Consider the following 144,179-nt stretch of genomic DNA (forward strand, 5'->3'; position numbering starts at 1 on the left):
CTCCCTTCACTCATTAGTGACATTTGGTGTATTAGTGTTGGGCTATAGCAAACATGTGCAATACCATGGCGGAGTTGAGAAACACTTCTCTGGAAAGTCTTGTCTGGTATAATAGTATAGCATCCATGGCTGCAGGCAGTGGAGCAGGGTTTGGACTGTGTTGAGATGACCTCTACTGGTCTACTGGGTGAATGACATCACCAAGGCCAGGGCCCATATCCATGAAACCTTTCTGAGTAGATGTGCTGATCTAGAATCAGTTTCGCCTTTTATATCATATTGAATAAGATCAAATGGACAGGTTGGGATCCTACATCAGATCTCCTACTCAAATGCTTTGTGGAATACGGGTTAGCTGTTTAGCTAGCATCGCTCATGCACAGTTAAATAAAGGTTAAATACATTTTTTTTAAATGAACAGTGAAATACACCATAAGACAACTGTTTCTGTAGATTTCCGGAGAGATTTCCGGAGAACAGGAGAAACAAAGCATTTCTACAAAAAACTACAAAAAACATAATTTCATTCACATGTTTTGTAATGGCAGTTGAGTTGATAAATAAAGTACAATTTAAATCTGGACTTTCTGCCCAACTTCCTGGTTAATGGGGACACTTCTTGCTGTACTTCCTGGCCACTGGTCACTTCTAGTAATTGTATTTCTATATATAACATCAAGAAATACCATCACAAGAATCATATAAAGGACACTTAACTAGTCCTTGTTAAAATTAAATATGAGTTTGGCACATGCTTAATATCTGAAAATGGGAGCAATTTCTACCAAGCCAAGGACATAAATGGACATTAATCAACACTAATATCAGTTATGACATTATCCCATTATCCCTGTGTCAGTACCGAACCAGACACTATACCTTTATGATACATAAAGCCAACTCCTCAGCCTAACGTGTTATCGATTGGTCCAACCCTCCAACCAACCGTACGTTTACCCTGTTACAACAAACACAGTGATAGGCTATTCATCTAGCTCACGTCTCTGGGGATGACCATGTATATTAGAAAGGTTGCAATCAAAGGAGAGGCCAATTATTTTGGTGTGTGTGTGCGTGTGTCTGTGTGTGTGTTCGAGAGGGCTAACTGATTTCCACAGGGTTCCTTCAGAGGATAGTAGTAGTTTATCAGGAGCTTGTTGGCCCATTATAAGTCAATTGAACTGGTGACACATGAACTTTACAGTATGCAAGCTTTAAAGGCCATAGGTATACAGTTGAAGTCAGAAGTTTACATACACTTAGGTTGGAGTCATTAAAACTCGTTTTTCAACCACTCCACACATTTCTTGTTAACAATCTATAGTTTTGGCAAGTCGGTTAGGACATCTACTTTGTGCATGACACAAGTAATTTTTCCAACAATTGTTTACAGACAGATTATTTCACTTAAAATTCACTGTATCGCAATTCCAGTGGGTCAGAAGTTTACATACACTAAGTTGACTGTGCCTTTAAACAGCTTGGAAAATTCCAGAAAATGATGTCATGGTTTTAGAAGCTTCTGATAGGCTAATTGACATCATTTGAGTAAATTGGAGGTGTACTGTGGATGTGTTTCAAGGCATACCTTCAAACTCAGTGCCTCTTTGCTTGACATCATGGGAAAAAGAAATCAGCCAAGATCTCAGAATTTTTTTTTGTAGACCTCTACAAGTCTGGTTCATCCCTGGGAGCAATTTCCAAATGCCTGAAGGTACCACATTCATCTGTACAAACAATAGTACGCAAGTATAAACACCATGGGACCACACAGCTGTCATACCATTCAGGAGTTGAACGTACTTTGGTGCGAAAAGTGCAAATCAATCCCAGAACAACAGCAAAGGACCTTGTGAAGATGCTGGAGGAAACAGGTACAAAAGTATCTATATCCACAGTAAAACGAGTCCTATAGGCAAGGACTCAGCTTTCTGCAAAAGGTTCATTCAGCTTTATTCAGAGAACGTTCCGCCCAACATGCACAAAGATGTTCATTTTATCCTCTTTCTCCGCTTACGCACACACCTCCACACCAACAGTAGATAACCTATGCACACACATACGCACAGACAGTAGGTGAACAGTATCTCTTCCTTGACCTCCCACCACTGTTCCAGCACTGCCTGTTCCTTTCCCCATAGATTAGGAGAACCTTGAAGGCTACTCCCGGTATCTCACACACACATGTCTACTGCTCCTTTGGGGCCACTAAATACACACACACATTTCTCTCCCTCTCCAGCCTCTACTAGACTTTATGGGACTAACGTTCAGTACATTGATTATTCATTATCCATGCTACATAACTACTAATTCATAATGGATTATTGATTAATTTACCTTTATTAGATAATTCTCTTATCATAAACACAGTGTGTTAATCAGGTTAAACGTAGCGTGTTTTAAAGGTTAAACACAGCGTGTTGTAAAGGTTAAACACAGCGTGTTGTAAAGGTTAAACACAGCATGTTTTAAAGGTTAAATACAGCGTGTTGTAAAGGTTAAACACAGCATGTTGTAAAGGTTAAACACAGCGTGTTGTAAAGGTTAAACACAGCGTGTTGTAAAGGTTAAACACAGCGTGCTGTAAAGGTTAAACACAGCGTGCTGTAAAGGTTAAACACAGCGTGCTGTAAAGGTTAAACACAGCGTGCTGTAAAGGTTAAACACAGCGTGCTGTAAAGGTTAAACACAGTGTGTTGTAAAGGTTAAACACAGTGTGTTGTAAAGGTTGAAATCCTGGCCAATGGTGTGCCTATGACATGTACACACACACACGTGCTGTCTCATGCTTTATAGGGTCTTTATAGGGACCTCCTTGGATCCCACATGGAGACCTCCCTGTACAACAACTCTGTAGCGGACACTCAATTACCCACCTTCTTTAGTCATCTACCTCCTTTTCCTTGTTTTGTTAATCTGACGTCTTGCTCTTGACACTTCTCTCTCTGTCTCCCTCTCTCCTCAGAGTTGAAATGTATTTGGTTAAGGTGTACAGTTGAAGTCAGAAGTTTAAATATACACAATAGGTCTCTCCCTCTCTCTCCTCATTCTCTCTCTCAAACCCTTAGTTGTCTCCTCTGTCTCTCTTTCTCTCTCTCAATTCAATTCAATTCAAAGTGCTTTATTGGCATGGGAAACATGTTTACATTGCCAAAGCAAGTAAAATAAATAAACAAAAGTGAAATAAACAATAAAATATTTACAGTAAACATTACAGTTTCAAAGGAATATAACAGTGTTATAACGATTTGCAAATAGTTAAAGTACTTTTTCACATATGCACTGAGCAAGAGTGCTTCAGTGTGTATTAAGTTGCTTGTGTACAGCATATTGTATGGAAATAAAAAAAGGATACCTTGCATAGCGAGTGTTTGAGTCCCATGGGATGTGTTAAACTCCGGAGTGTATCAGTGTCAAGCTAACATACAACACCACACAGGACAGCGTGTTGATCAGGTTAAACACAGCGTGTTGATCAGGTTAAACACAGCGTGTTGATCAGGTTAAACACAGCGTGTTGATCAGGTTAAACACAGCGTGTTGATCAGGTTAAACACAGCGTGTTGATCAGGTTAAACACAGCGTGTTGATCAGGTTAAACACAGCGTGTTGTAAAGGTTAAACACAGCGTGTTGATCAGGTTAAACACAGCGTGTTGTAAAGGTTAAACACAGCGTGTTGTAAAGGTTAAACACAGCGTGTTGTAAAGGTTAAACACAGCGTGTTGATCAGTATCATATTCGTGAATATAGGTGGCAGGGAAGTCAGGCGCAGGAGAAACCAAGTTGGTTAAATATGGAGTATTTAATAAAAAACAAACTCCATAACCAAAGTAGAAAATAAGCTGGGTAAAGAATACCCGTCGCACACCGAAACACAAATCCATGTAACATAACATACAAACAATCACCGACAAGGACATGAGGGGAAACAGAGGGTTAAATACACAAGTAATTAATGGGATTGGAAACAAGTGTTTTTTATTTATTTTTTATATTTTTATTTCACCTTTATTTAACCAGGTAGGCTAGTTGAGAACAAGTTCTCATTTGCAACTGCGACCTGGTCAAGATAAAGCATAGCAGTTAGACACATACAACACAGTTACACTTGAAATGAACAAAAACACAGTCAATAATACAGTAGGAAAAAAAGAAAACTAAAAGTCTATATACAGTGAGTGCAATTTAGGTCAAATAAGGGAATTAAGGCAATAAATAGGCCATGGTGGCAAAGTAATACAGTATGGCAATTAGACACTGGAATGGTAGATGTGCAAAAGATGAAAGTGCAAGTAGAGATACTGGGGTGCAAAAGAAGCAGAATAAATAAATAAATACAGTATGGGGATGAGGTAGATAAATGGGCTGTATACAGATGGGCTATGTACAGGTGCAGTGATCTGTGAGCTGCTCTGACAGCTGGTGCTTAAAGCTAGTGAGGGAGATGGGAATCTCCAGCTTCAGAGATTTTTGGAGTTCGTTCCAGTCATTGGCAGCAGAGAACTGGAAGGAAAGGCGACCAAAGGAAGAATTGGCTTTGGGGGTGACCAGTGAGATATACCTGCTGGAGCGCGTGCTACGAGTGGGTGCTGCTATGGTGACCAGCGAGCTGAGATAAGGCGGGGCTTTACCTAGCAGAGACTTGTAGATAACCTGTAGCCAGTGGGTTTGGCGACGAGTATGAAGTGAGGGCCAGCCAACGAGAGCGTACAGGTCGCAGTGGTGGGTAGTGTATGGGGCTTTGGTGACAAAACGGATGGCACTGTGATAGACTGCATCCAGTTTGTTGAGTAGAGTGTTGGAGGCTATTTTATAGATGACATCGCCGAAGTCGAGGATCGGTAGGATGGTCAGTTTTACGAGGGTGTGTTTGGCGGCATGAGTGAAGGATGCTTTGTTGCGAAATAGGAAGCCGATTCTAGTTTTGATTTTGGATTGGAGATGTTTAATATGAGTCTGGAAGGAGAGTTTACAGTCTAGCCAGACACCCAGGTATTTGTAGTTGTCCACGTATTCTAAGTCCAGAGTAGTGATGCTGGATGGGCAGGCAGGTGCGGGCAATATCATGCATTTTGTTTTATTCGCGTTTAAGAGCAGTTGGAGGCCACGGAAGGAGAGTTGTATGGCATTGAAGCTCGTCTGGAGGTTAGTTAACACAGTGTCCAAAGAAGGGCCAGAAGTATACAGAATGGTGTCGTTTGCGTAGAGGTGGATCAGAGACTCACCAGCAGCAAGAGCGACATCATTGATGTATACAGAGAAAAGAGTCGGCCCAAGAATTGAACCCTGTGGCACCCCCATAGAGACCGCCAGAGATCCGGACAACAGGCCCTCCGATTTGACACATTGAACTCTATCAGAGAAGTAGTTGGTGAACCAGGCGAGGCAGTCATTAGAGAAACCAAGGCTATTGAGTCTGCCGATGAGGATGTGGTGATTGACAGAGTCGAAAGCCTTGGCCAGGTCAATAAATACAGCTGCACAGTGTGATGGAAGACAAGACAAAACCAATAGATAATGAAAAACTGATCAATGATGGCTAGAAGACCGGTGACGTCGACCGCCGAGCACCACCCGTGCAAGGAGGGGCATCGACTTCGGTAGAAGTCGTGACAATCAGGTTAAACATAGCGTGTTGATCAGGTTAAACACAGCGTGTTGATCAGGTTAAACACAGCGTGTTGTAAAGGTTAAACACAGCGTGTTGTAAAGGTTAAACACAGCGTGTTGTAAAGGTTAAACACAGCGTGTTGTAAAGGTTAAACACAGCATGTTGTAAAGGTTAAACACAGCATGTTGATCAGGTTAAATACAGCATGTTGTAAAGGTTAAACACAGCATGTTGTAAAGGTTAAACACAGCGTGTTGTAAAGGTTAAACACAGCATGTTGTAAAGGTTAAACACAGCATGTTGTAAAGGTTAAACACAGCGTGTTGTAAAGGTTATACACAGCGTGTTGTAAAGGTTAAACACAGCGTGTTGTAAAGGTTAAACACAGCGTGTTGTAAAGGTTAAACACAGCGTGTTGTAAAGGTTAAACACAGCGTGTTGTAAAGGTTAAACACAGCGTGTTGTAAAGGTTAAACACAGCATGTTGTAAAGGTTAAACACAGCGTGTTGATCAGGTTAAACACATCGTGTTGTATAGGTTAAACACAGCGTGCTGTAAAGGTTAAACACAGTGTATCGTAAAGGTTGAAATCCTGGCCAATGGTGTGCCTATGACATGTACACACACACACGTGCTGTCTCATGCTTTATAGGGTCTTTATAGGGACCTCCTTGGATCCCACATGGAGACCTCCCTGTACAACAACTGTGTAGCGGACACTCAATTACCCACCTTCTTTAGTCATCTACCTCCTTTTCCTTGTTTTGTTTATCTGACGTCTTGCTCTTGACACTTCTCCCTCTGTCTCCCTCCCTCTCTCCTCAGCCCTTTCTCCCTTTGTCTCCCTCCCTCTCTCCTCAGCCCTCTCTACTTCTGTCTCGCTCCCTCTCTCCTCAGCCTCCTCTCTCTCACATTATCTCTCTCTCTTTCTCACATCTCTCTCTCTCTTTCTCACATTATCTCTCTCTTTCTCTCTCATATTATCTCTCTCACATGATCTCTCTCTCTCTTTCTCACATTATATCTCTCTCACATTATCTCTCTCTCTCTTTCTCACATTATATCTCTCTCACATTATCTCTCTCTCACATTATATCTCTCTCACATTATCTTTCCCTCTTTCTCATATTCTCTCTCTCTCTCTCTCTCTCTCTCTCTCTCTCTCTCTCTGTCTCTCTCATTATCTCTCTCACTTTAAATTCAATTCAATTCAATTTGCATTATTGGCATGACGTAACAATGTACATATTGCCAAAGCTTATTTTGGATATTTACAATAAAAAATAAATAAAATGAGAATCAAAATTGTCAACGGGACAACAGTAATAACAACAATAACCAAGGGTCAAAATAAGCATACATTTAACAATAACAATAAGCATACAGTAGAGTACATGTGCAGGTTGATTGGTCTGTCAGACACTGTACCTCAACTTATGGCAGGCAGCAATGTAGTGCGCTGACAACCCACAGCTCTCTGCGTCCTCCCCCAACAGGACGGGTAGCCTATCCTCATCAGAGAGGTCTTTGAAACCTTGAATAAGGGTTTCAAATTTGGGAAAATGACACTCTCTAATTGTTTTATATTTTTGACATTTTGTAAGGAAATGCAGCTCCGTCTCAGGTTCTGCTGTGGTGCAGTGGTTGCACAGCCTTTCCTCTACAGGGAGCCAGGTTTTCCTGTGTCTACCCTTCTCAATGGCAAGGCTGTGCTCACTGAGCCTGTACTTTGTCAAGGTTTTTCTAAGGTTTTGATCAGTAACCATGGTCAAATATTTAGTCACGGTGTACTGTCGATTTAGGGCCAGATAGCACTGCATTTTGCTTTGTGTTTGTGCTTGTGTTTCCCAATAAGCAATGTAGTTTTGTTTTGATTGTGTTGTAATTTGGTATATTCTGATTGATTGGATGTTCTGGTTCTGAGGTTACAGTGTGTTAGTAGAACAGGTTTGTGAACTCAGCCCCAGGACCAGCTGGATGAGGGGACTCTTTTCTTTGCTCAGCTCTTGGCATTGCAGGGCTTGGTAATTATATGAGAGGGGGGTCACTGTATTTTAGATGTTTCCAAAACTTAATTGCTCTTTTTTGAGTTTTTATTATTAGTGGATATCGGCCTAATTCTGCCCTGCATGCATTGTTTGTAGTTTTCCTCTGGATATGTAGGACAATCTTACAGAACTCTGCATGCAGGGTTTCAATGGGGTGTTTGTCCCATTTGATGAAATCTTGTTTTGCAAGTGGACCCCACATCTCACTGCCATAAAGTGCAATTGGTTCAATGACATATTCAATTAGTTTTAGCCAAATTTTAATAGGTATTTCAATTTGAATTTGCTTTTTAATGGCGTAGAATGCCCTGCGTGCTTTCTCTCTCAGTTCATTCACTGCCTTATTAAGGTGTCCAGTTGAGCTTATTTTTAACCCTAAGTAATTGTAGTGTGTACAGTACTCTATATATTTTGTACCAATTGAGAACTTTGGTCTAATTCCCTGAGATCTGGATCTTCTCTGGAAAATCATTATTTTAGTATTTTTGGGGTTTACTGCCAGGGCCCAGGTCTGGCAGTACTGCTCTAGCAGGTCCAGGCTCTGCTGTAGGCCATGTGCTGTGGGTGACAGCTTGCATAGGTTATCTGCGAAGAGTAGGCATTTAACTTCTGAATTGTGGAGACTAACACCAGGGGCTGAGGATTTTTCTAGAATAGTGGCCAATTCGTTTATGTAAATATTGAAGAATGCAGGGCTCAGATTGCAACCCTGACGAAGGCCCCGCCCCTGGTTAAAGAATTCTGTTCTTTTCTTTCCAGTTTTAATGCTGCACGTATATCCAGTATATATTGATTTAATTATGTCATATGTTTTACCCCCTATACCACTTTCAATAACTTTGTAGAACAGTCCTGTATGCCAAATAGAATCAAATGCTTTTTGGAAGTGTAACGACTGTCGTAGAGAGGGGACCAAAGCGCAGCGTGTTGAGTGCTCATGATGAAATTTAATATAACTCAAAAACACTAAAGACAAAATAACAAACAGAAAACGAACACGCAAAGTTCTGTCAGGAACATAGACTAAACAGAATACAACTACCCACAAACACAGGTGGGGGAAACCCCTACTTAAGTATGATCTCCAATTAGAGACAACGAGGACCAGCTGCCTCTAACTGGAGATCATCCCAAAAAACCCAACATAGAAATAGAAAACTAGAACTAAACATAGATATAGAAAACATAGAAAAACACAAAACACCCCCTGTCACGCTCTGACCTACTCCACCATAGAAAATGACATCTTACTATGGTCAGGACGTGACAGGAAGTCGATAAAGCAAGCGTATATTTTGGTGGACATGTTTATCTATCAGGGTGTGTAGGATGTAAATATGATCAGTTGTGCGATGTTTTGGTATAAATCCAATATGGTTTTTACTCAAGACATTGTGCTTATTAAGGAAGTTTAGAATTCTTACATTTGAATGTTCCACATGCTAACTGATAGGGATTTCATGTTGCAAAAAGAAAGAATAGCAGTCAGAAATACAGTAACTATTAACTAATAAGTTGTTAAGAGTGAGATAAACAGGATAACAGCTAAAAAAATGTCTGTTATATATAAATATTCCTATTCATTGAACAAGTCAATTGTAGTACAATTGGTGTGTGTGTGTGTGTGTCTGTGTGTGTGTGTGTGTCTGTGTGTGTGTGTGTGTGTGTGTGTGTGTGTGTGTGTGTGTGTGTGTGTGCATGCGTCCGTGTGTGTTTAGTGCAGTTTAGTGCAGATGTATTGGAGGAGCTGTTTAATCTCACTCAATCCTACAGGGTTCTCCTGTCCTCTGATGACCTCTGCGTAGCTGCGCTGGTCCTGCTGTTGGGCCCTGTGGAGTGGAGGGGGGCCAGGTCTGGGCCGTGGGGCTGCCTCTCTGGTCTGGTAGAGGTGGTGGTCTGGTGTGGGGTAGTAGGCTGGGCCCTGTGGAGTGGAGGGGGGCCATGTCTGGGCTGTGGGGCTGCCTCTCTGGTCTGGTAGAGGTGGTGGTCTGGTGTGGGGTAGTAGGCTGGGCCCTGTGGAGTGGAGGGGGGCCAGGTCTGGGCTGTGGGGCTGCCTCTCTGGTCTGGTAGAGGTGGTGGTCTGGTGTGGGGTAGTAGGCTGGGCCCTGTGGAGTGGAGGGGGGCCAGGTCTGGGCCGTGGGGCTGCCTCTCTGGTCTGGTAGAGGTGGTGGTCTGGTGCGGTGTAGTAGGCTGGGCCCGGTCCAGTCTGGCTAAGCCGATGGAAGTGGTGATGCTCTGGTGGTGGGTGGGGCCTGTGGGGTGCGCTGGGTCTGGTGGGGTGTAGAGGGGGCCTGGGGCTCCTTGGTGGTGCAGTGGTCTGGTAGGGGTCTCTGGGTGGTCCTCTGGCCAGTACAGCATAGGGTGTTTGTCTACCAAGTGCCACGTCCTTTAGAGACTTGGCAAACATCCCTACTGTCTGCTTCCTCAGGTGGGAGTGGTCGTGCAGATGCTCTGGGGTAATTGTTGGATGGTGCGCAACATGCACGTTCGAGAGTAGGCCACACCCTCTGGTGATGTCAGCGTTGACTTTCTGAATGGTACGGGGATGAAAGTCTTTGCGGGGCAGCAGAGTGGAGATGGTGATGTGGGAGTTGGGGAACCACTCAGAGGCCCTCTCTGCTACTCTGTTGACCAGGCTGCCTACTCTCTCCTGCTCCTCTCACAGGTTGTTGGTGCCGGTGTGAATAATGAAGTGGCCTGGTGTGCCAAAGTCAGGCTGGGACAGGATGTGGAGTGCATCCTGTGTTTTTGGGCACCATATTTTACATACCTTGTGTTGGGGGAAGAGTTTATCTTCTTGGATGAATTTCCCATTTGAGTCAATGAGGGCCATCTCAGTGGGTTTTACCAGATTAGTGGGTTTACGGTCTGTGGCTGGGGTACACAGGGCCTGTGTACATGGAGGGGTGTGTGGATGTGTGTCAGGGGGGCCAGAGAGCTTCTCTCTATAGTAGGTGTCCCCATGTGAGCCTCCTTGTTGACTGGGTGTGTGGGTAAAGGGTTGTCGGTATGAGGGGGTAAAGGTGGGTCAGTGGGGTTGTTAGGGGTGGTGAGGGGATGCAGCTTCTCTCTAGGAGTCTCTACAGTCTGCTCTCTGTGCTGCAGCACCCTCTTGATGACAGACAACTCCTTTGCCATCTCCTCCTTTACCCGCACCAGCTCTCTCCTCATGGTGGCCTTTACCTCCTCAAGCACTGTGGTAAGGCTCTCTCCTCATGGCGGCCTTTACCTCCTCAAGCACTGTGGTAAGGCTCTCTCCTCATGGTGGCCTTTACCTCCTCAAGCACTGTGGTAAGGCTCTCTCCTCATGGTGGCCTTTACCTCCTCAAGCACTGTGGTAAGGCTCTCTCCTCATGGTGGCCTTTACCTCCTCAAGCACTGTGGTAAGGCTCTCTCCTCATGGTGGCCTTTACCTCCTCAAGCACTGTGGTAAGGCTCTCTCCTCATGGTGGCCTTTACCTCCTCAAGCACTGTGGTAAGGCTCTGTCTCAGCTCCTGGACAGAGTTCTTCAGCTGGGTCCTGCACTGTTTGATCTGGTTCTGTAGAAGGTCTGTGTCTGGGCTGGAGGTGGTGTAGCTGAGGGGCTGCTCCTTCAGTAACCCATACCTCTAACAGAGCCAGCCTGTCTCTCAGCAGGCTGATGGTAGTCTTGGCTCTGGTGGTTGTAGGCAGGCGGGAGAATAGACCTGTTGTGTGGGTGTAGGTCTGGGCCTGGGCTCCTGCTGTTGGGGTGCCAGAGGTGAGGGGAGAGATCGGGGTGCTGTCCTTGTCTTTTTTTGTTTCCTCTATCTTCCTTAGGGTGGGGAAGTCCTGCACAAAAGAGCTGAGTGCAGCCTCACTGCCCTGGACCATGACAGTACCGTTCTGGTACATGTTACCATCAGAAACCTGTTTTCCTGGTCCTTATTGCTGTCCTCAAAAATGTGGATTTGCCTTCCCTTGCAGATGCCTTTCTTTGTGGTATAGCTGAAATGCCTGGTTACAGCTGTATGCCAGGCAGTAGTGTGGTCTGTGTAAAATAACAGGTTTGTAACTGTCCTGTTGTGTGAGCAGTCGGTAAATAAAGTTTCCGGGTTCTCCCTCAGAATTCTGTGTTTAAAATTGCTTCTTCCCTTCTCTGATTTGATTTCTGCTGGAAATTTTAAAAAAGCAGGGGAAAGTCTCTCAGTCTCTGCTGCTGCTGCTGTTGCTAGCGCTGCCTCAGTGGCCATGTTGCTATGGTTACCACCAGTAAACAGTTGGAGCTAGACGGTAAACTAGCTGACAGATTTGAATTTGGCTAGCTAGCGCGATTAAGATTGGTCTTTTAACTCACTCTTTGTCAATCTTTTCTTCCTGTGTTGATCTTCAGTTGTACAATTTGATTACCTATACATTTTTTGCTAATTTAATCGTGTCAATCTCGCTCTCAACAACCAGAAAGTTATAACAAATCAGGAGCTGTTCTTCTGCATGACTTCTCTCTCTCACTTTATCTCTCTATCTCTCTCTCACTTTATCTCTCTCTGACTTTATCTCTCTATCACTCTCTCACTTTATCGCTCTCTCACTTTATTGCTCTCTCACTTTATCGCTCTCTCACTTTATTGCTCTCTCACTTTATCTCTCTCTCACTTTATCTCGCTCTCCTGGGCTGTCTACCCTCTCACCACAAAGCTTGGGAGCTGACTCCCCCTTCAGTCCTGTCACTCACTCAGGTGAAGGGGGTGCTCTGAAAGAGGACCTATAGTAGCTCCATCGAGCCCTCCATGCTCCAGGCTCCTTTAATGGGCCACACTGGGTGGAAAGGCTGTCCCATAGCATCTACCATTGTCCCTTCCAACAACCCCCTCCTGCCCTCCCCTGGCAGCCAAAGAATGAGCCCCTGGTGAATAGAGGAGGATGTTCGTCTCTATTAAGGGGCATCTCTTCAGTCTGCTGCCCAACAAGGCTTCACACAAAGCTTTTAATTCACAGGGGCAAGCTTTTCTCCTCCTCCTCTTCCTCCTCCATCCTCCTCCATCTCCTCCTCCTTGCTTTTCTCTGGCTGTCCTCTTCTATTGCTCTCTGTCACTTGTTCTCTTTTGAGAGGAATTAGAGCCATTTTTGACGGATAGGGAGTTTTTTGTGTTGAATGTATCTTTGGGTTTTTGTAGTCGGCTAAAGGGGTTCATGCTGCTGTCAAGGTTTCTTAAGGTTGTGAATGGGTTTGACTGAGGTTTGCTCTCTGCAGGGTGTTTCAGTGTTTCTGGGCTTTGAGAGAGAGGTCGCAGACGGGGTCGAACCGAGGTCTGTCCATCCTGATACATACAAACGCTCTTGTGTTTGTGTGTGTATGTGTGTTTGTGTGTGTGTGTGTTTGTGTGTGTGTTCGTGTTTGTGTCATCTCTTACTTTGTTGATTGAGAAAAAGGATGCATTATTTATTATCATAAGTTATACATTCCTATTGCAATGTTTGCCCAGGACAACGTGGAGAACAATCAAAGCCAAGCTCCAACATCAGCAGAGCTGAGGCACGGTGGGGAAGATTGCCAGAGACCGGGAGAAGTGGGGAACCTTTGTTGCTGCGCAATGCGCCAGCCGATGAGACAGAGGAGTGAGCCATTACAATACTCTCTCCCTTTAACGTTTTCTACGGACAGAGAGAAATAGAGAGAGAGAGAGAGAGAGAGAGAGAAAGTGAAAGAGGAAGGCAGAGAGAAAGCGAGAGAGAAGAGATCAAGCGAGAGCGAGAGAGAGCGAGCGAGTGAAGAGAGAGAGAGAGAAGAGGGAGAGAGAGGAAGGGAGAGAGATAGCTCTGTTTTAGCACTGGGAGGGGTTGTGTACTGCAGTTGCATATTTGAGGTGTCAGCATAAATCGTGAGAGAACCAGAACCAGAGGGAGAACCAGAACCAGAGGGAGAACCAGAACCAGAGAGAGAACCAGAACCAGAGGGAGAATTAGAACCAGAGGGAGAATTAGAACCAGAGGGAGAATTAGAACCAGAGGGAGAACCAGAGAGAGAATTAGAACCAGAGGGAGAACCAGAACCAGAGAGAGAACCAGAGGGAGAACCAGAACCAGAGGGAGAACCAGAACCAGAGGGAGAACCAGAGGGAGAACCAGAACCAGAGGGAGAACCAGAACCAGAGAGAGAACCAGAACCAGAGGGAGAACCAGAACCAGGGGGAGAATTAGAACCAGAGGGAGAATTAGAACCAGAGGGAGAACCAGAACCAGAGAGAGAACCAGAGGGAGAACCAGAACCAGAGGGAGAACCAGAACCAGAGAGAGAACCAGAACCAGAGGGAGAACCAGAACCAGGGGGAGAATTAGAACCAGAGGGAGAACCAGAACCAGAGGGAGAACCAGAACCAGAGGGAGAACCAGAACCAGAGAGAGAACCAGAACCAGAGGGAGAATTAGAACCAGAGGGAGAATTAGAACCAGAGGGAGAATTAGAACCAGAGGGAGAACCAGAGAGAGAATTAGAACCAGAGGGAGAACCAGAACCAGAGAGAGAACCAGAGGGAGAACCAGAACCAGAGGGAGAACCAGAACCAGAGGGAGAACCAGAGGGAGAACCAGAACCAGAGGGAGAACCAGAACCAGAGAGAGAACCAGAACCAGAGGGAGAACCAGAACCAGGGGGAGAATTAGAACCAGAGGGAGAATTAGAACCAGAGGGAGAACCAGAACCAGAGAGAGAACCAGAGGGAGAACCAGAACCAGAGGGAGAACCAGAACCAGAGAGAGAACCAGAACCAGAGGGAGAATTAGAACCAGAGGGAGAATTAGAACCAGAGGGAGAACCAGAGAGAGAACCAGAACCAGAGGGAGAACCAGAACCAGAGGGAGAACCAGAACCAGAGAGAGAACCAGAACCAGAGAGAGAACCAGAACCAGGGTTAGAACCAGAAACAGAGGGAGAATTAGAACCAGAGAGAGAACCAGAGAGAGAATTAGAACCAGAGGGAGAACCAGAACCAGAGAGAGAACCAGAGGGAGAACCAGAACCAGAGGGAGAACCAGAACCAGAGAGAGAACCAGAACCAGAGAGAGAACCAGAACCAGAGGGAGAACCAGAACCAGGGTTAGAAGCAGAAACAGAGGGAGAATTAGAACCAGAACCAGAGGGAGAATTAGAACCAGCGAAGGCCCTTAATTAAAGATATGATATGCCAGTGTCAAACTGTACATCAACACACACAACAACAACAGTAAATAATGACCTTGTCATTTATGCATCACTTTTTCATTCCAGGAACATGAAGTCCTGCAAATGTCTTGACCAAATTAGCTAGCCAAATGTCACCTAAGTTTGTATGTGTGTGTCTGTGTGTGTGTGCACATGCACACAGATGTGTGTGTGTGTATGTGTGTGTCTGTCTCTGTTTCTCTGTGTGAGAGAATGTGTGTACATCTCTAGGACAAAGAATAATGAAATACACAATATATGCACATATACACACATTCACAAACATATTCTCCCATCCTGGGCTTCAAAGGTTCTTTGATCACGATGCTGTCATCTCATATCTCCAATCCTTCTTCATCAGAAGAATATCATATCTGACGGCTTTGACTTTCATTTGGCGTTCGCTCCTCAAACCTAGAATAAGAAGTCAGTTATGTTCCTGTGCATCTAGTCAAAGTTTTGTCACTTTAAGCCGCCCACGTCTACGGGAGAGTATGTACAGTAGGAAACAGAATAATATAATATAGAGCAATATAAAAAAAACGCACACAATCCCCCCACAGACAAACACACGCATACAAGTATGCATGCAAAACAACATGCATGCACGCATGCACACACACGCATGTACGCACACACGTACATACACAGGCCGTGTAGGAAAATCCATACTTTTGAGTATCCGAAAAAACTACGTTTTATAGTAAGTGAAATTTAAAAAATGTAGTATGCTTTAAATGCCAGGATGTCATTTTTCATCTAGTAGAATTTACTGCTAGCCAGCAGAGGAACCCAATCATGGTTACATTAAGACACTGTGGAGCCAGACTGCCTTTCTGGAATGGCAGTGTCAGTCAATTAGCTCCTTTGATTTTCAACGCAATGTGCCATTCCATAATGGCTGCTGTTACTACTGCTAGCTAGCATGAGGACGAAAAGGTACGTTTTCTGGGAATAACGGTAACATTTGGAGTACAGTGGCATATCCCATCCCTGCACTGAGGTACGTTTTCCGACCCATATCTCGCGCCGGCTCCACGGTGTCTAATTAACGCAACCAGGATTGCATTCGGACACAGTGCAGATCAATGCAGAAAGTTGTCAAAAGTAAGAGAGAATATCTTTAAACAATACACATTTATTTATAAAGCAGCTGTCACAAAATGCTTATACAGAAACTGAGTCTAAAACACCAAACAGCAAGAAATGCAGATGTCGAAGCACGGTGGTTAGGAAAAACTCCCTAGAAAGGCAGGAACCTTGGAAGAAACCTAGAGACGATCCAGGCTCTGAGGGGTGGCCAGTCCTCTTCTGGCTGTGCTGGGTAGAGACTAGAGTACATGGCCATTAAGGCCAGATTGTACAGTTACATTCTAGATGATTCTGTGCTTCCAAATTTGTGGCAACAGTTGGGCAAGGCCCTTTTCCTGTTTCAGCATGACAATGCCCCCTTGCACAAAGTGAGGTCCTTAAAGAACTGGCCTACAGAGCCCTGACCTCAACCTCATCCAACACCTTTGGGATGAATTGGAAGGCTGACTGCGAGCCAGGCCTAATCGCCCAACATCAGTGCCGACCTCACTAATGCTCTTGTGGCTGAATGGAAGCAAGTACCTGCAGCAATGTTCCAACATCTAGTGGAAAGCCTTCCCAGAAGAGTGGAGGCTGTTATAGCAGCAAAGGGGGGACCAACTCCATATTAATGCCCATGATTTTGGAATGAGATGTTTGACGAGCAGGTGTCAACATACTTTTGGTCATGTAGTGTAGATTATTGCAGCATAGATCTTTGAAAGGCCCCATTGTGCCATACCAATCAATCAATCAATCAATCAAATGTATTGATAAAGACCTTTTTACATCAGCAGATGTCACAATATGCTATACAGAAACCCAGCCTAAAACCCCAAACAGCAAGCAATGCAGATGTAGAAGCATGCAGTTACTGTAAGTGAGCATCTCAGTTGTGCTGTATGATCCTGAGAATAGTTTGTTTTCAACATTCCTAACAACCATTCTGATGAATCATGTCCACAAAAGGGGAAAACTAAGTTAGAATATGAAATGTTTTAAGAACACTGTTACATTATAATACCGCTATGCTGAGAGAAAAAGGAGAACCAGGTATCTAGCAATATATTACAATATTTCTTGGTGAGGCAAAGATGGCGATAGTGAGCCACCTGAGACAAGCCTTGATGAAGACAATGTGAGCAAAACACTTGTAAGACTACAGGAAATATGGGTTAGGCTGATCTGTCAGAATACATGTATGTATCATTCACCTCTAAAATAAACCCTTTACTGGAGTCAGTTTGTTCCCAAGGACACTACCAAACATCTATGAAACTTACCATACTTTATGTGATCCAAGACCTGTATGGTGGGGAAAACTATGAAGGGGAAAAGAGATCACTGTTACAGCGTAATAAACACACAAATCACATTATATAAACACTGGACATAAAGGTGACATATGTCAACAGTCAAGTTTTGTTGAAAAAATATATACATTTTGCGATTTTATCCACAGATAGGATAGTATTTGAGTTGGATTAGATAGAAGAGGGATATACTGTAGCATGGACCGTAAATTTGCATAGGCGAGGATTGAACCTCTGCCTTCAGGGCTAAGTGTAGACCAGGGGTGGCATGATCTTAATCAGTTTCTAAAACAGACCCCTTGACTTTTTCCACATTTTGTTACATCAAATCAAATCAAATGTATTTATATAGCCCTTCGTACATCAGCTGATATCTCAAAGTGCTGTACAGAAACCCAGCCTAAAACCCCAAACAGCAAGCAATGCATGTGAAAGAAGCACGGTGGCTAGGAAAAACTCCCTAGGAAAAACTCCCTAGAAAGGCCAAAAACCTAGGAAGAAACCTAGAGAGGAACCAGGCTATGAGTGGTGGCCAGTCCTCTTCTGGCTGTGCCGGGTGGATATTATAACAGAACATGGTCAAGATGTTAAAATGTTCATAAATGACCAGCATGGTCAAATAATAATAATCATAGTAGTTGTCGAGGGTGCAACAAGCACGTCCGGTGAACAGGTCAGGGTTCCATAGCCGCAGGCAGAACAGTTGAAACTGGAGCAGCAGCACGGCCAGGTGGACTGGGGACAGCAAGGAGTCATCATGCCAGGTAGTCCTGAGGCATGGTCCTAGGGCTCAGGTCCTCCGAGAGAAAGAAAGAAAGAGAGAAAGAGAGAATTAGAGAGAGCATATTTAAATTCACACAGGACACCGTATAAGACAAGACAACAGCCTTATTCTAAAATTGATTAAATAAAAAATTGTCCTCACCAATCTACACACAATATCCTATAATGACAAAGCAAAAAGATTTGTAGAAATGTTTGTGAATGTATAAAAAATTAAAAACAAATACTTTATTTACATAAGTATTCAGATTCTTTGCTATGAGACTCACAATTCAGCTCAGGTGCATCCTGTTTCCATTGATCATCCTTGAGATGTTTCTACAACTTGATTGTGTCATGGTTGTTGTAAGGAGAAGCGGACCAAAGTGCAGCGTGTGTGTTGTTCCACATTTTATTTGCACTGTGAAACTATGCAATACATAAACATAAACTAAAGAACAAAACAATAAACCGTGACGCAGAGGTGAAACATACACTACTCAAAAACAAACGCAGGTGGAAAAAAACCATACTTAAGTATGATCTCCAATTAGAGACAACGAGAACCAGCTGTCTCTAATTGGAGATCATCCCAAACAAAACCCCAACATAGAAATACAAAACTAGAACCTGACAACATAGAAATAGAAAACATAGGAAAAAAACCCTGTCACGCCATGACCTACTCTACCATAGAAAATAACATCTTTCTATGGTCAGGACGTGACAGTACCCCCACCCCCAAAGGTGCGGACTCCGACCGCACTTAAACAAAACAATAACAACAACCCCCCCCCCCCCCAAAAAAGGGAGGGTAGGGTGAGGAACTACTGTCTATGGCGGCTCTGGTGCAGTACACATAACCTTCTCATCCCGCGGATCCTCCAACAGAGGAGGCAGCTCCGGTTCGGGGCGTAACCCCCGCTCCACCCGCTGATCCCTCTGCTTCTGTGCCACCGGACTCTAGACCATCGCCGGAGGCTCTGTACTGCAGACCGCCGCCGGAGGTTCCGGGCTGCGGCCCGTCTCAGGAGGTTCCGGACTTCGGCCCGTCTCAGGAGGTTCCGGACTTCGGCCCGTCTCAGGAGGTTCCGGACTGCAGGCCGTCTCAGGAGGTTCCGGACTGCAGGCCCGTGTCATGACGTTGCCCTCTGGGTTTTCTATGCACCATCCCCCGACCTCTATACTTCTGACACAAGGCTGTGTGAAGGCGGTCGTAAATTCCAAAGGGAATGTCCTGCCTAACAGGCCACAGTAAAGAGACAGGGTGTTTTCATGGAGAGAACAAAGGATTCTTCCACCTCACAGAATTGGAGAACTGAACGACATTTATGTTCTGGAGAAGGTATAAAAGATCGGTGAAGAATCCAGCTACGAACTGATCCGCTTGGTACAATTTTATGAAACCCATGAGAGACAATATTGCCATATTACCATAATAATGTTTATATAATAGCCTCAGCTATGGGACTTACATCTAAATGGTTATATCAAATGTATTAATAAGGATAAAGCTATTTGGAATATGTTGAGATGCTATGTACTGATGTTAATGTGAGAGAATTGTATTTCTGTTCAAAAGCTTAACTAAGTCATCGGCACGCCCCCAGGGACACAGACAGGACAAGGCGTCATGTGACAAGCTTTTCTATGTTCAGTATAAACCCCCACCCAGAATTTCTTTCACCAGACAAGCTTACCTCAGAAGAGAGAGCCAAGGTTTGACCATGCATTCCTCGACTGAAGTTTAACCATACCACGTGGTTAAACTTTTAGACTATCGATACCGGCAGAATAATAACAAGTCTTTGATATTAATTAATAGTCTGCAGCTAGAAATTCGGTATCATTGAACGCGAAGACCGACAAAACATCCATTCTATTACAACATGAACGAATGTCGCTTTGAAAGATCCATTCTAACCGAGAGAGAGAGAGAGAGAGAACGCGGACAAAAACTCTCCAACAGGACAAAAACTTTCCAACAAGGATCCCAATGACACACTGAGCGTAAATATATATTGATTGCAATTGTCCCCGAATGAGTGAGCGTTCATGTGCAAAGGATTAGCATATCAATTGTTAATATTAAGGAACTCTGTTGTGCCTCCTCAGCTGCCCTTTATGACCCTTTGTTTAACAAGCCGCCATGCCGGTTTAGCCCACTAGGGCACATTACTCTACCATTTCTTTGTGACGATAATTACTGTTTGTATGCTTTCTGTGAATTACTTAGTTTAGTAAATAAATTATTTTAAGCCAATTGATGTATGGATGACTTAGTGAAGACTGGGTTCATGCAGATAACAACAATTTATGACGTTTGGAATGAGACTGGACGAGGTAAAGAATACACTATTTAAACCAGAAGATAATCGGTCAGATACTATAATATAATATAATGTTATAATATAGGAAAGTTATATTAGGAAAATTACAACTTTGTAATCTGAATATTTTCCTTGGTGCCCTGATCGCCTAGTTAATTACAGTTAAACGATTAATCAGTTTAATCGCGTAATAATAATTACAGGGAGTTATTTGATAAACATGTCTTCAGTTTAATGGTGCCCCAAAGACACGACACCCGTCTCAGGAGGTTCCGGACTGTAGGCCGTCTCAGGAGGTTCCGGACTGTAGGCCGTCTCAGGAGGTTCCGGACTGTAGGCCGTCTCAGGAGATTCCGGACTGTAGGCCGTCTCAGGAGGTTCTGGACTGTAGGCCGTCTCAGGAGGTTCCGGACTGTAGGCCGTCTCAGGAGGTTCCGGACTGTAGGCCGTCTCAGGAGGTTCCGGACTGTAGGCCGTCTCAGGAGGTTCCGGACTGTAGGCCGTCTCAGGAGGTTCCGGACTGTAGGCCATCCCAGGAGGTTCCGGACTGTAGGCCATCCCAGGAGGTTCCGGACTGTAGGCCGTCGCTGGAAGCTCTGGACAGGGAACTGTCGCCGGAAGCTCTGGATTGGGAACTGTCGCCAGAAGCTCTGGACTGGGAACTGTCACCGGAAGCTCTGGACTGGGAACTGTCGCTGGACGCTCTGGACTGGGAATGCGCACTGGAGGCCTGATGCGTGGGGCTGGCACAGGTGGCTCCAGACTAGTAACATGCACCTCAGGGCGAGTGCGGGGAGCAGGAACAGGACACCCCGGACTGGGCAGGCGCACTGGAGGCCTGATGCGTGGGGCTGGCACAGGATATACTGGGCCGTGGAGGCGCACTGGAGATCTCAAGCGTAGAGCTGGCACAACCCGTCCTGGCTGGATGCTCAACCTAGCTCGACAAATGCGGGGCGCGGGCACAGATCGCACCGGCCTGTGAATGCGCACTGGCGACACAGTGCGCATCATTGCATAACACGGTGCTTGCGTCGTCACTCGCTCCCCACGGTAAGCACAGGGAGTTGGCTCAGGTCTCCAACCTGACTCTGCCAATCTCCCCGTGTGCCCCCCCCCCCATTTTTGGGGGGGGCTGCCTCTCGCACTTGCCTCATGGTTGGTATAGTGCCTCGTAATATCGCCGCTCCGCTTTATCTGCCTCACTCTCCTCTTTCGGACGGCGATACTCCCCAGCCTGACTCCAGGGTCCTTTCCCATCCAGAATTTACTCCCAAGTCCATTCCTGTTTCTCCTGGGCACGCTGCTTGGTCCTTTGGTGGTGGGAGATTCTGTCACGGTTGTCGTAAGGAGAAGCAGACCAAAGTGCAGCGTGTGTGTCATTCCACCTTTTATTTACACTATGAAACTATGCAATACATAAACACAAACTAAAGAACAAAACAACAAACCGTGACGCAGAGGTGAAACATACACTACTCAAAAACAATCTCCCACAAACGCAGGTGGAAAAAAACCCTACTTAAGTATGATCTCCAATTAGAGACAACGAGAACCAGCTGCCTCTAATTGGAGATCATCCCAAACAAAACCCCAACATAGAAATACAAAACTAGAACCTGACAACATAGAAATAGAAAACATAGAGAGAAAAAAACTGTCACGCCCTGACCTACTCTACCATAGAAAATAACATCTTTCTATGGTCAGGACGTGACAGATTGGAGTCCAACTGTGGTAATTTCAATTGATTGGACATGATTTGGAAAGGTCCAACAGTTGACAGTGCATGTCAGAGCAAAAACCAAGCCATGAGCTCGAAGGAATTGTCCGTAGGCAGGATTGTGTAGAGGAACAGATCTGGGGAAGGGTGAAAAAAATGTCTGCAGCATTGAAGGTTCCCAAGAACACAGTGGCCTCATTCTTAAATGGAAGAAGTTTGGAACCACAAAGACTCTTCCTAGAGCTGGCCGCCCAGCCAAACTGAATAATCCGGGGAGTGGGGCTTTGGTCAGGGAGATGACCAAGAACCCGATGGTCACTCTAGAGTTCTTCAGTGGAGATGGGAGAACCTTCCAGAAGGACAACCATGTCTGCAGCACTCCCCCAATCGCATGACAGCCTGCTTGGAGTTTGCCAAAAGGCACCTGAAGGACTCTAAGACCATGAGAAACAAGATTATCTGGTCTGATGAAACCAAGATTGAACTCTGTGGCCTGAATGCCAAGTGTCATGTCTGGAGGAAACCTGGCACCATCCCTACGGTGGTGGCAGTGTTTTTCAGCGGCAGGGACTGGCAGACTAGTCAGGATCGAGGGAAAGATGAACGGAGCAAAGTACAGAGAGATCCTTGACGACAACCTGCTCCAGAGCGCTCAGGACCTCAGACTGGTGTCATGTATACACCCTCTCCGGCGCTTGAGGTCGTCAGGTTGCTCATTATTACGCACACCTGTCACCATCGTTACGAGCATCAGCGCCTCATCAGACTCACCTGGACTCAATCACCTGCCTGATTACCTTCCCTGTATATGTCACTCCCTTTTGTTCTTTCCCTAGGCATTATTGTTTCTGTTCCAGTGTTCATGTCTGTACGCTACCCGCGTTTCTTTTTTGTTTCTATGTTCATTTATTTATTAAATACACTCCCTGAACATGCTTCCCAACTCCCAGCGTACACGTTTACAACTAGGGTGAACGTTCACCTTCCAACAGGACAACGACCCTAAGCACATAGCCAAGACAACGCTGATTTGGCTTCGGGACAAGTTTCTGAATGTTCTTGCCAGAGCCCGGACTTGAACCCGATCAAACATCTCTGGAGAGACCTGAAAATAGCTGTGAAGCGATGCTCCCCATCCAACCTGGCAGAGCTTGAGAGGATCTGCAGAGAAGAATGGGAGAAACTCCCCAAATACAGGTGTGCCAAACTTGTAGCGTCATTCCCAAGAAGACTCGAGGCTGTAATCTCTGCCAAATGTGGCTTCAACAAAGTACTGAATAAAGGGTCAGAATGCTTATGTAAATGTGATATTGAATTTTTTTTTTCGACAAACGTGGTTTTGCTTTGTCATTGTGGTGTATTGTGTTTAGATTGATGAAGAAAAAAAACAATTTAATCAATTTTAGAATAAGGCTGTAACGTAATGTTTTTGGGGAAAATGTCAAGGGGTCTGAATACTTTCCGAATGCACTGTATTCTGATCAACTGGCTTGTTCTTGTGTCAGGAAAAATACCTAATTAATCAGATAATATACCTGGCCATTACAACAGATCAAAGGTTTTTGACCAAATTCGTAGTTACTGCGTTTTGCCTTTGTAGGGTAGTATGGTTCTTGCAGCATTTTGTATTTTCACAATTTTGAGGCACTACTAACAAATCTGTCCAATATGTTGCTGTTTTGAACAGGCTTCAAGGCAAATGAGCTGAAATCTGCTAGTAATGAACCTGTCATGTACACCATAATTCAAGCTGGCTGTTGTTAAAACACATCTGATTTTTTTTATTGTTACATTACCCACAGTACAACCTGAATAGTGTGTCTCAGCTAAAGGAGTCCCCGAAGTGAGTATTAAGGAAACAATGGTTCCCGCTTGATTCAGGCCCTATGTTTATTCTCCATTTACAAGCACTAAATGCACAGAGACACCTTAAATGCCATGTTGTTTTATTACACTCAGCCTTTGGGCTGCGCGCACCCCGAAAATAGCTCCCCCTGGACCTAAACATGCAGGAACCTTTTAGATCTGACAGCAAGGCTCTTTACAAAACCATTGGGCCTTTCCTAGAGGGACAGAGGCTAGGGGACATTACATTCATCAAATAGCTTGTTGTTTTTCTCCCTCTCTCTGAACTGGAAAAAGATGCCAACATCTCTGGATTAATGGAGAGATGGAAAGAGAGGGAGAAAAGAGAGAAAAGAAGGGGCTATCGCTGCTGGAGCCGCTGAAGATGGCCTAACATAACTGAAGGAAATTCTCTGAACATATGCTTGTGTTTTCATACATGTTGTTTTTGTTCCAGACAGTGTATACATGTAATTAAATGATACAATGTGATCCGCTATTCTGAATACAGTATTCATGCCATATGGTGTAAGGTTTTATTTCCCAGCGATTGATCTAGTTGACACTGTGAATGCACTGATGTAAATAGTTCCAGTGTAACCCTGCAATTAAAGACATGCTCCCGAATTTTGGCGATTAGCAAGTCTTTTTTAAACCTCCCGATTTGGGCTGGATGTGTCAAGGTGTAGTTCATACATGCATAATCTATAAGCAGAATTACTGTCTTACCTCAATTAGCCACAAAATCCCTAGATTGAATGCGGCTGTTTTCTGGAAGCTGTGCAGCACCATTTCCCCTACATTTTCTCACAATGGGCCTGCCCCCTAGCAATTTAAGTTCCAGCCAATGAGCTTCAGCCCCTCACCAACTGAGTGACAGCTAGCAAGATGCACACACAGAAGAGTGAGAGATCAAAGAAATGGTGAACATATATGCACATATGTGACGTAGTACACAATGTTCGGGGACCACTTTTGGCTCGTTTCAAGCTACTTCAGAACAACTGGCTAAAAAGTTGACAAAAGTACCTTCTTCAAGATGTTCAAATGTTCATAGATGACCAGCAGGGTCAAATAATAATCACAGTGGTTATAGAGGGTCCAACAGGTCAGCACCTCAGGAGTAAATGTCAGTTAGCTTTTCAAAGCCGAGCATTCAGAGGTCGAGACAGCAGGTGCGGTGGGGGGAGGGGGGTGGAGCATAACTTAGCTCACACAGGACACCAGATAAGTGGAAAATGCCGCCAACGGACAGGGCTACAGTGCTTCTAGCTCTTAGGAAACTTTGCAGTATTTTGTTTTTTATGTGTTATTTCTTGCATTATTAGCGCATTCATTTTTTTGTGTTATTACATACTGCCGGGAAGAACTTTTGGATATCAGAGCGACGGTAACTCACTAGCATTATCAGCATTACCAGCATTACGGAAAATAATACAGCTTTACCGAATCGGATCCTATGTTTGAACCCTCCAGGGCAATTGTACTGATTCCAAAGGCTGTTCCAAAACACCGCAGGTGGAAAAGAGGTACTCGGAGTGGACTTCTAGTCTGACTTAGGAGGCGCGCACACCACCCACCGCTTCCGAGTATATTACTCGCTAATGTCCAGTCTCTGGATAATAAAATTGACAAGCTTAGGGAGAGGATTTCCTTCCAGAGAGACATCAGGGATTGTAACATACTCTATTTCACGGAAACATGGCTCTCTCGGGATATACTGTCTGAGTCCGTTCAGCCAGTTGGGTTCTCAGTTCATCGCGCAGACAGGAATAAATATCTCTCCGGGAAGAAGAAGGGCGGGGGTGTATGTTTCCTGATAAACTACTCATGGTGTGATTGTGATAACATACAGGAACTCAAGTCCTTTTGTTCACCCGACCTAGAATACCTCACAATCAAATGCAGACCGTATTACCTCCAAAGAGAATTCTCTTATAGTTATTGTCACAGCCGTGTATATTCTCCCTCAAGCCGATACCACGACGGCCCTCAAAGAACTTCACTGGACTTTATGCAAACTGGAAACCACATATCCCGAGGCCGCATTTATTGTATCTTGGGATTTTAACAAAACAAATTTGAGGAATATGTTACCGAAGTTCTATCAACACATTGACTGCAGCACTCGCGCTGCTAAAACACTCGACCACTGCTACTCCAACTTCCGGGATGCCTACAAGACCCTCCCCCGCCCTCCCTTCGGTAAATCAGATCACGACTCCACTTTGCTCCTCCCGTCCTATAGGCAGAAACTCAAACAGGAAGTACCCGTGCTAAGGACTATTCAACGCTGGTCTGACCAATCGGAATCCGCGCTTCAAGATTGTTTTGATCACGTGGACTGGCATATGTTCCGGGTAGCCTCTGAGAACAACATAGACGAATACACTGGTGACTGAGTTTATCAGGAGGTATATAGGAGATGTTGTACCCACTGTGACTGTTAAAACTTACCCTAACCAGAAACCGTGGATAGATGGCAGCATTCGCACAAAACTGTGCAAACCATCGCATTTAACCATGACAAGGTGACTGGGAATATGGCCGAATACAAACAGTGTAGTTATTCCCTCCGTAAGGCAATCAAACAGGCAAAACATCAGTATAAAGAAAATGTGGATCCGCAAATTCAACAGCTCAGACACGAGCCGTATGTGGCAGGGTCTACAGACAATCACAGACTACAAAGGGAAAACCAGCCACATCGCGGACACCGACATCTTTCTTCCAAACAAGCTAAACACCTTCTTCGCCCGCTTTGAGGATAACACAGTGCAACCGACTGGATCGCTACCAAGGACTGTGGGCTCTCCTTCTTCATGGCCGATGTGAGTAAGACATTTAAGCATGTTAACCCTCGCAAGGCTGTCGGCCCAGATGGCATCTCTAGCCGTGTCCTCAGAGCATGCGCAAACCATCTGGCTGGAGTGTTTACGGACATATTGAATCTCTCCCTATCCCAGTCTGTTGTCCCCACTTGCTTCAAGCTGTCCACCATTGTTCCTGTACCCAAGAAAGCAAAGGTAACTGCACTAAATGACTATCACCCCGTTGCACTCACTTCTGTCATCATGAAGTGCTTTGAGAGACTAGTCAAGGATCCTATCACCTGTACCTTACCTGACACCCTAGACCCACTTCAATTTGTTTACCGCCCCAATAGATCTACAGACGATGCAATCGCCATCACACTGAAAATTGCCCTATCGCATCTGGACAAGAGGAAAACCTATGTCCGAATGCTGTTTATTGACTATAGCTCAGCATTCAACATCATAGTACCCTCCAAGCTCATCATTAAGCTTGAGACCCTGGGTCTGAACACCGCCCTGTGCAACTGGGTCCTGTACTTCCTGACGGGCTGCCCCCAGGTGGTGAAGGTAGGAAAAAACACCTCCACTTCACTGATCCTCAACACTGAGGCCCCACAAGGATGCATGCTCAGCCCCCTACTGTACTCCCTGTTCACCCATGACTGCGTGGCCACGCACGCCTACAACTCAATCATCAAGTTTGCAACGCATCACCGGGGCAAGCTACCTGCCCTCCAGGACACCTACAGCACCTGATGTCACATGAAGGCCAAAAAGATCATCAAGAACAACAACCACCCGAGCCACTGCCTATTCACCTTGCTATCATCCAGAAGGTGAGGTCAGTGCAGATGCATCAAAGCTGGGACCGAGAGACTGAAAAACAGCTTCTATCTGTAGGCCATCAGACTGTTAAATTGCCATAACTAGCACATTAGAGGCTGCTGCCCTATATACATAGACTTGAAATCACTGGCCACTTTAATAATGGAACACTAGTCACTTTAATAATGTTGACATATTTTGCATTACTCATCTCATATGTATATACACTGCATTCTATACTATTCTACTGTAACTTAGTCTATGCCGCTCTGACATTGCTCGTCCAAATATTTATATATTCTAATTCCATTCCTTTACTTTAGAGTGTGTGCATTGTTCAATATTACTTGTTAGATATTACTGCACTGTTGGAGCTAGAAACACAAGCATTTCACTACACCCGCAATACCATCTGCTAAATACAATTTGATTTGATTTGATTTGAAGACACAGGAATTACACAGACTGATACGACAGACTGACCCTAGCCCCCTGGCAAATACACTATATATACAAAAGTATGTGGACCCTCTTCACATTAGTGGATTCAATTTTCAGCCACACCCGTTGCTGACAGGTGTATAAAATCGAGCACACAGCCATGCAATCTCCATAGACAATCATGGCAGTAGAATGGTCTTACTGAAGATCTCAGTGACTTTCAAACTGGCATCGTCATAGGATGCCACCTTTCCAACAAGTCAATTCATCAAATTTCTGCCCTGCTAGAGCTGCCCCGGTCAACGCCATTACCAGAGAATATCTTTAAACAATACACATTTATTTATAAAGACCTTTTTACATCAGCAGATGTCACAATGTGCTATACAGAAACCCAGCCTAAAACCCCAAACAGCAAGCAATGCAGATGTAGATGCATGCAGTTACTGTAAGTGAGCATCTCAGTTGTGCTGTATGATCCTGAGAATAGTTTGTTTTCAACATTCCTAACAACCATTCTGATGAATCATGTCCACAAAAGGGGAAAACTAAGTTAGAATATGAAATGTTTTAAGAACACTGTTACATTATAATACCGCTATGCTGAGAGAAAAAGGAGAACCAGGTATCTAGCAATATATTACAATATTTCTTGGTGAGGCAAAGATGGCGATAGTGAGCCACCTGAGACAAGCCTTGATGAAGACAATGTGAGCAAAACACTTGTAAGACTACAGGAAATATGGGTTAGGCTGATCTGTCAGAATACATGTATGTATCATTCACCTCTAAAATAAACCCTTTACTGGAGTCAGTTTGTTCCCAAGGACACTACCAAACATCTATGAAACTTACCATACTTTATGTGATCCAAGACCTGTATGGTGGGGAAAACTATGAAGGGGAAAAGAGATCACTGTTACAGCGTAATAAACACACAAATCACATTATATAAACACTGGACATAAAGGTGACATATGTCAACAGTCAAGTTTTGTTGAAAAAATATATACATTTTGCGATTTTATCCACAGATAGGATAGTATTTGAGTTGGATTAGATAGAAGAGGGATATACTGTAGCATGGACCGTAAATTTGCATAGGCGAGGATTGAACCTCTGCCTTCAGGGCTAAGTGTAGACCAGGGGTGGCATGATCTTAATCAGTTTCTAAAACTGATGGGATTGGGTGTGTATACTTACTGCAGTCACGTTTTACCTCGTTTTGATGAATCACCCTGCTGTCTTCCCATTTATGCCATTTTGTCCTGTTTGGAACCCAAGGCAGCGTCAAGGCATGGCGGTCCTGTGACAATGATATGAAGAGGGAGAGGGGGGTGTATGTGGGCCTTTTAATGGTGAAGATATCACTCACATTATTCTAAGACCTTTCTTGTGGAGATGTTAGGAGTTGTTATTAGGCCTTTCGTGGATGCTGTTTTGGTACATCATTATGTTCAAAATCGCCACTTGACCTGGACATCATGCGCATAAGAAAAGATACGCAATTTATGGAGGCTTCATCGTACCACTGACCCAGAAAAACCTTTTCTAGATCCGGTGCGGCAGTACTTCAGTCCTCAGGGAGGTAGTAGCGACGCTAACTAAGCCATCCGCTTCATTTGGCAACAGTCTATCAGAGAGTGAGGTGTGTGTGTGTGTGTGTGTGTGTGTGTGTGTGTGTGTGTGTGTGTGTGTGTGTGTGTGTGTGTGTGTGTGTGTGTGCACATGTGCTTAGTCATGTGTTGCCTTAAGCAGCAGCAGCAGATTAGAAGCAGAGTGTGCTTCATTAGTTATTTTGAGAAAGGACAGAGCGAGAGGGGCAAAAGACAGAGAGAGGAGGAGGAATAGAGAGGAGGAAGAGAGAAGAGGAGGGAGAAGTGAGAGGAGGAGGAGGAGGAGGAGAGAAAAGAGAGAGGAGGAGGAAGAGAGGAGAGGAGGAGGGGAAAGAGAGAGTGAATTCAGCCAGAAGAGCTCTAGTTGTTGACAAGACACTCACCATGAAGAAAGCAACTGTAGGCCCTACTAGGTTGATAGCATGCCAACCAACTACATTACGGTAACATATTGGACTTTGATCCATCCAGGGCATCTGTCATGATTGATGTGAAAGCTTTGAATCTGTGACACCTGTGTAATCGGCTAATTTTGCCAAGTGACATAAACCATAGTGCCATTTTTACATTTTAAGAACCGACGTCACCCTTATTGCTACCATTAGCGCAATAGTGTTATGTCATTTGTCATAAACTAACTTCAAATCAAATTTTATTGGTCGCGTATACAGATTTGCACATGTTATTGCAGGTGAAGTGAAATGCTTGTGTTTCTTGCTCCAACAGTGCAGTGATACCTAGCAATTAAATGTACTAAACTATGCACACATAATAATTAAGAAATATAATAATGAATAATTAAGAAATATACACACATATATATATATATATACACAGTACCAGTCAAAAGTTTGGACACACCTACTAATTCAAGGGTTTTTCTATATTGCGGAATAATAGTGAAGACATCAAAACTATGAAATAACACATATGGAATCATGTAGTTACCAAAAAAAAGTGTTAAACAAATATATTTGATATTTGAGATTTGAGATTCTTCGAAGTGGCCACCCTTTGCCTTGATGGCAGCTCTACACCCTCTGTTTAACCCTTTTTGTTACTACATGATTCCATATGTGTTTTTTCATAGTTTTTATGTCTTCACTATTATTCGACAACGTATAATAGTGCTGCTTTGGCATTATGGGATATTGTGTGTATATTGGTGAGGATTTTTTGTTTTTTATATACATTTTAGAATAAGGCTGTAATGTAACAAAATGTGGAAAAAGTCAAGGGGAGTGTAAAGACAGTATTCGAATATAAAAGGTGTACAGCAGTAGTTATATGGGATAAGACATGAATAGAATACAGTATATACCGTACATTTAAAGTGGGTGAAATTGCATGTAAACATTATTAGTGACCAGCTGTTTCAAATAATCATCTCATCATCAAGCTTTGTGCACCCCTGGGAGGCCCCAGGACCGAGTTTGGGAAACCCTGTCCTACAGGATATGCAGGCCATGTTACTCATTCTTGTGTCAGAGACATTATGAGCAAGTGTCTGCTTGTCCTACCACTCGCCTCGAAAGCTGTGGGCCTCCGAATCAGTGCAATGCATCTAATTTTTCTGGTGAAAAATATGTTTCACAACATGCACAGCCCCAGGGCATACAAGGCATTACACAAATCACCAGAGCACAACTATTGGGAATATCTCTGAACAAGAGTTCCTTTATGAGAATGTATCTTTCCTTTAACTGTTGCTTGGCTAAAAGTCAGAGAGAAGTTAACATGTCAGTCTATCAATGCATAGCCTACTACAGAATGTACTGTACTGCACAGCTTTTTACAGTATGGACTCTATATCTGTTGGTAGTTTCGAAGGACACTGGGGTTATTGTACGGTAATTTTGACCTAATCATTTTTTTAAATGTTAATCTAATAGGCCAATAAGACAGGTCAACACACAAGATTACAGTTCAAAGAGATTTCTTGTAGATATTCTTGATGTAGAATGTCAAATTGAGTTGTATAACTACAGTTTTTATTGCCTTGATTTCACTTTTAAAATAAACAAATTCATTCAGTCAGGTGAGCTCTGACAAAACATATTTGCCAACTTATCCTCAGTCTGAAGTGTTGACACAAGATACTTTATGATAACCATCCTTCCTTGCATAGTTCTCAACCAATGACCTGCTCCTGAGTGGCGCAGCGGTCTAAGACACTGCATCTCAGTGCAAGAGGCGACACTACAGTCTCTGGTTTGAATTCAGGCTGAATCACATCCGGCTGTGTTTGGGAGTCCCATAGGGCGGTGCACAATTGGCCCAGCGTCATCCGGGTTTGGCTGGGGTAGGCCGTCATTGTAAATAAGAATTTGTTCTTAACTGACTTGCCTAGTTAAATAAAGGTTAAATATATATTTTTTAAAGATGTCTGAACATAGTCTATACAGTAATCGTTATATGCAGAATTCAAAACAGTCACATAGACTAATCTAAACAACCTATACGATCATACAATAATACAACAATACAAGTTGATAAATGAAATATGTTTGGTGTATATCATCAAGATAAAAAAGTGTGATTTGGAAGTTACATAAATTAACTTTGTAGGTGCTAAATTATATCTGTATCGAAAGTGCATGACCATGCTTCACGTGCCCTGACTGTATAACTATTAGGCCTACTCTGAAGGAAAAAAAGCAGGGTTTTGTGATAGTGGTTCAAAAATATATACTGTCTGCCATAACTTTATGAAACTGAGTAGGCTATAGATATGCTACATTGGCAAATATTCTTGCAGCCTATTCCTCTATTCATCAGTAATATGCAGTGGGTTGAGTTTCTGTGCTATTTGACGTTTGACCCAATTTTCGAAAAACATGCAGTCCATGTGACGTTGATTCGCGCCCTCGACTATTGAATTGACTGCACAAGCGACCTTCCTCCTACAGTTTCTTCTCCCGGTAAAAGAAGACGTGTGGTCAGATTCGTTTGACTGGCCTTCGTGGCATGCGACAGCAAAAGAGGCGCGGGACAGAGAGAGCGACGGAGAGAGAGAGAGAGAGAGAGAACTTTAGAGCTGTCGAAGGGGGAGTTGCACAACACGGATTAATCAAACTCTGTTTACACCTTCCTTATTCCAAAACGTCAGCGTGAAGAGAAAATACTCTGCAAAATCAGGTAAAATACTCAAACGTGTTGAATTCATTACATTTTTAGAACCATTGTCATTGTTACAAACTTGAAAACAGTCCAGCACTTGACTTGGTGACACAAGTTACAAAGTAGCGCGGGACTCGGCTGTCATTTCTGTTGCATATTTTGTTTCGTTCAGGGAGTGTTTACCAGTGTCTCCCTGTGTCTCATGCGTTCTGGGGAACTGTCAAAAAAAGTTATAAATCTAGATTTTGCGCTGAATCATTCGTCAAAGAATACTGTAGTTACAGGGTATGGAAGTTTGGCTGCCGTACTGACTGGCAGCATTGGACAAAAACAGGGTTGGTCAAATTCGACAACCATACTGTAGTTGCATATGTTGCGACAGTTTACCACACCAAACGTTGTGTTTTACGTTATTGTCCTGCTAAAAGGTGAATTGGTGGCAAGTAGACTGAACCAGGTTTTCCTCTGGGATTTTGCCTGTGCATTGCACCCTTCTGTTTATTTTTTATCCTGAAAAACATTCCAGTCCTTAATTAACGATTACATGCATACCCATAACATGATGCAGCCACCACTATGCTTGAAAATATGGAGAGTGGTACTCAGTAATGTGTTGCATTGGATTTGCCCCAAACATAACATGTTGTATTCAGGAAAAAAAGTTAATTGATTTGCCACATTTTAAGCAGTATTGCTTTAGTGCCTTGTTTTCGTTCTGTCACTTAGGTTTGTATTGTGGAGTAACTACAATGTTGTTGATCCATCCTCAGTTTTCTCCTATCACAGCCTCTGTAACTGTTTTAAAGTAATCATTGGCCTCATGGTGAACTCCCTGAGTGGTTTCCTTCCTCTCCAGCAACTGAGTTAGAAAATACACCTGTATCTTTGTAGTGATTGGGTGTATTGATACACCATCCAAAGTGTAATTAATAACTTCATCATGCTCAAAGGGATATTCAATGTCTGCCATTTTTTTATTTCCCCCCCATCTACCAGTAGTTACCCTTCTTTGTGAGGCATTGGTAAATCTCCCTGGTCTTTGTGGTTTGAATTTTTTTTTTTAAATACAAGTGAAACAACAGCGTTACTAATGTGTAAAGTAACAGGTTGTATTACACGTTCTCCTTTTCGACAACCAGAAAATGATAACCAGATGTTAGCCCAGGTTTCGATTTGAGAGATCCATTTGTTTACAGTGAAATCGGAGTATGATGCACATCATGGCGCTCCTGTTTATTTGTCATTGATGCGGTGGTATAAACTAATATGACGCGTGTTACCAGAGCAGGGGTGATCACTGAAGGGTTGGTATGAGGGGAACTGAGTGGTGGTTGGAGGTTGTTAGGATGCCTGGCCATACCAGGCCCAATACCTCGCTAGAATTAGTCACGTGTCAGCTGCGTTGCGGGTAGGTGCTAGTGGTGAGTGCTACAACAAGGGTCTAACACCACCAGCATGTAGAAAGCGAACAGCTCCTCTCGCCCTTTGGTTTGGAATAGTATTGGCATGACGTGCCAAGATGCAATGCACATTTCAGAGACCTTCATGCAATTCCCATGGGCTGCTACAATACATAGGCATCATGCTTCTGAAAAGGCTAGGAGGTAATCAAAGTTCACTGGGAAGTGACCTCTCCTTGTTTTGCACTGGTCTGGTGTTGATCCAGAGAACCAAAATGGCTGCTCCAAAAAGTTTTTTGACATTTGTTGCTATTTGCAGATGCTCATAGGTGGAACTAAAGTCCAAATATGTGTCTTTCTTTCCTGAAACCACTCTGAGCCTGTGTGAGTACAGAATCCTCTTGTCTCTTTCATAGAAAGCAGGCCGTGGACTGATGGCTTTTACAATCTGACGCAACGCAGCTGTCACACAGAACACTACATAAATGCAAAAGGAGTGACCAAGAGGCCCGATATAGACGCTTGTATTTTTAGACCATCTCACCCATACTTTAACTCATTGCTCTTTGGTAATTGGATATCGCCCACTTCCACCCGCCCCACTCACCCGTACGCATGGTTCGGCCCACTTGGGCCCTGGATGCAGTAAGGGCGTGTGTAGGACAGCGTTCTTAAAATGGAACAGGCCATTTCTGGAAGCCACTGTCATTCAAAACGGCACGAAAATACCCCATCGTCACTCGCAGTTATTTGAATAAACTGTAGACTGGGCACTGACAGTGTGTGTGATTGACGAAACTATGGCCAGGAGTTAGAGGTGAAATACCAATGCAACAATTTTGGCAACTGCAAGAGGATGGGCAAAACAAATGTGGCCTCCGTCAAGCAGATCAACAGGGACCCGCGTGTCTGAAGAATCAGGCCAGTTCAGTCGTGACGACGTACCCAAGCCTATTAAAGTCAATATCTGCTTCATCAGTGTTATGAAAGCAACATGTATTAGATAACATCTGTGGTTTGTGGAATATAACTCACACACACAACCACCAAAAGGGAACCTAAGACTGATCCTGGACTGAACTACACTTAGTGATCAAAAGATGTATGTCCTTATTACCAAGTTTTGAGCAGGTTGAAATTTATTGTCACGAGTCTTGTCCTGGAGGCAGAAGTGAGCAATTTCCCATAAGATAGGCCAGCTGCAAAGTCAAAATTGTCTATACTGTAAAGATTCATGAAAACAAAAATGTGCTTTAAGGTTAGGGTTAGGCATTAGAGTTAGTAGTGTGGTTAAGGTTACGAGTTAAGGTTAGGTTTAGGTTTAAAATCTGATTTGATGACTGTGGCTGTGTCAGCTAGTGACAACTCTGTCGAGCTGCCTCCGGAACAAGATTCATGACGAAAAACTCTAACATGCAAGTAATTATGTATATTTGACTTTGATGTTGTTTGTCTATAAACAACCGTTTAGTCTAGTATTAGCCAGGTTTATGTATCGAGCTCCTTACCATAAGAATGACTGAAGACCCATTTTTCACTATGTATCACTATGTTGATTGGTGAACCAAGCTCACTTGATGAGTAAACTTGCCTTAAACCTGAAGATTTGCATAAGCCCGCCTGAACTAATGCATAATCTTTTGCTCATAGGGCCAACACAGTCACGCATATGAGCTAGGTTCAAACCCCTGTCGGTCAAAACAACACATCATGCTACGCCATGGTAGGAAATATTTCCTATGATTTTCAGTACTTTTATTCAGAGATATCCGATGGCTAGTAGAGAAAGGGCAGTTTTATTTCCCTCTCTTCCAGTGCAGTTGCCAATAATATCATTAACGTTACCAAATGCACAAGGTGATAATAGTAAGAGAAGGTGAATATATGCGGTTCACAGAGTTACAAGGTCGGGAGGTGGGCTTTAAACTGGATGATGTTGACGGCACATCATCCAGTATAATGGACGAGTGTGGGGATGATGGACCAGTGAAGGATTGCTGGAGGGAGAAAGACTAATGTATGGGTATCTTTATGGAGGTATGGACCATAGCTACCTACCTCAGATGGTATTGCTGATATGATACACATTATCATTATGTGATAAAAGACCTCGTGCTAAATCAACCCAATCTTGCCGGTTCCTTCCAATCTGAAACCTACTTCCTATCATGCAAATGATCACTTCTTCACTGTCACTTCCCCTCTGATATCTGAGTCTGACTGCTCGGAAAATGAGTCTAAATCAACCAAGCATGCTAATTAAAATGTAACACAAGACAGAAGTGTTGCAAGAAAAACATGCAAAATAAGCTGTTTTTCTCCTCCTCTGTGGTAGAGGGCTGTGCCTCAGCCATTGATATCCGGAGAGTCCCCCGTCTGTTTTCCCCCCCTCAGAACTTTCCCAGGCATTCTTGGGAGGCTTGGAGTGTGTGGAGCTATGAGCTGACGGGAGAAGGGGAAACAGCTGCATGGGGCTGGAGCTGACACAATGTCACATATTAGTGTCGTCGCTAGCGCTCTGCGTCTTGCTTAGCTGCTCGCTCCCTTTTGAGCTTTCTTTTCACTGGTGGAGAGATGAAAGGAGAGTAGAAGACGAGCACCGTTTCTGGAAGGAACCTCCTGGAGTCTCCCCTGCTGTCATTGCCATGATTATTTATTTATTGATGTGTTTCTTTATTTGATCGGTTTAGAAGATTTAAAAGAGAAATTCCAGGGAAGATCTACTGCTGTAGTTGCCTTCTTGGAATATTATTTCTAAGATGTACAGGAAGATGTACTTTGACACATGATTACTGTGTAATAATTGTAATTTCAAAACATGTCCCAGCCAGAGGGTATCAAAGTAGAACCCAAGACAAACCCCGTGTAAAGGTTGCACAATGCCCAACCGCTACATGAGAGCCATAGCCTGCCGAGCTAAAGCCCAAGTCTGAAGCCCAAGTGCTAATTCCTCAATTAAACACCAAGTAGGGGACCTACAGCCACCACAATGGCCAAGTTAAATGCTTTGTAGCACCTCACTACACATGCATCTCTCTCAACATGTGCCCAACATCATGGCACCAGGCCCGGTTGTCATTTGTAACTAATCAACGGTTATTAATGCAGCTGTATTGGAGGTGCAGAGGAGGTTAAGGTCGCTTGCCAGTTGGCACCGGTCTCAGACTCCAGTAAGCGATTATGACTGACTCATCATCAGAGATCGGGAAAGAGAAAGATATAGAAGAAGAGAGAGAATGTAAGTCAAATGCAAAATAATGCTTTTAATGCTCGGAAGGACAGGAAAGACAAATCTCGGCACGCCCATGCTGTTATTGTTTAAGGAGCCATGTGTGATCCCTTTTTTTCTTAAGAACTGGATTTGTGACTCACGTTTTCTTCCAACAAACAAGATTGTTGGTCATTTTAATGTCATAAATAGTAATCTAGTCACATTTTCAGTCCTTATTTCCCCGACTGAGTGGAAAAAAAGCAACAGAACAAATACTCCCTCTGTGGAGGATTGCGAGGAACTAGAAAAGTGAGAAATATCTGCCAAACTGTCAAAAGGTCATGGACTGCTTCCCCCAGCTGAGTCTGGCAGGTCGCCCCGTCACCCTGGTGACCACCTCCCATTCGGTGTCAATGACCCAGTCCCAGGGCAAAGCCAAGCCAACTGGAAATCATTAATGTCGCTCAGGTACCACTAGGGATCCATTGTCCTCTCCGTGCAGGATGGAAGATGGAAGCAGGGAATCCAGGGATCTAGGTCAGGCCCAGAACCATTGGCAGCCAGTAGTGGCCCAGTGCTTTTAATTGCTGTAATCCTTACATCTAAGCTAACATATGGAATTGTTTTAAGATGGTCATACCAAGGATCATTTAGCTATTTTATTTTGAATCACAGGCAGGGTTCCCCAACTGGCCGCCCCCTAACTGGTTTTGTTTGGCCCCCCAAGTTTTCTGAGTAAAAATAAAAACATTTATATACTTTTGTATTTTTTTCATTGTTGGACATAAAAGACTGTAAAAACACCAGGAAATCAGATCCAATGAATCTAGCTATCAAACTATAGGCTCCTCACTACGAGACTAAGACTATTTGCAAATGCTAAAATCAATATCTATATATTTTTTTAATTAATTCATTTAAGAAATCTATTCCCATGCATAATAGAGACACGTGATCGTATACAAATGTAAACAAGGTTTGAAATTATTGTTTTAGTCAAACATTATATCTGTTTGGGCTTCTTATTCTTAGTTATGTTCCGGCCCAAAGACCATCCTGTCAAGAAGAAATTGGTCCACGGCTGAATCTAGTGGATGATCCCTGCCTTAAGGTATCAAAAAATATATATAAACAAATAATTTTATGAAACATTGAATTTGGACTTACTGCTATTAGCCCAAAGAAACGCAATGATTAACAGCGTCATAGGTAAAACAAATATATCCATAGGAAATTTGTGCTGAAGTGTCTGTCTTATATCTGAGAGATACAAGAAAGATCGGGAACCAATTTAATTTAATTTGTATTTTTTACATGTATTTATTTTAGGCACTAAACTATCTACATATATACAGTGCATTTGGAAAGTATCTAGACCCCTTGACTTTTTCCACATTTTGTTAAGTTACAGCCTTATTCTAAAATTGATTAAATAGTTTTTTCCCCTCATAAATCTACACATAATACCTCATAATGACAAAGCAAAAACTGTTTTTTAGAAATCTTTCAACAACAAAAAATACATATGGTCGGAAGTTTACATGCACAAAGGTTGGAGTCATTGAAACTCGTTTTTCAACCACTCCACAAATTTCTTGTTAACAAACTATAAGTTTGGCAAGTCGGTTAGGACATCTAATTTGTGCACGACACAAGTAATTTTTCCAACAATTGTTTACAGACAGATTATTTCATTTATAATTCACTTAATCACAATTCCAGTGGGTCAGAAGTTTACATACACTAAGTTGACTGTGCCTTTCAACAGCTTGGGAAATTCTTCAAAATGATGTCATGGCTTTAGAAGGTTCTGATAGGCTAATTTACATAATTTGAGTCAATTGGAGGTGTACCTGTTGATGTATTTCAAGGCCTACCTTCAAACTCAGTGCCTCTTTGCTTGACATCATGGGAAAATCAAAAGAAAAAAAAAATGTGTAGCACTCCACAAGTCTGGTTCATCCTTTGGAAATTGCTCCCAACGCCTGAAGGTACCATGTTCATCTGTACAAACAATAGTACGCAAGTATAAACACCATGCAGCCGTCATACCGCTCAGGAAGGAGAGGCATTCTGTCTCCTAGAGATGAACGTACTTTGGTGCGAAAAGTGCAAATCAATCCCAGAACAACAGCAAAGGACCTTGTGAAGATGCTGGAGGAAACAGGTACAAAGTATCAATATCCGCAGTAAAACAAGTCCTATATCAACATAACCTGAAAGGCTGCTCAGCAAGGAAGAAGCCAGTGCTCCAAAACCGCCATAAAAAGGCCAGACTACAGTTTGCAACCGCACATGGGGACAAAGGTCGTACTTTTTGTAGAAATGTCCTCTGGTCTGATGAAACAAAAATAGAACTGTTTGGCCATAATAACCATCGTTATGTTTGGAGGAGAAAGGGGGAGGCTTGCAAGACGAGAACACCATCCCAACCGTGAAGCACGGGGGGGGCAGCATCATGTTGTGGGGGTGCAAGAGGGACTGGTGCACTTCACAAAATAGATGGCATCATGAGGTAGGACAATTATGTGGATATATTGAAACAACATCTCAAGACATCAGTCAGGAAGTTAAAGCTTGGTCGCAATGGGTCTTCCAAATGGACAATGACCCCAAGCATACTTCCAAAGTTGTGGCAAAATGGCTTAAGGACAACAAAGTCGAGGTATTTGAGTGGCCATCACAAAGCCCTGACCTCAATCCCATAGAACATTTGTGGGTAGAAATGAAAAAGCGTGTGTGAGCAAGGAGGCCTACAAACATGATGCAGTTACACCGCTCTGTCAGGAGGAATGGGCCAAAATTCACCCAACTTATTGTGGAAGGCTACACGAAACGTTTGACCCAAGTTAACCTCTTACATCTAGACGTTCCGCTAGCGGAACACCTGCTCCAATATCCAATGATAGGCGTGGCGCGAATTACAAATTCCTCAAAAATACAAAAACTTCAATTTTTCAAACATATGACTATTTCACAGCATTTTAAAGACAAGACTCTCCTTTATCTAACCACACTGTCCAATTTCAAAAAGGCTTTACAGCGAAAGCAAAACATTAGATTATGTCAACAGAGTACCCAGCCAGAAATAATCAGACACCCATTTTTCAAGCTAGCATATAATGTCACAAAAACCCAGAAGACAGCTAAATGCAGCACTAACCTTTGATGATCTTCATCAGATGACACACCTAGGACATTATGTTATACAATACATGCATGTTTTGTTCAATCAAGTTCATATTTATATCAAAAAACAGCTTTTTTACATTAGCATGTGACGTTCAGAACTAGCATACCCCCCGCAAACCTCCGGGGAATTTACTAACAATTTATTAAATTACTCACGATAAACGTTCACAAAAAGCATAACAATTATTTTAAGAATTATAGATACAGAACTAAACTATGCACTCGATATGTCCGATTTTAAAATAGCTTTTTGGTGAAAGCACATTTTGCAATATTCTAAGTACATAGCCCAGCCATCACGGGCTAGCTATTTAGACACCCGGCAAGTTTAGCCTTCACCAAAATCAGATTTACTATTACAAAAGTTTGATTACCTTTTGTTGTCTTCGTCAGAATGCACTCCCAGGACTGCTACTTCAATAACAAATGTTGGTTTGGTCCAAAATAATCCATCGTTATATCCGAATAGCGGCGTTTTGTTCGTGCGTTCCAGAAACTATCCGAAATGGTAAATCAGGGTCGTGCGCATGGCGCATTTCGTGACAAAAAAATTCTAAATATTCCATTACCGTACTTCGAAGCATGTCAACCGCTGTTTAAAATCAATTTTTATGCAATTTATCTCGTAAAAACGCGATAATATTCCGACCGGGAATCTCCTTTTCGGCAAACAGAGGAAAAAACACAAAGACGGGGGCGGCCAGTGCACGCGCCTAAGCCCACAGTCCCTTGATCGGCCACTTGAGAATGGCGATAATGTGTTTCAGCCTGGGGCTGGAATGACGACATTCAGGTTTTTCCCGGGCTCTGAGAGCCTATTGGAGCCGTGGGAAGTGTCACGTTACCGCAGAGATCCTTTGTAATTGAATGAGATGTCAAAGAAAGACAATAAATGGTCAGACAGGCCACTTCCTGTAAAGGAATCTCTCAGGTTTTGACCTGCCATTTGAGTTCTGTTATACTCACAGACACCATTCAAACAGTTTTAGAAACTTTGGAGTGTTTTCTATCCAAAGCCAATAATTATATGCATATTCTAGTTACTGGGCAGGAGTAGTAACCAGATTAAATCGGGTACGTTTTTTATCCAGCCGTGAAAATACTGCCCCCTAGCCATAACAGGCTAAACAATTTAAAGGCAATGCTACCAAATACTAATTCAGTGTATGTAAACTTCTGACCCACTGGGAATGTGATGAAAGAAATAAAAGCTGAAATTGATAATTCTCTCTACTATTATTCTGACATTTCACATTCTTAAAATAAAGTGGGGATCCTAACTGACCTAAAACAGGGAATTTTTACTAGGATTAAATGTCAGGAATTGTGAAAATCTGAGGTTAAATGTATTTGGCTAAGGTGTATGTAAACTTCTGACTTCAACTGTATATATAAACTCAGGAAAAAAAGAAACGTCCATTTTTCAGGGCCCTGTCTTTCAAAGATATTTCGTAAAAATCCAAATATCTTCACAGATCTTCATTGTAAAGGGTTTAAACACTGTTTCCCATGCTTGTTCAATGAACCGTAAACAATGAATTAACATCCACCTGTGGAACGGTAGTTAAGACACTAACAGCTTACAGACGGTAGGCAATTAAGGTCACAGTTATGAAAACTTAGGACACTAAAGAGGCCGTTCTACTGACTCTGAAAATACCAAAGAGAGATGACCAGTGTCCCTGCTCATCTGCGTGAATGTACCTTAGTCATGCTGCAAGGAGGCATGAGGACTGCAGATGTGGCCAGGGCAATAAATGGTAATGTCCGTACTGTGAGACGCCTAAGATAGCGCTAGAGGGAGACAGGACGGACAGCTGATCGTGCACTCAGTGGCAGACCACGTGTAACAACATCCGCAGAGGATCGGACTGGACTGAGGGCTTGTAGGCCTGCTGTAAGGCAGGTCCTCACCAGACATCACCGGCAACAACGTCGCCTATGGGCACAAACCCACCGTCGCTGGACCAGACAGGACTGGCAAAAGGTGCTCTTCACTGACGAGTCGTGGTTTTGTCTCACCAGGGGTGATGATTGGATTCGTGTTTATCGTAGAAGGTATGAGCGTTACACCGAGGCCTGTACTCTGGAGCGGGATCGATTTGGAGGTAGAGGGTCCGTCATGGTCTGGGGCGGTGTGTCATAGCATCATCGGACTGAGCTTGTTGTCATTGCAGGTAATCTCAATGCTGTGCCTTACAGGGAGAACATCCTCCTCCCTCATGTGGTACCCTTCCGGCAGGCTCATCCTGACATGACCCTCCAGCATGACAATGCCACCAGCCATACTGCTCGTTCTGTGTGTGATTTCCTGCAAGACAGGAATGTCAGTGTTCTGCCATGGCCAGCGAAGAGCCCGGATCTCAATCCCATTGAGCATGTCTGGGACCTGTTGGATCGGAGGGTGAGGGCTTGGGCCATTCCCCCCAGAAATGTCTGCAGGTGCCTTGGTGGAAGAGTGGGGTAACATCTCACAGCAAGAACTGGCAAATCTGGTGCAGTCCCTGAGGAGGAGATGCACTGCAGTACTTAATGCAGCTGATGGCCACACCAGATACTGACTGTTACTTTTGATTTTGACCCCCCCTTTGTTCATGGGCACATTATTCAATTTCTGTTAGTCACATGCCTGTGGAACTTGTTCAGTTTATGTCTCAGTTGTTGAATCTTTTTATGTTCATACAAATATTTACACATGTTAAGTTTGCTGAAAATAAACGCAGTTGACAGTGAGAGGACATTTCTTTTTTTGCTGAGTTTTTATATTGTCTGAGGTACTGAGTGCTTTGGAGCAGGTTTTCATCAAGGATCTGTCTGTACTTTGTTCCGTTCATCTTTCCCTCGATCCTGTCTAGTTTCCCAGTCCCTGCCGCTGAAAAACATCCCCGCAGCCTGATGCTGCCACTATCATGCTTCACCGTAGGGTTGGTGCCAGGTTTCCTCCAGACCTGAGTTCAAACTTGGTTTCATCAGATCAGAGAATCTTGTTTCTCATGGTCTGAGTGTCCTTTAGGTGCCTTTTTGGCAAATGACAAGCGAGCTGTCACGTGCCTTTTACTGAGGAGTGGCTTCCGTCTGGCCACTCTACCATAAAGGCCTGATTGCTGTAGTTCTGCAGAGATGGTTGTCCTTCTGGAAGGTTATCCCATCTCCACAGAGGAACTCTGTAGCTCCTTCAAGAGTGACCATTGAGTTCTCGGTCACGTCCCTGACCAAGGCCCTTCTCTCCCGATTGCTCAGTTTAGCCTGGCGGACAGCTCTAGGAAGAGTCTTGGTGGTTCCAGACTTCTTCCATTTAAGAATGATGGAGGCCACTGTGTTCTTGGGGACTTCAAATGCTGCAGATCTGTGCCTTGACACAATCCTGTCTCGGAGCTCTACGGACAATTCGTTCGACCTCATGGCTTGGTTGACATGCACTGTCAACTGTGGGACCTTATATAGACAGGTGTGTGCCTTTCAAATCATGTCCAATCAATTTAATTTACCACAGGTGGACTCCAATCAAGTTGTAGAAACATCTCAAGGATGATCAATGGAAACAGGATGCACTTGAGCTGAATTTTGAGTCTCACAGCAAAGGGTCTGAATACTTATGTAAAAAAGGAATTTCTTTTAAAAATATATATATACATTTGCAAAAATGTATAAAAAGCTGTTTTCGCTTTGTCATTATGGGGCATTATGTGTAGATTGATGAGGGAAAAAATTATTTGAATACATTTTAGAATATGACTGTAACATATCAAAATGTGGAAAAAGGGAAGGGGTCTGAATACTTCCCGAATGCATTATACTTCCATTCATTTTTTAAACTGGCACCTGGCTACCTTCAGACTGGTATTGTGAGGCTTTTGTGTGTCCTAGAGCAAAACAAACAACGTGTACGTGTTCGTGAGAGGCCCACCTTTCCTGTTCGGACTCTACAGACAAAAGTTGGCAGATCGGCTGTACCGACTTTAGACAAGTCCCGTGGTGCTTGTGGGGGTCGTAGAGCAAAACTGAAAACACCATTGTGTTCGTGAGAGTCTCATCTTTCCATGGAGTTTGTTTTTCTAGGCCAAACCATTCGGACGCTACAGACGTTTTCGTGAGTATACCGATTTTTAGGATGTCTCATGGTCTGACAAACACCTCTCTAGCTCTGCCACCTTTCACCTCAGATGCGGAAGGCTGACCACGGCAGATGCGATTGATTGAGATGCAGCCCATGCAAAAAAACAGATATCTCTAGTTTAAACTGACTGATTCTTTATTATTATGCTAATTAGATTTCAATGGGGGCGCGGACATCGACTCTAGGGGGTTAATCAGAGGTGGGTTGGGGACAGGGGCGAGGGCGGAACATGGTTTACAGGGACCGTCCCCATTAATGCGTAACCCCTATCTATTAGATGTAGGAGTTGCCATTCATTTTGCTCCTCCATCACCCAGCAGTCACTGTGTGGTGAAATGGAGAGGTGGAGGGGGGGTGTACTGTATCTACTATGATGGAGTGTCTAATTAGGCTTGGTGGTTTAAATGTGTTTGTCCGTGTGTTTGGGTCATGTATCAATCACTGCATGTGGGTATTGTGGTTTTGTATGACTCGGTGTGTATGACTTGAGTGTATGTCAGAAGTAGCCTTGAATGCAGTACTGTTGTACAGGGTAGTGACTTGTCTGTCTGCCTGTCTTGTCTGTCTGCCTGTCTTGTCTGCCTGTCTGCCACTGGTCTTGGAAGCTTTTACATGGACAGCCTTTACTGTGGTGCTGTCGTGGATGTTAGGGTGTGTGTCTGTGGGGGGGCCCTGTTGAGGCCCTGTCACGAAAAGGAGAGAAGTGGAGTGAAAGCAGGCTGCATCCTCATTGACATTCAGAGGGAGAAGCAGCTGTGGTCCTTTGATCTGCCTAAAGAGGTTCTGGTCTTTACCAGGACACTGCAAACAAGTCTTAAAAAGCAGAAACAGAGCAGCTTTTAGCCAGCCCACTGTTTAGGAATGAAGCAGCTTTTAGCCAGCCCACTGTTTAGGAACAGAGCAGCTTTTAGCCAGCCCACTGTTTAGGAACAGAGCAGCTTTTAGCCAGCCCACTGTTTAGGAACAGAGCAGCTTTTAGCCAGCCCACTGTTTAGGAACAGAGCAGCTTTTAGCCAGCCCACTGTTTAGGAATGAAGCAGCTTTTAGCCAGCCCACTGTTTAGGAATGAAGCAGCTTTTAGCCAGCCCACTGTTTAGGAACAGAGCAGCTTTTAGCCAGCCCACTGTTTAGGAATGAAGCAGCTTTTAGCCAGCCCACTGTTTAGGAACAGAGCAGCTTTTAGCCAGCCCACTGTTTAGGAACAGAGCAGCTTTTAGCCAGCCCACTGTTTAGGAACAGAGCAGCTTTTAGCCAGCCCACTGTTTAGGAACAGAGCAGCTTTTAGCCAGCCCACTGTTTAGGAACAGAGCAGCTTTTAGCCAGCCCACTGTTTAGGAACAGAGCAGCTTTTAGCCAGCCCACTGTTTAGGAACAGAGCAGCTTTTAGCCAGCCCACTGTTTAGGAACAGAGCAGCTTTTAGCCAGCCCACTGTTTAGGAACAGAGCAGCTTTTAGCCAGCCCACTGTTTAGGAACAGAGCAGCTTTTAGCCAGCCCACTGTTTAGGAACAGAGCAGCTTTTAGACAGCCCACTGTTTAGGAACAGAGCATGCTTCATTATACAGCGGAGATGGGGGAGAGAGAGAGAGAGTCGAGAAGAGAGAGAGAATTGTGTGGTTGTGGTGTGCATATTTTTTTTGTGAGTGGTGTGTGTCTAATGGGTTTGCAAAGGGTTGGAAACTTTCCGGTAAATTTCATAAAAAAAGATAGCTTATAATAACAGTGAACCTTTTTTGTGGGGTACACATAAGGCAGTTCTAGGTCTTGTGGCATATTTTGGTTAAACTATCCCCAATTCAATGGAATTGCAGCCCTTTGCATGCACAGTGCACTCTTCCATCACATGTACAGCTGATTCTCAAGATCTTGCACACTTGCACACTAATGAGATGCTATTGAGCCCGCACTGCTGCACTGTCTGAGCCAAGGACTACATGCTTTCTGGTAAGTTTTGATTACAATACTGGGTGGGGTGAATATATTTCATATGACATACATTATTTTTTAGTTAACTAGTAAATAGTAGCCTACAGCAAAGTGTGTTTAAATCATTTCTAACTTGTTAACAATTTCTGCTAGTTAATTTTTGCTACCATGTGGGTTTTAGCTTGTTTGAGCCTGCTAACAGAGGAGTGTTAATTCACCTGTTTCCATACATGCTTCATTTTAAAACATTTATCTTACAAAGGAGTTGTTAGTAACTGCATAACTATTTATCTGTACATGGAGTTGTATTTGGTTTAAAAAAAAAAAAAAAATCTAATCTTTACAGGAAAATGCCACTGGCACTATCTGATGTGTGGAGACATTTCAATACAGCTAATGTAAAAAGGTAAAGCTGTGTACATTTGCAAATACTGTGCGAAATCATATGTGAAGAATGCAACAAAGATGCAGAATCATCTGGCCAAGTGCATAAAGTTCCCTCAGTGCTCACAACAAGCAACCTCTGACAAAAGTCCCTCTACTTCTATTCGACACCTTAACGATTGCAACAGCTCATGGTCCTCCTGGAATCAGAAGTGTTTTTGACTCAATGGAGGAACGTAGTCAGAGAAATGCTGATGAATGTCTTGCTCGAGCTGTGTATGCAACTGGTTCACTTCTGATGCTCACAGGCAATGTGTATTGGAAGAGATTTCTGAATGTTCTTCACCCAGCATACACCCCTCCAACCAGATGTGCTTTATCTCCTAATTTTCTGGATGCAGAGTTCAACAGAGTTCAAGTGAAGGTCAATCAAATCATAGAGAAACCAGACTGCATTGCAATCATCTCTGATGGGTGGTCAAATGTTCGTGGGCAAGGAATAATTAACTGCATCATCTCCACCCCTCAACCAGTATTCTACAAGGGACAACAGACACACCGGTCTCTACATTGCAGATGAGCTGAAGGCAGTCATCAATGATCCTGGACCACAGAAGGTATTTGCACTGGTGACAGACAATGCTGCGAACATGAAGGCTCCTTGGACTAAAGTGGAGGAGTCTTACCCTCACATCACACCCATTGGCTGTACTGCTCATGCATTGAATCTGCTCCTCAAAGACATCATGGCACTGAAAACAATGGATACACTCTACAAGAGAGCCAAGGAAATGGTTAGGTATGTGAAGGGTCATCAAGTTATAGCAGCAATCTACCTCACCAAGCAAAGTGAGAAGAATAAGAGCATCACATTGAAGCTGCCCAGCAACACCCGTTGGGGTGGTCTTGTCATCATGTTTGACAGTCTCCTGGAGGGGAAGGATTCTCCAAGAAATGGCCATATCACAGTCTGCCGATATGGACAGCCCCGTCAAGAGGATCCTCCTGGATGATGTAATTTGAGAGTGGTAAGCAACCTGAAAACCTATAGCAGTAGCCATTGCGTGGATTGAGGGAGACAATGCCATCCTGCCCTCTTCACTGTTGCTCCAAGCAGAGGAAACTGCAGTTCTGAAATACATCAAAAAGCGTGAAGACTTCTGCCTGAAGCCCATACACGCCGCAGCGTACAGCTTAGACCCCAAGTATGCTGGCAAGAGCATCCTGTCCGGTGCAGAGATCAACAAGGCCTATGGTGTCATCACTACCGTGTCTCGCCACCTTTGCCTGGATGAGGGCAAAGTTCTTGGCAGTCTGGTGAAGTACACTTCCAAGCAAGAGCTTTGGGATGGAGATGCAATATGGCAATTGTGGCAAAATATCTCATCAGCCACATGGTGGAAGGGACTTTATGAATCTGAGGCTCTTTCCCCTGTTGCCTCCATCACCCTCCAACTCCCACCAACGTCAGCCGCCTCAGAGCGCAACTGGTCCTTGTTTGGGAACACACACAGCAAAGACTTACCAATACAAGGGTTGAAAAGTTGGTGGCCATCCGGGCAAATTTGAGTCTTTTTGAGCCTGACAACGAGCCATCCTCAGCAAGGTTGGAAAGTGACAGTGAAGATGAGGCATCAGAGTGGACATTGAGGAGGTCCAGGAAGAAGACGTGGAAGCCTGAGAAGAAGACAACCAAAGCTTTAGTTTCTAGACTATCATTTTACAGATGTACAGTTGAAGTCGAAAGTTTACATACACTGAGATTGGAGTCATTAAAACGCGTTTTTCAACAATTCCACAAATTTCTTGTTAACAAACTATCGTTTTGGCAAGTCGGTTAGGACATCTACTTTGTGCATGACACAAGTAATTTTTCCAGCAATTGTTTACAGACTGATTATTTCACTTATCATTCACTGTATCACAATTCCTGTGGGTCAGAAGTTTACATACACTAAGTTGACTGTGCCTTTTAACAGCTTGGAAAATTCCAGAAAATTATGTCATGGCTTTAGAAGCTTCTGATAGGCTAATTGACATCATTTGAGTCAATTGGAGGTGTACCTGTAGATGTATTTCAAGGCCTCACTTAAAACTCAGTGCCTCTTTGCTTGACATCATGGGAAAATCAAAAGAAATCAGCCAAGACCTCAGAAAGAAAATTGTAGACCTCCACAATTCTGGTTCATCCGTGGGAGCAATTTCCAAATGCCTGAAGGTGCCATGTTCATCTGTACAAACAATAGTATGCGAGTATAAACACCATGGGACCACGCAGCTGTCATACCACTCAGGAAGGAGACGCGTTCTGTCTCCTAGAGATGAACGTACTTTGGTGCCAAAAGTGCAAATCAATCCCAGAACAACATCAAAGGACCTTGTGAAAATGCTGGAGGAAAACGAGTCCAATATCGACATAACCTGAAAGGCCACTCAGCAAGGAAGAAGCCACTGCTCCAAAACCGCCATAAAAAGGCCAGACTACGGTTTGCAACAGCACATGGGGACAAAGATCTTACTTTTTGTAGAAATGTCCTCTGGTCTGATGAAACAAAAATAGAACTGTTTGGCCATAATGACCATCGTTATGTTTGGAGGAGAAAGGGGGAGGCTTGCAAGCTGAAGAACACCATCCCAAACATGAAGCCCGGGGGTGGTGGCATCGTGTTGTGGGAGTGCTTTGCTGCAGGAGGGACTGGTGCACTTCACAAAATAGATGGCATCATGAGGTAGGACAATTATGTGGATATATTGAAGCAACATCTCAACACATCAGTTAGGAAGTTAAAGTTCGGTCGCAAATGGGTCTTCCAAGTTGCCAATGACCCCAAGCATACTTCCAAAGTTGTGGCAAAATGGCTTAAGGACAACAATGTCAAGGTATTTGAGTGGCCATCACAAAGCTCTGACCTCAATCCCATAGAATATTTGTGGGCAGAACTGAAAAAGAGTACGCGAGCAAGGAGGCCTACAAACCTGACTCAGTTACTCCAGCTCTGTCAGGAGGAATGGGCCACAATTCACCCAATTTATTGTGGGAAGCTTGTGGAGGGCTACTCGAAACGTTTGACCCAAGTTTAAACAATTTAAAGGCAATGCTACCGAATACTAATTGAGTGAATGTAGACATCTGACCCACTGGGAATGTGATGAAAAAAATAAAAGCTGAAATAAATAATTCTCTACTATTATTCTGACATTTCACATTCTTAAAATTAAGTGGTGATCCTAACTGACCTAAGACAGGGAATTTTTACTAGGATTAAATGTCAGGAATTGTGAAAATCTGAGTTTAAATGTATTTGGCTAAGGTGTATGTTAACTTCCAACTTCAACTGTATGTTGAAAACGTTTTTGGGAGATGCGATGGATCATTCAATATTCCCTTTCTTTTGTTGTTCAGTGAAATCATCCCATGTGAAGAGTCAACTCATTTAATTAAAGTTCAATTCGTAACTAAATCTTTTTAATTTTATTTATATTGTAAGGATTTCATCGTTTTCAATTATGTCTACTTATTATAAGGTAAAAGTTGTATGCTTCTGTCTCCATGTGATATGGTAAATATATCCAATGCAAAAAACATCTATATTTAAATGCAATTAAAATTTATTTGCATATATTTCCCTAAATTCCCATATATTACCGTTAATTCCCATATATTCTCGTTAATTCCCACGGAAAGTTTCCACCTCTGAATATTCCCCAAAGTATTCAACTTAGTGTCTAATACTCATGTTTGTCTGTGTTTGTGTGTTGGTGTATGTATAGCTCACATGTGGTGTGTGTGTGTTCGCTCACTGTAACTTGTGGTTGCTTCGCGTGATGTATTGTTGTCTCTACCTTTTTGCCCTTCGTGCTGTTGTCTGTGCCTAACAATGTTTGTAACATGTTTGGGCTGCTACCGTGTTGTTGTCATGTTGTGTTGCTACCATGCTGTGTTGTCATGTGTTGCTACCATGCTGTGTTGTCATGTGTTGCTGCCATGAAGTGTTGTTGTTGCCCTCTCTTTATTTAGTGTTGTGTTGTCTCTCTTCTCGTGATGTGTGTTTTGTCCTACATTTAAAAAAAAATGTAGCGCATAGCCTACAGTCGGAAGGGCCTGCAATTTGGGCAGAGTGCGTGGCAAATACCAAATACATGATTGTTGAGTTGCGACTGTCAGTGAAAAGCAGAGAGACCCAGCCAGGCATATCGTAATATTTAAAAATGCAATTACGGAAAAACAGTTTGTAAAACAAATGTCTATTGCTGGAAAGAGAAGACAATGAAAATACTCTAATCTGCCTTTTAGTTATCAAAATTCTCAACTTCATTGAGCGGAGAACATCAGCCATATACCTGGTTAGTGTGCACATTCACTGTCTTTATCATTGAGTCAATACCACTTTTGTTTGTTTTAGGACAACAATTTCCTCCTCCAGGTTAGATGGACGTCATATTGTATTTGTGTGTCCCCTTTTCATAGGCCTTATAAATGGATCATACGTAGTTTTTATTGATCAGTTTGTCAATGTCAGCAGAGTAGGCTACCCTGACATTTCTGTTGTATTAAAACAGATTCTGCTGATGTCTCCAGTCATATAAAGTGCAGTAGAATTGCATGAAATGTGTTTTTTAAAAGGCTAACATTTTCCTGTGAAAAGAAAGGTCTACTCTAAGTGGTGTGTGACACGCTGAAGCCTGCCTACTTGCCCATGGCAATTACCAGTTGAGAAATAAAAATAGTAGCTCTTTTTAATCGTGGCCATTGTTTTTTGTTTTTTTTACGCGATTGCCTTTAGAATTGTTGCACAAGGATTGTGCTTATTAAAGCAATAATGGTCTGGGGCTGTTTTTCATGGTTTGGGCTAGGCCTAATGCTGCAGCATACAATGACATTCTAGACGGTTCTGTGCTTCCAAAATTGTGGCAACAGTTTGGGGAAGGCTCTTTCCTGTTTTAGCATGACAATGACCCTATGCACTAAGCAAGGTCCATACAGAAATGGTTTGTCGAGATCGGTGTGGAAGAACTTGACTGGCCTGCACAGAGCCCTGACCTCAATCCCATCCAACACCTTTGGGATGAATTGGAACACTGACTGCGAGCCAGGCCTAATCGCCCAACATCAGTGCCCAACCTCGCTAATGCTCTTGTGGCTGAATGGAATCAAGTCCCCAAAGCAATGTTCCAATCTAGTGGAAAGCCTTCCCAGAAGAGTGGAGGCTGTTATAGCAGGAAAGGGGGACCAACTCCATGCCCATGATTTTAGAATGAGATGTTTGACGAGCAGGTGTCCACATACTTTTGATCATGTAATGTACGTTCCTCTGATTCCTTCAGGAAACAGAGGGAGAGAGAGAGAGAGAGAGAGAGATGATCAGAGGGGGAGAGAGAGCGAGAGAGTTCCAGAAACGTGGGGAAAATCCTGAGCTTTAGGGTCCACAGTTAACACTGCAAGCTTCTCTTTACTCTCTGCATTAGTATGGCAAGCTCTTAGAACCTGGCAGAGTATTTTGATCAACAGCTGTTGATCAGATCTTAAGTGGTCGACAGCATTTTGCTTTGAAAAACTGTAGCTACTGTTGTTTTGTTGCAGGGCAATTCCATGGTAACAGAATTATACTGAGTGAAAAATCAGTCTCGGCATAATTCCGTTACCGTGGAATTGCCCTGCAGTATACGGTTTGAGTTTAATTAATTCTGTAGGTATTTTAATTATAGACTGATTTCAAATATTTTCTATCTGCATGAGGAATTTCCATCTGGACCCACTCAGAAGACATCAATGCAACTACACGCTTAGACTTGGATTATACTGAGATGTAAATGCAAACCTAGATTCAAATTCCATACTGCAGGATAGCGTTCTTTAATCCTGGCCTCAGAATACCCAAGACCGAATTGCAAGAAAACACAAAAGAAAATACAATGTTGATGTTGCTAAGCAACTCCATGCCCACTGCTGCTGTAGTTTATAACAGTATGCTGCTGACTAAGTTCCAAGCGGCTACAGTGCAGTGAAGGGAAGGATCCAGACCTGGCTCTCTGTCTCATTGTCAAATGTCCGGGGTGCACGCCACCTCTCCCTCATCTGAGGATCATGTGCTAGTCAGCCTAAAACTTGACTCGAGTTCATTTGGAGGTAGAGAGGGAGAGAGACAGACAGGGAGAGGGAGACCAGGAAGAGCGAGAGAAAGACAAAAAGAGATCCTGTCTTCCTTCTCCTCTCTTACCCTCGGCTTGTCCGTCTCTGAGTTTAGATCTGCTATCTGCCAGAGGGATTTTAGGCACTAGTCCGACCAAGGCAGACTTGAACAATATCCATTTTGAAATGTTTCCTTGTAAATGGTGGCTGTGTGAGTCATTGGAGAGCACAAGATTATGTATGTGTGTGTGTGTGTGTGTGTGTGTGTGTGTGTGTGGGTGGGTGAGTGTGGGTGTGTGGGTTGTGTATGTTGGTGCAGGTGTGCATGTGTGTAGTATTTACACTGTGTGTGCGCACGTGTTCATACAGTACTGCTTCGGTTTGTGCGCTTTTGGGTGTATCAATGGTGTTGAGGGACGACGAATTAGGCTTGCTCCACTTGGCAAAGAAACCTTTAAAGGAATTGCAGCAACAAAAAATAGAAGAAAACCATGGTAGAACTAAAAGTACTAACCGCATGAGATAGAACCCAAAAATAGAATAAGGCCTCTGATTCACTGCATCACCTTTCCTTTATTGTCTCGAGATCAAACCGAACACTAGCATGTTCGTACAAGTCGAACAGTACTTAGAGTCCCACAAAAAGAGACTGTCTGTAAATCTTAAGAAAAAGGTAGCAGAGTTGCCTTTACCTAGGATGGATAGGTTTTACATCCGTGCATGACAAACTACAGTGTTTCTGGCCGACAGGCAGGTTGTGAGCACATACTCATTTCAACATCTAGCTACTATCTGTCTCTCTACCTACAAATCCCGCAGCTATATTCATGTCGACGAGCAAGTAGACTTGTGGCAAATGGGGTTGTACTGCAAATGGTCAAAACCCCCAAAATGTCTATCTACCCACAAATCTCTTTAATCCAATGAGTACCACATTGCAGCCTTTTCCATGTAGGAGGAACAGGAAGACTTGACCCAGATGCTATGTGGGAAGGGTTAGCCCACATTCTGGGAGTAGCGAAGGTAGTACGGGCCTAGCGGTAAACTGATACAAACAGCTGCATTCCTTAATAAACTACCCCACACCCCCTTTTTCACCCAATCCAAGAGGGCCCCCTGCATTCAAACTCAGCTTGGATCTATTATCAGACCACCGGGTTTGCTCTTTTCTCTCTTATTAGCAGCCATTTTATTTGAGGGACCTATCTACATCTGCTGGGAGATGACGCGGCACTAATGGACAGCCGTAAGGGTGTGTGGTGATGGAGATGTTGGTGGGGTGCGGTTGTAAAAAAAACACAGAAAACTATCCCTTAGCAGGGTTGAGCCATAACCCTTGATCCCCTAGCAGCACTGTACTATAGGTGTTAGCGAGTTATTGGACAGACCCAGTCAATTCCCATGAATTAATAACCCAGCATAGCTTCTGTCCATTAACTCACCACCCTGATAAGATTATAGTCATAGCCTGCTAATCCAGGTTAGCAAGCGCTAATGAACTAGCCTAGCATTGTTGTCAAAAAGTGAATGACTTTCACATAGGGAAATGGGTAAGATTGTTTTTTCACATTGCGGTGTGTGTGTACTTGTTTTCCTAATTTATCAGGACCCCAATGTCCTGACAGGGTTGGAAAACAATAACTTTTTTTGTGTCCAGAATTTGTTCAAATGCTATTTTAAGCTTAAGGTTTAGGGTTAAGGTTAGGTTAATGGGTAGGGTTAGGAAAAATAGGATTTTTAATTGTAAAAAAAGATGTACTCCCCCAAAAGTCCTGAAATGTCTTAAAAATAAAGCTGTGTGTGTGAATGTTCTCCCAGCAGTCCTGTACTCAGTACTCTGATGTCGTAAACTGTGCTAAGTTAGTAAGTGCAGGTTGTGTGGTGTTAGAGTATTGGGTTGACACTTGACAGTGAGGAACTTTTGAACTGATATTGACGTCAGTCACTGGTGTGCGTGAGTGAAGAGGGAGAGTTTGGTTAGAGCCACAAGTAAGAGCTTAATAATTTCTCTAATCTGAGGTCGCCTCGTGAGGTTTGGATTTCCGCGTACATCACGTTGACGAATTCCACTAATTTTGAAAGGAAACGCTGAAGAAAAGGTGTGAGCTGAGGCTAAAGAAAAAAGGTCAGGTGAACACGCTATTGGACTCTTTGTGAAGACTTTTTCACGTATACTTTACAAGTCTACAAAAAAAAGCAGTAGTGAAGAGAAGCATTGATGATATGTTGATGAGAATTCAATGCAATTAATATGCCCTGGTCTAAACGATACCTTACTTTTGAAGAGTTTTACTTGTGAAACTAATTTGTATGCCGTTCTATTCCCCTTGTATATCGCAATAGAAGACACACTGGATAAGAATGTGGGTTGTAAAATGACTCAAATATAAATGTTTGTTTTTTAGGCCTAGCTGAGACTTAAGTGAGAAACAAATCTCCTCACCACACCCACATTGTTATAAGGATGGCATAGAGCTTGTCGGGAAATGCCACAACACATGACAATGGATAGATGGATTTGATCATTAAAGGAAAAAAAATTGTGTATTATAGATCTGTTTTTCTCATTGAAAGCAAGTCTAAGAAGTGGTAGATCAGTTCTATGTGCACTATTTCTATGCTTCCCGTTCTTACGTTTTTAAGCAGTACAATCCTCCATAGCAATTTCAATGACCAAGATTAAGGCTGGAAGACCTGAAAGTTTCAGACGTTGAGCTACTTTTACTTGGTTCCCCTTTTATCGCTCTGTCTCTCTCCCTCTCATTTCCTCGATCGTTACCATAGAAGTTCTGATATTAACCACCTGCGTGTGTGTGTGTGTGTGTGAAACTTCCGTGCATCATCGCAATGACTGTGTGGTTAGAAATGACGTGTGTGTATAAAAGGCCATGCACCCTTTTAGTCCAGCGGTGAAACCCCACAATGAAACTTCTGTGAGCGGTGGCTTGCAGCGTTGCACCATGCAACTCTCGATTGGCGTCATCCACCTCCCTCCAATCACACCACCGCACGCACACAGTACCATTGTCCTTATGTAGGCACAGTTGGTGCCTGGGCCAAGGGAATTCACCAGATGGTCCGCTCACCAATCCCTTGGGCCAAGAGAATTCACCAGATGGTCACAGATCTGTCTTGCTATTCCCTATTCCTATTATCATTACCATGCAAAACAGTCTGGCCTCATAGCAATCTCAATGATGGTTATGATTATGATGGTTGATGGTGATAATGTTAATGGTGATGAGGAAGATCATGGTTGATGGCTATGATTATGGTGATGATGATGACGGTTGATGGTTGATGGCTATGATGATTATGATGATGATGGTTGATGGCTATGATGATGATGGTTGATGGTTGATGGCTATGATGATTATGATGATGATGGTTGATGGCTATGATGATTATTATGATGATGGTTGATGGCTATGGTGATGATGGTTGATGGTTGATGGCTATGATGATTATTATGATGATGGTTGATGGCTATGATGATGATGGTTGATGGTTGATGGCTATGATGATTATTATGATGATGGTTGATGGCTATGATGATGATGGTTAATGGTTGATGGTTGATGGCTATTATGGTTGATTTCCATGGTGATGGTTGATGGCAATGATGGTGATGAGGAAGATGATGGTTGATGGCCATGATGTTGATGGTGATAATGATGACGGTTGATGATTATTAGGATGATGATGGTTGATGGCGTTGATGATGATGAGGAAGATGATGTTTGATGGCAAGGGGATGAAGATGATGAAGGTTGTAAACTCTATACTCCACTGGATTTAACAGCTTCCTAAGCATTATTCTACTGTATTATGAAAACGGTCCTATCACTGACTTCCCAGACTGGATTATGTTATGGCTTTCCAGACCCACTGAGAAGTACAAGTCTGCCAAAGTCAGCACAACATGGTCGTAGGGATAAGAGTTCAGTGCATTCCTGTCTCGATAATGTTCCTAGGCCCACAGAGAGAGCGAAGAATACAATGGTAGGCAGGGTAAATTCAGGAGACTGTGTGTGTGTGTACTTGTAATTATAAAATCCTTGTATATCCAATTTTGTATTATTGAGGGGTTGAGAAGTCATGTAATGCATTCAGTATGTATGTCATGTGTCCTATGTGTGTGTGTGTGCGTCAGGGTGTGTGTGTGTGTGTGTGTGTGTGTGTGTGTGTGTGTGTGTGTGTGTGTGTGTGTGTGTGTGTCAGGGTTTACGTTAGCTGGCTTTTGGCCGATTGAAAAAAATACATTTATAGAAAGCTGATAAATAAAATTGCCGCTAGCTAATTGTCCGGGAGAAGAAGAAAAAATTCAATTTGAAAATGCTGCTTTTTAGCCTCTTCAATGATGGAAATACCAGTTGATGGAAATACATTTAACTTGTCATGCTTATCGGTCTATAGTTTAATTTACATAATTTTGTGGAAGTAAATTGGTGCGTGTACAGTAAATTTGTTATGTATCTTATTTAGCACATGCATACAGATACAGAGCCTTTGAGCAGAAAATCTGTCAGACAGCACAAGAACTACTGCTACAGTATCTCAAACAGAAAATGTAGGCAATGGAAGGCAGGCTTCATCAGTGTGTCACATACCACTTTGCAATTAGCTGGAGGGAGGATGCATTTTGAAAACATATACTTAATTGTTTGAAATCTGAATATTTTACCACGTCTTACCTTGCTTCAAAGTAGCCTTTGAATCGGACCATATACTTTCTTTCATTGTCCAGTAGCCAAAGCCACAATCGTAGTCATATTAGGAAAGGAAAGGGGGATACCTAGTCAGTTGTACAACTGAATGCCTTCAACTGAAATGTGTCTTCTGCATTTAACCGAACCCCTATTAGAAACCCATGCTAGTTGTTGCATATTAGATCTCCCCTTTTTCCCCAAAAATGTGTTAGTTTTACCCATTTTTCATTATATCCAATTGGTAGTTACAGTCTTGTCCCATCGGTGCCACTCCCGTACAGACTCAGGAGAGGCGAAAGTCGAGAGCCACGCGTCCTCCAAAACACAACGCTGCCAACCTGCACTGCTCCTTGACACACTGCTCGCTTAACCCGGATGCCAGCCGCACAAATGTGTTCGAGGACACACTGTACAACTGCCTACTGTGTCAGCGTGCATGCTCCCGGCCCACCACAAGGAGTCACTAGAGCACGATGGGACAAGGACATATCGGCCAGCCAAACCCTCCCCTAACGATGCTCATTTTATTTATTTATTTCACCAGGTAGGCAAGTTGAGAACAAGTTCTCATTTACAATTGCGACCTCATGGGTCTCCTAGTCACAGCCGGCTGCAACACAGCCCGGGATCGAACCCGGGTCTGTAGTGACGCCTCAAACACTGTGGTGCAGTGCCTTAGACCATTGCGCCACTCAGTAGGCTCTTTTTCTACATTTCTAATAGGGTATTTTCATCTCTGTCACATGAAACTGCTTGCATGTGCCGATCTGTTCCATCAGACTAATTGCTTTAAAAAAAAAAAAATGTATGTAGCCTAGGCCTACTGGTTTGAATGGTATGAATTTGGGATCGTCCAAGAACTGTCCCAGAGTCTGTTTGGAATAGGCTATTTATTTATTTATTGACAAGCTGACCAATAGAATAGGTGAACGTTTTTACTATGGGGGATAGTAGATTGACAGGCTAGCCACACGGGTCCCGTGTGGCTCAGTTGGTAGAGCATGGTGTTTGCAACGCCAGGGTTGTGGGTTTGATTCCCACGGGTGACCAGTACGGGGGGGAAAAATGTATGAAATGTATGCATTCACTACTGTAAGTCGCTCTGGATAAAAGCGTCTGCTAAATGACTAAAAATGTAAATGTAAAAATGATTTTGCTGTTTGTTACTCATCTTGTTGGCTGAGGAAAAGTAAATGTGGACAGTTAATCTAACATGTTCAAAGTGCACATCAGAATTCGGTAAGAAGGGACCACACATAGTTTCTCCCTCGACTTGCATGTTCTGTTAATATGAATTACCATAATCTAAATGTGATTTCTGTCATTCTGAGCACTATGGGTGGACTCCCTAATCAGGTTACTCATCCAGTGCATATGGGTCCGGTAAATTTCTTAAATGTCCAGTAAATTAAAATACTGCCGGTCAAATGTCCGGCGCCAGATTTTCCGAACGGAAACCCTGGTTTGTGTGTGTGTGTGTGCGTGTGTGTGTGTGTGTTTCATGGCCTGCTTAAGAGGATGTGAGGGTGTTCTAGCAGTGCAGCTTTAAAGGAAGCAGGAAGGGGAAATGATGGCTATGGTGATTAGATTGGAGCAGAGAGGTGAGCTCCAGCATAGAAGGATGTCATACTGTATATAATTTAGTAGTCTTAGAGGGCTGAATCCTAACTTAATACTAGACTTAGAAGGCTGAATCCTAACTTAATACTAGGTTTAGAAGGCTGAATTCTAACTTAATACTAGTCTTAGAGGGCTGAATCCTAACTTAATACTAGTCTTAGAAGGCTGAATCCTAACTTAATACTAGTCTTAGAGGGCTGAATCCTAACTTAATACTAGTCTAACATGGAACCCAAACCGGCTGCGCGCGTGCGCCATCGTGCATAAATGTATTTTGTCCCCCCACACCAAACGCGATCACGACACGCAGGTTAAAATATAAAAAACAAACTCTGAACCAATTACATTAATTTGGGGACAGGTCGAAAAGCATTAAACATGTATGGCAATTTAGCTAGCTAGCTTGCACTTGCTAGCTAACTTGTCCTATTTAGCTAGCTTGCTGTTGCTAGCTAATTTGTCCTGGGATATAAACATTGAGTTGTTATCTTACCTGAAATGCCCAAGGTCATCTACTCCGCCAATTAATCCACACATAAAACGGTCAACCGAATCGTTTCTAGTCATCTCTCTTCCTTCCAGGCTTTTTCATCTCTTGACTTTATATTGCGATTGGCAACTTTTCATAAATTAGGTGCATTACCGCCACTGACCTCGTTCGTCTTCAGTCACCCACGTGGGTATAACCAATGAGGAGATGGCACGTGGGTACCTGCTTCTACAAACCAATGAGGAGATGGGAGAGGCAGGACTTGCAGCGCGATCTGCGTCAGAAATAGAACTGATTTCTATTTTAGCCCTTGGCTACGCAGACGCTTGTTGGCGCACGCGAGCAGTGTGGGTGCAATAATTGAATAACATGGATTTCAAAATGTATTTTGCAACACGTGTGGTCAGCCTATTAGCAGGCTGAATCCTTACTGAATACTAGTCTTAGAGGGCTGAATCCTAACTTAATACTAGTCTTAGAGGGTTGAATCGTAATTTGCGATCGTCATTTTGGTGTTAACCTCTTGACGGTCGCCTAGGATAGGGGGCGCCACAGCGATTTTTGAAAAAAATTAGTGCCCATTTTAAACGGCCTCCTACTCAAACTCAGAAGCTAGGATATGCATATAATTAATACTTGTGGATAGAAAACACCCTAAAGTTTCTAAAACTGTTTGAATGGTGTCTGTGAGTATAACAGAACTCATATGGCAGTCAAAACCCCGAGACAGATCGTAACAGGAAGTGGAATTCTGAATTGCGGACTCAACTTCATCACTTTGCCTATAAATCACACCGTGAGCAATGGTTCATTGAGCACTTCCTATTGCTTCCACTAGATGTCCCCAGTCTTTACAAAGTGGTTTGAGCCTTCTACTGTGAAAACTGACACAATGAGAGTCTGTGGAACGTGGTCACATGGAGGGCCATCACCATTATGACGCCGGCGCCCCTGGCTACCCTCCCCTTTCGAAACATTTTGAAAGACAATGCAATCGTCCCCCTTGAATGTTATTGGAGCTCTGGTTGAAAAAGGCCCTAAAGATTTATGTTATACAACGTTTGACATGTTTGAACGAACCTAAATTTAAAAAAAAATGCATTTTGTTGAAAGAGGAGTCCCGCGGCCGACGGAACTTTTGGAGCAGCCTTCAGAACGCGCTAACAAGAACAAGCTATTGGAACATAAAGGATTAACTTTTTCGAACGAAAATACATTTGTTGTGGACCTGGGATTCCTGGAAGTGCTTTCTGATGAAGATAATCAAAGGTAAGGGATTATTGCCAATAGTATACAAGAGTAGATTTGATATGCGATTGTTCCAAGATGGCGCTGACCTGTAACGGTAGCCTATTTTTCTGAGTATCGCATCCCCTTTTATCGCAAAGTGTGATTACCCAGTAAAGTTATTTTTAAATCTGGCATTACAGGTGCTTTCAAGAGATATTCATCTATAAATCTTAGAATGACAATATTACATTTTAAAAATGTTTTCGAATAGTAATTTAGTAAATTGTAGCGCTGTTTCACCGGATGCATTTGAGGGAAAATAGTTAGTCAACTGTAACGGCTGTCTTCAGGAAAGGACCAAAATGCAGCAGAGTTAGTATTCATCCTTCAATTTAATTGGAAAGAACACTATACAAAAACAAAAACAAGGAAACTGACAGCCAACAGTCCTGTCAGGTGCAACCACACTAAACAAGAAACAATTACCCACCAAAACCCAAAGGAAAAACATGCTCCTTATGTGTGACTCCCAATCAACCACAACCCTCTACAGCTGTGCTTGATTGGAAGTCACACGGCCAAAATCAATGAAACAATAAAAAACACACACTCCCTTCTGCCACGTCCTGACCCAACTACACCCTCTACTGGTCAGGACGTGACAGTACCCCCCCCTCAAGGTGCAGACCCCGGGATGCACCTAAAAAAAGAACACACAAGAAAATCCCCAACAAAAAGGAACACCTAAACAATAAGGGAGGGAAGGGAGGGTGGCTGCCGTCACCGACGGCACTGTGCTACACCCTCCCTCCCCAACCCATCTATCCTGGAGGTGGCTCAGGTGCAGGACGTGGACCTCGCTCCACCTTCGGCGTCGCCCACTTTGGTGGCGCCGATAGCTGCGCCGGGCAGACGGGCCACTCGGGCTGACCCTGGCAGACAGACCACTCGGGCTGGGCCGGAGGACTGGAGGGCCACTCGGGCTGGGCCGGAGGACAGGAGGGCCCCTCGGGCTGGACCGGAGGACAGGAGGGCCCCTCGGGCTGGACCGGAGGACAGGAGGGCCCCTCGGGCTGGGCCGGGGGACAGGAGGGCCCCTCGGGCTGGGCCGGGGGACAGGAGGGCCCCTCGGGCTGGGCCGGGGGACAGGAGGGCCCCTCGGGCTGGGCCGGGGGACAGGAGGGCCCCTCGGGCTGGGCCGGGGGACAGGAGGGCCCCTCGGGCTGGGCCGGGGGACAGGAGGGCCTCTCGGGCTGGGCCGGGGGACAGGAGGGCCCCTCGGGCTGGGCCGGGGGACAGGAGGGCCCCTCGGGCTGAACCGGGCAGGCGGGCACCTCTGGCAGAACCGGGCAGTCTGGCCACTCTGGCAGAACCGGGCAGTCTGGCCACCCTGGCAGAACCGGGCAGTCTGGCCACCCTGGCAGTTCAGGGCAGTCTGGCCACTCCGGCAGTTCAGGGCAGTCTGGCCACTCCGGCAGTTCAGGGCAGTCTGGCCACTCCGGCAGTTCAGGGCAGTCTGGCCACTCCGGCAGTTCAGGGCAGTCTGGCCACTCCGGCAGTTCAGGGCAGTCTGGCCACTCCGGCAGTTCAGGGCAGTCTGACCTCTCTGGCGACTGTTGACTGGCGGGCAGCTCTGGCGACTGTTGACTGGCGGGCAGCTCTGGTGATGGTTGACTGGCGGGCAGCACTGACGACTGTTGACTGGCGGGCAGCTCTGACGACTGTTGACTGGCGAGGCTCGGTTGACACACTAGACTCCTGATGCGTGGGGCTGGTATAGGACGTGCCAGCCTGGAGACACGCACCTCCATGCTAGTGCGTCTGGAGGGAAACACCGGACCGAAAGGGTGCGCTGGCGGTCTTGATTGCAGGGTTGACATCCCCACTTCCGGCTCGATGCTCACCTTGCCCTGGCACCTGCGGGGCGCTGGTACTGGGCGAACTGGGCTGTGCGTCCGTATAGGCGAGATGGTGCATACCTCAGCGTAACATGACGCCCTCCACCTCCTATGCACCTCCCTGTAGTCACGGGTAGCTGGCTTACGGCTCTTCCCTGGCCTGGCCAAGCTACCCGTGTGCCCCCCCCAAAAAAAATCTTGGGGCTGCCTCTCGGGTTTCCTAGCCAACCGTGTTCCAGCGTAACGTTCCCGATGGTTCCTCTGTCCAGCTGCCTCCACTCTCCTGAGTGCCTCCACCTGTTCCCATGGGAGGCGATCCCTTCCGGCCAGGATCTCTTCCCAGGTGTAGGCTCCCTTGCCATCCAGGACGTCCTCCCATGTCCATTCCTCCCTTTTTCTCTCCTGTCGCTGCTCCCTCCTCTTCCGCTGCTTGGTCCTTGTTTGGTGGGTAATTCTGTAACGGCTGTCTTCAGGAAAGGACCAAAATGCAGCAGAGTTAGTATTCATCCTTCAATTTAATTGGAAAGAACACTATACAAAAACAAAAACAAGGAAACTGACAGCCAACAGTCCTGTCAGGTGCAACCACACTAAACAAGAAACAATTACCCACCAAAACCCAAAGGAAAAACATGCTCCTTATGTGTGACTCCCAATCAACCACAACCCTCTACAGCTGTGCTTGATTGGAAGTCACACGGCCAAAATCAATGAAACAATAAAAAACACACACTCCCTTCTGCCACGTCCTCACCCAACTACACCCTCTACTGGTCAGGACGTGACAGTCAACGTCACGCGCCGATGTAAAATGCTGTTTTTATATATAAATATGAACTTTATCGAACAAAAGAATGCATGTATTGTGTAACATGATGTCCTAGGAGTGTCATCTGATGAAGATTGTCAAAGGTTAGTGCTGCTTTTAGCTGTTTTTTGGTTATTTGTGATGCATGTGGTTGGTCGGAAAATGGCTATGTGGCTACTTTTACGATATACTCCTCTAACATAATCTAATGTTTTGCTTTTTCTGTAAAGCCTTTTTGAAATCGGACAACGTGGTTCGATTCAGGAGAGGTGTATCTATAAAACGATATAACATAGTCCTATATTTGAAAATAATATATATATTAAATTTTGTTATGCTAATGGCGATAGGATTTTTCGCTGGATGATTTAACCTCGCCGCCCAGAGGTTAAAAATAAAGTATTCAATTTCCCTTTAGGAGCCCCTTGGCAAGGTCATTACAAGGTCATTGTCTCACACCAGCAGCGCAGGCACACCTCAATGTATATCATATGGATGGATTTGCTACATATGCTTCAGGCCTTTTCAAATACTACTGTCAGTTGAAGCGGTCACACTTTTTAAACAAAGTATATTCTATGTAGGCTTTATAAAGGGTTTATGAAGGCTTTACTCAGCTTTCATAAGATAAACTTTGTTCAAAGTTTCACCGTTGAACCTTACGACCCCTAAGAAGACAGGGAACTCTTTTTGAGGAAATTGTGTACCAAAACGATTTAGCTACATTCGTTGGTGATTCGTCTTGAAAACGATACTATGTTCTTTCAAAAGACTCGGGACACAATAATATCTTTGAAAATGCCATAAATTCCAATAACTCCCAGAAGATGTTGATAAAACGCAAAGTCCAAGGACACATTCTTTTATCTGCCCTGGAAGAATGGATCATATTTTCTTGCTGCTGCAACCGTAACGGCTACAATGTTAGTACAGAAGCAAATCCTGTAACACACACACACACACACACACACACACACACACACACACACAAGACCTGCATTCAGATACTGTTTATTGTATTTCAATTACTTTCACATATATTTTAAAGTGAGTACATGTATTTGGAAAAAATGTATTTGAAAATGCAAATAGCTGAATATTGGAATGTATTTGAAAACACATTTGGAAAGGATTGGCATGTATTTGAAAATAATCAAATGCATACAAATATTGAAATACTCCATGCATTTGAACTCATGCCTGTTTGGGTATTTTAAATGTATTTGGAAATAAGTATTTAAAAATAGTATTTTTATAGGAAATTATTAGAAAATACTTCAGATAGACAGAAAATAAGTGTTTAAAATACAATTCGTTAAATTTGAAGGTATTTTAATCTAGGTCTGACACACGCACGCACACACACGCACACACAAATAAAAGACTGAAAATACAGGCAGGTATTTACAATATTCAAAACCTGTGAATAACTGCATAGACTGGAATAGACACACACATACCCACACTATCAAACTGCTCAGTGGTGTAAAGTACTTAAGTAATAATACTTTTAAAAAACTACTTTACTATTGATATTTTTGACAACTTTTACTTTTACTCTGCTACATTCCTTCCATACATTTTCCCTGACACTGAAAAGTGCTCGTTCCATTTTGAATGCTCAGACAGGACAACTATATGGTCCAATTCACACACCTATCAATATTAACGCTCTGTCATCCCTAATGCCTAAACCCTAAACACATAAACGCATACCGCGTTTGTAAATTATGTCTGAGTGTTGGAGTAAAAAAACGATGACAATTTAGTGCTTTTTCCACCACTGTACTTTTTTAAATCCGTTTTTTAGGGGGTGGATCAGGTTTAATATTGCAAATATATTGTGGCTTCTATCAATGTAATTGTCTGCATCATTTCCAATCCCCCATTAATACATATATATACTGCTCAAAAAAATAAAGGGAACACTTAAACAACACATCCTAGATCTGAATGAAAGAAATAATCTTATTAAATACTTTTTTCTTTACATAGTTGAATGTGCTGACAACAAAATCACACAAAAATAATCAATGGAAATCCAATTTATCAACCCATGGAGGTCTGGATTTGGAGTCACACTCAAAATTAAAGTGGAAAACCACACTACAGGCTGATCCAACTTTGATGTAATGTCCTTAAAACAAGTCAAAATGAGGCTCAGTAGTGTGTGTGGCCTCCACGTGCCTGTATAACCTCCCTACAATGCCTGGGCATGCTCCTGATGAGGTGGCGGATGGTCTCCTGAGGGATCTCCTCCCAGACCTGGACTAAAGCATCTGCCAACTCCTGGACAGTCTGTGGTGCAACGTGGCGTTGGTGGATGGAGCGAGACATGATGTCCCAGATGTGCTCAATTGGATTCAGGTCTGGGGAACGGGCGGGCCAGTCCATAGCATCAATGCCTTCCTCTTGCAGGAACTGCTGACACACTCCAGCCACACGAGGTCTAGCATTGTCTTGCATTAGGAGGAACCCAGGGCCAACCGCACCAGCATATGGTCTCACAAGAGGTCTGAGGATCTCATCTCGGTACCTAATGGCAGTCAGGCTACCTCTGGCGAGCACATGGAGGGCTGTGCGGCCCCCCAAAGAAATGCCACCCCACACCATGACTGACCCACCGCCAAACCGGTCATGCTGGAGGATGTTGCAGGCAGCAGAACGTTCTCCACGGCGTCTCCAGACTGTCACGTCTGTCACATGTGCTCAGTGTGAACCTGCTTTCATCTGTGAAGAGCACAGGGCGCCAGTGGCGAATTTGCCAATCTTGGTGTTCTCTGGCGAATGCCAAACGTCCTGCACGGTGTTGGGCTGTAAGCACAACCCCCACCTGTGGACGTCGGGCCCTCATACCACCCTCATGGAGTCTGTTTCTGACCGTTTGAGCAGACACATGCACATTTGTGGCCTGCTGGAGGTCATTTTGCAGGGCTCTGGCAGTGCTTCTCCTGCTCCTTCTTGCACAAAGGCGGAGGTAGCGGTCCTGCTGCTGGGTTGTTGCCCTCCTACGGCCTCCTCCACGTCTCCTGATGTACTGGCCTGTCTCCTGGTAGCGCCTCCATGCTCTGGACACTACGCTGACAGACACAGCAAACCTTCTTGCCACAGCTCGCATTGATGTGCCATCCTGGATGAGCTGCACTACCGGAGCCACTTGTGTGGGTTGTAGACTCCGTCTCATGCTACCACTAGAGTGAAAGCACTGCCAGCATTCAAAAGTGACCAAAACATCAGCCAGGAAGCATAGGAACTGAGAAGTGGTCTGTGGTCCCCACCTGTAGAACCACTCCTTTATTGGGGGTGTCTTGCTAATTGCCTATAATTTCCACCTGTTGTTTATTCCATTTGCACAACAGCATGTGAAATTTATTGTCAATCAGTGTTGCTTCCTAAGTGGATAGTTTGATTTCACAGAAGTGTGATTGACTTGGAGTTACATTGTGTTGTTGAAGTGTTCCCTTTATTTTTTTGAGCAGTGTATATATATACCACCCCTCCCCTAATTGGAGTAAACTAATGGACAACAACACTTAGGCTTCTACTTCCAGCTTATACATACTATATACATTTTATGGACACAGTATATTTTACAATAGTTATCTTTTGTTTGTATTTAGTCCCATCCTTCAGCTACCCTCAACCCCTCCCATCTATCTATGAAGACCATCCAGTTTTGATTTCTATTTGCCATATATTTTTCAACTGTGCTGTGATGTTTTGAACCTATATATATTTTATGGACACAGTATATTTTACATTAGTTATCTTGTTTTTTTGTTATTTGAAATGTTTTTTTTTGCATTGGATAAAAGTAGAGACTCAGCGCTCTGGCACACTCAGACGAGAGTGCTCTAAAATCAGAGTAGATAGCCAGAGCAAATTTACCAGCTACGTCTATCGACAGTTGTCGCAGTGACATCATAAACATTCTATTGAAATAGTTACTTGCATAGTGGAGTCTTTTGTTTAGACATGTAGCTAGCTAGCTAAACAATTAACCATAATCCCAACTCATAACGTTACTACCCTGCATGAATCTGCAGGTAGCTAACCAACCAGGTTCAATGTTAGCTAGCTAACATTAGGCTATATCTAGCAATGCAAATTGCTCTGAGATACAAATATTACTACACGTTGGCTAGCTAGCCAGCCAGTTAACGTTAGCTAGCTAGCTAACAGTACACTTTAACTTGAAATGAAAACAACTTTCATGACAAAATTAGAAATGTGTAATATCTGAAAATGTAGCTTACTAGACTCTCTTACCTGTATACATGGATGGACGCTTCTCCATCTCTGTCACGGATGCCATGGTTGCCCTTAGTTTGAAGATGTAATCCGGAGACAGGTGTTTTATACAACAGCCTTCTGTGTGTTCTCTTTTCGACTCCGTCTGCATATTTACAATCATAAGCCAGAATTTTCTCCATCTCAGCTATCATACTATAATTCCACTGATTTCAAAACTCGGTCCTCCAGCCCACTCATTATCTCAGCAATTCATGGCTAGCGGGAAGGTTGCTGACTTTTTCCATGGCTAAACCAACTAGGCTCGTAATGTAACAATTTTATTGTATTTACAGATGGCATACAAGTTTGTTAGTAAGGCACATGAAAGGTCACATGTTTCAGAAGGCATTTCTGCCAAAAACTGCATTTTGATAAAAAAAATCATAATTTTACTTTCAAATGGCACTCCTGTGAAGTAGTGACGTGCGACGTACGCCTAGTTTCCTGAAACGAGTCACATATATTTATAACATTCTATTGGTTGCAAGCATTTTGTACAATTTGCATATTCGGATCAAAATGATTGTTAATTAATATCATCACCCCTTGAGTTTTTGGGGCCGTTGGAGAAGTATATTTCACCCATCCAGTCCATTTTCCACACAACTTCATCTAAAATTGTTGAATGAGTTTCCTGTAAACAATAGATATTATATTCCTTCTCTTTTAGCTAGGTAAATACTGATTGTATTTTCTTATTATCTGCTGAGCCATTACAATTATAACTGGCTATACTTATTTCACCATTTACAATAATGAGATACAAGTTTAAATTCTATTTATCATAATACAGTATATGTTTGTAAACTTACCATTAAAAAAGTACCATGGTGATTGAGTGTCCATATAGCTGTACCATGATATTTGCACTGCTATTGAGTAAACGTCCAATTTTTGTCCACTATTCCACTTGCTAAAACCTCCCCCCATCCCAAGTTGGGTTGTCGTCCCAGTGACTGGCAGACCACCCTTGTCCACCTGGATCCTAGGGCGTTTGAGAGATGGGGACCCATCCTTTAAAAAGAGCACACAGTGCCACCTACCGAACAGAAGCAGATTAACTTCCAAATACATTTCCAATGCCCTCACCCCGATGTTATTGTATACTGTTTTTTTTTATTAAAATAAATAAATACATAAATCTTGCATATCTTAATTTATTTCCATATCTTAATTTATTAACAAATAATATGTGGAATAATGTAGGCACTTCATATGAAGGATTGTTACCTATAACCAGACATAACTGGCATAACAAAAATTACAGTTTTTGGCAAGCAATTATTATTTTGGGAGAAAAAAAATTCTGCTTCACACCCTCCCCACAAACAACCACAAGCTCAGATGTTCAACAGTTGTTCCATCCTTGAGCCCAAAAAAGAAGACTTGATGTGCGAATGCATATACAGTTGTAGCTGTTTAGAAGACATGTAACATTGAGCAAGAATGGGGAGATTTGCTTAACCAATGTCAAGTCCTACCTGATGGAGGTCAGATACGCCCCTTTCCCCTGAAACACACACATGCTGGTCCCCCGTTGTGACCATTTTCCCAAGCATCTCTGAGCAGTCAGACCTTTTGATTATTTTGTACCGCCAGGGTCACAATAATTTGCTCCCTCTCTGATTGTCCGAGTGTGACCCCCTCCCCATGGGTTACTGCAGCTAGTGTCACCAGCACTGCCACTACCTGGGTGGAATACCCACCGACTAGGGACAAGGTACATTTAAAATTAGATACCTTTAGACTTTTACTCAAATAGTATTTCACTAGGTAAAATCAAATCAAAATTTGATTTGATTAGGTGCATTTGACTTTTACTTGAGTCATTTTCTATTACCGTATCTTTACTTTTTCTGAAGTATGACAATTTAGAACTTTTTCCACCCCTGAAAGCGCTAGCCCGGAACTCTTTCCTCAGAAATCCTTTTCTAAGAACTGAATGTGATGCAGTGTTCAGTTTCTCTAAACTAAGATGAAATTGTTTCCATTCTGTGAAGTCAGAGGTGCAGAATAAAATGTGAGTGTTGTTGTGGTATCCCACAGGCCAGATTTCAATTATAAGATGAGCGACGAACCCTGTGTGAGCCACACGTTACAGTTCTCTGTGAAAGCAGACACACACACATACACACATCTGCACATACACTCACACACATCCGCTCAAACACACACACACCCACTCAAATATACACACACCCACTCAAACACACACATACCTGCTCAAACCCGTGCAGTGATTTTGAGTTGCAACCACTGCCCATCCTCTGCTTTAGTGTATAGTCACACTCTTTTTCTAAATTTTTCTCTCTTTTATCAATCTCTCATTTGTACCTCACACGGAACAAATCTGTTTCTCTGTACTGTATATCTCCAATCTCTTCCGATAAGTCAGACAAAGATGAGCTCAGAAAAACTGATAAAACATCAACCCCTCACCCCTCTACCTCCATTGATTACGAATTGAAAACGTATCCTTCTAGAGAGCTCAATGAGAGTCTCAAAAAAAGACCTTGGGCTTAAGCCCTTAACCCTCAGGCACACACAGAGTATAATCATATATTAAACAAAAAAGCTGAATCACCCCTACAAGTATCCGTTCCAGGCTGGTCGTATGGCTTCTCACAGCCGTGCATGTTCAGGTCTATAACAGTTTATCTAGAGCCCTCGCAGATATGGCAGATATGGATATTGTGTGTGTGTGTGTGTGTGTGTGTGTGTGTGTGTGTGTGTGTGTGTGTGTGTGTGTGTGTGTGTGTGTGTTTTCATTCATAAGTGTCCATATACACTACCATTCAAAAGTTTGAGGTCACTTAGAAATGTCCTTGTTTTTGAAAGAAAAGCACATTTTTTGTCCATTAAAATAACATCAAATTGATCAGAAATACAGTGTAGACATTGTTAATGTTGTAAATGGCCCCGGTGGACAACTGAGCAAGAGGACAAGTACATTAGAGTGTCTAGTTTGAGAAACAGACGCCTCACAAGTCCTTAACTGGCAACTTCATTAAATAGTACCCGCAAAACACCAGTCTCAACGTCAACAGTGAAGAGGCGACTCCGGGATGCTGACCTTCTAGGCAGAATTGCAAAGAAAAAGCCATATCTCATACTGGCCAATGAAAATAAAAGATTAAGATGGGCAAAAGAACACAGACACTGGACAGAGGAACTCTGCCTAGAAGGCCAGCATCCCGGAGTCGCCTCTTCACTGTTGACGTTGAGACTGGTGTTTTGCGGGTACTATTTAATGAAGCTGCCAGTTCTCATGTTCTCTCCTCTTTCTATTCTGGTTAGAGACAGTTTGCACTGTTCTGTGAAGGGAGTAGTACACAGCGTTGTACGAGATCTTCAGTTTCTTGGCAATTTCTCGCCTGGAAAAGCCTCCATATCTCAGAACAAGAATAGACTGACGAGTTTCAGAAGAAAGGTCTTTGTTTCTGGTCATTTTGAGCCTGTAAATAAACCCACAAATGCTGATGCTCCAGATACTCAACTAGTCTAAAGAAGGCCAGATTTATTGCTTCTTTAATCAGACAACAGTTTTCAGCTGTGCGAACATAATTACAAAAGGGTTTTCTAATGATCAATTAGCCTTTTAAAATGATAAACTTGGATTAGCTAACATAGCATGCCATTGGATCGCAGGAGTGATTGTTGCTGATAATGGGCCTCTGTACACCTATGAAGATATTCCATAAAAAATCTGCCATTTCCAGCTACAATAGTCATTTACAACATTAACAATGTCTACATTGTATTTCTGATCAATTTGATGTTATTTTAATGGACAAAAAAATGTGCTTCTCTTTCAAAAACAAGGACATTTCTAAGTGACCCCAAACTTTTGAATGGTAGTGTATATCCATGACCTGTGAAATGTTTGAATCCTTCTTGACTGTGACTTGATTTGTGGATTCAAATAAATAATGTGTGTTAAAAGCCCGCGGTGGACCAGTCATTCTTTACAAGGTTGTCCAGTAATCTGTTATGACTCTAGCTAGTACAATAGTGTCTACTATTTTAGATGTGGCTCTTTCTGCCAGTTGAGTTCAGATTTGTATTGCTCCACATTACATCACAGGGTCAGGGTTAGACTGTTAGGTTGCAGTTTACTCAGTTCAGCGCTTTGGAATAAGGTCTATATAACTGTGGCATGATGATGATGATAATGTAAGTCGTAAGATTATGTAATGTCGTTCAGTGTCTTGCCAGCTCATGGCAGAAGTAGGGCTGGGCTCTATACTGTATTGAACGATATACCCTTATTGATGCACAGATCAGTTCATTTTTTTTACTTTACCTCCTATAACGGTATTTGCATGTTTGGTTTGTTAAATGTGATACGCCATGTTTAATGTACATTTTTAGTAGTTTAGTCGTTTTTTATAGTTTACTTCGTTACTTGAGTCATCTCTCTCCGCTCACTCTCTCTCCATCAACGTGTGGGTGGGGGGGGGGGGGGTGTGTGCATGGCCTTGGTTTTGTATAATCTGCATTTTCTGCTGACGCCTTCACAATGTGGCCCACTTCCTCAGCTCTGTAAATAGGGTGTAAAAGTGTGTACTCGGCAGAAAAATAAATGTGTGTGTGTGTACACAGATACATAGGGATCTCATCATTCATTGGACTATTATCGTATATGGACGTATGTTTTACATTCACTTTGGGTTACTTAGGTAGATAATACATATCTGTGTGTTTTGGTATGTGTGTAGCTGTTTGGCTTATTGACCTGTCTATCCTCATGTGGGTATAGGATGCTGTGTGTCTTTGGCAGTCTAATCTGTCAGAGGCAGTGGGTATAGGATGCTGTGTGTCTCTGGCAGTCTAATCTGTCAGAGGCAGTGGTATAGGATGCTGTGTGTCTCTGGCAGTCTAATCTGTCAGAAGCAGTGGGTATAGGATGCTGTGTGTCTCTGGCAGTCTAATCTGTCAGAGGCATTGGGTACAGGATGCTGTGTGTCTCTGGCAGTCTAATCTGTCAGAGGCAGTGGTATAGGATGCTGTGTGTCTCTGGCAGTCTAATCTGTCAGAGGCAGTGGGTACAGGATGCTGTGTGTCTCTGGCAGTCTAATCTGTCAGAGGCAGTGGTATAGGATGCTTTGTGTCTCTGGCAGTCTAATCTGTCAGAGGCAATGGTATAGGATGCTGTGTGTCTCTGGCAGTCTAATCTGTCAGAGGCAGTGGTATAGGATGCTGTGTGTCTCTGGCAGTCTAATCTGTCAGAGGCAGTGTTATAGGGGTAAAGCCCTGTACTGGCTTTTCTTTGTTTTACGGCCACTTTTCCGGTCTGCAAATTGATTTTGATTTTGAAGAAATCACTCAGACAAAATGATTGCCCACCCCTGGACTGACTCTATGCAAGGAGTCCCCATGGCTCAGAATAAGACTAGCTACACTTCTCACTCACACACACACACACACACACACACACACACACACACACACACACACACACACACACACACACACACACACACACACACACACACACTCTCAACCACGGCTAAGTTAGTCTCTTGTCTCTACCAGGGGTGAAGGGGCCTGGTACTGTATGCCAAGTCCACCATGGAGGCACAGAACAGCCATCACCAGCACAACCTAGACAACCAGAACAAGAACCTCTACAAGATGCCTGGACAAGATCAGGTGAGACGTCATATTCTAGTCTACACTGGTGTGCGTGCGTGCGTGCGTGCGCATTCATGTCTGCTTTTGAATAAACTAATTACAGTTAATTTTTACATTTTACAACATCACATAATTTGTCTGTTGTTGTTTGTTGCGTTGTTTTCGGACCTAAGTGTAATGCTAATAGATAAACGCAAAATGCAGTTTCACAATGCTTCAAAGAGCATAGAAGGACTTAAGATGATTGACTGGGATGGAAAAAACAGCTCAGGTTTTTAACAGTAGTCAAAGCCTGCTCTTGACTCTGCACATAATAAGTGGTAATTGTTGAAGAAATTAGCCTTAATCGCCTCTTCATTGGCTTTCAACTGCGTGAGGGCGATTATGTGACAAATTGTTGTGCCGGGTAGATAGTGAGGTAATGGATGTTGTTGTGTTACTTAGTGGCGCGGTGCGGAGTCTGTCATTACATAGTGTTTAAGTGCAATTAGCCAATGATATTGAACATCTGCTATGGTGATAGGAAGAAATGAAAACCTGTTCTGTTTAGCGTAATGCCATCATCATTTTCCATGATGGTACCTCTCTGACCACCTCTACCCCTTCTTCCTTCCTCCCTATAGTTGGGGCTTTTCAATGTGATGAGAGGGTCAAACCTCAGCGTTTTGCCACAGATTATAGCCACTGAAGCACAGAAGCCACTGAAGTTAAGAATTTGGTGACTGAAAATGTTCAACCTCAATTACTTCAGTATTGATGGTATCGATGGTCTTTTCATTTGTTTTTTGAGGATTTTACACATTTTATCAAATAAGTTCCCTAACGGCATTAATCTGTGTCAAGTCAAATACCAGTCACCCTCCACCTAAATACAGGAATCGACCACTTACAACAATTGCGCATTTCTGCGGCCAACCCTTGAAACATCATCAGGGAGTCTCCCACAATCATTGCAGCACGGCAGCTGCCAGATCTGACACAGCACGTCACCGCCACTGCAGCAGCTAGCAAAGAGTACTTGAGTTAACACCACAGCCCAACGAGCCAAAGACCAATCAGCCAACGTCACTCTGGATTAGCTAATAGCGTCTCAGGACTCGGGGAGATCCGTTATGGCAAAGCCATTTGTTTCTCTTGATGCTGATTTTATGACGCTCCAAAGGCCAGAGAACGTAAAAAGAAAAGAAAGAGGGAAAGAAAAATGATGTTGATAGCGTTAGGAGCTATTGAGATTCTGGAAGAGCTTTTCCAGTTCACCCCGGGCTCTCGCCGTCAGTCGCAGTACAAAGTGATGAAGCACATGTGGATTGGAGCGGAGAGCTGAAAGCTGGGAGCTGGAGGGAAGTCAAGGGCTTTGACTCTATAATTCTCTGCCTCTCTGTTTCTCTGTGTCTCTCTCTCTGTGTCTCTCTCTCTGTCTCTCTGTCTCTGTGTCTCTCAGTTTTGAGCAGTGTAGTAAGTCCCCCCCAGTAATCCACAGGGCATGCTCTACTGTTTCAATAGCCCAATGAATGGCTAAACCCTCTTGAATGTCAGGAGTAATATGCAGCCCCTGAGATTTTTCTTGGCCAGTGAGAGGAATTGAGAAAAGGAAAGAAAAATACAATTTTGCTTTATGGTATGTAATGATTTAATGTTAACTTCAGGCCTTTTTTGTGATGCACATTCAAGGAACAAAGACCCCATTGAGTCAAGGATACGTTTTGTTGACGTGTCGATGCTGACAAGTGAATGCCAGATCAAGTATGGTAGATAAAACCGACATTTTTATTCGCTGTTGTTGTTTCGTAGTAGATGATAGGGCTGTTTTCTGCAGAGGTGATAGGTTCAAATGAAAGCCATTGTTTAAGTCAGCACTGGACCACAATGTAATTGAACAGGACATGCAGGCCAATTGTGCACCGCCCTATGAGTCTCCCAGTCATGACACAGCCTGGGATCAAACCCCAGGCTGTAGAGATGCCACAACACTGTGATGCAGTGCCTTAGACCACTGCGCCACTCGGCAAAGGCAAACCAGATAGTATACAGTGAGTCGACGAGTAATGAAGGTTCCCACAGAGCACAGGTGTGTCAACATTCATCTAGTCCAGTCTGGCTAGTCCAGTCCAGTATTAAGCTGTTGCTGTCTTTGGTCAGCCCACTGAGCACTGAGAGGATAACTTCAACACTCTCAGCTGTCCATACTAGGCCCTAGAAACAAACAGGGGGACAAAGTACCATGTGCATTCCAGTTCAAGTTATTGTTAACCCGTAGTGTTGCCCTAGTTGCATTACAAACATGTAAAGATAAATTCTAAAGGACATGACTCTCCAACTCAAGCATAGTAGAAGTGTATGTATTTAGTGAGCAGAGCAAACCTCCTTGCTGTCCTGCCATGTTTGTCTGAACCCATCCTGGATGAATGGAGCAGCACAGAATTCCCTCTTGCTCCGGGTCATGCTCTGTAAGGTCAGGCTCTGAACTCTGCCCCGTCAGCTCAGGTGTGTTGAATGGACCCCAGGTTTGAGGAGATGTAATCAATGTTTGGGGGATGTAAGTCTGCATATCCTAGTACTTTTTAAAGCATCCCACTAATAGTGAGGTTTACTTCACAAACAACTTGTCACTCTTCAGTGACACAGATTTCTCCTCTATTGCTTTGTAATTAATTGATGGGAAAAAAGAAAAATAACAGTTGTAGGTAGTGTTATACCAAACATGACAGAGCCACCGTTTTGGAGTATGGGGTTATATAATGACTAATCTAGGTAAAGATAGCAGCCCGGCTAGCATATTAGCATATCAGGCTAGCTCTAATTAGCAGTGGCACTCTGTAATAGAGCATGCTAATCTGGGTCAGGGCATATGTAAATGAGCAGCTGGGAATATTCCATGGCGCCAAGCATCAGAGTGTGTGTCACCCAGGGTTTGTGTCCTTCAGTATTAGCATCGACACACACAGACACACCCCAGCCCTCCCCTCGAAACAATTACGGCAATTACAAATGGCGTCAATAACGGCTGTCTGTCTGTCAAAGAGGGGAGCCGTTGGGAAGCTTGTGCCACCGAGACAGAAATGACCACAGATGCTTTGCTTTACCAACTGAACCACCCAGCTATGCTGGTCCTATGTTGCTCAGTTGGTAAGAGAGTGACACCAGCAATATCAAGGTTGTGGGTTCAATTCCCGCTTGGATCACATACTCAAAATGTATGCACTCACTTTCCTGGATAAAAGTGTCTTCTAAGTGGCATAAAGGGAGATACTTTCCTCTCAGCATTTTATCTTGCCCTAGAAACCCATCTTGCCATAGAAACCTTCTTGCCCTAGAATCCATCTTGCCCTAGAATCCATCTTGCCCTAGAAACCATCTTGCCCGAGAAACCTGGGTGTGACAGTGGCCACTATGGAACTGTATACAGCATGCACATTGTTGTGTGAACTGATTTGAATTGGAACCTGAAATGTGACATGGTCAGGAACATTTGGTTGGCTGGGTACATGTACTGTGTGAACGACTGATGCTCTGTGTAAATGGAAGACAAACTGAACTATATTTTCAGCATGTTATCCAGTGTCAACACTGTGATACAGTATGAGTGAGAATCTTTTACGGAGTGACTGAGTGGCTTGCGGACCCTTAGCTGTGCCATTTAAACTCAGCAAAAAAATAAACGTCCCTTTTTCAGGACCCTGTCTTTCAAAGATAATTCTTAAAAATCCAAATATCTTCACAGATCTTCATTGTAAAGGGTTTAAACACTGTTTCCCATGCTTGTTCAATGAACCATAAACAATTAATGATCATGCACCTGTGGAACGGTCGTTAAGACACTTACAGACGGTAGGCAATTAAGATCACAGTTATGAAAACTTAGGACACTGAAAAGGCCTTTCTACTGACTCTGAAAAACACCAAAAGAGAGATGCCCAGAGTCCCTGTTCATCTGCGTGAACGTGCCTTAGGCATGCTGCAAGGAGGCATGAGGACTGCAGATGTGGCCAGGGCAATAAATTGCAATATCCGTACCGTGAGACGCCTAAGACAGCGCTACAGGGAGACAGGACAGACAGCTGATTGTCCTCGCAGTTCCAGACCACGTGTAACAACACCTGCACAGGATCGGTACATCCGAACATCACACCTGCGGGACAGGTACAGGATGGCAACAATAACTGCCAGAGTTACACCCGAACGCACAATCCCTCCATCAGTGCTCAGACTGTCCGTAATAGGCTGAGAGAGGCTGGACTGAGGGCTTGTAGGCCTGTTGTAAGGCAGGTCCTGCCCATAGGCAACCATGCCTATAGGCACAAACCCACCATCGCTGGACCAGACATGACTGGCAAAAAGTGCTCTTCACTGACGAGTTGCGGTTTTGTCTCACCAGGGGTGATGGTCGGATTCGTGTTTATCGTTGAAGGAATGAACGTTATACCGAGGCCTGTACTCTGGAGCGGTATCGATTTGGAGGTGGAGGGTCCGTCATTGTCTGGGGCGGTGTGTCACAGCATCATCGGACTGAGCTTGTTGTCATTGCAGGCAATCTCAACGCTGTGCTTTACAGGGAAGACATCCTCCTCCCTCATGTGGTACCCTTCCTGCAGGCTCATCCTGACATGACCCTCCAGCATGACAATGCCACCAGCCATACTGCTCGTTCTGTGTGTGATTTCCTGCAAGACAGGAATGTCAGTGTTCTGCCATGGCCAGCGAAGAGCCCGGATCGCAATCCCATTGAGCACGTCTGTGACCTGTTGGATCGGAGGGTGAGGGCTAGGGCCATTCCCCCCAGAAATGTCTGGGAACTTGCAGGTGTCTTGGTGGAAGAGTGGGGTAACATCTCACAGCAAGAACTGGCAAATCTGGTGCAGTCCCTGAGGAGGAGACGCACTGCAGTACTTAACCTCTATGGGCTAGGTGGGACGCTAGCGTGCCACCCGTGGTGCACTCCATCAACAGCAGGTGCATTTCAAGAGCGGCAAATTTGAATCCAAATAAATGTCAAAATTCAAATTTTTCAAACATACAACTATTTTACACCCTTTGAAAGATAAACATCTCCTTAATCTAACCACGTTTTACGATTTCAAAAAGGTTTTACGGCGAAAGCATAAATTTAGAGTATGTTAGGACAGTACATTTACAAGAGTTGTGTGTAATGTTTTGTCAAGTCAAAGACAGGGTCACCAAAACCATAAAACCAGCTAAAATGATGCACTAACCTTTTACAATCTCCATCAGATGACACTCCTAGGACATTATGTTAGACAATGCATGCATTTTTAGTTCTATCAAGTTCATATTTATATCCAAAAACAGCGTTTTACTATGGCATTGATGTTGAGGAAATCGTTTCCCTCCAATAACCGGCAGTCAAGTCAGCGTCACAAATTAAATAATTAAAATTAGAAAACATTGGTAAAATATTATATTGTCATTTAAAGAATTATAGATTTACATCTCTTGAACGCAATCAACTTGCCAGATTTAAAAATAACCTTACTGGGAAATCACACTTTGCAATAATCTGAGCACTGCGCCCAGAAAAATACGCGTTGCGATACAGACTAGACGTCATGTTGGGGAGATCTAAAATCGAAAATACTATGTAAATAATCCATTACCTTTGATTCTCTTCATCAGATGTCACTTCCAGGTATCACAGGTCCATAACGAATGTAGTTTTGTTCAAAAAAGCTCATCATTTATGTCCAAAAATCTCCGTCTTGTTAGCACATGATCTAAGCCAGCCGGACTTCTCGTCATGAACGAGGGGAAAAAATATATTTACGTTCGTTCAAACATGTCAAACGTTGTATAGCATAAATCATTAGGGCCTTTTTTAACCAGAACATGAATAATATTCAAGGTGGACGAATGCATACTCTTTTATAACGTATTGGAACGAGGGTACCCAACATGAACTCGCGCGCCAGGTGTCTAATGGGACATCATCGTTCCATGGCTCTTGTTCGGTCAGATCTCCCTCCAGAAGACTCAAAACACTTTGTAAAGGCTGGTGACATCTAGTGGAAGCAATAGGAAGTGCCAAAATATTCCTCAGCCCCTGTGTTTTTCAATGGGATAGGTTTAAAGTCAATACAACACATCAGGTATCCACTTCCTGTCAGAAAATGTCTCAGGGTTTTGCCTGCCAAATGAGTTCTGTTATACTCACAGACACCATTCAAACAGTTTTAGAAACTTTAGAGTGTTTTCTATCCATATATAATAAGTATATGCATATTCTAGTTACTGGGTAGGATTAGTAACCAGATTAAATTGGGTACATTTTTTTTATCCAGACGTGCAAATGCTGCCCCCTAGCCCTAACAGGTTAATGCAGCTGGTGGCCACACCAGAAAACTGACTGTTATTTTTGATTTTGACTCCCGTTTTGTTCAGGGACACATTTCAATTTCTGTTAGTCACATGTCTGTGGAACTTGTTCAGTTTATGTCTCAGTTGTTGAATCTTGTTATGTTCATACAAATATTTACACATGTTAGGTTTGCTGAAAATAAACGCAGTTGAGAGGACGTTTCTTTTTTTGCTGAGTTTAATTCCTAGAACTAACAGACATGTTTAGTACACAAAAACGTTTGCTACTCTTCTACATTTTTCAGATGGGTTTTAGTTACTGTTGTGTCGCTCAAGGATGCTACACACATACCAGTGCATGTATGTCCAACCTTGGAGAAAACTGTAGCCATTGTCAAATGTTAATGCCACTGTTTATATGAATAACTCACCTGAGTAATATTAAGGCACATTTATTCAAATCCCAGACAACTGTCACTCACGCACATATATAGATGTGCCAGTCCTATCCAAGCCAACATGGGCATATGAACCTTCTCTATCAACAGGTTACTTCAGTATTTCTCCCTAACTAAAACTGTCCATTCTTCTTTCCCTCACTGAGAAACATGCAGAGCCACCAGTACTGCTGCACGCTGGCCAACTTCCGCATTGAGAAGAAGATTGGCAGGGGCCAGTTCAGCGAGGTCTACAAAGCCACCTACCTTCTGGAGGGCCAGCATGTGGCTCTGAAGAAAGTCCAGGTACTATATTGAGTCCTATCCTTTTTGGCATTTACTTTATAGGTACATCTCAGTAGTCTAAAGTGTCTTTCTCTCCTTGTCTACCCTCCTTCATGTGCACTGCTCTGTGAAACATAGAAAAGGGGAAGACGATATGGTGAATACCTGGCTATACCAAACCAGCTATTTGTTTCACTGACATCGTCCTTTCACATCAGTGCTAATCAAGGACTATTGAGATACAGCCAAGGGTTGGCAAAGGCGGTGTAGTTCACGTCTGGACCAGGAAGGCCACAGTGTGTGCAGTTTTCTCCCCAGCCTAATGCTAGAAACCACTGAACCATGTTGGTTAGTGTTTGGATGAGAGGCCTAGACACACTTCTGCTCTACAGGACTAGATGTGAAAATCACTGGTGTTACGCTGGGAACTGGGGTTTTGTGTTAGAGCTGTCTGAGGATTCTATGGAATACCTCTGACAATGTAGTCAGATAACGTTACAAACTTTGTTGTTCTTTTCTTTAGATATTTGAAATGATGGACGCCAAGGCTCGCCAGGACTGCATCAAGGAGATTGACCTGCTGAAGGTAAGGCTGGTGGAATTATTTCTCAGTGGGTGAATCTCAATTGCATTTCCTTGATTCCTTGAGGCCTCTTTCCTCGCCTCCTTCTCAAAACTCATTGGATGAGAAGGTCAGAGGTTCCTCATCCAATCGGTTTTGAGAAGGAGGCAAGGAGAGAGAACGTGAGGAATCAAAGAAATTAAATTGAGATTCTCTCTGGCTAGGTCTCTTCAGGGGTTTCTTATAATCTGGTTTAACTGTAGGATGCACTTGAATCCAGCTGGTGTAGGTAAGGAAGCATTTTAGAGATGAGGGTGATAGTGTCAGGGTGCTTGAGTCTTATGCCAGTGAAATGGTAAGGTTTTAGATTGCTATGGCCCTTTGTCACAGGATCTGGGCCGAACGTGTGTGTTGGGGCAGCCTTTGTGTGGTTGTGACTGTGAGTGGGCCTGTGTCAATGTATGTGTTTGTAGTTAATAATACACACAGTCATATAAACACATTCATTGACACACACATACAGGCTTGTGCAGTGGCAGATATATATACAGTACCAGTCAAAAGTTTGAACACACCTACTCATTCAGGGATTTTTCTTCATTTTTACTATTTTCGACATTGTAGAATAATAGTGAAGACGTCAACTATGAAACGTCAACTATGAAATAACACATATGGTATCAGGTAGTAACCAAAAGTGTTAAACAAATCAAAATATATGTTATATTTGAGATTCTTCAAACGCGCCACCCTTTGCCTTGATTACAGCTTTGCACCACTCTTGGCATTCTCTCAACCAGCTTCATGAGTTAGTCACCTGGAATGCATTCCAATTAACAGGTGTGCCTTGTTAAAAGTACATTTCCTTCTTAATGCGTTTGAGCCAATCAGTTGTGTTGTGACAATGTAGGGTTGGTATACAGAAGATAGCCCTATTTGGTATAAGATCATGTCCATATTATAGCAAGAACAGCTCAAATAAGCAAAGAGAAACAACAGTCCATCATGACTTTAAGACATGAAGGTCAGTCAATCCGGAAAATTTCAAGAACTTTTAAAGTTTCTTCAAGTGCAGTCACTAAAACCATCAAGCGCTATGATGAAACTAGCTCTCATGAGGACCACCACAGGAAAGGAAGACCCATACTTACCTCTGCTGCAGAGCATAAATTCATTAGAGTTGCCAGCCTCAGAAATTGCAGCCCAAATAAATGCTTCACAGAGTTCAAGTAATAGACACATCTCAACATCAACTGTTCAGAGGAGACTGAGTGAATCAGGCCTTCATGGTCGAATTGCTGCAAAGAAACCACTACTAGAGGACACCAATAAGAAGGAGAGGCTTGCTTGGACCAAGAAACACGAGCAATGGACATTAGACCGGTGGAAATCTGTCCTTTGGTCTGATGAGTCCAAATGTGAGATTTTTGGTTCCAACCGATGTGTCTTTCTGAGACGCAAAGTAGGTGAAAGGATGATCTCTGCATGTGTGGTTCCCACCGTGAAGCATGGAGGAGGAGCTGTGATCGTGTGGGGGTGCTTTGCTGGTGACACTGTCAGTTATTTATTTAGAATTCAAGGCACACTTAGCCATAATGGCCACCGCAGCATTCTGTAGCGAAACTCCATCCCATCTGGTTTGCGCTTAGTGGGACTATAATTTGTTTTTCGACAGGACAATGACCCAAAACACACCTCCAGGCTGTGTAAGGGCTATTTGACCAAGAAGGAGAGTGATGGAGTGCTGTATCAGATGACCTGGCCTCCACAATCCCCCGACCTCAACCCAATTTAGATGGTTTGGGATGATTTGGACCGCAGGGTGAAGGAAAAGCAGCCAACAAGTGCATATGTGGGAACTCCTTCAAGACTGTTGGAAAAGCATTCCAGGTGAAGCTGGTTGAGAGAATGCCAAGCTGTCATCAAGGCAAAGGGTGGCTACTTTGAAGAATCTCAAATACAGTTATTTGGTAACTACATGATTCCATATGTGTTGTTTCAAAGTTTTGATGTCTTCATTATTATGCTACAATGCCTAAAATAGTAAAAATAAAGAAAAACCCTTGAATGAGTAAGTGTGTCCAAACTTTTGACTGGTACTGTATATATATATCTATATATAACACACACACACACACACACACACACACACACACACACACACACACACACACTTATGCACACCTGTGTTTGGAGTATTGTTAAGTGTGTATAGTCCTCCGTCTGTTCACGTGTGTGTGTTACTCTTTGTCATTGTACGGGATCAAAGAGAGCCTCTGTTCTGACACTCCAAGTGTGTTTGCTGTCATCTCACGCTGACTGTGAAGCTCTGTTTAGAGTCGGCAGTGTGTGTGTGCGTTTATGTCATCGCAAGGTGTGGGGGGAGGGACAGCCACAGAAAAAGCCATGAGAGGACGAGAAAGAAAGAGAGGGAGAAGAAAAAGGAGGGAGGTGGCCCTGTCAGGTCCTTGATCCCGCCCGCCTGTCAATGCCGCCTGTCACTTTAACAACCCGTCAAATCACACGCCCCATCTGCTGCTTGTTACGCCTCCCGGAGTGATTGGCGGCTGCGCTGGCAGTTGGGGTTTTACGGTGGCATAAATTAAAGTGGTTTGTTGTCATCATCATCAGGGGTGACATTTGTTTTGGGGCGGTGTGCGAGGCGGCCGGGCGCTAAAGTGGAGTTTATGACAGGGACTTGAAGTGTGCATCTGTGGGCAGAGACCCCTGTCAGGAAGAGTGGGTCAGATTAGCATACAAAAAGACTGACGTTTGTGTGTGTGTGTGGCTGCCGTGATAAAGGAGCACATCACCACCAGTGCTTAATTTGAGCCTCTCAGTTTTGGACTGTTTCGTTCCGGAACCCATTTGACTCCTCTGTAATTCTCCTGCCCCCTAAAGAACATCATGTGAAAACGTACCTGATATTCTAAGAATTGACATTTGACTCCTCTGTAATTCTCCTGCCCCCTAAAGAACATCATGTGAAAACGTACCTGATATTCTAAGAATTGACATTTGACTCCTCTGTAATTCTCCTGCCCCCTAAAGAACATCATGTGAAAACGTACCTGATATTCTAAGAATTGACATTTGACTCCTCTGTAATTCTCCTGCCCCCTAAAGAACATCATGTGAAAACGTACCTGATATTCTAAGAACTGCGCAACATTGTAGCCTATAGGGAATACATACAGGGAATACCAGTACCAGATCAATGTGGAGCTACATACAGGGAATACCAGTACTAGATCAATGTGGAGCTACATACAGGGAATACCAGTATCAGATCAATGCGGAGCTACATACAGGGAATACCAGTACCAGATCAATGTGGAGCTACATACAGGGAGTACCAGTACCAGATCAATGTGGAGCTACATACAGGGAATACCAGTATCAGATCAATGCGGAGCTACATACAGGGAATACCAGTACCAGATCAATGTGGAGCTACATACAGGGAGTACCAGTACCAGATCAATGTGGAGCTACATACAGGGAATACCAGTACCAGATCAATTTGGAGCTACATACAGGGAATACCAGTACCAGATCAATGTGGAGCTACATACAGGGAGCACCAGTACCAGATCAATGTGGAGCTACATACAGGGAATACCAGTACTAGATCAATGTGGAGCTACATACAGGGAATACCAGTACCAGATCAATGTGGAGCTACATACATGGAATACCAGTACCAGATCAATGGGGAGCTACATACAGGGAATACATACAGGGAATACCAGTACCAGATCAATGTGGAGCTACATACATGGAATACCAGTATCAGATCAATGTGGAGCTACATACAGGGAATACCAGTACCAGATCAATTTGGAGCTACATACAGGGAATACCAGTACCAGATCAATGTGGAGCTACATACAGGGAGCACCAGTACCAGATCAATGTGGAGCTACATACAGGGAATACCAGTACCAGATCAATGTGGAGCTCCATACAGTGAATACCAGTACCAGATCAATGGGGAGCTACATACAGGGAGTACCAGTACTAGATCAATGTGGAGCTACATACAGGGAGTACCAGTACCAGATCAATGTGGAGCTACATACAGGGAATACCAGTACCAGATCAATGTGGAGCTCCATACAGTGAATACATACAGGGAGTACCAGTACCAGATCAATGTGGATCTATATACAGGGAGTACCAGTACTAGATCAATGTGGAGCTATATACAGGAAGTACCAGTACCAGATCAATGTGGAGCTACATACAGGGAATACCAGTACCAGATCAATGTGGAGCTCCATACAGTGAATGCATACAGGGAATACCAGTACCAGATCAATGTGGAGCTATATACAGGGAATACCAGTACCAGAGCAATGTGCAGGGGTTCAAGGTATTTGAGGTAGATATGTACATTAGGCAGGGTAAAAGTGACAAGTCATTAGGATATAATAATAATAATAATAATAATAATAATGAGAGTAAAATAACCAACAGAGTAGCAGCAGCAAATGTAAAAGTGTGTGAGTGTATGTAATGTATGTATGTATGTATGTATGTATGTATGTATGTATGTATGTATGTATGTATGTATGTATGTATGTATGTATGTATGTATGTATGTATGTATGTATGTGTGTGTGTGTGTGTGTGTGTGTGTGTGTGTGTGTGTAGTGTATGGGAGTTATGTGGGGGAGTGTCGGTGTGTGTGTGTGTGTGTGTGTGTGAGAGAGTTTGGCTAACCATGTAATTAACTTATTTAGCAGTCTGGCTATTCTTATGGCTCGGGGGTAGAAGCTGTCTCAGAGTCTGTTGGTCATTTGACTCTATACGAACGAAGAGAGGGCACACACACACACACACACGTACACACACACAAACACACACACACGTAAATCATGTGCACAGGCTCACGGACCAACACTATATCTTCACACGATCACACTTACCCAGACGCTCACACACACACACACACCCGTAGGTGAGATTGCTATAGTATGATCCTGATTTCCTATCCCAACCAAACGCTTCAGGGATTTCTGAGTGATGTACGGGCTGATTCTGACAGCCCAAACAGGGTGATAATATGGTCTACACCTCCTACAGCACCTTTGATGCCACACAGGCTACTGAATGCAGTAATCGCTTCACTGCATTAGGGAGTAAGTAAGCCTTGTCTGAGTCAGAACGGCCCATAGGGCAGGATCCCATCTCCTGTTTCTGTAGCGTGCGGCAGTTTGATGTACAAGTACTACCCCTGGATAGCACACTAGTCTGTCGTAAGGCCTTACCCCCAATTCTTCTACTTAGTGCCAAGCAGAAAGGCATCAGGTCCAGTATTCATAAAGCTTCTCAGAGTAGGAGTTCTGATCTAGGATCGGGTTCTTCCCGCCCATACAATCATATTCATTATAATCTAAAAGTCTAAACTGATCCTAGATCATCACTCCTACTTTCAAATCAAATCAAGCTTTATTTATACAGCACATTTCAGACATGGAATGCGACGCAATGTCCGTCACAGGAAAAAACGAATAAAAACAATTAAAATAAAAACTTGAATATTTACTACACAACAAACATAAGAGGATAAAAACAAAATAATAACAATAAAAAATGAACGACTACCAAGCACAGTAAGGAAAAGCAAAGCTAAAAAGGTGTGTTTTAAGATCTCTTTTAAATATGTCCACAGTTTCAGACCTCCTCATGTTCTCTGGCAGGCTATTCCAGAGGCTGGGGGCATAATAACTAAAGGCTGTCTCTCCATGTCTCTTGGTCCTAGGCTTTGGGATTGTTAAAAGGCCAGTGGCAGAGGACCTGAGGGACCTACTGGGTACATAACTTAAAAGCATGTCTGACATGTATTGGGGTGCACAATCGTGGATTGATTTAAAAACCAATAAAAGAATCTTGAAATGAATTCTAAAACTTTGAGATGCTTGATACATATGGGCCCTGGTCTCATTTTAAGAGTCTTTGGTATGACTCAACCTGAGCTTCACTGTATTGGCTTACTGTTTATTTTGTTAGCTGTGTATTACCCCACCTAGCCTATAGTGTCATATTCCTATCAGTCACTGTTTGGCGTCACTAGGCTCTCTCATTGAGGAGGACCTCATTGAAACCTCCATGATTTTTTTTAATGGGAAGTCAACCATCACTCAGACTTTCAACAAAGCTCAGGACGGTCATGTTATTATGAGCCATAATACTCTCTTCAATGGAGGTTAGTCATTGAACGTGTACAACGACTGGCTATCATGCTGCACTTGTTGTGGTGTACTGTGGCTATATTTGTCCAGCGGGGACATGTTAATACATTTGAGTGAGGACAACAAGACATGTTAACCTTGTCTAACTGGAACAGTTTGGTTCGTCTGATTTGAGATAGAAAACCCCACCTTCTCAAACAGACATGACTGTAGAACCTGAACTGGCATGCTGTTTTCTTCTCCTCACAGCATTTGACTGTAGAACCTGAACTGGCATGCTGTTTTCTTCTCCTCACAGCATTTGACTGTAGAACCTGAACTGGCATGCTGTTTTCTTCTCCTCACAGCATTTGACTGTAGAACCTGAACTGGCATGCTGTTTTCTTCTCCTCACAGCATTTGACTGTAGAACCTGAACTGGCATGCTGTTTTCTTCTCCTCACAGCATTTGACTGTAGAACCTGAACTGGCATGCTGTTTTCTTCTCCTCACAGCATTTGACTGTAGAACCTGAACTGGCATGCTGTTTTCTTCTCCTCACAGCATTTGACTGTAGAACCTGAACTGGCATGCTGTTTTCTTCTCCTCACAGCATTTGACTGTAGAACCTGAACTGGCATGCTGTTTTCTTCTCCTCACAGCATTTGACTGTAGAACCTGAACTGGCATGCTGTTTTCTTCTCCTCACAGCATTTGACTGTAGAACCTGAACTGGCATGCTGTTTTCTTCTCCTCACAGCATTTGACTGTAGAACCTGAACTGGCATGCTGTTTTCTTCTCCTCACAGCATTTGACTGTAGAACCTGAACTGGCATGCTGTTTTCTTCTCCTCACAGCATTTGACTGTAGAACCTGAACTGGCATGCTGTTTTCTTCTCCTCACAGCATTTGACTGTAGAACCTGAACTGGCATGCTGTTTTCTTCTCCTCACAGCATTTGACTGTAGAACCTGAACTGGCATGCTGTTTTCTTCTCCTCACAGCATTTGACTGTAGAACCTGAACTGGCATGCTGTTTTCTTCTCCTCACAGCATTTGACTGTAGAACCTGAACTGGCATGCTGTTTTCTTCTCCTCACAGCATTTGACTGTAGAACCTGAACTGGCATGCTGTTTTCTTCTCCTCACAGCATTTGACTGTAGAACCTGAACTGGCATGCTGTTTTCTTCTCCTCACAGCATTTGAACCACCCCAACGTGATCAAGTACCTGGACTCCTTCATCGAGGACAACGAGCTCAACATCTTGCTGGAGCTGGCGGATGCCGGCGACCTCTCTCAGATGATCAAGGTGAGAGGTCAGACACCGGCTGGTCACTGGTGGCTGGTCTCAGGTGGTGCATGGCAGAGTGAGGCTAAACCTTCACGGGTTTGAATAGCATCCCCCTGGCTCGCCTGCTGGGATGGACAGGGCCAGGAGAGAGGGACTGGGAGTGGGGAGAGGGGGATGTGTGTGTGAGAGAGAGACAGAGATCAGGGGAGAGGAGAAAGAGAGAGAGAGATGAAGAGAGAGCGATAGACCAGGGGAGAGAGATGAGAACAGTCCCCCAGGCTCTGACAGCCTGCACTGACAGACACAACCTCTACTTAGCCTCTCTGTACCTCCACCGGCCTGACGCTGTCACGCCCCATCCACACACACACACACACACACACACACACACACACACACACACACACACACACACATAAAGATGCACATAAAAATCATATATCCTCCACACGCTTTCCCTCTCCGCATCTACCTCGTATCTCTTTTTTCCTTTCTTCGTCTCTCTTTCCTCTCCTCGTCTCTCTTTTTCCTCTCGTCTCTCTTTCCTCTCCTCATCTCTCTCTTTCCTCTCCTCATCTCTCTCTTTCCTCTCATCTCTCTTTTTCCTCTCCTCGTCTCTCTTTTTCCTCTCCTCGTCTCTCTTTCCTCTCCTCGTCTCTCTTTTTCCTCTCGTCTGTCTTTCCTCTCCTCATCTCTCTCTTTCCTCTCCTCATCTCTCTTTTTCCTCTCCTCGTCTCTCTTTCCTCTCCTCGTCTCTCTTTCCTCTCCTCGTCTCTCTTTTTCCTCTCCTCGTCTCTCTTTTTCCTCTCGTCTGTCTTTCCTCTCCTCATCTCTCTCTTTCCTCTCCTCATCTCTCTTTTTCCTCTCCTCGTCTCTCTTTCCTCTCCTCATCTCTCTTTCCTCTCCTCGTCTCTCTTTTTCCTCTCCTCGTCTCTTTTTCCTCTCCTCGTCTCTTTCCTCTCCTCGTCTCTCTTTCCTCTCCTCGTCTCTTTTTCATCTCCTCGTCTCTCTTTTTCCTCTCCTCGTCTCCTCGTCTCTCTTTTTCCTCTCCTCGTCTCTCTTTTTCCTCTCCTCGTCTCCTCGTCTCTCTTTTTCCTCTCCTCGTCTCTCTTTTTCCTCTCCTCGTCTCCTCGTCTCTCTTTTTCCTCTCCTCGTCTCTCTTTTTCCTCTCCTCGTCTCTCTTTCCTCTCCTCGTCTCTCTTTTCTCTCATCATCATTCTTTCCTCTTTCCTTTCCATCTTTTCTCTCCTCGTCTCTCTTTCTCCTCTCCTCGTCTCTCTTTTCTCTCAGCATCATTCTTTCCTCTTTCCTTTCCTCGTCTCTCTTTTTCCTCTCCTCGCCTCTCTTTTTCCTCTCCTCGTCTCTTTTTTCCTCTCCTCGTCTCTCTTTCCTCTTCTCGTCATTCTTTCCTCTTTCCTTTCCTCATCTCTTTCCTCTCCTCATCTCTCTTTCCTCTCCTCGTCTCTTTTTTTCCTCTCCTCGCCTCTTTTTCCTCTCCTCGTCTCTCTTTTTCCTCTCGTCTCTCTTTCCTCTCCTCGTCTCTCTTTCCTCTCCTCGTCATTCTTTCCTCTTTCCTTTCCTCGTCTCTCTTTCCTCTCTTCGTCTCTCTCTTTTTCCTCTCCTCGCCTCTCTTTTTCCTCTCCTCGCCTCTTTTTCCTCTCCTCGCCTCTTTTTCCTCTCCTCGCCTCTTTTTCCTCTCCTCGCCTCTTTTTCCTCTCCTCGCCTCTCTTTTTTTCCTCTCCTCGCCTCTCTTTTTTTCCTCTCCTCGTCTCTTTTTTCCTCTCCTCGTCTCTTTCCTTTTCCTCTCCTCGTCATTCTTTCCTCTTTTCTTTCCTCATCTCTCTTTCCTCTTCTCATCTCTTTTTTTCCTCATCTCTCTTTCCTCTCCTCGTCTCTTTTTCCTCTTCTCATCTCTTTTTTTCCTCTCCTCATCTCTCATCTCTCTTTCCTCTCCTCGTCTCTTTTTCCTCTCCTCGTCTCTCTTTTTTTCCTCTCCTCGTCTCTTTCCTTTTCCTCTCCTCGTCTCTCTTTTCTCTCCTCGTCTCTCTTTTTCCTCTTCTCGTCATTCTTTCCTCTTTCCTTTCCTCGTCTCTTTTTCCTCTCCTCGTCTCTCTTTCCTGTCCTTGTCTCTCTTTCCTGTCCTTGTCTCTCTTTCCTCTCCTTGTCTCTTTCCTCTCCTTGTCTCTTTCCTCTCCTTGTCTCTTTCCTCTCTTTCCTCTCTTTCTTCTCCTTGTCTCTTGCTTGTTCCTCATCTTGTCCTCTCCTTGTCCATCTGTCTTTTTCTATCCTCTCATTCCCAAAAAGTTTAAATCCCAAACTAATCCCTTTCCCATCTTCAGTTTGACTTTATTGTTGTCTTATCTTTTTAAGGCATCATTATAATGATGTAGAAAGAGATTCCTAATTCCAAGCTCTCAATTCAACCGATATGCAGATCACAGTCAAAAACATCTTGCTGGCGGCAAATGTCCTTGTAATTAAAAAAGGTGTTTTCTTCCAAAAAACCTGAAGAAGTTTGGGGAATGGAGAAAAAAAAAGTTGAAAGAAAATACTAACATTTGTTGTTTTGGGGCATTAAACAAAGTTTTGGCAGTTTAATTAGCCAGATTATTGTTAATTAGGTGCTTGGCTCTGTGCGCTGGCAGTGTCAACTCTCGTTAGGCTACCTCTCCCAAATGGCTTCTCATTACACACTCAAATACAGGGTAAATGGTAATGCACAGATTCATTCTTTAGATGTTCCGCACTGTTTTGGGGGCTGTCTGACATTGAATCAGGGGGTTTTGAGGCGAGTGTGTGTGCACTTGTTGGGGAGAGAGGGAAGGCAGTGTGTGTGTTTGTGGGTGCGCGTGTGGGATGTGTGTGTGTGCGCGTGTGGGATGTGTGTGCGTTGGAGAGAGAGAGAGAATCCAGGCTTTACTCACAGCTCTGTTTCTGTCTATTTTCCTAACTTCTCCTCTCTCTCTCGCAGCACTTTAAGAAGAAGAGGCGGCTCATCCCGGAGAGAACAATATGGAAATATTTTGTCCAGCTGTGCAGTGCCCTGGAGCACATGCACTCCCGTAGAGTCATGCACCGCGGTAAACAACCACTTTCATTAACTCCTATTCCTTTCTCACTTATTACCTTCATTCTTATCTATTAACCTTTTTTCTCTAATCCCCCTTTTCGTTTCCCCCTCTTTTTAATCAGTCCCACCTTTCCTCTCCCCCCTTTCCCCTTCTCTCATTCTACACCTACACTGGCAGCTTCATTAAATAGTACCTGCAAAACACCAGTCTCAACGTCAACAGTGAAGAGGCGACTCCGAGATGCTGGCCTTCTAGGCAGAAAAATCCATATCTGAGACTGGCCAATGAAAATAAAATATTAAGATGGGCAAAAGAACACAGACACTGGACAGAGGAACTTTGCCTAGAAGGTCAGCATCCCGGCATCGCCTCTTCACCGTTGACGTTGAGACTGGTGTTTTGCAGGTACTATTTAATGAAGCTGCCAGTTGAGGACTTGTGAGGCATCTGTTTCTCAAACTAGACACTCTAATGTACTTGTCCTCTTGCTCAGTTGTGCACCGGGGCCTCCCACTCCTCTTTCTATTCTGGTTAGAGCCTTCTGTGAAGGGAGTAGGACACAGCGTTGTACGAGATCTTCAGTTTCTTGGCCATTTCTCGCATGGAATAGCCTTCATTTCTCAGAACAAGAATAGACTGACGAGTTTCAAAAGAAAGTTCTTTGTTTCTGGCCATTTTGAGCCTGTAATCGAACCCACAAATGCTGTTGTTGATCATTAGAAAAAGGGTTTTCTAATGATCAATTAGCCTTTTAAAATGATAAACTTGGATTAGCTAACACAACGTGCCATTGGAACACAGGAGTGATGGTTGCTGATAATGGGCCTCTTAACGCCTATGTAGATATTCCATTAAAAATCAGCCATTTCCAGCTACAATAGTCATTTACAACATTAACAATGTCTACACTGTATTTCTGATCAATTTGTATTTCTGATCAAAAATGTGATTTTCTTTCAAAAACAAGGACATTTCTAAGTACCCCAAACTTTTGAATGGTAGTGTATAAATCTGATCATTTCAATACGTATGCAAACATTCCTTTACATATCTAGACGTGGCAACAACTCAACAACAATGTATCTATAAACACATGAAAAACAAAGTAAATGTAAACAATATTTTGGGTTACTCATGTTGGATATTGTGACCAATGATGCGAATAAATCCTGGATGACCGACAGGGGGCGCTGTATTGAAGCCGCCGCGCAGCCATCTTGGTACTCCTCAATCGTAAAAAAATATATTTTGGAAGCTATAGAAATGCATGTATTAATGTCTACATTCATTTTTGACACATTTATTCTATTACAAATACCTCAATGCATACTTTTAAATGATATTATGTGAGATAAACAACAATAATTTCCTTAAAGTATATTGTTTTAGAGAGTACTAATGTTACTTTCCCCACTACTACAAAAAAATACTTAAATAAATCTAATTGAATTGAAGTACTGTGGAATTCCATTCATTCCTATGGAGGACTGCAACTACAGTCGTGGCCAAAAGTTTTGAGAATGACACAAATAATAATTGTAATGAAGAGTGATCAGATGAATTGCAATTAATTGCAAAGTCCCTCTTTGCCATTCAAATGAACTGAATCCCAAAAAACATTTCCACTGCATTTCAGCCCTGCCACAAAAGGACCAGCTGACATCATGTCAGTGATTCTCTCGTTAACACAGGTGTGAGTGTTGACGAGGACAAGGCTGGAGATCCCTGTCATGCTGATTGACTTCGAATAACAGACTGGAAGCTTCAAAAGGAGGGTGGTGCTTGGAATCATTGTTCTTCCTCTGTCAGCCATGGTTACCTGTAAGGAAACACATGCCATCATCATTGCTTTGCATAAAAAGGGCTTCACAGGCAAGGATATTGTTGCCAGTAAGACTGCACCTAAATCAACCATTTATCGGATCATCAAGAACTTCAAGGAGAGCGGTTCAATTGTTGTGAAGAAGGCTTCAGGGCACCCAAGAAAGTCCAGCAAGCTCCAGGACCGTCTCCTAAAGTTGATACAGCTGCGGGATCGGGGCACCGCCAGTACAAAGCTCGCTCAGGAATGGCAGCAGGCAGGTGTGAGTGCATCTGCACGCACAGTGAGGCGAAGACTTTTGGAGGATGACCTGGTGTCAAGAAGGGCAGCAAAGAAGCCACTTCTCTCCAGGAAAAACATCAGGGACAGACTGATATTCTGCAAAAGGTACAGGGATTGGACTGCTGAGGACTGGGGTAAAGTCATTTTCTCTGATGAATCCCCTTTCCGATTGTTTGGGGCATCCGGAAAAAAGCTTGTCCGGAGAAGACAAGGTGAGCGCTACCATCAGTCCTGTGTCATGCCAACAGTAAAGCATCCTGAGACCATTCATGTGTGGGGTTGCTTCTCAGCCAAGGGAGTGGGCTCACTCACAATTTTGCCTAAGAACACAGCCATGAATAAAGGATGGTACAACACATCCTCTGAGAGCAACTTCTCCCAACCATCCAGGAACAGTTTGGTGACAAACAATGCCTATTCCAGCATGATGGAGCACCTTGCCATAAGGCAAAAGTGATAACTAAGTGTCTCGGGGAACAAAACATCGATATTTTGGGTCCATGGCCAGGAAACTCCCCAGACCTTAATCCCATTGAGAACTTGTGGTCAATCCTCAGGAGGCGGGTGGACAGACAAAAACCCATAAATTCTGACAAACTCCAGGCATTGATTATGCAAGAATGGGCTGCTATCAGTCAGGATGTGGCCCAGAAGTTAATTGACAGCATGCCAGGGCGGATTGCAGAGGCGTTGAAAAAGAAGGGTCAACACTGCAAATATTGACTCTTTGCATCAACTTTATGTAATTGTCAATAAAATACTTTGACACTTATGAAATGCTTGTAATTATACTTCAGTATTCCGTAGTAACATCTGACAAAAATATCTAAAGACACTGAAGCAGCAAACTTTGTGCAAATTAATATTTGTGTCATTCTCAAAACTTTTGGCCACGGCTGTACTGGGGAGTGCCAATATGGCCGACCGGTGGCTTCAAAGCCTTTCATTGGCCAATACATAGCATCAGCAATCCAGGGTTTATATACATCATTGGTTGTGAGTTTTAATATTTATTTCACCTTTATTTAACCAGGTAGGCCAGTTGAGAACAAGTTCTCATTTACAACTGTGACCTGGCCAAGATAAAGAAAAGCAGTGTGACAAAAACAACACAGAGTTACACATAAACAAACGTACAGTCAACAACACAATATAAAAAAAATCTATGTACAGTGTGTGCAAATGTAAAAGAGTAGGGAGGTAAGGCAATAAATAGGCCATAGAGGCGAAATAATGAAAATTTAGCATTAACACTTGAGTGATAGATGTGCAGATGATGATATGCAAGTACAGATACTGGGGTGCAAAAGAGCAAGAAGATAAATAACAATATGGGGATGAGGTAATTGGGTGTGCTATTTACAGATTGGCTGTGTACAGGTACAGTGATCGGTAAGGTGCTCAGACAGCTGATGCTTAAAGTTAGAGAAGGAGATAAGTCTCCAGCTTCAGTTATTTTTGCAATTCATTCCAGTCATTGGCAGCAGAGAACTGGAAGGAAAGGCGGCCAAAGGAAGTGTTGGCTTTGGGGAGTCACAGATAAAAGGATAAATGCGGGCGAGTTCTTTTTTTATTTTTATTTATTTCACCAGGTAGGCTAGTTGAGAACAAGTTCTCATTTACAACTGCGAACTGGCCAAGATAAAGCAAAGCAGTGCGACACAAACAACAACACATGGAATAAACAAACATACAGTCAATAATACAATAGAAAAAGTCTTAATACAATGTGTGCAAATGAGGTAGGATAAGGGAGGTAGAGGCAATAAATAGGCCATAGTGGCAAAATAATTACAATATAGTAATTAAACACTGGAGTGATAGATGTGCAGAAGATGAGTGTGCAAGTAGAGATACTGGGGTGCAAAGGAGCAAAATAAATAACAGTATGGGGATGAGGTAGTTGGATGGGCTATTTACAGATGAGCTATGTACAGGTGCAGTGATCTGTGAGCTCTAACAGCTGGTGCTTAAAGCTAGTGAGGGAGATATGAGTCTCCAGCGATTTTTGCTGTTGGTTCCACTGGTGACCAGTGAAATATACCTGCTGGAGCGCGTGCTACGGGTGGGTGCTGCTATGGTGACCAGTGAGCTGAGATAAGGCGGGGCTTTACCTAGCAAAGACTTATAGATGACCAGGAGCCAGTGGGTTTGGCGACGAATATGAAGCGAGGGCCAGCGAACGAGATCATACAGGTCGCAGTGGTGAGTAGTATATGGGGCTTTGGTGACAAAACGGATGGCACTGTGATAGACTGCATCCAATTTGCTGAGTAGAGTGTTGGTGGCTATTTTGTAAATAACATCAAAGTCAAGGATCGGTAGGATAGTCAGTTTTACGAGGGTATGTTTGGCAGCATGAGTGAAGGATGCTTTGTTGCGAAATAGGAAGCCGATTCTAGTTTTAATTTTGGATTGGAGATGCTTAATGTGAGTCTGGAAGGAGAGTTTACAGTCTAACCAGACACCTAGGTATTTGTAGTTGTCCACATATTCTAAGTCAGAACCATCCAAGTAGTGATGCTGGACGGGCCGGCAGGTGTGGGCAGCGATCAGTTGAAGAGCATGCATTTAGTTTTACTTGCATTTAAGAGCAGTTAGAGGCCACGGAAGGAGAGTTGTATGGCATTGAAGCTCGTCTGGAGGTTAGTTAACACAGTGTCCAAAGAAGGGCCAGAAGTATACAGAATGGTGTCGTCTGCGTAGAGGTGGGTCAGAGAATCACCAGCAGAAAGAGCGACATCATTGATGTATAGAGAGAAAAGAGTCTGCCCGAGGATTGAACCCTGTGGCACCCCCATAGAGACTGCCAGAGGTCCGGACAACAGGCCCTCCGATTTGACACACTGAACTCTGTCGGAGAAGTAGTTGGTGAACCAGGCGAGGCAGTCATTTGAGAAACCAAGGCTGTTGAGTCTGCCGATAAGAATGTGGTGATTAACAGAGTCGAAAGCCTTGGCCAGGTCGATGAATACAGCTGCACAGTATTGTCTCTTATCTATGGCGGTTATGATGTCGTTTAGGACCTTGAGCGTGGCTGAGGTGCACCCATGACCAGCTCGGAAACCAGATTGCATCGTGGAGAAGGTACGGTGGGATTCGAAATGGTCGGTGATCTGTTTGTTAACTTGGCTTTCGAAGACCTTAGAAAGGCAGGGTAGGATAGATATAGGTCTGTAGCAGTTTGGGTCTAGAGTGTCACCCCCCTTTGAAGAGGGGGATGACCACTGCAGCTTTCCAAACTTTGGGGATCCCAGACGATACGAAAGAGAGATTGAACAGGCTAGTAATAGGGGACGCAACAATTTCGTCAGGATAATTTTAGAAAGAGAGGTTCCAGATTGTCTAGCCCGGCTGATTTGTAGGGGTCCAGATTTTATTTCTCACAACTGCATGGGTTGTTTGACACTGAACTAAAAGACATAGCTCAGGTATTTAACAGGGGAAATTGGTTGCAGGTGTGCTCATAGCGTAGAGATGCAAAGAGGACTCTAGTGCCCAAAAGCCTGTATTAGTATGGGCAGCGCCATTGAGGACTAATAAGTTGCGATATTTATACATCTCTATGGCTCAGAGGTGCCTGCAGTTAAAGGGACAGTTAACCGAAATTAAAGGAAAAGTTAACTAAAAACCATTTTCTACACACACCACAGTGCCCGACACACACACCACAGTGCCCGACACACACACACACCACAGTGCCCGACACACACACACCACACACACCACAGTACCCCACAGCGCCCCACACACAACAGTGCCCCACGCCCCACACACCACAGTGCCCCACACACCACAGTACACCACAGTGCCCCACACACCACAGTACACCACAGTGCCCCACACACCACAGTGCCCCACACACCACAGTGCCCCACACACACACACACCACAGTGCCCCACACACACACACACCACAGTGCCCCACACACACACACACCACAGTGCCCCACACACACACACACCACAGTGCCCCACACACACACACACCACAGTGCCCCACACACACACACACCACAGTGCCCCACACACACACACACCACAGTGCCCCACACACACACACACCACAGTGCCCCACACACACACACACCACAGTGCCCTACACACACACACACCACAGTGCCCCACACACACACACACCACAGTGCCCCACACACACACACACCACAGTGCCCCACACACACACACACCACAGTGCCCCACACACACACACACCACAGTGCCCCACACACACACACACCACAGTGCCCCACACACACACACACCACAGTGCCCCACACACACACACACCACAGTGCCCCCACACACACACACACCACAGTGCCCCACACACACACACACCACAGTGCCCCACACACACACACACCACAGTGCCCCACACACACACACACCACAGTGCCCCACACACACACACCACAGTGCCCCACACACACACACCACAGTGCCCCACACACACACACACCACAGTGCCCCACACACACACACACCACAGCGCCCCACACACACACACACCACAGCGCCCCACACACACACACCACAGCGCCCCACACACACACACCACAGCGCCCCACACACACACCACAGCGCCCCACACACACACCACAGCGCCCCACGCACACCACAGCGCGCCCCACGCACACCACAGCGCGCCCCACACACCACAGCGCCCCACACACCACAGTGCCCTACACACCATCAAGGGAAAAGTGTTGCCATAGCCAACTATACCAAAGTCAACTGCCAGTGCACAGACCTGAGGTTGAGAAACACTGACCTAGGACATTGATTGAATTTATTTGATAATTTGAAATGCTCCTAAAACTACCATGCCAATGCAGAGAACATAGATGACCTACATATTGTGGCAAACCTCTTCAAAGTTAGGAGCGTTTGTCACAAATTAAGTGGGAAACTGTCACCAAAGTCAGCCCAGAATGAAAGTTCTTTCGAACATGACAGTACCTGTGTGTTTGTTTCGCTGTCCTGGTCCACCCAGGCCACAGGTAAGGTCAAGGATAGCAGGGTTCGGTACACAAATCTGGTTCTCGGTAGGTCCAGGTCTAAACGCCAACAGGTAAGTCCAAAACAGTCCAGCTCGTACACGGTAAATCCAGCCAATTCAGAGTCTCTTTCTCTATGGTTCATAGATCCTTCCCGCCCTCTCTCTCTCTTCCTGGTTTTTCTTGACCTTTTATCTGTGGGTCGGCTCCACCTTCTGAGGGTTCCCCTTGCTTCTGGGAATTGTAGTTTTGGCAGTCGGCCATTTTGTGATCTGTAGTTCTGATCGGGGTGGCCATTTTAGTGATCGGGCAGAGCCCGTTTATTAGTTCTGCCCTCACATATCTGCCATTTATCACTCGACCCCCTTCTTTGCCACAATATATAAACCCAGTATTGTTAACAGCCTTGATAAATAACATGAACTGTTTTCTCTTTCTTTGAGACAGACATCAAGCCAGCCAACGTGTTCATCACTGCTACAGGAGAGGTGAAGCTGGGAGACCTGGGACTGGGACGCTTCTTCAGCTCCAAGACTACCGCCGCACACTCCCTAGGTAACACACACACACACAGAAACAGAAACAGTCATACACAGGAACACACACAGGAAAGTACACACAAACGCACAACAACAAAAAAACACGTGAAATCTCATTGAAAAACACAAAAAAATGCCAGGGACAGGCATTTGAATTCAGTAAACATCTACTCACTGTACGGAAAGCACACACACACGACTCCTCTAACAGTCGTAGGCCTATGGCAAGTGACTGCGCTATAGGCAAGTGATTTGGCACACATAAACACACACACACACACACACATATTTACTCTACGTTGTTCATGTGTTTCACATAACCTCATGACCAAAAAAGTCTTCAGTGGTGTTATGTGGACTGTGTCAATCAGTGGAGGCTGCTGAGGGGAGAACGGCTCATAATAATGGTCAGAATAGAGCAAATGGAATGGCATCAAACACCTGGAAACCATGTATTTCATGTATTTGATACCATTTCACTGATTCCTATCCAGTCATTACCACAAGCCCGTTCTCCCCAATTAAGATGTCCTGTGGTCTATGTGTGCATTCCATAGGAAGTGCCCCCCTATTGATAAAACTAACACAAATGTATGTTTGTATTGGACATGTGAGGCTTGCACTTCTATGTTTCTGTTCCATTCTCTGGATGATTCCGACTGTGTATCTCTCTTAGTTGGTCAGGATATCAAGCCTGAAAACATATCAACCCTGATAACATATCCTGATAACATATCAACCCTGATAACATACCGACCCTGATAACATACCCTGATTACATATCAACCCTGATAACATACCGACCCTGATAACATATCAACCCTGATAACATACCCTGATAACATATCAACCCTGATAACATACCCTGATAACATATCAACCCTGATAACATACCGACCCTGATAACATACCCTGATAACATATCAACCCTGATAACATACCCTGATAACATATCAACCCTGATAACATACCCTGCTAACATATCAACCCTGATAACATACCGACCCTGATCACATATCTTGCCTGATAACATACCCTGATAATATATATCAACCCTGATTTTATATATCAACCCTGATAATATATCGACCCTGATAACATATCGACCCTGATAACATACCGACCCTGATAACATACCGACCCTGATAACATACCGACCCTGATAACATACCGACCCTGATATCATACTGACCCTGACAACATAACATACCTTGATTCATTACATACCATGATAACATAACATACCCTGAAGACACTAACATACCCTGATAACATATCAACCCTGATAACATATCAACCCTGAAGTCATACCCTGATATCATACTGACCCTGATAACATACCAACCCTGACTACATAACATACCCTGATAACATATCAACCCTGATAACATGGTCTTTAACCCATTAGATATTAATAAAGAGTAAATATAAACAATAAATATAATCATTGTGTTGATTCAAATTTCCTGAGATTTACCAGAGATGAGTCTATCACTTGTGATTACTATAATGTTAAGCAATTTAACAACCTGTATAGCAGTTGATCTAATTTCAAGACAAGCTTATTTTCTATCTTTCATTTGAACATTCGCAGTCTTCCTAAAAATCATGACCACCTTGTTCATTATCCGTCTTCTCTCAATCATTCCATTGTTGCCCTTTCAGAAATATGGTTGACTGAAGAGACAACCAAGCTTTATGACTTGTCTCCTAATAATGCTGTTCATCACTGTACAACCTCAAGAGTGGGAGGAGGGGCCATTTTTGTTCATAAACGTTTTAAATTCTTTGTAGGAGAGGACCTCGCACTTACATCTGATAACATTGATGTTGAATCTCTTTTCATAGAAATTCCCTCCTGTTCATTTTTTTGGGAGTAAAAAAGTGGTAATTAGATGCATCTATCGGCCACCCGATTCGAACATTGGTAGATTCATGTATATCCTTGCATCAACCTTGGATTTCATTAATAATTCAAATAAAATGTGTTTTCTATTGGGTGATTACAACAAACTTATTTAAAAGTGAGAACCACTCACTGACATCTGACTTTTTGAATATTTTATCTGTATCTCCTCATCTACAGTTGAAGTTGGAAGTTTACATACACTTAGGTTTCAACCCAAAACATCTCTTGCCTTAGGTTCCAATATACAATACATGATAATCTATTACATTACATGAAGATCATATTGTAATTTTTCCTATAGAGTGCTGTAATGCATTTTAATTGTCAGCCATAGGGTATAGTTGAAGTCGGAAGTTTACATACACTTAGGTTGGAGTCATTAAAACTCGTTTTTCAACCACTCCACATATTTCTTGTTAACAAACTATAGTTTTCGCAAGTCGGTTAGGACATCTACTTTGTGCATGACACAAGTAATTTTTCCAACAATTGTTTACGGACTTATAATTCCCTGTATCACAATTCCAGTGGGTCAGAAGTTTACATACACTGAGCTGACTGTGCCTTTAAACAGCTTGGAAAATTCCAGAAAATGATGTCATGGCTTTGGAAGCTTCTGATAGGCTAATTGACATCATGTGAGTCAATTGGGGGTGTACCTGTGGATGTCTTTCAAGGCCTACCTTCAAACTCAGTGCCGCTTTGTTTAACATCATGGGAAAATCTAAAGAAATCAGCCAAGACCTCAGAAAATAAATGGTAGACCTCCACAAGTCTGGTTCAACCTTCAATTTCCAAACATCTGAAGGTACCACGTTCATCTGTACAAACAATAGTACGCAAGTATAAACACCATGGGACCACACAGCCATCATACCACTCAGGAAGGAGACGCGTTCTGTCTCCTAGAGATGAACGTACTTTGGTGCGAAAAGTGCAAATCAATCCCAGAACAACAGCAAAGGACCTTGTGAAGATGCTGGAGGAAACAGGTACAAAATGATCTATATCCACAGTAAAACAAGTCCTATATCGACATAACCTGAAAGGCCGCTCAGCAAGGAAGAAGTCACTGCTCCAAAACCACCATAAAAAAGCCAGACTATGGTTTGCAACTGCACACGGGGGACAAAGATCATACATTTTGGATAAATGTCCTCTGGTCTGATGAAACAAAAATAGAACTGTTTGGCCATAATGACCATCGTTATGTTTAGAGGAAAAAGGGGGAGACTTGCAAGCCGAAGGACACCATCCCAACCGTGAAGCATGGGGGTGGCAGCATCATGTTGTGGGGGTGCTTTGCTGCAGGAGGAACTGGTGCACTTCACAAAATAGATGGCATCATGAGGTAGGACAATTATGTGGATATATTGAAACAACATCTCAAGACATCAGTCAGGAAGTTAAAGCTTGGTCGCAAATGGGTCTTCCAAATGGACAATGACCCCAAGCATACTTCCAAAGTTGTGGCAAAATGGCTTAAGGACAACAATGTCAAGGTATTTGAGTGGCCATCACAAAGCGCTGACCTCCATCCTATAGAACATTTGTGGGCAGAACTGAAAAAGCGTGTGCGAGCAAGGAGGCCTACAAACCTGACTCAGTTACACCAGCTCTGTCAGGAGGAATGGGCCAAAATTTACCCAACTTATTGTGGGAAGCTTGTGGAAGGCTACCCGAAACGTTTGACCCAAGTTAAACAATTTAAAAGGCAATGCTACCAAATACTAATTGAGTGCATGTAAACTTCTGACCCACTGGGAATGTGATGAAAGAAATAAGAGTTGAAATAAATCATTATCTCTACTATTATTCTGACATTTCACATTCTTAAAATAAAGTGGTGATCCTAACTGACCTAAGACAGGGAATTTTTAACTTCAACTGTTGAAGTCGGAAGTTTACACCTTAGCCAAATACATTTAACCTCATTTTTTATATATATATATATATATATATATATACACATATATATACACATATACATATATATATATATATATATATACTGCTCAAAAAAATAAAGGGAACACTTAAACAACACAATCTAACTCCAAGTCAATCACACTTCTGTGAAATCAAACTGTCCACTTAGGAAGCAACAGTGATTGACAATAAATTTCACATGCTGTTGTGCAAATGGAATAGACAACAGGTGGACATTTTAGGCAATTAGCAAGACACCCCCAATAAAGGAGTGGTTCTGCAGGTGGGGACCACAGACCACTTCTCAGTTCCTATGCTTCCTGGCTGATGTTTTGGTCACTTTTGAATGCTGGCGGTGCTTTCACTTTAGTGGTAGCATGAGACGGAGTCTACAACCCACACAAGTGGCTCAGGTAGTGCAGCTCATCCAGGATGGCACATCAATGCGAGCTGTGACAAGAAGGTTTGCTGTGTTTGTCAGCGTAGTGTCCAGAGCATGGAGGCGCTACCAGGAGACAGGCCAGTACATCAGGAGACGTGGAGGAGGCCGTAGGAGGGCAACAACCCAGCAGCAGGACCTCTACCTCCGCCTTTGTGCAAGGAGGAGCAGGAGAAGCACTGCCAGAGCCCTTCAAAATGACCTCCAGCAGGCCACAAATGTGCATGTGTCTGGTCAAACGGTCAGAAACAGACTCCATGAGGGTGGTATGAGGGCCCGACGTCCACAGGTGGGGGTTGTGCTTACAGCCCAACACCGTGCAGGACGTTTGGCATTTGCCAGAGAACACCAAGATTGGCAAATTCGCCACTGGCACCCTGTGCTCTTCACAGATGAAAGCAGGTTCACACTGAGCACATGTGACAGACGTGACAGAGTCTGGAGACGCCGTGGAGAACGTTCTGCTGCCTGCAACATCCTCCAGCATGACCGGTTTGGCGGTGGGTCAGTCATGGTGTGGGGTGGTATTTCTTTGGGGGGCCGCACAGCCCTCCATGTGCTTGCCAGAGGTAGCCTGACTGCCATTAGGTACCGAGATAAGATCCTCAGACCCCTCGTGAGACCATATGCTGGTGCGGTTGGCCCTGGGTTCCTCCTAATGCAAGACAATGCTAGACCTCATGTGGCTGGAGTGTGTCAGCAGTTCCTGCAAGAGGAAGGCATTGATGCTATGGACTGGCCCGCCCGTTCCCCAGACCTGAATCCAATTGAGCACATCTGGGACATCATGTCTCGCTCCATCCACCAACGTCACGTTGCACCACAGACTGTCCAGGAGTTGGTGGATGCTTTAGTCCGGGTCTGGGAGGAGATCCCTCAGGAGACCATCCGCCACCTCATCAGGAGCATGCCCAGGCGTTGTAGGGAGGTCATACAGGCACGTGGAGGCCACACACACTACTGAGCCTCATTTTGACTTGTTTTAAGGACATTACATCAAAGTTGGATCAGCCTGTAGTGGTGTTTTCCACTTTCATTTTGAGTATGACTCCAAATCCAGACCTCCATGGGTTGATAAATTGGATTTCCATTGATTATTTTTGTGTGATTTTTTTGTCAGCACATTCAACTATGTAAAGAAAAAAGTATTTAATAAGATGATTTCTTTCATTCAGATCTAGGATGTGTTGTTTAAGTGTTCCCTTTATTTTTTTGAGCAGTATATATAAAACCCTTTTTGAGGACTCAAAACTCTTCTAGAACACAAATTGTCTCTGTAGGGCCTGGCTACCCATAAAAATGTATGTTCACTTCAAAAAGTTTGTTGAAGGTTTACATTAACCATACGTGTAAAAATTGCTACTCAACTAACAACTCACTTCTATGCAACAAGGTTTCACCCTCAAAAAATTGCCTCTCAACTAGCAACCTACTTCTATACAACAAGAAAATTTCACAAAGTCAGAGGCCTCAAACCTTTTAATAGAGTAAGGGCTCCAACCTTTTAATAGAGTACCAAAGGACTAAACTCTGTAATAAAACAAAGTACTTGAACACTTATACATCACAGATACATATCACTCATTGCATGCACTGTTTTAACCTGATTTGGTTCTTTTAAAATGATATTGGTCTCGACTCACCCAGCAATTCTGCCATCAATCAGGAGATTAAGAGTTGACTCCCCAAAGTGGGTTGTGCACAGCCTTCTCTCTTTCCTCTGGATCAACACACAGTTGATAAGTTTTCTTATTGTTGTTGTTGTTCAGACCAATTTATCTGGGTCACGGCACCAAGTGTTAGCAATTTAAGTTATTCTTCAATAACACCAACTCCAAAGCAAATCACTGGGAGAAAAATAGGTTTATTTGAGAAGGACAAATCAAGATGTGGGAGGTAGATGTTTAGTCTCCCCTCTCCTCAGCTTTTCTCCAATGAACAAAGGAACAGGATGCCATTTATAACCCCCCACCCTAGCCTGGGGTTGACCAATCAGAAGTCCTTGCAGTACAACTTGTCCAATGGCCAAATAACAAGTATCCTGCTCTCGACTCAATGTACAGACAAATGAAAACGTGGAACACGTAGCTCTGAGTTCAGGAGTGACATTCCACAGATTCTAAACAGATGTTGAACCGAAACCCAACTCCTATTTACATGAACAATTCCCTATTGACCATTAATTCTAGTACTCTCATCCTCTGCATTGTGTATTTATCTTCAAAATATTCTTATACTTGGACATGATTTGGAAAGGCACACACCTGTCTATATAAGGTCCCACAGTTGACAGTGCATGTCAAAGCAAAAACTAAATCATGAGGTCGAAGGAATTGTCCGTAGAGCTCAGTGGCAGGCTTGTGTCGAGGCACAGATATGGGGAAGGGTACCAAAAACTTCTGCAGCATTGAAGGTCCCCAAGAACACAGTGGCCTCCATCAGTCTTAAATGGAAGAAGTTTGGAACCACCAAGTCTTCCTAGAGCTGGCCGCCCGGCCAAACTGAGCAATCGGGGGAGAAGAGCCTTGGTTAGGAAGTTGACCAAAAACCCGATGGACAGCTCCAGAGTTCCTTTGTGGAGATGGGAGAACCTTCCAGAAGGACAACCATCTCTGCAGCACTCCACCAATCAGACCTTTATGGTAGAGTGGCCAGACGGAAGCCACTCCTCAGTAAAAGGCACATGACAGCCCGCTTAGATTTTGATAAAAGGCACCTAAAGGACTCTCAGTCCATAATAAACCAGATTCTCTGGTCTGATGAAACCAAGATTGAACTCTTTGGCCTGAATGCCAAGCGTCACGTCTGGCGGAAACCTAGCACCATCCCCACATCGCCGCAGCATCATGCTGTGGGGAGGTTTTTCAGCGGAAGGGACTGGGAGACTTGTCAGGATCGAGGGAAAGATGAAAGGAGCAAAGTACAGAGAGATCCTTGATGAAAACCTCCTCCAGAGCGCTCAGGACCTCAGACTGGGGTGAAGGTTCACCTTCCAATGGGACAACGACCCTAAGCACACAGCAAGAACACGTAGGAGTGGCTTCGGGACAAGTCTCTGAATGTCCTTGAGTGGCCCAGCCAGAGCCCGGACTTGAACCAGATCGAACATCTCTGGAGAAACCTGAACATAGCTGTGCAGCGACGCTCCCCATCCAACCTGACAGAGCTTGAGAGGATCTGTAGAGAAGAATGTGAGACACCCCCCAAATACAGGTGTACCAAGCTTGTAGCGTCATACTCACGAAGACTCAAGTCTGTAATCGCTGCCAAAGATGCTTCAACAAAGTACTGAGTAAAGGGTCTGAATACTTATGGAAATGTGATATTTCAGTTTTTTTTATATAGATTTGCAGAAAATTTGCTTTGTCATTATGGAGTATTGTGTGTAGATTGATGGGGGGAAAATGACAATTTAATCAATTTTAGAATAAGGCTGTAAGGTAACAAAATGTGGAACAAGTCAAGGGGTCTGAATACTCTCCGAATGCACTGTAATTGACTAAATGTTAGAGAATTATGTGTCGATGCAAATGGCTGTGCATCTACCAGGGCCAAGATATCTTGTGGTGTGCCTTTGTCATTCCTAATCTATATCAATGACCTTGCTGCTGGGTCTTCTACCGTACTTCCTATTCGCTTTGCTGATGATACCAATTTTATTTTATCACACAAGAATTTTGATTCACTAATTAATGAAGCCAACGGATCACCACCTCAAGCTGAACCTCGGCAAGACGGAGCTGCTCTTCCTCCCGGGGAAGGACTGCCCGTTCCATGAGCTCGCCATCTCGGTTGACAACTCCATTGTGTCCTCCTCCCAGAGTGCTAAGAGCCTTGGCGTGACCCTGGACAACACCCTGTCGTTCTCCGCTAACATCAAGGCGGTGACCTGATCCTGTAGGTTCATGCTCTACAACATTTGCAGAGTACGACCCTGCCTTACACAGGAAGCGGCGCAGGTCCTAATCCAGGCACTTGTCATCTCCCGTCTGGATTACTGCAACTCGCTGCTGGCGGGGCTCCCTGCCTGTGCCATTAAACCCCTACAACTCATCCAGAACGCCGCGGCCCGTCTGGTGTTCAACCTTCCCAAATACTCTCACGTCACCCCGCTCCTCCGCACACTCCACTGGCTTCCATTTGAAGCTCGCATCTGCTACAAGACCATGGTGCTTGCCTACGGAACTGTGAGGGGAACGGCACCTCCGTACCTTCAGGCTCTGATCAGTCCCTACACCCAAAGAAGGGCACTGCGTTCATCCACCTCTGACCTGCTGGCCCCCCTACCTCTGCGGAAGCACAGTTCCCGCTCAGCCAGGTCAAAACTGTTCGCTGCTCTGGCACCCCAATGGTGGAACAAGCTCCCTCACGACGCCAGGACAGCGGAGTCAATCACCACCTTCCGGAGACACCTGAAACCCCACCTCTTTAAGGAATACCTGGGATAGGATAAATTAATCCTTCTAACCCCCCCCCCCCCCCCCCCAAAAAAAAAAAAGAAGATATAGATGTACTATTGTAAAGTGGTTGCTCCACTGGATATCATAAGGTGAATGCACCAATTTGTAAGTCGCTCTGGATAAGAGCGTCTGCTAAATGACGTAAATGTAAACTCAGGCATGGCCAAACTTTCTGAATGGTTCCAGATAAACAAATGATCTTTAAATGTAAAAAAATCTAACTTTTTTTGTATTCACTAGTAAGAATAAGAAAGTGATCAAATCTGTTAGTATTTTACCTTTATTTAACTAGGCAAGTCAGTTTAGAACAAATTCTTATTTACAATGACAGCCAAGGAACAGTGGGTTAACTGTCTTGTTCAGGGGCAGACCGACAAATTTTTACCTTGTCAGCTCAGGGATTTGACTAAGCAACCTTTCAGTTACTGGCCCAAAGCTCTAACCACTAGGCTACCTGCCGCCCCCACTAGGATACCTGCCTAGTATCATCAGAAAGATTAGTGTTTTAGTTCATAAGTCTTGCTTCTTAACTCTATTCTATAGCTTAATTTACCCATATCTCATTTACTGTAATATTTTCTGGGCCAGTACATATGCCTTCTACGTACACAATTTACTCATCCTGCAAAATACATTTGCAAGACTAGCCACCTCCTCTAATTACCTGTCTCCATCTGCACTGGGAGTCAGTCAGCCTGATGAACCAAACTACTCAGTAATCTTCTCCATATAGCCTAACTCTCACACATTTAAACAAAACAAATATATATATATATTTTGGGGGGATTACTGATCAATTCATTCATACATTTATAATTAGTATGTTTTGTTATCTGTTTTAGCAAACCTTTTTTATTCTTGTACTTAGGTATTGTATATATTTTTTTGTGGTGTGGTTTTCATATCAGCCCTTGGGCTTCCAACCACACCTGCACATTGTTTTTATTTATCTGTATTGTTGTCTATCACTTGTTTTCTTTGGTGCAAATAAATAAAACTAAAAACTAAAACTAGCCTCAGAGAGCAGCACCTTTTTAACAAACCCTCTTCGGTCTCCTTGGCAACTGCTCACAGTGTCATGCTCCATTAAGGTTGCTGACCTACGCATGCGTTTGCATATGCAAATATATTCAGTGTCTGCTTTCCCCCCTTTAGGTAGAGATGGAAAGATGGGCTGGGTTTTAGGGGGTTTTGGGATGGAAATGGAATGATTGTCAAACCAATAGATGGGCTGGGTTTTAGGGGGTTTTGGGATGGAAATGGAATGATTGTCAAACCAATAGATGGGCTGGGTTTTAGGGGGTTTTGGGATGGAAATGGAATGATTGTCAAACCAATAGATGGGCTGGGTTTTAGGGGGTTTTGGGATGGAAATGGAATGATTGTCAAACCAATAGATGGGCTGGGTTTTAGGGGGTTTGGGCTAGAGATGGAATGATTGTCAAACCAATAGATGGACTGGGATTTGTGGGGCTGAAGATGGAATGATTGTCGAACCAATTAGCGTATGACGCCTGTTGGTTTTGTGGATTGACTTGTCACCCAAACAAAAGTATCAGTGTATTGTCGCTAGTGAGGTGTTTTGTATTTGATTCTCTTTCCATTATTAGCTGCTGGTCTTGGGGCCCTATTCAATCAAAAGTTGGCTAAATGATTTTGGGTATAAAAATATGCAGTAAGTCATGTCAGAAGCTAGCAGATTCATAACTTACCAACAACAGCTGCAAAATTCCACGTTTTGAAGTTCACTTTCCTTGTTTTGGCTAACAACACTCATGAATCTAGCAAATACGTTTTGTGGGTCAGAGTGCAGTATTTATTTCGTTTCATAGCACAAAGGTTTGTTAGCACATTTCTCACACTGGCTTTAGCCACGGAGGGAACAGGCCTGCCCCGGAAAGTTCAGGGGGTGCCTAGCAACACCTTCCTCGAAGTCAACATATGCATTGAGCGACAAAGTCCCATGATTTGTGAATCTGTTTGGACCGAACACCTAGCACGACAGCTAAAATGGCTTTGAAAAAACAAGATTTCAGCTAATAGAGAAACATATCTAACTAAATAACTACATTATGGCATTGACTAATCATAAACGATTGACAAATAAATGTCGGTACATTTGTGGACAGAATTCATGTTTACTCAACCTTTTAAGTGTATTTTGTATTGTCACTATCCACTCCCCATTGGCAAATCAATTGGAATTGCAAAGTGTTGCTGTAGTCATCAGTAAAGCTATGTATTAATGATTGCTCAAGCCCTATGTACTTGTCTCAATTTCAAATGTACGATTTATTGTTAAAAAGCAGTTGTCTAAAACCAGACCTTTTTGTCTCAGTGGGGACACCGTACTATATGTCTCCAGAGAGGATCCACGAGGGTGGCTACAACTTCAAGTCAGACATCTGGTCCCTGGGATGCCTTCTCTATGAGGTAGGTTTACTGCTTTTTCATTTTAGTCATTTAGCAAACACTCTTATCCAGAGCGACTTACAGGAGCAATTAACGTTAAGTGCCTTGCTCAAGGGCACATCAACAGATGTTTCACCTATTCGGCTCGGGGGTCTGAACCAGCGATCTTTCAATTAATGGTCCAACGCTCTTAACCGCTAGGCTACCTGCTGCTTAACAGGTGAGAGTTAGTGCTCGGCTAGATCACACTCCTGCATACCCACTAGCTCTCCAGGAAACATTTACACATCTGAAACACAGTAGGGCTGCGGACACTCAAACTATCAATTAAACCAAATCCTGCTTGGCTGGGAGAAACATATCTAGATGGAGAGGCCTATGTAATTGTAGTTGAAACACTGATTACTATTCCTAATACAATTCAATGGAAATTATACCCCTGGTTTGGCTAGGGTAGGCCGTCATTGTAAATAAGAATTTGTTTTTAACTGACTTGCCTAGTTAAATAAAGGTTACATTTAAAAATAAAAAACATCCTTAATATTAGCGATTGCGCACCAGCTGTTAACAGAGACACACCCCTGACCTGACGTCGCCGTTCTGTCCTGCTGATGTACAGAAAACCCAGCTAGATTTGTATTTTCCATGTCCTTGTTCATCCGCAACTCTTAAAACATAGGATATTATAGTTCTTCAGATCACGTTGATAGGATAGTCTCGAATGGAGCTCGTCCAGGTCATTCTCCAGGGATTGCACGTTCGCCAATACAACGGATGGTGGAGGCAGTTTATCCACTCGCCGACGTAGTCCCGTCAGGTATCCCGCACGCCGGCCTCTATAACGCTGTCTTTTCCTCCTCCGAGTGTCAGGGATTTGGAACTGGTCCGAGATGAGCAGTATGTCTTTCACTTCCGATTCATTGTAGTAGAAATTGTCATCCAAATTGAGGTTAGTGATCACTGCTTTGATGTCCAGAAGCTCTTTTAGGTCATAGGAAACGATGGCGGAAACATTACAGTGCCTTCAGAAAGTATGGCTTTTGTTGTGTTACAAGGTGGGATTAAAATGGATTTGCCATTTTTTGTGAATGACCTACACAAAATTCTCTAAGTATTTGTATTTTGTATTTATTATGTATCCCCATTAGCTTCTAACAAAGTAATGTCAAAGCGGAAGAAAGTTCAAACATTTGAAAAAATGTATGAAAAATAAAACAGTAATATACACTATATATACAAAAGTATGTAGACACCCCTTCAAATGTGTGGATGCGGCTATTTCAGCCACACCCGTTGCTGACAGCTGTATAAAATTGAGCACACAGCCATGCAATCTCCATAGACAAACATTGGCAGTATAATGGCCTTACTGAAGTGCTCAGTGACTTTCAACATGGCACCATCATAGGATGCCACCTTTCCAACAAGTCAGTTTGTCAAATGTCTGCCCTGCTAGAGCTGCCCCGGTCAACTGTAAGTGCTGTTATTGTGAAGTGTAAATGTCTAGGAGCAACAATGGCTCAGCCACGAGGTGGTAGGCCACACAAACTCACAGAACAGGACCGCCAAGTGCTGAATTGCTCAGCATGTAAAAATCCTCTGTCCTCGGTTGCAACACTCACTTCCGATTTCCAAACTGTGTCTGGAAGCAACGTCAGCACAAGAACTGTTAGTCGGGAGCTTCATAAAATGGGTTTCCATGGCCGAGCAGCCGCACACAAGTATAAGATCACCATGCGCAATGCCAAGCGTCTGCTGGAGTGGTGTAAAGCTCACCACCATTGGACTCTGAAGCAGTGGAAACGCGTTCTCTGGAGTGATAAATCACGCTTCACCATCTGGCAGTCCAACGGACGAATCTGGGATTGGCGAATGCAAGGAGAACGCTACCTGCCCAAATGCATAGTGCCAACTGTAAAGTTTGGTGGAGGAGGAATATTGGTCTGGGGCTGTTCGTCGGCATTTATGGGACACCTGACAAGACACTTTATATCTCACCTCAGTGTTGTATAGTGACTGAGTTTTCAAACCAAATATAGTATGGAGAAAAGTTAGATTTTTTTTACTTCTCCCCACTTCAATTGTTGAAGTTTTTATAGTTTCCCTCCCCACTAATTATTTGCTGTACGGATGTGTGCGTAACTGTGTACGCATCCGTGTGTGTGTGTGTGTGTGTGTGTGTGTGTGTGTGTGTGTGTGTGTGTGTGTGTGTGTGTGTGTGTGTGTGTGTGTGTGTGAAAACACACAAAAATAACAGAAACAGCTCATTCATACAGCTCACAATTCCATTATTCTGGATGCTGACGCTGCGTCAGCATTATTAAACTGTCAATAACAATGCTTCTTCAGTCAGTCATGGACTTGGCATTCCCTGTTGATAAATACTAGGGCTGCATCACAAATGGCACCCTATTCCTTATATAGTGCACTACTTTTGACCAGAACCCTATGGGAGCCCTATGGGCCCCGGTCATAAATAATGCACTACATAGGGAATAGGGTGCCATTTGGGATGAAGGCTAGAGCTCGCTGGGCCTAAGGAGCTGTGTGCTGTGTTGTGAGGGAGGCTGAATGGCCAGCAGTATGTGTTGTGAGGGAGGCTGAATGGCCAGCAGTATGTGTTGTGAGGGAGACTGAATGGCCAGCAGTATGTGTTGTGAGGGAGGCTGAATGGCCAGCAGTATGTGTTGTGAGGGAGGCTGAATGGCCAGCAGTATGTGTTGTGAGGGAGAATGAATGGCCAGCAGTATGTGTTGTGAGGGAGACTGAATGGCCAGCAGTATGTGTTGTGAGGGAGACTGAATGGCCAGCAGAATGTGTTGTGAGGGAGGCTGAATGGCCAGCAGTATGTGTTGTGAGGGAGAATGAATGGCCAGCAGTATGTGTTGTGAGGGAGAATGAATGGCCAGCAGTATGTGTTGTGAGGGAGGCTGAATGGCCAGCAGTATGTGTTGTGAGGGAGGCTGAATGGCCAGTAGTATGCCTCTCTCACATCTTCCATGCAGCATCACCAGGTAACTGCATGGAATGTAATTCTCAACTACTCTCTCTCTGTTGGTCTCTGCTTATATTTACATATAAAATGTCCCTCTGTCTCCCCCTTCCTTGTCTCTCTCTTTCACTTGCTCTCCTCTGCCATGGGACAAACAATATTGAAATCAAGAATATTGATAGGGAGCTTCACAGAGTTTTAAATGGGAATCAGAGAGAGAACATCAATGTTATAGTGATTTGATTTTCATTCCAAGAATCTCGCTTGACAGACTGTTAACATAAATGTTCAAATTGAGTAGCTCGCTAGTGGTTCTGGATTCTGAAATTACAATTCCACTGGACTAGAGCTATTTAGACTCAGATGTTTTTCCAAAGAAAGTACTGGAGAGATATATATATATATATATATAATCATACTCATGCAGACACCATGATAATCTTCAAAGAACTTGGCTGATTGATATACAGATACACGGAAGGTGGGAGCCAATATAACCACAATTACAAATCTCTTTCACCATTTTCTTCCACACGCTCGCAAATACATGCACCCGTTGCTAAGAGACTATTAGTTAAACAGAAGTGTTCCTTCCTTTGTGATTGAATATTTTGGGGTCTGTTTTGTTGTAAAGGAGTGTGTGGGTTTAGTTTCAGTCCATTAACATGTAGTACAGAAAACTATTTACTGTATATGTTCATATATTTATTCATATTTAGAAACTTTGTATATATATATGAATAAATATGTGAATGCTTTCTGAAAGACAAGGAGGGTAGCGATATCCTTTCTGAAAGCATTGTATCTTAACAGTGCTGTATAGTTCCCCCTCCTTCCCTGTGTGTGGGTGGGTGGGTGTGTGTCCCCTATCCTCTCCCTTCGCCTACCCTCTGTCTGGCCCAATCTCAAATCAATCCCTAAGGCCTATGCCCCATGCACTTGTGGAGATCTGAGAGCATTTCCCCTTGCCCTCTGATAGGCTAGCTAGGTGTAAGTTTCACCATGTTGCTTATACCGATCATATCGTCTCAGATCTTCACAAGTGCATAGGGTTTAGAGGTCTATTTGGGATTGGGCCACTGATCATGCTAATGAGCATGGGTCACAGCTCGGGGTCAAAGGTTACAATAATTATCGGATTCCTCCCTATTAAAAATATAACCATCTCTATCAGGCAAGTCCACTCAGACCATCTCACCATGACCAGGCATGAGAATGAAAGAAATGAGAGATTGAGAGATAATAAGTAATGATGAAATACATTTCTTATTATACACTGGGTGGTTCGAGCCCTGAATGCTAATTGGCTGACAGTGCCAATATATCCTCCAAACACCGGCTTTATTATTATCACGGGTTACCACCATATTCAAATAATGATTGACATATTTTCATTAACTTTATTTTAATTAATTTATTCATACTATTTCATCCTTCCACAAGACATAGTCCCAACACAAATCTAGGGTTGCTAGAGACGCGAACCAGTCATTCAGTCTTTTTGTTTTGTATCTATGGCCTCAAACCAGTCGTTCAGTCTTTTTGTTTTGTATCTATGGCCTCGAACCAGTCGTTCAGTCTTTTTGTTTTGTATCTATGGCCTCGAACCAGTCGTTCAGTCTTTTTGTTCTGTATCTATGGCCTCGAACCAGTCGTTCAGTCTTTTTGTTTTGTATCTATGGCCTCGAACCAGTCGTTCAGTCTTTTTGTTTTGTATCTATGGCCTCGAACCAGTCGTTCAGTCTTTTTGTTTTGTATCTATGGCCTCGAACCAGTCGTTCAGTCTTTTTGTTTTGTATCTATGGCCTCGAACCAGTCGTTCAGTCTTTATGTTCTGTATCTATGGACGCGACCCAGTTGTTAGTTCTAAAATGTTCCATTGTCATACTGGCTGGCAACGTTCTTATCCCTTGCTTGATAGCTAGCCAACTACGGCTAACTTAGTCACGTCAAAAAGTGCAGCCAGAATAACAGAAATGTAGTTACATTTGCACTTGTTTAAGCTGTTTTCTAGTGACACTTATTTAAATACATCATAACAATGAGCTAATGAGGCGCGATTTTGCCTGGCATAGAAAATGTGCTCACTCGTCAGGACACTGTTGTTCAGAGGAGCTAGCCAACAACACAGCTACAGGAACACACTCACTTTAAAATGAAGCTGGAAAGACTGCAAATTAGCTGCGTTTTGTTTGACCTTTTTTAATAGAATTTTTGTTGTACATATCCATAAAAATGATGCCAGCTGATTCATGATTTCGACTGGCTAAGAAACGCTGCCTGTCTGTCTGTCTCGTCCCGACTCCCGACACAGCTGGAGATCGAATTCGAATAATCAAACAATGTTGCAAATGTCAGAGACAGACAGCAAGGTTTATACAAATCTCTGCTGTTGAAAACCTAATGTTAGTCTAAAAGAAATGTGAGATAATGTCTAGATGCTTTTTATAGTGGAGATCAAGTTTATAAATTGCCTGGCTGAGCTGATGATCCAGTGGATTGCGCAGTCAGATGGAACAGAGTAAATAGGAATTTTAACGTTGTAAATTTAGCCGGTGGTAACTTGTGGAATAGACACTGGCTGGAATGCGGTACTAACCAATCAGCAATCAGGATTAGACCCACCCGTTGTATAACAGATCGTATACCACGTGTATGACAAAACATTTATTTTTACTGCTCTAATTACTTTGGTAACCAGTTTATAATAGCAATAAGGCTCCTCGGGGGTTTGTGGTATATGGCCAATATACCACGGCTAAGGGCTGTATCAGCGTTGCGTCGTGCCTAAGAACATCCCTTAGCCGTGGTATATTGGCAGTATACCACACCCCTTTGGGACTTATTGCTTAATCATAAAGAGGGTATAAAATGCTTTTTATTTCTACTTTCATGATTTATGAACTGAGAAGCTCATATGGTCAGATGTCTGAGTTGGCTTCTTTAAATCTGCCTAATTTGTGGTAATGATGGCTTGAGTTTAGCTTGAGTAAACACCTACCTACTGTAAAAGCTGTGCACCAGTCTAGTGTCCTGTCATTTTTCTATGAAATTATTATCCTAACTAATGAGTCATCACAAGAGTATGAACTCTAAAGCACACAGCATGAATGGCATATTATCACCCAGGTTACATAATCCATACAACCACTCCTTCCAAACACATAGTAGTATGTCCTGTATATATTAGCCCGTGTTTCTGAGCTGGAAACACTTATCTCCCTCACTAGCTTTAAGCACCAGCTGTCAGAGCAGCTCACAGATCACTGTACCTGTACATAGCCCATCTATAATTTAGCCTAAACAACTACCTCTTCCCCTACTGTATTTATTTATTTTGCTCCTTTGCACCCCATTATTTCTATTTCTACATTGCACTTTCTTCCACTACAAATCTACCATTCCAGTGTTTTACTTGCTATATTGTATTTACTTTGCCACCATGGCCTTTTTTCTCACCTCATTTGCTCACATTGTATATAGACTTATTTTTCCTTCTGTATTATTGACTGTATGTTTGTTTTACTCCATGTGTAACTCTGTGTTGTTGTATGTGTCGAACTGCTTTGCTTTATCTTGGCCAGGTCGCAATTGTAAATGAGAACTTGTTCTCAACTTGCCTACCTGGTTAAATAAAGATTAAATAAATAAAATAAAAAGTGTTTCTGGGCAATGACAAACCCAACATTCATACAATATAAATACTTTCAGGAAGGTGCACTTCCTTGCAGGCAGGAAGTGCAATACAGGATGTTGCTTCATCCTATTTTTATATCATTTTTTTGTACTTGTCCATTATGTCTCTCATCCACCCAATAACCACTGGTGTGATTTTGTTATTATAATGGCATTGTTATAATCTAGAATCTTTTTTCTGTAACAGATGGCTGCGTTGCAGAGTCCATTCTATGGGGACAAGATGAACCTCCTCTCTCTGTGCCAAAAGATTGAGCAGTGTGACTACCCTCCACTCCCACCTGACCACTACTCTGAGAAGGTAAGAACAGGTCAGAGTAGAACCTCCAAGAACTCATTTGGAAGCTGCATTAAGTTGATTTTCACACTGTCATTTTCATTGAAAGAAAGTCTAAGAAGTGGTAGATCTGTTCTATGTGTGCTAATTTTATGCTTCTCGGTATTAAGTTACGTTTTTGCATCTTTTACTTTGGGTTTTGTACACCAGCTTCAAACAGCTGAAAATACAATGAAAAAATGCAGTGGAACTGGCTTTGAGGTCCAGAGTTGAGTTGAAAGGCTGTACACTATACTTGCTTGTTTTGTCACAAACTGAAATGAGGCAAACCAGTAGAATTTTAGCAACCAGGAAATGGCGGAGCGATTTCTGCAGTGCATCTTTAGGTGATTTTCACACAATTCAGACAACGCCACGACATTAGGTGATTTGCATTCCATTAGGGGTCATCAATGAAGATGTTAGCCTATGGCTTCATTATGCTGCTTCAATGTGCTACTCAGCATTATCCAACTGGGAAAGTGGGGGGGTAGAGAGAAAAAGGCCTCAGTCTGAGCCACTCTTTTCAGTCATTGGCAGTTTAAGAGAGCACAGTGTCAGAGACTGAATAGCTACAGCACTACACCACTGGCACAGTATGACAGAAGAGGAGCAAGACTGACAGCACTTTAAATGAGGCCAGACAAAGCCTTGTACACCATCACTCTACCAGATTAGCCTTCCACACATAGCACTTTCTGCCCTTCACCACCATGCCTCTCCATCTCGCCCTTTCTCATTCTCTCTCTCATTCGCTCTGGTGTAGCCCCAATCTGTCTGCCTGCATGTCTCTCTGCTGCTCCATCTCTCGCTCTTTTGTCCCATTCTCTCTCCTCATCTTGTTCTCTGAGTGCAGCCCTTGTCTATTTTCCTCCCTATCTTTTTGTTCCTTCTCTTTTTCCCTCTCTCTTCTGGTGCTGCACCTGTCTCCCCTTTTCCGTGTCTCTCCATCTCTCTCTCTCGTCTTGCTCCCTCTCCCCGGTCTTGTTTTTTGCTGAGCGAAGTGACAGCTCGGTGTTAGCTGCTTTGGCGATTTAAAGGTCAGGACTCCAACAGCTCATGTCGCCACTCAAATCAGAGCTCTGGAAATGGGGTTTAATGATAGGCGCAGGACACGCTGTGTCACTGAGGTGTTTCTCCCCCCCAATCGCCTTTGATTGGCATTAGAGGCCCTCTGTCTGTCGAAACTGACAAAACAACAAGGCACAGACCAACTACAACTTTCTGTAGGCATTACTCATGCTTTAGGCTCTTCCTGCAGCTGACAAAAGAAGTCGTTGTTCGCCAATTCGCCGCAGCTTCTGCACATGGTTTTAAAATGCCAAAATGTCTTGTGATGAAATGTTAGAAGTCAAAGAGATCTGATCCATCCTTGTGTGGTTCAGTTACAGTTTAACTTTCTCTGTGCTCTGGAGTCCCTTGGTTAGGAAGTTCTGATCTTATAAATGACAGCTGCTTCACCCTTAGCTAGGGGCAGACTCTCCCAATGTATTGTATGTTCATGGATGTGGAAATGCATTGAACTTAGCTTTAACAATTACACTTCTTATGTAGTAGTTTTGAAAGTTCTCTTCGGTCTGTGATGTTTCTCATATGTTCGTGTTAGAATATTCTTAATGGGCAGTTATGTTTCGTACAATAAATAATAAACTGAATGCTTCTTGTGTCATCCACAGTTGCGAGACCTGGTCAGCATGTGCATCAAGCCCGACCCGGGCCAGCGCCCTGACATCGTGTTTGTTCTGCAGATCGCCAAACAGATGCAGCTGTGGACCTCCAGCACCTGATCCCCCCCCTCAGTCCTCCGTGTGGACCCCCATCCTGACTGAACCACAGACCACCAGACCCACTGCCAACCTGCCTGGCTTGGTCTCACTTGGACCAGGTTGTTTAGCTCGCGTCTCAGAAATCGAGGAACTGATGAAACGATCGAGACTTTGGCATAACTGGACTGACTTTCTTTATCTTCAAATGAGGACTTAGACTTAATGCCGCGTTCAGGTCGCGTCGGAAACTCGGGACCTCTGAGTTAATTGTGTAGAACTTCCTCTAGGGTTGATTCTGATACCTCCCAAGTGGGGAAATTCGGGATCCGACTCTTCCGCCTAGGTTAGCGAGTCGCAAATTTCCGACATTATGTGAACGCGGTTTAAGTCCAGTTGTTTTTGTCCTCAATGACCTGGGGAGTCGCTTCGACGGTGGTCGTGGGGATTTCTGTTTTTAGACGGTGTTGCGGTGATTCCAGCGGAAGGTGACAGCATCTTGTCTGGCCTCTTCGCTAACAGGAGAGAGCTCTGTTTCACAATGTCACAGAGGGTTCTCTCATCAGCTAGGCAGGCCTTTTTTGACTAGGCAGGGGTTGCATTCCAAATAGATCCTGTCTTTTTCAGGTAAACCGTATGAATTGAAGGCCTAAATAGAAATCTCTTTCAGTGCTGTTTATTTTTCTGCCTTATACACATTTAACATTGTTTAGAATTATTATTATATTTTTTTTTAAATGTTGCTTTAAATACCTCTGATCTGTATTTTGCATTCATTGTGTGTCGTTTGTGATCCTAAGGTATTCAGTTAAGTGGACTTTGTTTCATAATTAACCATAAGATGCAAAACATTTGAGTTAGCTTTAGGTCTTCCCAGGTCACACCTCGTGAGTTCTCTGCAACATGAGACGCTTGCTACAACCACCAAGCAACACTGGTTTGAAATGGACTTCAGGACTTGATGTCTCCCTTTTCAAGGACCTCAAATGGCTTAATATAGAACATTGTCAAGGCTTATGGCCTGAGCTTTGTAAAACTTTAGACTAGGTTTTTCAACAACAAAGTTATTTGCAGGAAACTGCCTGGGTGATGGGTGTTATGCTATTGCTTGACACCCGTGACATATTGTAATTGTGTGTATAATCATAAATGCAGTTGACTGTCCACTGATGACTTCGTTCAGAGAAGGGTTTTAATTTGAGATGTACTGTGAAATGATTTACATCATGTAGAAACAGCAAGAAGAACCTTTAGAAAATGGTTTTGCCTTGACAGCACTAAGCGGCAGATAGACGCTAGATAGTCAAAGTTTACTAGTTTAGAAGACTGCAAAAACCTCAGTACTAATATTTTAGCAATTCTACTATATGTGCTTGTAAAATATCTAGAGCTTTCAACGACTATTCTTTGTAATGATTTTTCACTCAAAAGTATTGTGTAGGCTATTATGGTTTTATTTAGTAATTGTACTTTCCTGTGGGGATTTGACATGATTTTCTGGAATCACGTTCAAGTGTTTCCCTTTTTGCATTTTGTAGTAGATAAAAGGTTTATAAAATATAAATTCTTATACTCTTACATTTGATCCAATTTCAATTCCTTTCTTACCCGAAGTGTGTTTGCGTTATAAGACAGTAAGTTGTGTTTAACAACCATCAATGAATAACACCCTACAATAAGTTGTTAAAATAAGGAATATTGTGCTATATATTGACTGGACAGCTGGCAAACAGAGACATCTGTCAATCCTGGAACAGCACTGACATTGGTTGACCTGTGATCTTTAGATACTGACCAAAGAGACATCCACATCGTTGTCTGTGACAAGGTGGTAGTTCACGCAGTGGGATCAATGAATTCACCAGCACACTAGTAAACATTCTGATCATTTATATTTCCTGGTTTAAAAAATATATATTATTCCCTAAAACAGACCGACTTGTTCCCTCTTCAAACTTCAATAATTATAACAATTCACGTGTTTGTCAAACTGCCAGCTAGCTAAGCAATTACATACCATTTGAGAGGACATCTTCACAAAACAGGAGACATTTAAGACTCAACGCAAACTTTATTTTAAACCATGGAAAAACATGCCATCTCCACTGAAGGAAGTAACAGGGAAAACAGAATGTTCCGTTGAGACTTCAAGAGGTATCCATAGTCTGAACCGTCTCCTCCACCACCTCCAGATCCAATTTGATCACGGACTTCGTCAGGACTCCGGTTGTTCCTTGCTTGTACTTGTAATTACCGGTTCTGATTGGAAAAATAAAGGAATTAGCTTCTAATTAAAAAATATATATAGACATATTATTCAATACAGCATAAACTGGTCTGATGAGCCTCTGGGAGCTAGTTCTTGGATGTAAAACACAAAAATGGCTTCCATGAGTCACGTGACTCTGGAGAATGCATTTTTTTCTAGCACTGCGCCACGGCGCTTTTTGGGGTTTACGACAAAAAACAAACGTGCAACTTAGTTCTATGAAATTAAACAAGCAGCCGAGGGCAAGAGAAGCAAACTTGCTGGGTTAAGTGGGTTAGTAGTCAAACAAGAGTATTCAGGTGGGTGAGGCAAAATGCTATGGTTAAAGTCTAGTGCACTCCACACAGAACCAGGTATGTATTACTCACAGGTGGGGCAAGGCTTCATACTCATACACACATCTTCAAACAGAACAGGCCAAAGGGATGGGTCATTTGCCGTGCCATTACAGATGATTCATTACCAACAATGCAACTCAACAATACATTCTTAACAAATGAAAAAGGACACATGACTAGAACTCATTCAGAAATTGGATGATTAATAACAATGCACTGCTGTGGGGGGAAAAAACATTCTCTGTCATGGGTGAATAAGGGTTTGGAAAGGAATAATACTCAAACCATGCAAAAGGTTCTTGCACTCAAAACATGCACAAATTTATGCCATTTGTTAATGTGCTTGTATTGACGAGGCAATCCAGATTGAGTGAGACCAATAACATTGATGGGACATGGTGACAAATGAAGGGACATTATGAAGACAAGTAATTTATCAAAATGTGGGGACTATTGAGGGGAGATTGTGGGGACTGTTGGTGGGTAGGTGGCCTTACCTGACACCTTTCTTGTTGGCCATGTCATGAGGCCTCAAGTAGTCCACCCTGCCCTTGGTGATGACACACAGGTCAATATTGCTGCCGGAGCCAAGGTCGTTGAAGATGCCAGCCGCGATGGCATCCCGAACAAGCCGCTTGGCATCTTCCTCCTGAGGAGAGGAAAAACAACAATCATTATTGTAAACATGACCAATATCATCTCTTCATCTACTGAGTGAATTAATCCAATGCTTATTCCACTACTGCTCAAGATGGCGGGATAGAGCAGCCCTAAATACAAACCTTCTGCACAAGTCTGTCACATGGTTGTGTCTGGATCAGGCTATAGCTGTGGCTTATGAAAGAAGACAACTCAACCTGAGCAAGAAGTAGTGAGTGGGGATACCCACCTATCTACAAACACCATGGGAAAAGCAAGGGCTCCCTCTATTGACCATCATCGCTAAGAGCAGTAGCGCCTTCCTGAAGTACTGTAGAGCTAAATGCTCATTTTCAAGCGTCCCCCCATCCTCTCCAGGCCATGTGATAAATGCATCTGTCACATCACGCAAGATAAATGGTCCTCCTCAGCCAGAGCGTTTTAACACAATGGCTAACGGAGGAGACATGCTCCCAGGTGAGCTCTACCAGACTCCACAGTGGAGGCCATCGCCACCTCAGAGCTCTTCACCTGATATCTGGGACGAAGAGCGCTTCATAATTCACCTTGGCGTTTAATGGGGGTGTGAGGAGTTTAGAGATGCATTCTGACAAAAAAAATGAAAAATAAATCAAATGAAAGAGTAAATGCGGCGTGTCAGACTCATGGCCTTTCCTCTGTAGTCTGAGTGGTAAAGTTCAGCCCTGCTACAGGAGCATTTAAGACCAGCACAGTCCCTCTGTTTTGACTATGATAAGGTACCTGATGTTGCAAGACGGGACACATACTGTGCACGTACTAAGTTTAAAGACATCTGCTAAATAAGCATATTTAGCTTACTTGGTGACCACGTATCAAACTCCACTAGTGTATTGTGCTGTCCACAAGAACACCATGGTTACGATCCCACTCACAGAATTACAATTTCCACAGTTGTTCAATATCTCTTAGTTTCATCGTTGTTTTTACCCCCACTGGATTTAATAAGGTTACCTTGGTTTTAAGTATAACCCTGCAGAGAGAAATGACTACAGTAATTAAACAAGATGCCAAAATGTCTTCCTACCATTCCTACATCCTAAACAGGCAAAACGTTCCCGGTAGGGATGCATCTAATATCCACTAGCTTCAACTGCCACCGGCAACACTTTGCCCACAGCTTGTGTCTCATCTAACATGGAAGAGATTGGTTTAGGTTTGCAGACAGCCGAGGGGTCTAAAGTACTTTGTTCTATTATGGAACAGACCCTTTTATTCAGGTAATATCAACAGAGACAAAGCAGAACACATCTGACTGGATGACAAGAGATGAGTGGCGCACACACCCCTAGCTGTGTGGAAACCTGAGCAGTCTAATTCTCTTTCGCAAACACACACACACGATGTTAAGAAATATCGTCCAAGTTTGTCCTAATCCCCAGTGTGTGACACCACCAGCACAGTGCTGAGGTTAGCAGGGGCTGGGTCATGGTTCTCTGACCAGCAGTGGGCTGGGTGGCCTACTGGGACGTCATTACACGGACACCAGCAGACACCTGGTGTTTTTAAACGGCACCACTCAGAGTAACACAAAACCCTCACAGTCCATGGTCGCTGGAGGAACCACACTAAAGCGGGGGTGTGAGGTACTGGTGTGGGTGAGGAAGAGACTGCTATGTTTCTACAAAGTGTCCGTGTGTCCACGGTTTCATCAATTATTCAGCCGAGTCTGGCAGCTGCTGTGGGGCTGAGACACCCTAGTTCCTAAAATATGATTTATGATACAGGAGAGACAAAGACCAGGGGACGCAGTAGCTTTCAGAAATTAGCATTTTCAAAATGCAGTCCATCAAAAAAGCTGTGTCTTAAATCATTTCACCTTCGTTTTATATTGAAAGGTCGTTTATTGTTGTTGCTTCAAGTGGAGTGATCAGGGCCGTGCAACTAGTTTTCCATCACAAAATACATTTATGCAAAAACATTTAGCAGGAAAAAAAAAATAGCATTGTTTTCATTAGATGACAACAGAAGTGGAACGCTATTTGGCTGGCAGCCACACAGTAAATCAGCTTACTATGAAAGTGCAAGTTATTTTTTGCAAAGATGATGCACGGCCATCAGATATTACGTTTACCATAGAAAGTAGCCAGCTACTTTTGCATGAAGTTAATATTGCTTTACCTTGCTAAAACTACCTGAGAAAAGTAACCATCGCGTCCTTCCCCTCTGCCATTGGTCAAAGCACTGTCTGCTTTTGATTGGTCTGAAGACGAGCAAAGATTTCAGTGTGAAAAACACAGTAGCGTTGCAGTTCTTGACACAAACCGGTGCGCCTAGCACCTACTACCATACCCCGTTCAAAGGCACTTAAATATTTTGTCTTGCATGTTTCACTTATCTCAAGAGTTAAAAATCCTTCTTTAACTGGTCTCCTCCCCTTCTTCTACAATGATTGAAATGGATTTAACAGGTGACCAATAAGGGATAATAGCTGAGTCTCATGGAAAGAGCAGGTGTTCCTAATGTCTTGTACACTCCCTGTATATTATCATTTCAGAGTGTGAATGTGTGATATGGGGTTAGATACATACTTATTTTGACATTCTAAAGAAAACCTTTTATAAACAATGGCAACAGTGCCATGTTGATCTGAGCCTTAGTGTCCGACTTTTGGCTGTCACAGATGCACCTCCAACTTCACGACTTCGTCCAGTCAGTTGCTTTAGCGTCACCACTCAAACCCGCAGAATATCTGTAGTGTTGCTCGTGGCAACGTCATCACGCTGAGTTCACCTTTAAATGATAAACTAAATCTCAATAGGACCAGAAAACTACAACATAACCATGTTTTTTTGTTCGATTTGGAGTCAGAGTTTCAGTTTTTCAAACTGGTTTATTTTGTTTCAGTTCACTAAATAGTTTTTTCATGATTAGTTTTAGTTCACTATAATAACATTGATATCGACATTGCCATATACCCATGACATCATTCAACATGGCTGCCAGCTCTGGGTTGGACTTAAAATATCATGGACCCTGACACGAATATGAAATGGTCCATCTAGCTAAGTCAAATCAAGCATGTTTATTATGTACCATATAGGAGACAATCCAAAAGATCCTACGTGTAAACTGAAAAGCTAAGTTTGAGAGACCCATCTCAAGTAAGACTCGAGTGAAATAAAAATGCACACTAAAGTGTGTAAACGCACACTTGAGACACATGTATTCCCCTGCAATCAGTGTGTGAACAACACAACTGCTGCCTCCTGCCCCACATTATAATACAGCCTCCCCACGGCACCAACACACACCATTTCAATATTTCATAACCATATTAAATATGCCACAGAAGACAGTGTTCAACATCTGTCGTCTTCAGGGTATTGGCGACTCCCGGGAGCGGGGGGCAGGCTTGATCTCTAATTGGGCCACGTGCCAAATAAAAGCAGCAGTTTACTACACCGCTTTCCCATGGAGACCCCTTTACCAGAGACCCCTTTACATATTGGTACGCAGCCGGTACCCCCCCCCCCCCCCCCCCTGTCATATTCCATTTGTAATAACTAGAAATCGTGTTGGGTGTTGGGTGTGGAGATGCAGGAAGTGGAGGTTGAGTGACAAGGGGAGGAAAATGACAAGGCGTGTTCCAGCTGTCTGTTCTGGTTTAGAGCCATTTCAACTTGCTGCTAATGAGGATATAAAAGGAGGTCTTGGGGTGGGGGGGGGGGGGGGGGGTCAAGAAAACAGCAGAATAAAAAAATATCTGCAATTCAGTCAGATGCTCTATACTGTTCATCATCAAAAATCTGGTTTAGCGACAAGTCAATAATACACTGCCATTGTCACCTAGCGTTTCTCAAACACACAACGGAGCCCCTTCTGGCACAGTTAGGAGAGTTAACGGAGAAGCATGTTGGAGCAGGTCCCCAGCTTAGCCCGTAACATCACACACCACTCACTTTTAAGATCACTAGGCTCAGTAAGAGATTTACAACAAAACACAGTTCATGACATCTCATGTCGAGGATAAATAAGCAGGGTTAGTGTTTATTCTCCAGGAGAGAAAGAGCGAGTAGAGAAATATATATAAAAACACTGGAGAAGTATATAGGCCTAGAAGAGTGACACTTTCACGCTGTCTCATAAACCCTCCTCAGTCCCACAGAGCAGCAGAGGGGCACTTCATAAATCAGACAGACTGGTGGAGTGTCACTCTGGCTATGGGTCATCCATCTTACTGGGCCCAGGGCCTGTACTCTACTTCTCTCTGGGGGGCCAGAGGAGGTGGCTTGAACAGAACCAGGCCGTGACAGGAAGGAACAGCACCTCAATCCCAGCCTGCTACGCAGGAAATGTTAAGACAAGGGTTGAAGATGAAGTGCGCGATTGCGACAAGGTTTGAAGATGAAGAGCGCGATTGCTACAAGGGTTGAAGATGCGAAGGAGTACACTAGGGCACACATCACATGCAGAGTTTTGAAAATGTATTCACCCCCTTGGCGTTCTTCCTATTTTTTGTTGCATTACAACCTGTAATTTAAAATGATTATTTGGATTTCATGTAATGGACATACAAAAAAATTGTCCAAATTGGTGAAGCAATTTTTTTAAATAAAAAATAAAAACTTGTTTCAAAAAATTATAAAATGGAAAAGTGGTGCGTGCATAGGTATTCACCCCCTTGCTATGAAACCCCTAAATAAGATCTGGTGCAACCAACTACCTTCAGGAGTCACATTATTAATGAAATAAAGTCCACCTGTGTGCAATCTAAGTCTCACATGATCTCAGTATATACACACACACACAGACACACACAGTGGGGGAATAAAGTATTTGATCCCCTGCTGATTTTGTACATTTGCCCACTTACAAAGAAATGATCAGTCTATAATTTTAAATAGTAGGTTTATTTGAACAGTGAGACAGAATAACAAAAAAATCCAGAAAAACGCATGTCAAAAATGTTACAAATTGATTTGCATTTTAATGAGGGAAATAAGTATTTGACCCCTCAGCAAAACATGACTTAGTACTTGGTGGCAAAACCCTTGCTGGCAATCACAGAGGTCAGACGTTTCTTGTAGTTGGCCACCAGGTTTGCACACATCTCAGGAGGGATTTTGTCCCACTCCTCTTTGCAGATCTTCTCCAAGTCATTCAGCTCCCTCCACAGATTTTCTATGGGATTAAGGTCTGGAGACTGGCTAGGCCACTCCAGGACCTTAATGTGCTTCTTCTTGAGCCACTCCTTTGTTGCCTTGGCCGTGTGTTTTGGGTCATTGTCATGCTGGAATATCCATCCACGACCCATTTTCAATGCCCTGGCTGAGGGATGGAGGTTCTCAACGAAGATTTGACGGTACATGGCCCCGTCCATCGTCCCTTTGATGCGGTGAAGTTGTCCTGTCCCCTTAGCAGAAAAACACCCCCAAAGCATAATGTCTCCACCTCCATGTTTGACGGTGGAGATGGTGTTCTTGGGGTCATAGGCAGCATTCCTCCTCCTCCAAACACGGCGAGTTGAGTTGATGCCAAAGAGCTCCATTTTGGTCTCATCTGACCCCAACACTTTCACCCAGTTGTCCTCTGAATCATTCAATGTTCATTGGCAAACTTCAGACGGGCATGTATATGTATTTTTGAGCAGGGGGACCTTGCGGGTGCTACAGGATTTCAGTCCTTCACGGCGTAGTGTGTTACCAATTGTTTTCTTGGTGACTAATGGTCCCAGCTGCCTTGAGATCATTGACAAGATCCTCCCGTGTAGTTCTGGGCTGATTCCTCACCGTTCTCATGATCATTGCAACTCCACGAGGTGAGATCTTGCATGGAGCCCCAGGCCGAGGGATATTGACAGTTCTTTTGTTTCTTCCATTTGCGAATAAATCGCACCAAATGTTGTCACCTTCTCACCAAGCTCCTTGGCGATGGTCTTGTAGCCCATTCCAGCCTTGTGTAGGTCTACAATCTTGTCCCTGACATCCTTGGAGAGCTCTTTGGTCTTGGCCATGGTGGAGAGTTTGGAATCTGATTGATTGATTGGTTCTGTGGACAGGTGTCTTTTTTACAGGTAACAAGCGGCGGTTAGGAGCACTCCGTTTAAGAGTGTGCTCCTAATCTCAGCTAGTTACATGTATAAAAGACAACTGGGAGCCAGAAATCTTTCTGATTGAGAGGGGGTCAAATACTTATTTCCCTCATTAAAATGCAAATCAATTTATAACATTTCTGACATGCATTTTTCTGGATTTTTTTGTCTCTCACTGTTCAAATAAACCTACCATTAAAATTATAGACTGATCCTTTCTTTGTCAGTGGGCGAACGTACAAAATCAGCGGGGGATCAAATACTTTCCCCCCCCACTGTACACACACACACGTTTTGAAAGGCCCCAGAGTCCGCAACACCACTAAGCAAGGGGCACCACCAAGCAAGTGGCACCATGAAGACCAAGGAGCTCTCCAAACAGGTCAGGGACAAAGTTGTGGAGAAGTACAGATCAGGGTTCGGTTATAAAAAAATATCCAAAGCTTTGAACATCCCACGGAGCACCATTTAAATCCATTATTAAAAAAATGAAAAGAATATGGCACCACAACAAACCTGCCAAGAGAGGGCCGCCCACCAAAACCCACAGACCAGGCAAAGAGGGCATTAATCAGAGGCAACAAAGAGACCAAAGATAACCCTGAAGGAGCTGCAAAGCTCCCCAGCGGAGATTGGAGTATCTGTCCATAGGACCACTTTAAGTCGTACACTCCACAGAGGTGGGCTTTATGGAAGAGTGGCCAAAAAAAGCCATTGCTTAAAGAAAAAAAATAAGCAAACACATTTGGTGTTCACCAAAAGGCATGTGAGAGACTCCCCAAACATATGGAAGGTGGTACTCCGGTCAGATGAGACTAAAATTGAGCTTTTTGGCCAACAAGGAAAACGCTATGTCTGGCGCAAACCCAACACCTCTCATCACCCCGAGGACACCATCCCCACAGTGAAGCATGGTGGTGGCAGCATCATGCTGTTTTTCCCCATAGGCAGGGACTGGGAAACTGGTCAGATTTGAAGGAATGATGGATGGCGCTAAATACCGGGAAATTCTTGAGGGAAACCTGTTTCAGTCTTCCAGAGAGAATCTGTGGTATGACTTAGATTGCTGTACACCAGCAGGAACCCATTCAACTTGAAGGCGCTGGAGCAGTTTTGCCTTGAAGAATGTGCAAAAATCCCAGTGGCTAGATGTGCCAAGTTTATAGAGACATACCCCAAAAGACTTGCAGCTGTAATTGCTGCAGAAGGTGGCTCTACGAAGTATTGACTTGGGGGGGGGGTGAATAGTTATGCACACTCAAGTTCTGTTTTTTTGTCATATTTCATGTTTGTTTCACCCCAAATAATATTTAGCATCTTCAAAGTTGTGTAAATCAAATGATACAAACCCCCGAAAAATCTATTTTAATTCCAGGTTGTAAGCCAACAAAATAGACAAAATGCCAAGGGGGGTGAATACTTTCACAAGGCACTGCAGATGGCCACTGCCCCAATGATAGGCAGTCCATGACCCCAATCTCCACCCTTAATGAGAAACACCTGAACCCTTCAATAAGAACACTACCACAAAAGCCTCCATATAAACACTAGCACAAAACCCCGTTAATGCCTTTAATTCAGTAGAAGTCGCTCTGTGACAGGCGTCTCCGGGGAATTTGCTACAGTATGTGCCAAGAGCAACAACCACAGCAGCCTTCCGCCGTCTTCAAATGGATGTTGATTACCAGCATGTTCACTCCATTGAAACGTTGTAGGTTGATGCGCCTGAAAGCCCTGCTTCAATGAAACGACAGAGACAAAAGGTTACAAAAAACAAAAAAGGGGGGGACAACTCCACTTCTCCCTATCCTTGTCCTCTCACCCCCAATTACTGTTTTTCTATTATTTCTGGTTCCCTCCATTATCCTGGCGCAAATTCTGCTGCTCATTTGCAAGTGGATTGGTGCTGTGGGGTGGCCCTGGGACAGGTAGCTAGCCAACACCCGTTGAGGGAGTAGAGACCCCCGGGATGTCTGCTGCTCTGCTCTCTCCGGCCACACACACACGAAGCCAGGTTCTGAGTGTATGAGAGTCTCCATTACTCAGGTTGCCATAAAATACAGCAGCATTCCGATAACTGTGCGGACACGCACGCCACCCTCCCCCTGCAACCCAACTGAAGATGTGCAAATAGCAAAAACGACTGTGGCATATTTCTGCTTCCTTGTTCAGCAAAGCCTTTGATGGCACTTAAAAAGAAGATAAAATGCATCAGTTCCTCTTTGGGTGAATCGGTGATGGAGAGGCAAAAATAGAGCCAGGATTTATATTAACACCAGTGTGGGAGGGAGGATAAAATATATTGTGTTTAGGGATGTGTTGGCATGACACTATGTAGGGCTGGCACGGTAATTGTATAGTCATGAAAATAACCCTCATAACTAGGGTGAACACATGTATCACATAAACAACTGTCATACAAAAGTCTATGGCCATCACAGCACTGTGTATGTAGCATGATTATTTGTGTGTGCGTGTGTGTCTTGATCAGTTTAATGGAAGTCCACTGAGAGGAGAACTGTGGCCCCATCTCCAACCATTAACACCCAGGGCCTGGCAATGACCGAGCCATACAGCCAAACTGTACCATCTTGGGAGGGAAAGTTAAATGCTGGAGTCCAACAGGACAAAGTGGCTTAGATGTATATGCTCATAACATGACTATCCATACCGTTGACCCAGGGCGTCGCCAAATCCAGAGAAGCTTCACAATGAGGTAAAGCAGGTGTATATTCTCTGCTGTCATAAGCATAGTCGACTTGTTTCAAATTGCGGGTTTGTTTAGACTATTGTGGTTTAAAATAGGTGGTGTATGGCCATGTATTCCTCCATCTTGATACATGAAGATGATGCGTGTGGCGGATATAGAAAATGGCAGATGGGCCAGGTCCAACTCACCTCCATGTCTTGCTTATAGCGATCCTCAAATACAGCCATGGCAGCCAGAGAGCCAGAACCTGGGAAAGAACAGAGAAACACAAAAACTGCATGGTTAATGACTGTTAGAGTGACCAGAATTAAACCATCCAAACAAAAAAATGACCAGTGACCGAGACAAGACTAAGGGTCAACTTACTAAGACATGGGCCGAATGGTTTACGACAGTCCCAGTGGAAAGTAAAATGTTGAGGACAATACAAAGTTTGAAAAACACCACTTTCAAAAATGCTTACAAAGGTCCCTCCTGGTAACCATGACTGAATGTCTGGTTCAGGTTTCAGCCGACTGTTCATTTCCAACGCCCACTTCTTAAAGAAACACTATGTAACGACGCGCCTGGAGTCCATTTTCTAAAGCGCCTCAGGCGGGGCGGGCAATTAGCCCGATGAAGAAAGTGCTTATCTGTGACAAAAGCAAAAAGCAGGAAGTTGAAGAATCCCTTTGTTTTGGTGGAGACTGGCCATTAGGACTTCTCTACAGCTGTGTCTCTCTTACAACAGAAGAGTCATTTTTCCCATACCTTCTCCCCCCTCTCCTTAACCCCACAGCATCCATCATGCCATCTTCCTCTCCGTGTGCGGCCGCTGTCTGGTGTTTTATAGCCAGGTTGCCAGGGGAGTCATTAAGGAGTTGCACTGGCTGAGTTTCATTGTGATTTGCCAGTACAGTAGAAGGTGAAGAGGAGAGGAAAAGGCCTGGAGACCATCTAAATGGTTCGATAGAGGTAAATAGGTTGACTTAAAAGCAGAACAAAAATGCGTGAAAGCATGGCTGTTGGGCCAAAGCCTCACCCAAGGTTTATCTAAAGTCTACACTCAAACATTAAAGTTTTTTATGTGAGCCATAGCATTCTGGTCTCTAGCTATCCTGTCGAGTTTGCTATGGCACACCGGTTTGTAACAGAAAACACTAATTACAGTTTCTTATTGGACAAGTACCGAAGGCACCTCCCTGTAACACTCCGGATCAGAGTTTCCTTCCACGTCGTGCCTAGTGAACATAGCTCTGGTTACCCGGGCTCATCAGTCACCGGGCTCTACTGGTTACCCTGGCTCATCAGTCACTGGGCTCTACTGGTTACCCGGGCTCATCAGTCACTGGGCTCTACTGGTTACCCGGGCTCATCAGTCACTGGGCTCTACTGGTTACCCGGGCTCATCAGTCACTGGGCTCTACTGGTTACCCGGGCTCATCAGTCACTGGGCTCTACTGGTTACCCGGGCTCATCAGTCACTGGGCTCTACTGGTTACCCGGGCTCATCAGTCACTGGGCTCTACTGGTTACCCGGGCTCATCAGTCACTGGGCTCTACTGGTTACCCGGGCTCATCAGTCACTGGGCTCTACTGGTTACCCGGGCTCATCAGTCACTGGGCTCTACTGGTTACCCGGGCTCATCAGTCACTGGGCTCTACTGGTTACCCTGGCTCATCAGTCACTGGGCTCTACTGGTTACCCTGGCTCATCAGTCACTGGGCTCTACTGGTTACCCTGGCTCATCAGTCACTGGGCTCTACTGGTTACCCTGGCTCATCAGTCACTGGGCTCTACTGGTTACCCTGGCTCATCAGTCACTGGGCTCTACTGGTTACCCTGGCTCATCAGTCACTGGGCTCTACTGGTTACCCTGGCTCATCAGTCACTGGGCTCTACTGGTTACCCGGGCTCATCAGTCACTGGGCTCTACTGGTTACCCTGGCTCATCAGTCACTGGGCTCTACTGGTTACCCTGGCTCATCAGTCACTGGGCTCTACTGGTTACCCTGGCTCATCAGTCACTGGGCTCTACTGGTTACCCGGGCTCATCAGTCACTGGGCTCTACTGGTTACCCTGGCTCATCAGTCACTGGGCTCTGTTCTGGTATGGTGAGACTTCCACTACATGCACAATATTCAATTGACATTGGTGTCGGGGGGGGGGGGGGGGGGGGGGAATGTGAGGAGGCCATTGATCATTTCTCATGCATGTTTCACTCTCTAGAAGGGGCAGACATGAGCTCCTGGTGGGACTCCCTAATATGAGGCCTCGGCTCGCTGACATGCCACATACTGATACATGAATATGAATGAGCCGGGCCGGAGAGAGGGAACGAGACAAAAATATTGTAGAGGGAGAGAAGGTGGAAAAGGGGAGGGGTTGGTATAAATGAGGGAGAAAAACAGAGGGGTTAAGAGGTTGATATTTATTGTATATAGAGTAGGAAGGGACAAAAGAACAAAAAACATTTTTAAAAAGCTATTGATTAAACGAAAAAAAACTGTAAAATAATAAGGAGTGGGAGAAAAAAAAAAAAACTCGTATGTAGCTAGTCCCCCCGTTTTCTTACATTTTCATGGAAAGTCTGAGAAAGCAGACAATCTTGCAGCGTTGGCTAGAAAGGTGTAGTGGAAGAACCCCCATAGGTTCTTTGTCAGCACAACAGCCTTTCAAGTGACGGCCTCGCTCCTCCTGAGTAAACGCCGGGGAAAGCGTTTCTCGGAGAGAGGCAGGAAGTGTGTGTGTAACCTCTTCCTTTCCCCCAATCCTCACATGCCTCCTTTTATTAGTGACTGGATTTAAAACAGGCTTCTATTATTCATGTGGCTGAATATTCAGCCAAATTGCCCTCCGCTTCCACGTAGCTCAGTAGAGAAATACCAGAGTCGAATATGAAGGAGATAAACTTGTTTAAAAATGACCACAAACGAACAAACCAGTTCGTACATGAAGCAACATTCTCCCAAACGAGTAAAGAAAAAGCTATTTGTAGTAGGCTTGGGCGGTATATACTGTATATAAATAGACACCAGATGGTTTTTCAATACCGTCAAACCTATTTCTTTGACGTTTTTCTATACATTTTAATATTTGTAGCTACTTTTAAGTAGATATCTGCAGTCAACTTGTGCAATATGTTAGGAGATAAAGCAGATCGCGTTCTTCATTTCACCGGTCACATTATTTTACATGATGAAGCTTACCATAGTTCCCCAGAACAGTCATGTGTTTGTAAATAGCACAATGGGAGAAAGCAGGAGCAGGTGAGTCCAGCTGTGTATTGACAGGGGTCGCATTTTATATTGAAAGTCTGTTGTTTTTTTGTTTCAGTAGAGTGATCAGGGACGTGCAACTAGTTTTCCTTCACGGAAAAAACATTAGTACAACACATTAGGCAGAAAATAGCTTCATTTATCAGATGACAACAGAAGTGCAATGCTATTTGGCTGGCAGCCACATAAGTAAGCTAAATGAGCTTAATGAAAAAGCAAAGTATTTTCCGCGAAAACTATGCATGGCCATCATATTTCAGTTTATAATAGAAAGTAGCCAGTATTTCTTAAAGTTAATCTTGCATTTTAGAGGAAAAAAAATACAAATAGGCTGGCTACACCGAGAAATGTGCCAGAGAAAAGTTGGTACACATCAGTCAGAGCACTGTCTGCTGATAGAATGCCCGTTCGTGAATTCTCATCCGAGTGAAGAAGTGCAAAAGAAACAAAATTAGTCTGACAACGAGCACAAATTACAATAAGAAGCATTTTAGATCTGCCTTTACAAAACGCAGGAAGATAACCTACATGACCTAAAGTATGTGGACACCTGGTCATCGAACATCTCATTCCAAAATCATGGGCATTAATATGGAATTGGTCCTCCCTTTTCTGCTGCAACTGCTTCCACTGTTCTGGGAAGGCTTTCCACTAGATATTGGAACATCGCTGCGGGGACTTGCTTCCACAAGAGCATTAGTAAGGTTGGGCACTGACATTGGGCGATTAGGCCTGGCTCGCAGTCGCCGTTCCAATTCATCCCAAAGGTGTCTGATGGGGTTGAGGTCAGGGCTCTGCGAAGGCCAGGCAAGTTCTTCCACACCGATCTCAACAAACCATGTCTGTATGGACCTTGCTTTGTGCACGGGGGCATTATCATGCTGAAACAGGAAAGGGCCTTCCCCAAACTGCTGCCACAAAGTTGGAAGCACAGAATCGTCTAGAATGTCATTGTATGCTGTAGCGTTAAGATTTCCTTCACAGGAACTAAGGGGCCTAGCCAGAAATATGATAAACAACCTCAGACCGTTATACCTCCCACACAAAACTTTGGTACTACGCATTCAGGCAGATAGTGTTCTCCTGGCATCCGCCAAACCCAGATTCGTCTGTCGGACTCCAAGATGGTGACGTGTGATTCATCACTCCAGAGAACGTGTTTCCACTCCTCCACAGTCCAATGGCGACGAGCTTTACACCACTCCAGCCGATGCTTGGTATTGAGCATGGTGATCTTAGGCTTGTGTGCGGCTGCTCGGCCATGGAAACCCATTTCATGAAGCTCCAGAACTAACAGTTATTGTGCTGACGTTGCTTCCAGAGGCAGTTTGGAACTCAGTAGTGAGTGTTGCAACAGAGTACAGACGATTTTTACGTACTACACACTTCAGTACTCGGCGGTCCCCTTCTATGAGCTTGGGTGGCTTACCACTTCAAGGCTGAGCAGTTGTTGCTCCTAGACTTCTCCACTTCACAATAACAGCACTTAAAAAGTTGACCGGGGCAGCTTTAGCAGGGCAGAAATTTTACAAACTGACTTGTGTTTCTCTTATGCGTTTTATCTTTTTTCCCCTGCATGTAAATGTAAGAATTCCGCATTAACTAGCAAGTTAACTAAGTAACTAAGTAAGTGGCTGAATTAATAAGGTGACGGGGCATCATATTGTGTTGGCTTTCTGCCGTGTTTGAGAAGTCAAAGCCTTTTGGATGAGTTCTGTACAGCTGCCACCTTTTGATTTCCTTGCGTTTTTTCTCCTCTCCAATCTCAGCCAGTCTGCTCCTCCCACATCTTCTCCGAACAGAGCAGACAGGCCCATTGCCCTGGCAACTCCAGACTCCACACAAACAGTGTGAGCACATGCTGCTCCAGAGCCAGTACTCTTTATTTGCACAAAGTGTCTCGTTCACCTTCACTTGTAAAATGTCCAAACTCACCAAAAATTACATTTGGTAGCACCTACCTATATATCTATAACGTTATGAGCTGGACTGCCTGTCTTTGCAATAATTCTCTCTCATTTGCGCTCGTTAGCTAGAAGCCGCCATGGAAATTCACTATTTTTTTTTTTTTTTTATGCATTCTGGTAATAGATGCCCAACGGGCTTTTTCACAGTTTTACTAAGCTGCTAATACAGTAAATCCCAGGATGAGATATGAAAATATGGATACTTCCCATCCCTAATTTGTAGACTAAGATAGACTTCTTTTGCTTATAGGCCACATTTCATAACATATTCAGGGAGGGAACCTTTGAAAGCAACAATTAACACTTGAAGTAGCCTAAACAATTAAAATTCTTGGGGCGGTTGTCTTACCCAGCATACATAATGAATATGAGGTTTAGCTGAGCTTTGGAGAAAAGATGCCGCCCACAGCAGAATTGAATAAGCATCAACCGGACGTGGGGATAGGGTTGGTGCGCCAGGTGTTTGGTGAAAGGGAGAGGGCTGTCCTCATATACATGCAATGGAATGAGTACAGAGGAGGGTCCCGTGGGAACTGACCAGGGCCCTTCATTTCAACCCACACAGCTGTTCTTAAAATTGAGCTCTGTCTGTATTTTGCAGAATGCCTCCTCGTCGACTTTTCCCCATTTTCATTCAACTGAAAGAGGTAAAGCTGAATGGAGCCAGAAAAGCTGGACCAGGGTAGACTGACGTGAGTAAGAAGTTTGTAGATGTGCGTGGATGGGATCCCTGCTTAGTCTTGCAATAGAAATTAGGTCTGTGCTAGTGGCGGTTTCGACAAATCTTCCTGGCCTACCAAACTCACATTTTCTCTCTAAAGTGACTTGACAATACACCCATCTGACAGGATGGAGCACATCTGTAGACTTGTAATGTGGTTTAACTGAGAATAACAGCATCAGGAAAAGCAGTTGAGTGCAAACAGCAGCAGCCTCTAGTGGCGCATGGCAGTATTAAAGACAGACAAAGAACAAAAAAGGGAAGTAGTGAGCTGGCAAACTCACCCATGGTGACGTAAGGAAGCTTGTCAGTGGAGCCGTGAGGGTAGATGCTGTAGAGATGGGGCCCGTTGCAGTCCACTCCACCCAGCACCAGGGCAGCGCCAATGTGACCCTGGTATCTGAGAACGCAACAATCAAACTATTCCTTCTATTCTATTGACTACTTTTCACAACAGACACCCAGCATTACTCTACATCAGGGCTGTCAAACTAATTCCATGGAGGGTCTAGTGTCTGCTGGTTTTTGTTTTTCCCTTTCAATTAAGATCTAGACAAACAGGTGAGGGGAGTCCCTTACTAATCAGTGACCATAATTCATCAATCAAGTACTAGGGAGGAGCAAAAATCCACAGACACTCAGGGGGGGTCAGGATAGGTGGCATACCTAAAGAGCATCTGCTTGAGCATGCGGTTGGCAGTGGCCACGCGGGGCAGCCGGCTCGTAGAGAGGGAGTGCAGCTCCAGGTTAGAGGAGATGATCTGGGTGGTCATCTCAGTGTCTGCTGCCGTGCCCGCTCCACAGCAACTGGATGGACAGGGAACAGAGTGGAGGTCAGGATTATGGAGTTGGCATACATTTATGAAACCACACTTGAAACAAACATTGATTTTAAATCACGTGATGCCTCTGATGTATACTAAAGTCTGAAATGGCAGGACATGTTCCAACCAGTGTTCACTGAAGCACTGCGATACACAATAGACATGTCATTCCCGTTAACTCCTGTTACACAGTAGTACACCACAACACTGTTAGGTCATTCACCCTTGGGCTGGCGGTATACCTTATTTAAGCAACAAGGCACGAGGGGGCATGGACATATGGCCAATATACCACAGCTAAGTGCTGCTCTTTTGCACGACGCATCACGGAGTGCTCGAACCACCCAGCTTATAATTGACTATATACACCGGTATTGATGCACGGACTGGTTTGGGTTTTTACTTTACCTTCTATAACAGTATTTTATTGTTTGGCTTGTTAAATGTGATACACATCTCCAACGCGTGTAATGTCCATTTTTACAGTTTACTACCATTTGTTACTGGAGTCATCTTTCTCCCTCTCCTCCTGCTGCATGTCGCTAACCACACCAAGCCCTGTCCCCGTCACTCAAGGAGAGAGCAGTTGCTCGACCAGAGTCAAGAGCACTTTCTTGCCGTTTACTCTGCATGATCAGAAGGACGCAACAAGATGTTGGTGACATGCTGCTTTCCACTGTCTGCTAGTTTGTCTTTTCATAGTAAATTGTGTTAGCCGCTAATGCTTACCGCTAGTTAGCTGGCTAGCTAAATGTACTAAGAGTCAGAGAAAACCTTGCAGGCTAATACAGCCTGGTACCAGTGCTGGGGTAGGCCTAGATAAGCATATTTGTGCAACAGTATCTTATCAGAGGAATAGGCGAAGTATGAGTATGTTAGCTAGCTAGCTACATGAGGTAAGAAAACATGTAATGTAACATCTAATTAGGGCCACCTGGAAACGCTGACCAACTCTTTGGTTCCTACCCTGTCAATAATTCCTCCCTGGCTTACTGTATTCATTTGTTGTCAAACAATGTATTCAAGGTGCTGCCCACAATATTACAACTATAGAATTAGAATTATTTTATTTCCATGATTCCAACAGTTAACTAGGCCTAGATGTTTGTACATATAATGCAGCCCTGCGTAGCAGTGTGTAAATTATAATAAAAGTGCAGAAAGTGATGAAAATGCAGACAATTAACTTTGTTTGGAGATGGATTGAAACAGTATAAAACTATCAGAGTGGAGAAAACCCCATTGAAATAACTTGTAATTTATCTGTTGCCACCCTGGGGTCTAAATGTGCTTTATGAACTACTCAAACCACATTTAGAACTATTATTATTATTCAAAAACATAAAATTAGAGGTCGACTGATTATGATTTTTCAACACCGATGCCGATTATTGGAGGCCCCAAAAAAAGCTGCTGCCGATTAAATCGGCCGATTTATTTATAATAATGACAATTACAACAATACTGAATGAACACTTATTTTAACTTAATATAATACATCAATAAAATCAATTTAGCCTAAAATAAATAATGAAACATGTTCAATTTGGTTTAAATAATGCAAAAACAAAGTGTTGGAGAAGAAAGTAAAAGTGAAATATGTGCCATGTAAAAAAGCTGACGTTTAAGTTCCTTGCTCAGAACATGAGAACATATGAAAGCTGGTGGTTCCTTTTAACATGAGTCTTCAATATTCCCAGGTAAGATGTTTTAGGTTGTAGTTATTATAGGAATTATAGGACTATTTCTCTCTATACGATTTGTATTTCATATACCTTTGACTATTGGATGTTCTTATAGGCACTTTAGTATTGCCAGTGTAACAGTATAGCTTCCGTCCCTCTCCTCGCTCCTACCTGGGCTCGAACCAGGAACACATCGACAACAGCCACCCTCGAAGCAGCGTTAACCATGTAGAGGAAGGGAAAAAACTACTCCAAGTCTCAGAGCGAGTGACATTTGAAACGCTATTGGCGCACACCCGGCTAACTAGCTAGCCATTTCACATCGGTTACACCAGCCTAATCTTGGGAGTTGATATGCTTGAAGTCATAAACAGCGCAATGCATTGCGAAGGGCTTCTGGTAAAACGCACGAAAGTGCTATTTTGAATGAATGCTTACGAGCCTGCTGCTGCCTACCACCGTTCAGTCAGACTGCTCTATCAAATCATAGACTTAATAACACACAGAAATACGAGCCTTAGGTCATTAATATGGTCGAATCGGGAAACTATCATCTCGAAAACAAAACGTTATTCCTGTTACATTGCACAACCTTCAGTGTTATGTCATAATTACGTAAAATTCTGGCAAATTAGTTCGCAACGAGCCAGGCGGCCCAAACGGTTGCATATACCCTGACTGCATGCAATGAATGCAAAATGACAATTTCACCTGGTTAATATTGCCTGCTAACCTGGATTTCTTTTAGCTAAATATGCAGGTTTAAAAATATATACTTCTGTGTATTGATTTTAAGAAAGGCATTGATGTTTATGGTTAGGTACAGTCGTACAACGATTGTGCTTTTTTCACAAATGCGCTTTTGTTAAATCATCCCCCGTTTGGCAAAGTCGGCTGTCTTTGTTAGGAAGAAAGTCTTCACAGTTCGCAACGAGCCAGGCGGCCCAAACTGCTGCATATACCCTGACTCTGTTTGCAAGAGAAGTGACACATTTTCCCTAGTTAAAAGAAATTCATGTTAGCAGGCAATATTAACAAAATATACAGGTTTAAAAATATATACTTGTGTATTGATTTTAAGAAAGGCATTGATGTTTATGGTTGGAGCAATGTGTACCTAAGCGATTATATACAACGCAGGACAGGCTAGATAAACTAGTAATATCATCAACCATGTGTAGTTAACTAGTGATTATGATTGATTGTTTTTTTTATAAGATAAGTTTAATGCTAGCTAGCAACTTACCTTGACTTCTTACTGCATTCGCGTAACCTCGTGGAGTGCAATGTAAAGCAGGTGGTTAGAGCGTTGGACGAGTTAACCGTAAGGTTGCAAGATTGAATCCCTGAGCTGACAAATACATTTTGTGCCAGGATGTAAAACGGCTGTTTTGTAGATTTGTGAAGATATCAAAATACTTAAACTTACATGCAAAATACCTGCTGTTAACTTTAAAATGATTGGAATGAATTATCCAAAGAGAGTGTAAAGAAGATTTTTTTAAGTGTTAAGCGTGTTAAGAAGAAGATCTGTCATTCTGCCCCTGAACAAGGCAGTTATTGAAAATAAGAATGTGTTCTTAACTGACTTGCCTAGTTAAATAAAGGTCTAAAAAAAAAAAATACATTTTTTTTTAATTGGCCAAATCGGCATCCAAAAATACCGATTTCCGATTGTTATGAAAACTTGAAATCGGCCTTAATTAATCGGCCATTCCGATTAATCGGTCGACCTCTACATAAAATATTATAAAATACCATCAATGATGTGAAAAATACCATATATTATATTTTAGCCATATCACCCAGTCCTAAATCACACAACTAATATTAAAACAGAAAAATAACATTGGACAAGGGGTCACTTACTAGATGTTTGGGGAGATGTAATGGATCTTGGAGCAATTCTTATCTGCCACAATCATGCCCTCTGTGGCCCTGGTGTCAGCACCAAGAACTAGCCCATCCTACAGGGAAAAATAAATAAAAACGAGTTCAATCAAGTAGTATAAATATCTATTTTTTAAAGAGTGATTGTAGCCATATTGCATGCATTTCTTGCTCAATGTTTGATAGCTCTCGAGTCAAAATGTGGAGTTTTATACATTAAATCAAACTTAACCACATACAGGATAAAGGAAGGAATGGTGGAATTATAGAGCGCTCAGTCTGAATTTAGGTTACTTCAGGAAAACACAGCAGCATGTATTATCATCAGTACATTTGTAGAGTGTCATCTTCACTATGGTAGAGGTGAAATAAATATGTAAACAAAGTTATCCTTACCTTAAAAACAACCCCACAGATTGTGGTGCCTGTTTTCCGGGCAGCGGGTATGTTGCATCCTAATTTGGTAACTTCAGCTTCCAAGACTGCATTCCTAAAACAACAGAAACATGGTCAGAAATTGTGCATGCTAGACAGTCATCGACACATGACTTCAGAACTACATGGGGCCTTGATGACTATGCATCTTGTCAAATTTAATACGAATGTGTTCAAATGGTAGGCCAATTCAAAATCAAATGTAGTTAATCCATAATATTCAACACCTATTGCACACAACAATCTTTGATAACGATCTGGCCAGGTAAATTGATAGGTATCAAACTAAAATCTGCTGTATCATCGGCGGGCAGCGATGCGGGTTGAGTGCAAGCCAAGCCAATGGGAAATGAGATGGATGTCAAACTTGACACCAAAAATGTGACAAGTCAATATGTATTTGAATTTAGAAATTCAACACGGTTGTGATTAAACAACTTGTAGTTAGCCAGCAAGTCGGTTAACCTCGCCAACTAACTACGGTATGCATCGTTTTCCGCTAGCCGGCTAATACTGGCTGGCTACTATTGGCTCTATAGCTAGGCTAGCTAATACTCAAACTGTAGCTAACTTTTACTCAGTTTTACTTCTGGGAGTTTGAAAAGTGAGTATTCATCACCACGTGTAAATTGTCGCTGCCTACGAAATAATTTTGTAAAATCCCCCCCATTCTTTCATTCATCACATAACTCAAGAAAAACAGCGTTGAGAAATGTCTGAGTCATTCGAGGAGGCCGTGAAAAGAACGGAGCGGCCCGACATCAAATAACTCAACACAGAGAATACATTTTTAAATAATTTCTAAATCTAAAAGTCACTAAACACGTGGACATGCGCCGCTCTTTTTGAAATCTCACTGAATCCTTACCTCTTGCAATTTTCGAAACTGAAACCTCCGAGCTGCGGCTGGCACACTGACAGAGTCGCCATTTTTCCTGTACTGAATTCCAGCTTCCGGGAAGCGTGGCTCACTAAAAGCGGTAACTTCTCCTTGGGTTACACAGATTGTCCTCCGGAATAACAGAAGGAAATTAATTTACGAAACATTATATGTCCTTGTGGCAAGTGGTTAAAATGTCTTCCTTACATATCTCCTCTTATTTTTAATATGGGTGTTGAAAAATATACATTTCTTTAAAAACATGTGAAGAGTTAGGCTGAGGGACAACGAAAAGCTATCAGAAACAGGTAGACCTATCAAATAGGCTGAATTACTGTCAAGTTGTCTGCCCATTCAGCAGTGCATAGCGCTCGATGAGCTTCCTTACCCATAAATAAGGAGCAGTGTGCATCTACATGTTACCACTGGAGGTCAGTAGGTCCAAAGAATTTAACATAGCCCCATTCCAACAGAAAACAACAACCTAGTAGTGGATTGCTTGAGTGACCGCCACCCACACAGCCCACAGTCTCCCACCAGAGGGTCTATGCTGCCCCTTTTTCTCATCAAATCTAGGGTCAATGTTGTGTGTCACGAAAGCACACAATTGGGTATGCTCTTTGAACCAATCACTGCTGTCTTTATTGGTTATAAACAGGACCAGTTACAAGAGTTCCGAGCTATGGCATAAAATGCACCAATCATGGGTCGAGAGAACACAGAGCCTTGGTTATAAACCAAGACCATTTTAAAGACTAGATCCACAAAAGTTAAACACACTCACATTGAAACACACACATTGAGATGTGCATGCACGCACGCACGCATACAAACACACACACACAGCTATTCAAACACTAGGACTCAGAATGCTTTAAGACATAAGGGCAAGATCTATGACTGCACTATAAATTCAGCCCAAAAAAACAATTTGAACTCAGCCACTTCACAAGGACCCTCCACAGAGCTCCTTTGCTGTCCTTTGCTCCAAAAGCTGTGGCCTTTATACGTGACCCCAAATATGGATAGAGCACATTAAAGAGTGAAGAGAGAATGTTGATGAGGAGG

The 144,179-nt window shown here is 43.5% G+C and overlaps 2 protein-coding genes across 5 annotated transcripts; one reads left to right on the top strand and one right to left on the bottom strand.

Moving 5' to 3' along the window:
- Positions 1–32,502: 32,502 nt before the first annotated feature.
- nek6 (NIMA-related kinase 6) lies at positions 32,503–119,833 on the top strand. 3 transcript variants are annotated; one of them, XM_045693385.2, is made up of 11 exons: positions 32,568–32,705; positions 38,331–38,409; positions 73,630–73,746; positions 80,652–80,780; positions 81,283–81,345; positions 88,699–88,809; positions 91,763–91,871; positions 99,414–99,521; positions 110,581–110,675; positions 117,530–117,643; positions 119,335–119,833. In XM_045693385.2, exons 3-11 carry the CDS (start codon positions 73,666–73,668, stop codon positions 119,443–119,445), a joined length of 921 nt encoding a protein of 306 aa, XP_045549341.1. In that variant the 5' UTR covers positions 32,568–32,705; positions 38,331–38,409; positions 73,630–73,665; the 3' UTR covers positions 119,446–119,833. The 3 variants fall into 3 exon arrangements, with proteins under 3 accessions (XP_045549340.1, XP_045549341.1, XP_045549342.1); XM_045693384.2 differs by lacking the exon at positions 38,331–38,409 and having other exon boundaries at positions 32,503–32,705; XM_045693386.2 differs by lacking the exons at positions 32,568–32,705; positions 38,331–38,409 and having other exon boundaries at positions 80,642–80,780.
- Positions 119,834–121,472: 1,639 nt separating this feature from the next.
- psmb7 (proteasome 20S subunit beta 7) lies at positions 121,473–143,252 on the bottom strand. Of its 2 annotated transcripts, XM_014143540.3 has the most exons (9): positions 143,100–143,252; positions 142,193–142,286; positions 141,776–141,873; positions 138,064–138,204; positions 137,682–137,797; positions 131,639–131,697; positions 122,526–122,677; positions 122,059–122,091; positions 121,473–121,680 (listed from the first exon to the last, which is right to left on the bottom strand). In XM_014143540.3, exons 1-9 carry the CDS (start codon positions 143,159–143,161, stop codon positions 121,569–121,571), a joined length of 867 nt encoding a protein of 288 aa, XP_013999015.1. In that variant the 5' UTR covers positions 143,162–143,252; the 3' UTR covers positions 121,473–121,568. The 2 variants fall into 2 exon arrangements, with proteins under 2 accessions (XP_013999015.1, XP_013999022.1); XM_014143547.3 differs by lacking the exon at positions 122,059–122,091.
- Between the last annotated feature and the right edge of the window lie 927 nt (positions 143,253–144,179).

The sequence above is a fragment of the Salmo salar genome, chromosome 01 (assembly GCF_965601325.2).
Source record: "Salmo salar chromosome 01, fSalSal1, whole genome shotgun sequence".
NCBI classification, from domain to species: Eukaryota; Metazoa; Chordata; class Actinopteri; order Salmoniformes; family Salmonidae; genus Salmo; species Salmo salar.

Excerpts from the sequence above, each read along its gene's own strand:
- nek6 (XM_045693384.2), top strand. The coding sequence starts at position 73,666 with ATGGAGGCACAGAACAGCCATCACCAGCACAACCTAGACAACCAGAAC. Across the intron at positions 99,522-110,580 it reads TACCGCCGCACACTCCCTAG|TGGGGACACCGTACTATATG; the intron begins GTAACACACACA and ends TTTTTGTCTCAG. Across the intron at positions 110,676-117,529 it reads TGGGATGCCTTCTCTATGAG|ATGGCTGCGTTGCAGAGTCC; the intron begins GTAGGTTTACTG and ends TTTCTGTAACAG.
- psmb7 (XM_014143540.3), bottom strand. The coding sequence starts at position 143,161 with ATGGCGACTCTGTCAGTGTGCCAGCCGCAGCTCGGAGGTTTCAGTTTC. Across the intron at positions 122,092-122,525 it reads GCCAACAAGAAAGGTGTCAG|ATGTGTGTATGAGTATGAAG; the intron begins GTAAGGCCACCT and ends TTCTGTTTGAAG. Across the intron at positions 121,681-122,058 it reads TATGAAGCCTTGCCCCACCT|AACCGGTAATTACAAGTACA; the intron begins GTGAGTAATACA and ends TTTTCCAATCAG.